Genomic DNA, 144179 nt, shown 5'->3' on the forward strand with positions numbered 1-144179 from the left:
ACTCACGGAGTTGAAGATTCCTTTTGATACAGCAGTTTGGAAACACTCTTTCGGTGGAATCTGCAAGCGGATATGTGGACCTCTTTGAACATTTCGATGGAAAAGGGATAATCTTCCCATGAAAGCTAAACGGAAGCATGCTCAGGAACTTCTTTGTGATGTTTGCATTCAACTCACAGAGTTGTACTTTCCTTTTGATAGAGCAGCTTTGAAACCCTCTCTTTCTAGCATCTGCAAGGGGACATTTGGAAGGCTTCGAGGCCTGGGGTGGAAAAGGAAATATCTTCTCATAAAAGCTACATGGAAGCATTCTCAGAAACTGCTTTGTGATGATTGCATGCAAGTCACAGAGTTGAACATTCCCTTTGATAGAGCCGTTTGGAAACACACTTTTGGTAGAATCTGAAAGGGGAGATTTGGACCGCTTTGAGGCCTATGGCAGCAGAGGATATAACTGCCCATAAAAACTAGACAGTAGCATTCCCAGGAAACACTTTGTGACGATTGAGTTCAACTCACAGAGCTGAACATTCCTTTGGATGGAGCAGTTTCAAAACACACTTTCTGTAGAATCTGCAAGTGGATATTTGGACCTCTCTGAGGATTTCGTTGGATACGGGAGAAAACTCACCTATCTAAACAGAAGCATTCTCAGAACCTTCTTCGTGATGCTTGCATTCAACTCACAGTGTTGAACCTTTCTCTGATAGTTCAGGTTTGAAACACTCCTTCTGCAGAATCTGCAAGTGGAGATTTGGACCTCTTTGAGGCCTATCGTCGTAAAGGAAATAACTTCATCCTAAAACAAGACAGAAGCATTCTCAGAAAATTCTTTGTGATGATTGAGTTTAACTCACAGAGCTGAGCATATCTTTTGATGGAGCACTTTCAAAACACACTTTTTGTAGAATATGCAAGTGGATATTTGTACTTCTCTGAGAATTTCGTTGGAAACGGGATAAAACTCACATAACTGAAGAGAAACATTCCCAGAACTTCTTTGTGATGTTGGCATTCAACTGACAGAGTTGAACATTCCCTCGTGAGTTCAGGTTGAAACGCTCTTTTCGTAGTATCTGCAAGTGGAGATTTGTAACGCTTTGAGGCCTACGGTAGTAAAGGAAACAGCTTCATGTAAAAACTGGACAGAAGCATTCTCAGAAAATACTTTGTGATGATTGAGTTTAACTCACAGAGCTGAACATGCCTTTGGGTGGAGCAGTTTGGAAACACACTTTTTGCAGAATCTGCAGGTGGATATTTGGACCTCTCTGAGGATTTCGTTGGAAACGGGATAACGTCACCTAACTAAACAGAAGCTTTCGCAGAAACATCTTTCTGACGTTTGCATTCAAAGTCCAGAGTTGAACCTTCCTTTGATAGTTCACGTTTGAAACACTCTTGTTGGAGGACCTGCAAGTGGATATTTGGAGCACTTTGTGGCCTTCGTTCAAAACGGGTATATCTTCACATAAAATCTAGACAGAAGCCTTCTCAGAAACTTCTCTGTGATGACTGCATTCAACTCACAGAGTTGAACATTCCTTTTGATAGAGCAGTTTTGAAACTCTCTTTTTCTAGCATCTGCAAATGGATAGGTGGAAGTCTGTGAAGATTTCTTTGGAAACGGGAATATCTTCACGTAAAAAGTAAACAGAAGCATTCTCAGAAAGTCCTTTGTGAGGCTTGTGTTCAACTCCCAGAGTATAACATTGCTTTTCATAGAGCAGTTTTGAAACATTCTTTTCGTAGAGTCTCCAAGTGGACATTTGGAGCGCTTTCAGGCCTGTGGTGGAAAAGGAAATATCTTCACATAAAAACTAGAGAGAAGCGTTGTCAGAAACTTCTTTGTGATGATTGCATTCAACTCACGGAGTTGACGATTCCTTTTGATACAGCAGTTTGGAAACACTCTTTCGGTGGAATCTGCAAGCGGATATGTGGACCTCTTTGAACATTTCGATGGAAAAGGGATAATCTTCCCATGAAAGCTAAACGGAAGCATGCTCAGGAGCTTCTTTGTGATGTTTGCATTCAACTCACAGAGTTGTACTTTCCTTTTGATAGAGCAGCTTTGAAACCCTCTCTTTCTAGCATCTGCAAGGGGACATTTGGAGGGCTTCGAGGCCTGGGGTGGAAAAGGAAATATCTGCTCATAAAAGCTACATGGAAGCATTCTCAGAAACTGCTTTGTGATGATTGCATTCAAGTCACAGAGTTGAACATTCCCTTTGATAGAGCCGTTTGGAAACACACTTTTGGTAGAATCTGAAAGGGGAGATTTGGACCGCTTTGAGGCCTATGGCAGCAGAGGATATAACTGCCCATAAAAACTAGACAGTAGCATTCCCAGGAAACACTTTGTGACGATTGAGTTCAACTCACAGAGCTGAACATTCCTTTGGATGGAGCAGTTTCAAAACACACTTTCTGTAGAATCTGCAAGGGGATATTTGGACCTCTCTGAGGATTTCGTTGGATACGGGAGAAAACTCACCTATCTAAACAGAAGCATTCTCAGAACCTTCTTCGTGATGCTTGCATTCAACTCACAGTGTTGAACCTTTCTCTGATAGTTCAGGTTTGAAACACTCCTTCTGCAGAATCTGCAAGTGGAGATTTGGACCTCTTTGAGGCCTATCGTCGTAAAGGAAATAACTTCATCCTAAAACAAGACAGAAGCATTCTCAGAAAATTCTTTGTGATGATTGAGTTTAACTCACAGAGCTGAGCATATCTTTTGATGGAGCACTTTCAAAACACACTTTGTGTAGAATATGCAAGTGGATATTTGTACTTCTCTGAGAATTTCGTTGGAAACGGGATAAAACTCACATAACTGAAGAGAAACATTCCCAGAACTTCTTTGTGATGTTGGCATTCAACTCTCAGAGTTGAACCTTCCCTTGTGAGTTCAGGTTGAAACGCCCTTTTCGTAGTATCTGCAAGTGGAGATTTGGAACGCTTTGAGGCCTACGGTAGTAAAGGAAACAGCTTCATGTAAAAACTGGACAGAAGCATTCTCAGAAAATACTTTGTGATGATTGAGTTTAACTCACAGAGCTGAACATGCCTTTGGGTGGAGCAGTTTGGAAACACACTTTTTGCAGAATCTGCAGGTGGATATTTGGACCTCTCTGAGGATTTCGTTGGAAACGGGATAACGTCACCTAACTAAACAGAAGCTTTCGCAGAAACATCTTTCTGACGTTTGCATTCAAAGTCCAGAGTTGAACCTTCCTTTGATAGTTCACGTTTGAAACACTCTTGTTGGAGGACCTGCAAGTGGATATTTGGAGCACTTTGTGGCGTTTGTTCGAAACGGCTATATCTTCACATAAAATCTAGACAGAAGCCTTCTCAGAAACTTCTCTGTGATGACTGCATTCAACTCACAGAGTTGAACATTCCTTTTGATAGAGCAGTTTTGAAACTCTCTTTTTCTAGCATCTGCAAATGGATAGGTGGAAGTCTGTGAAGATTTCTTTGGAAACGGGAATATCTTCACGTAAAAAGTAAACAGAAGCATTCTCAGAAACTCCTTTGTGAGGCTTGTGTTCAACTCCCAGAGTATAACATTGCTTTTCATAGAGCAGTTTTGAAACATTCTTTTCGTAGAGTCTCCAAGTGGACATTTGGAGCGCTTTCAGGCCTGTGGTGGAAAAGGAAATATCTTCACATAAAAACTAGAGAGAAGCATTGTCAGAAACTTCTTTGTGATGATTGCATTCAACTCACGGAGTTGACGATTCCTTTTGATACAGCAGTTTGGAAACACTCTTTCGGTGGAATCTGCAAGCGGATATGTGGACCTCTTTGAACATTTCGATGGAAAAGGGATAATCTTCCCATGAAAGCTAAACGGAAGCATGCTCAGGAGCTTCTTTGTGATGTTTGCATTCAACTCACAGAGTTGTACTTTCCTTTTGATAGAGCAGCTTTGAAACCCTCTCTTTCTAGCATCTGCAAGGGGACATTTGGAGGGCTTCGAGGCCTGGGGTGGAAAAGGAAATATCTTCTCCTAAAAGCTACATGGAAGCATTCTCAGAAACTGCTTTGTGATGATTGCATTCAAGTCACAGAGTTGAACATTCCCTTTGATAGAGCCGTTTGGAAACACACTTTTGGTAGAATCTGAAAGGGGAGATTTGGACCGCTTTGAGGCCTATGGCAGCAGAGGATATAACTGCCCATAAAAACTAGACAGTAGCATTCCCAGGAAACACTTTGTGACGATTGAGTTCAACTCACAGAGCTGAACATTCCTTTGGATGGAGCAGTTTCAAAACACACTTTCTGTAGAATCTGCAAGTGGATATTTGGACCTCTCTGAGGATTTCGTTGGATACGGGAGAAAACTCACCTATCTAAACAGAAGCATTCTCAGAACCTTCTTCGTGATGCTTGCATTCAACTCACAGTGTTGAACCTTTGTCTGATAGTTCAGGTTTGAAACACTCCTTCTGCAGAATCTGCAAGTGGAGATTTGGACCTCTTTGAGGCCTATCGTCGTAAAGGAAATAACTTCATCCTAAAACAAGACAGAAGCATTCTCAGAAAATTCTTTGTGATGATTGAGTTTAACTCACAGAGCTGAGCATATCTTATGATGGAGCACTTTCAAAACACACTTTTTGTAGAATATGCAAGTGGATATTTGTACTTCTCTGAGAATTTCGTTGGAAACGGGATAAAACTCACATAACTGAAGAGAAACATTCCCAGAACTTCTTTGTGATGTTGGCATTCAACTGACAGAGTTGAACCTTCCCTTGTGAGTTCAGGTTGAAACGCCCTTTTCGTAGTATCTGCAAGTGGAGATTTGGAACGCTTTGAGGCCTACGGTAGTAAAGGAAACAGCTTCATGTAAAAACTGGACAGAAGCATTCTCAGAAAATACTTTGTGATGATTGAGTTTAACTCACAGAGCTGAACATGCCTTTGGGTGGAGCAGTTTGGAAACACACTTTTTGCAGAATCTGCAGGTGGATATTTGGACCTCTCTGAGGATTTCCTTGGAAACGGGATAACGTCACCTAACTAAACAGAAGCTTTCGCAGAAACATCTTTCTGACGTTTGCATTCAAAGTCCAGAGTTGAACCTTCCTTTGATAGTTCACGTTTGAAACACTCTTGTTGGAGGACCTGCAAGTGGATATTTGGAGCACTTTGTGGCCTTCGTTCGAAACGGGTATATCTTCACATAAAATCTAGACAGAAGCCTTCTCAGAAACTTCTCTGTGATGACTGCATTCAACTCACAGAGTTGAACATTCCTTTTGATAGAGCAGTTTTGAAACTCTCTTTTTGTAGCATCTGCAAATGGATAGGTGGAAGTCTGTGAAGATTTCTTTGGAAACGGGAATATCTTCACGTAAAAAGTAAACAGAAGCATTCTCAGAAACTCCTTTGTGAGGCTTGTGTTCAACTCCCAGAGTATAACATTGCTTTTCATAGAGCAGTTTTGAAACATTCTTTTCGTAGAGTCTCCAAGTGGACATTTGGAGCGCTTTCAGGCCTGTGGTGGAAAAGGAAATATCTTCACATAAAAACTAGAGAGAAGCGTTGTCAGAAACTTCTTTGTGATGATTGCATTCAACTCACGGAGTTGAAGATTCCTTTTGATACAGCAGTTTGGAAACACTCTTTCGGTGGAATCCGCAAGCGGATATGTGGACCTCTTTGAACATTTCGATGGAAAAGGGATAATCTTCCCATAAAAGCTAAACGGAAGCATGCTCAGGAACTTCTTTGTGATGTTTGCATTCAACTCACAGAGTTGTACTTTCCTTTTGATAGAGCAGCTTTGAAACCCTCTCTTTCTAGCATCTGCCAGGGGACATTTGGAGGGCTTCGAGGCCTGGGGTGGAAAAGGAAATATCTGCTCATAAAAGCTACATGGAAGCATTCTCAGAAACTGCTTTGTGATGATTGCATTCAAGTCACAGAGTTGAACATTCCCTTTGATAGAGCCGTTTGGAAACACACTTTTGGTAGAATCTGAAAGGGGAGATTTGGACCGCTTTGAGGCCTATGGCAGCAGAGGATATAACTGCCCATAAAAACTAGACAGTAGCATTCCCAGGAAACACTTTGTGACGATTGAGTTCAACTCACAGAGCTGAACATTCCTTTGGATGGAGCAGTCTGAAAACACTCTTTCTGTAGAATCTGCAAGTGGATATTTGGACCTCTCTGAGGATTTCGTTGGATACGGGAGAAAACTCACTTATCTAAACAGAAGCATTCTCAGAACCTTCTTCGTGATGCTTGCATTCAACTCACAGTGTTGAACCTTTCTCTGATAGTTCAGGTTTGAAACACTCCTTCTGCAGAATCTGCAAGTGGAGATTTGGACCTCTTTGAGGCCTATCGTCGTAAAGGAAATAACTTCATCCTAAAACAAGACAGAAGCATTCTCAGAAAATTCTTTGTGATGATTGAGTTTAACTCACAGAGCTGAGCATATCTTTTGATGGAGCACTTTCAAAACACACTTTTTGTAGAATATGCAAGTGGATATTTGTACTTCTCTGAGAATTTCGTTGGAAACGGGATAAAACTCACATAACTGAAGAGAAACACTCCCAGAACTTCTTTGTGATGTTGGCATTCAACTGACAGAGTTGAACCTTCCCTTGAGAGTTCAGGTTGAAACGCCCTTTTCGTAGTATCTGCAAGTTGAGATTTGGAACGCTTTGAGGCCTACGGTAGTAAAGGAAACAGCTTCATGTAAAAACTGGACAGAAGCATTCTCAGAAAATACTTTGTGATGATTGAGTTTAACTCACAGAGCTGAACATGCCTTTGGGTGGAGCAGTTTGGAAACACACTTTTTGCAGAATCTGCAGGTGGATATTTGGACCTCTCTGAGGATTTCGTTGGAAACGGGATAACGTCACCTAACTAAACAGAAGCTTTCGCAGAAACATCTTTCTGACGTTTGCATTCAAAGTCCAGAGTTGAACCTTCCTTTGATAGTTCACGTTTGAAACACTCTTGTTGGAGGACCTGCAAGTGGATATTTGGAGCACTTTGTGGCCTTTGTTCGAAACGGGTATATCTTCACATAAAATCTAGACAGAAGCCTTCTCAGAAACTTCTCTGTGATGACTGCATTCAACTCACAGAGTTGAACATTCCTTTTGATAGAGCAGTTTTGAAACTCTCTTTTTCTAGCATCTGCAAATGCATAGGTGGAAGTCTGTGAAGATTTCTTTGGAAACGGGAATATCTTCACGTAAAAAGTAAACAGAAGCATTCTCAGAAACTCCTTTGTGAGGCTTGTGTTCAACTCCCAGAGTATAACATTGCTTTTCATAGAGCAGTTTTGAAACATTCTTTTCGTAGAGTCTCCAAGTGGACATTTGGAGCGCTTTCAGGCCTGTGGTGGAAAAGGAAATATCTTCACATAAAAACTAGAGAGAAGCGTTGTCAGAAACTTCTTTGTGATGATTGCATTCAACTCACGGAGTTGAAGATTCCTTTTGATACAGCAGTTTGGAAACACTCTTTCGGTGGAATCCGCAAGCGGATATGTGGACCTCTTTGAACATTTCGATGGAAAAGGGATAATCTTCCCATAAAAGCTAAACGGAAGCATGCTCAGGAACTTCTTTGTGATGTTTGCATTCAACTCACAGAGTTGTACTTTCCTTTTGATAGAGCAGCTTTGAAACCCTCTCTTTCTAGCATCTGCAAGGGGACATTTGGAGGGCTTCGAGGCCTGGGGTGGAAAAGGAAATATCTGCTCATAAAAGCTACATGGAAGCATTCTCAGAAACTGCTTTGTGATGATTGCATTCAAGTCACAGAGTTGAACATTCCCTTTGATAGAGCCGTTTGGAAACACACTTTTGGTAGAATCTGAAAGGGGAGATTTGGACCGCTTTGAGGCCTATGGCAGCAGAGGATATAACTGCCCATAAAAACTAGACAGTAGCATTCCCAGGAAACACTTTGTGACGATTGAGTTCAACTCACAGAGCTCAACATTCCTTTGGATGGAGCAGTTTCAAAACACACTTTCTGTAGAATCTGCAAGTGGATATTTGGACCTCTCTGAGGATTTCGTTGGATACGGGAGAAAACTCACCTATTTAAACAGAAGCATTCTCAGAACCTTCTTCGTGATGCTTGCATTCAACTCACAGTGTTGAACCTTTCTCTGATAGTTCAGGTTTGAAACACTCCTTCTGCAGAATCTGCAAGTGGAGATTTGGACCTCTTTGAGGCCTATCGTCGTAAAGGAAATAACTTCATCCTAAAACAAGACAGAAGCATTCTCAGAAAATTCTTTGTGATGATTGAGTTTAACTCACAGAGCTGAGCATATCTTTTGATGGAGCACTTTCAAAACACACTTTGTGTAGAATATGCAAGTGGATATTTGTACTTCTCTGAGAATTTCGTTGGAAACGGGATAAAACTCACATAACTGAAGAGAAACATTCCCAGAACTTCTTTGTGATGTTGGCATTCAACTGACAGAGTTGAACCTTCCCTTGTGAGTTCAGGTTGAAACGCCCTTTTCGTAGTATCTGCAAGTGGAGATTTGGAACGCTTTGAGGCCTACGGTAGTAAAGGAAACAGCTTCATGTAAAAACTGGACAGAAGCATTCTCAGAAAATACTTTGTGATGATTGAGTTTAACTCACAGAGCTGAACATGCCTTTGGGTGCAGCAGTTTGGAAACACACTTTTTGCAGAATCTGCAGGTGGATATTTGGACCTCTCTGAGGATTTCGTTGGAAACGGGATAACGTCACCTAACTAAACAGAAGCTTTCGCAGAAACATCTTTCTGACGTTTGCATTCAAAGTCCAGAGTTGAACCTTCCTTTGATAGTTCACGTTTGAAACACTCTTGTTGGAGGACCTGCAAGTGGATATTTGGAGCACTTTGTGGCCTTCGTTCGAAACGGGTATATCTTCACATAAAATCTAGACAGAAGCCTTCTCAGAAACTTCTCTGTGATGACTGCATTCAACTCACAGAGTTGAACATTCCTTTTGATAGAGCAGTTTTGAAACTCTCTTTTTCTAGCATCTGCAAATGGATAGGTGGAAGTCTGTGAAGATTTCTTTGGAAACGGGAATATCTTCACGTAAAAAGTAAACAGAAGCATTCTCAGAAACTCCTTTGTGAGGCTTGTGTTCAACTCCCAGAGTATAACATTGCTTTTCATAGAGCAGTTTTGAAACATTCTTTTCGTAGAGTCTCCAAGTGGACATTTGGAGCGCTTTCAGGCCTGTGGTGGAAAAGGAAATATCTTCACATAAAAACTAGAGAGAAGCGTTGTCAGAAACTTCTTTGTGATGATTGCATTCAACTCACGGAGTTGAAGATTCCTTTTGATACAGCAGTTTGGAAACACTCTTTCGGTGGAATCTGCAAGCGGACATGTGGACCTCTTTGAACATTTCGATGGAAAAGGGATAATCTTCCCATAAAAGCTAAACGGAAGCATGCTCAGGAACTTCTTTGTGATGTTTGCATTCAACTCACAGAGTTGTACTTTCCTTTTGATAGAGCAGCTTTGAAACCCTCTCTTTCTAGCATCTGCAAGGGGACATTTGGAGGGCTTCGAGGCCTGGGGTGGAAAAGGAAATATCTGCTCATAAAAGCTACATGGAAGCATTCTCAGAAACTGCTTTGTGATGATTGCATTCAAGTCACAGAGTTGAACATTCCCTTTGATAGAGCCGTTTGGAAACACACTTTTGGTAGAATCTGAAAGGGGAGATTTGGACCGCTTTGAGGCCTATGGCAGCAGAGGATATAACTGCCCATAAAAACTAGACAGTAGCATTCCCAGGAAACACTTTGTGACGATTGAGTTCAACTCACAGAGCTGAACATTCCTTTGGATGGAGCAGTTTCAAAACACACTTTCTGTAGAATCTGCAAGTGGATATTTGGACCTCTCTGAGGATTTCGTTGGATACGGGAGAAAACTCACCTATCTAAACAGAAGCATTCTCAGAACCTTCTTCGTGATGCTTGCATTCAACTCACAGTGTTGAACCTTTCTCTGATAGTTCAGGTTTGAAACACTCCTTCTGCAGAATCTGCAAGTGGAGATTTGGACCTCTTTGAGGCCTATCGTCGTAAAGGAAATAACTTCATCCTAAAACAAGACAGAAGCATTCTCAGAAAATTCTTTGTGATGATTGAGTTTAACTCACAGAGCTGAGCATATCTTTTGATGGAGCACTTTCAAAACACACTTTTTGTAGAATATGCAAGTGGATATTTGTACTTCTCTGAGAATTTCGTTGGAAACGGGATAAAACTCACATAACTGAAGAGAAACATTCCCAGAACTTCTTTGTGACGTTGGCATTCAACTGACAGAGTTGAACCTTCCCTTGTGAGTTCAGGTTGAAACGCTCTTTTCGTAGTATCTGCAAGTGGAGATTTGGAACGCTTTGAGGCCTACGGTAGTAAAGGAAACAGCTTCATGTAAAAACTGGACAGAAGCATTCTCAGAAAATACTTTGTGATGATTGAGTTTAACTCACAGAGCTGAACATGCCTTTGGGTGGAGCAGTTTGGAAACACAGTTTTTGCAGAATCTGCAGGTGGATATTTGGACCTCTCTGAGGATTTCGTTGGAAAAGGGATAACGTCACCTAACTAAACAGAAGCTTTCGCAGAAACATCTTTCTGACGTTTGCATTCAAAGTCCAGAGTTGAACCTTCCTTTGATAGTTCACGTTTGAAACACTCTTGTTGGAGGACCTGCAAGTGGATATTTGGAGCACTTTGTGGCCTTCGTTCGAAACGGGTATATCTTCACATAAAATCTAGACAGAAGCCTTCTCAGAAACTTCTCTGTGATGACTGCATTCAACTCACAGAGTTGAACATTCCTTTTGATAGAGCAGTTTTGAAACTCTCTTTTTCTAGCATCTGCAAATGGATAGGTGGAAGTCTGTGAAGATTTCTTTGGAAACGGGAATATCTTCACGTAAAAAGTAAACAGAAGCATTCTCAGAAACTCCTTTGTGAGGCTTGTGTTCAACTCCCAGAGTATAACATTGCTTTTCATAGAGCAGTTTTGAAACATTCTTTTCGTAGAGTCTCCAAGTGGACATTTGGAGCGCTTTCAGGCCTGTGGTGGAAAAGGAAATATCTTCACATAAAAACTAGAGAGAAGCATTGTCAGAAACTTCTTTGTGATGATTGCATTCAACTCACGGAGTTGAAGATTCCTTTTGATACAGCAGTTTGGAAACACTCTTTCGGTGGAATCTGCAAGCGGATATGTGGACCTCTTTGAACATTTCGATGGAAAAGGGATAATCTTCCCATGAAAGCTAAACGGAAGCATGCTCAGGAGCTTCTTTGTGATGTTTGCATTCAACTCACAGAGTTGTACTTTCCTTTTGATAGAGCAGCTTTGAAACCCTCTCTTTCTAGCATCTGCCAGGGGACATTTGGAGGGCTTCGAGGCCTGGGCTGGAAAAGGAAATATCTTCTCATAAAAGCTACATGGAAGCATTCTCAGAAACTGCTTTGTGATGATTGCATTCAAGTCACAGAGTTGAACATTCCCTTTGATAGAGCCGTTTGGAAACACAATTTTGGTAGAATCTGAAAGGGGAGATTTGGACCGCTTTGAGGCCTATGGCAGCAGAGGATATAACTGCCCATAAAAACTAGACAGTAGCATTCCCAGGAAACACTTTGTGACGATTGAGTTCAACTCACAGAGCTGAACATTCCTTTGGATGGAGCAGTTTCAAAACACACTTTCTGTAGAATCTGCAAGTGGATATTTGGACCTCTCTGAGGATTTCGTTGGATACGGGAGAAAACTCACCTATCTAAACAGAGGCATTCTCAGAACCTTCTTCGTAATGCTTGCATTCAACTCACAGTGTTGAACCTTTCTCTGATAGTTCAGGTTTGAAACACTCCTTCTGCAGAATCTGCAAGTGGAGATTTGGACCTCTTTGAGGCCTATCGTCGTAAAGGAAATAACTTCATCCTAAAACAAGACAGAAGCATTCTCAGAAAATTCTTTGTGATGATTGAGTTTAACTCACAGAGCTGAACATATCTTTTGATGGAGCACTTTCAAAACACACTTTTTGTCGAATATGCAAGTGGATATTTGTACTTCTCTGAGAATTTCGTTGGAAACGGGATAAAACTCACATAACTGAAGAGAAACATTCCCAGAACTTCTTTGTGATGTTGGCATTCAACTGACAGAGTTGAACCTTCCCTCGTGAGTTCAGGTTGAAACGCTCTTTTCGTAGTATCTGCAAGTGGAGATTTGGAACGCTTTGAGGCCTACTGTAGTAAAGGAAACAGCTTCATGTAAAAACTGGACAGAAGCATTCTCAGAAAATACTTTGTGATGATTGAGTTTAACTCACAGAGCTGAACATGCCTTTGGGTGGAGCAGTTTGGAAACACACTTTTTGCAGTATCTGCAGGTGGATATTTGGACCTCTCTGAGGATTTCGTTGGAAACGGGATAACGTCACCTAACTAAACAGAAGCTTTCGCAGAAACATCTTTCTGACGTTTGCATTCAAAGTCCAGAGTTGAACCTTCCTTTGATAGTTCACGTTTGAAACACTCTTGTTGGAGGACCTGCAAGTGGATATTTGGAGCACTTTGTGGCCTTTGTTCGAAACGGCTATATCTTCACATGAAATCTAGACAGAAGCCTTCTCAGAAACTTCTCTGTGATGACTGCATTCAACTCACAGAGTTGAACATTCCTTTTGATAGAGCAGTTTTGAAACTCTCTTTTTCTAGCATCTGCAAATGGATAGGTGGAAGCCTGTGAAGATTTCTTTGGAAACGGGAATATCTTCACGTAAAAAGTAAACAGAAGCATTCTCAGAAACTCCTTTGTGAGGCTTGTGTTCAACTCCCAGAGTATAACATTGCTTTTCATAGAGCAGTTTTGAAACATTCTTTTCGTAGAGTCTCCAAGTGGACATTTGGAGCGCTTTCAGGCCTGTGGTGGAAAAGGAAATATCTTCACATACAAACTAGAGAGAAGCGTTGTCAGAAACTTCTTTGTGATGATTGCATTCAACTCACGGAGTTGAAGATTCCTTTTGATACAGCAGTTTGGAAACGCTCTTTCGGTGGAATCTGCAAGCGGATATGTGGACCTCTTTGAACATTTCGATGGAAAAGGGATAATCTTCCCATAAAAGCTAAACGGAAGCATGCTCAGGAACTTCTTTGTGATGTTTGCATTCATCTCACAGAGTTGTACTTTCCTTTTGATAGAGCAGCTTTGAAACCCTCTCTTTCTAGCATCTGCAAGGGGACATTTGGAGGGCTTCGAGGCCTGGGGTGGAAAAGGAAATATCTGCTCATAAAAGCTACATGGAAGCATTCTCAGAAACTGCTTTGTGATGATTGCATTCAAGTCACAGAGTTGAACATTCCCTTTGATAGAGCCGTTTGGAAACACACTTTTGGTAGAATCTGAAAGGGGAGATTTGGACCGCTTTGAGGCCTATGGCAGCAGAGGATATAACTGCCCATAAAAACTAGACAGTAGCATTCCCAGGAAACACTTTGTGACGATTGAGTTCAACTCACAGAGCTGAACATTCCTTTGGATGGAGCAGTTTCAAAACACACTTTCTGTAGAATCTGCAAGTGGATATTTGGACCTCTCTGAGGATTTCGTTGGATACGGGAGAAAACTCACCTATCTAAACAGAAGCATTCTCAGAACCTTCTTCGTGATGCTTGCATTCAACTCACAGTGTTGAACCTTTGTCTTATAGTTCAGGTTTGAAACACTCCTTCTGCAGAATCTGCAAGTGGAGATTTGGACCTCTTTGAGGCCTATCGTCGTAAAGGAAATAACTTCATCCTAAAACAAGACAGAAGCATTCTCAGAAAATTCTTTGTGATGATTGAGTTTAACTCACAGAGCTGAGCATATCTTTTGATGGAGCACTTTCAAAACACACTTTTTGTAGAATATGCAAGTGGATATTTGTACTTCTCTGAGAATTTCGTTGGAAACGGGATAAAACTCACATAACTGAAGAGAAACATTCCCAGAACTTCTTTGTGATGTTGGCATTCAACTGACAGAGTTGAACCTTCCCTCGTGAGTTCAGGTTGAAACGCTCTTTTCGTAGTATCTGCAAGTGGAGATTTGGAACTCTTTGAGGCCTACGGTAGTAAAGGAGACAGCTTCATGTAAAAACTGGACAGAAGCATTCTCAGAAAATACTTTGTGATGATTGAGTTTAACTCACAGAGCTGAACATGCCTTTGGGTGGAGCAGTTTGGAAACACACTTTTTGCAGAATCTGCAGGTGGATATTTGGACCTCTCTGAGGATTTCGTTGGAAACGGGATAACGTCACCTAATTAAACAGAAGCTTTCGCAGAAACATCTTTCTGACGTTTGCATTCAAAGTCCAGAGTTGAACCTTCCTTTGATAGTTCACGTTTGAAACACTCTTGTTGGAGGACCTGCAAGTGGATATTTGGAGCACTTTGTGGCCTTCGTTCGAAACGGGTATATCTTCACATAAAATCTAGACAGAAGCCTTCTCAGAAACTTCTCTGTGATGACTGCATTCAACTCACAGAGTTGAACATTCCTTTTGATAGAGCAGTTTTGAAACTCTCTTTTTCTAGCATCTGCAAATGGATAGGTGGAAGTCTGTGAAGATTTCTTTGGAAACGGGAATATCTTCACGTAAAAAGTAAACAGAAGCATTCTCAGAAAGTCCTTTGTGAGGCTTGTGTTCAACTCCCAGAGTATAACATTGCTTTTCATAGAGCAGTTTTGAAACATTCTTTTCGTAGAGTCTCCAAGTGGACATTTGGAGCGCTTTCAGGCCTGTGGTGGAAAAGGAAATATCTTCACATAAAAACTAGAGAGAAGCATTGTCAGAAACTTCTTTGTGATGATTGCATTCAACTCACGGAGTTGAAGATTCCTTTTGATACAGCAGGTTGGAAACACTCTTTCGGTGGAATCTGCAAGCGGATATGTGGACCTCTTTGAACATTTCGATGGAAAAGGGATAATCTTCCCATGAAAGCTAAACGGAAGCATGCTCAGGAGCTTCTTTGTGATGTTTGCATTCAACTCACAGAGTTGTACTTTCCTTTTGATAGAGCAGCTTTGAAACCCTCTCTTTCTAGCATCTGCAAGGGGACATTTGGAGGGCTTCGAGGCCTGGGGTGGAAAAGGAAATATCTGCTCATTAAAGCTACATGCAAGCATTCTCAGAAACTGCTTTGTGATGATTGCATTCAAGTCACAGAGTTGAACATTCCCTTTGATAGAGCCGTTTGGAAACACACTTTTGGTAGAATCTGAAAGGGGAGATTTGGACCGCTTTGAGGCCTATGGCAGCAGAGGATATAACTGCCCATAAAAACTAGACAGTAGCATTCCCAGGAAACACTTTGTGACGATTGAGTTCAACTCACAGAGCTGAACATTCCTTTGGATGGAGCAGTTTCAAAACACACTTTCTGTAGAATCTGCAAGTGGATATTTGGACCTCTCTGAGGATTTCGTTGGATACGGGAGAAAACTCACCTATCTAAACAGAAGCATTCTCAGAACCTTCTTCGTGATGCTTGCATTCAACTCACAGTGTTGAACCTTTCTCTGATAGTTCAGGTTTGAAACACTCCTTCTGCAGAATCTGCAAGTGGAGATTTGGACCTCTTTGAGGCCTATCGTCGTAAAGGAAATAACTTCATCCTAAAACAAGACAGAAGCATTCTCAGAAAATTCTTTGTGATGATTGAGTTTAACTCACAGAGCTGAGCATATCTTTTGATGGAGCACTTTCAAAACACACTTTGTGTAGAATATGCAAGTGGATATTTGTACTTCTCTGAGAATTTCGTTGGAAACGGGATAAAACTCACATAACTGAAGAGAAACATTCCCAGAACTTCTTTGTGATGTTGGCATTCAACTGACAGAGTTGAACCTTCCCTTGTGAGTTCAGGTTGAAACGCCCTTTTCGTAGTATCTGCAAGTGGAGATTTGGAACGCTTTGAGGCCTACGGTAGTAAAGGAAACAGCTTCATGTAAAAACTGGACAGAAGCATTCTCAGAAAATACTTTGTGATGATTGAGTTTAACTCACAGAGCTGAACATGCCTTTGGGTGGAGCAGTTTGGAAACACACTTTTTGCAGAATCTGCAGGTGGATATTTGGACCTCTCTGAGGATTTCGTTGGAAACGGGATAACGTCACCTAACTAAACAGAAGCTTTCGCAGAAACATCTTTCTGACGTTTGCATTCAAAGTCCAGAGTTGAACCTTCCTTTGATAGTTCACGTTTGAAACACTCTTGTTGGAGGACCTGCAAGTGGATATTTGGAGCACTTTGTGGCCTTCGTTCGAAACGGGTATATCTTCACATAAAATCTAGACAGAAGCCTTCTCAGAAACTTCTCTGTGATGACTGCATTCAACTCACAGAGTTGAACATTCCTTTTGATAGAGCAGTTTTGAAACTCTCTTTTTCTAGCATCTGCAAATGGATAGGTGGAAGTCTGTGAAGATTTCTTTGGAAACGGGAATATCTTCACGTAAAAAGTAAACAGAAGCATTCTCAGAAACTCCTTTGTGAGGCTTGTGTTCAACTCCCAGAGTATAACATTGCTTTTCATAGAGCAGTTTTGAAACATTCTTTTCGTAGAGTCTCCAAGTGGACATTTGGAGCGCTTTCAGGCCTGTGGTGGAAAAGGAAATATCTTCACATAAAAACTAGAGAGAAGCGTTGTCAGAAACTTCTTTGTGATGATTGCATTCAACTCACGGAGTTGACGATTCCTTTTGATACAGCAGTTTGGAAACACTCTTTCGGTGGAATCTGCAAGCGGATATGTGGACCTCTTTGAACATTTCGATGGAAAAGGGATAATCTTCCCATGAAAGCTAAACGGAAGCATGCTCAGGAGCTTCTTTGTGATGTTTGCATTCAACTCACAGAGTTGTACTTTCCTTTTGATAGAGCAGCTTTGAAACCCTCTCTTTCTAGCATCTGCAAGGGGACATTTGGAGGGCTTCGAGGCCTGGGGTGGAAAAGGAAATATCTGCTCATAAAAGCTACATGGAAGCATTCTCAGAAACTGCTTTGTGATGATTGCATTCAAGTCACAGAGTTGAACATTCCCTTTAATAGAGCCGTTTGGAAACACACTTTTGGTAGAATCTGAAAGGGGAGATTTGGACCGCTTTGAGGCCTATGACAGCAGAGGATATAACTGCCCATAAAAACTAGACAGTAGCATTCCCAGGAAACACTTTGTGACGATTGAGTTCAACTCACAGAGCTGAACATTCCTTTGGATGGAGCAGTTTCAAAACACACTTTCTGTAGAATCTGCAAGTGGATATTTGGACCTCTCTGAGGATTTCGTTGGATACGGGAGAAAACTCACCTATCTAAACAGAAGCATTCTCAGAACCTTCTTCGTGATGCTTGCATTCAACTCACAGTGTTGAACCTTTCTCTGATAGTTCAGGTTTGAAACACTCCTTCTGCAGAATCTGGAAGTGGAGATTTGGACCTCTTTGAGGCCTATCGTCGTAAAGGAAATAACTTCATCCTAAAACAAGACAGAAGCATTCTCAGAAAATTCTTTGTGATGATTGAGTTTAACTCACAGAGCTGAGCATATCTTTTGATGGAGCACTTTCAAAACACACTTTGTGTAGAATATGCAAGTGGATATTTGTACTTCTCTGAGAATTTCGTTGGAAACGGGATAAAACTCACATAACTGAAGAGAAACATTCCCAGAACTTCTTTGTGATGTTGGCATTCAACTGACAGAGTTGAACCTTCCCTTGTGAGTTCAGGTTGAAACGCCCTTTTCGTAGTATCTGCAAGTGGAGATTTGGAACGCTTTGAGGCCTACGGTAGTAAAGGAAACAGCTTCATGTAAAAACTGGACAGAAGCATTCTCAGAAAATACTTTGTGATGATTGAGTTTAACTCACAGAGCTGAACATGCCTTTGGGTGCAGCAGTTTGGAAACACACTTTTTGCAGAATCTGCAGGTGGATATTTGGACCTCTCTGAGGATTTCGTTGGAAACGGGATAACGTCACCTAACTAAACAGAAGCTTTCGCAGAAACATCTTTCTGACGTTTGCATTCAAAGTCCAGAGTTGAACCTTCCTTTGATAGTTCACGTTTGAAACACTCTTGTTGGAGGACCTGCAAGTGGATATTTGGAGCACTTTGTGGCCTTCGTTCGAAACGGGTATATCTTCACATAAAATCTAGACAGAAGCCTTCTCAGAAACTTCTCTGTGATGACTGCATTCAACTCACAGAGTTGAACATTCCTTTTGATAGAGCAGTTTTGAAACTCTCTTTTTCTAGCATCTGCAAATGGATAGGTGGAAGTCTGTGAAGATTTCTTTGGAAACGGGAATATCTTCACGTAAAAAGTAAACAGAAGCATTCTCAGAAACTCCTTTGTGAGGCTTGTGTTCAACTCCCAGAGTATAACATTGCTTTTCATAGAGCAGTTTTGAAACATTCTTTTCGTAGAGTCTCCAAGTGGACATTTGGAGCGCTTTCAGGCCTGTGGTGGAAAAGGAAATATCTTCACATAAAAACTAGAGAGAAGCGTTGTCAGAAACTTCTTTGTGATGATTGCATTCAACTCACGGAGTTGAAGATTCCTTTTGATACAGTAGTTTGGAAACACTCTTTCGGTGGAATCTGCAAGCGGATATGTGGACCTCTTTGAACATTTCGATGGAAAAGGGATAATCTTCCCATAAGAGCTAAACGGAAGCATGCTCTGGAAATTCTTTGTGATGTTTGCATTCAACTCACAGAGTTGTACTTTCCTTTTGATAGAGCAGCTTTGAAACCCTCTCTTTCTAGCATCTGCAAGGGGACATTTGGAGGGCTTCGAGGCCTGGGGTGGAAAAGGAAATATCTGCTCATAAAAGCTACATGGAAGCATTCTCAGAAACTGCTTTGTGATGATTGCATGCAAGTCACAGAGTTGAACATTCCCTTTGATAGAGCCGTTTGGAAACACACTTTTGGTAGAATCTGAAAGGGGAGATTTGGACCGCTTTGAGGCCTATGGCAGCAGAGGATATAACTGCCCATAAAAACTAGACAGTAGCATTCCCAGGAAACACTTTGTGACGATTGAGTTCAACTCACAGAGCTGAACATTCCTTTGGATGGAGCAGTTTCAAAACACACTTTCTGTAGAATCTGCAAGTGGATATTTGGACCTCTCTGAGGATTTCGTTGGATACGGGAGAAAACTCACCTATCTAAACAGAAGCATTCTCAGAACCTTCTTCGTGATGCTTGCATTCAACTCACAGTGTTGAACCTTTCTCTGATAGTTCAGGTTTGAAACACTCCTTCTGCAGAATCTGCAAGTGGAGATTTGGACCTCTTTGAGGCCTATCGTCGTAAAGGAAATAACTTCATCCTAAAACAAGACAGAAGCATTCTCAGAAAATTCTTTGTGATGATTGAGTTTAACTCACAGAGCTGAGCATATCTTTTGATGGAGCACATTCAAAACACACTTTTTGTAGAAGATGCAAGTGGATATTTGTACTTCTCTGAGAATTTCGTTGGAAACGGGATAAAACTCACATAACTGAAGAGAAACATTCCCAGAACTTCTTTGTGATGTTGGCATTCAACTGACAGAGTTGAACCTTCCCTTGTGAGTTCAGGTTGAAACGCTCTTTTCGTAGTATCTGCAAGTGGAGATTTGGAACGCTTTGAGGCCTACGGTAGTAAAGGAAACAGCTTCATGTAAAAACTGGACAGAAGCATTCTCAGAAAATACTTTGTGATGATTGAGTTTAACTCACAGAGCTGAACATGCCTTTGGGTGGAGCAGTTTGGAAACACACTTTTTGCAGAATCTGCAGGTGGATATTTGGACCTCTCTGAGGATTTCGTTGGAAACGGGATAACGTCACCTAACTAAACAGAAGCTTTCGCAGAAACATCTTTCTGACGTTTGCATTCAAAGTCCAGAGTTGAACCTTCCTTTGATAGTTCACGTTTGAAACACTCTTGTTGGAGGACATGCAAGTGCATATTTGGAGCACTTTGTGGCCTTCGTTCGAAACGGGTATATCTTCACAAAAAATCTAGACAGAAGCCTTCTCAGAAACTTCTCTGTGATGATTGCATTCAACTCACAGAGTTGAACATTCCTTTTGATAGAGCAGTTTTGAAACTCTCTTTTTCTACCATCTGCAAATGGATAGGTGGAACTCTGTGAAGATTTCTTTGGAAACGGGAATATCTTCACGTAAAAAGTAAACAGAAGCATTCTCAGAAACTCCTTTGTGAGGCTTGTGTTCAACTCCCAGAGTATAACATTGCTTTTCATAGAGCAGTTTTGAAACATTCTTTTCGTAGAGTCTCCAAGTGGACATTTGGAGCGCTTTCAGGCCTGTGGTGGAAAAGGAAATATCTTCACATAAAAACTAGAGAGAAGCGTTGTCAGAGACTTCTTTGTGATGATTGCATTCAACTCACGGAGTTGAAGATTCCTTTTGATACAGCAGTTTGGAAACACTCTTTCGGTGGAATCTGCAAGCGGATATGTGGACCTCTTTGAACATTTCGATGGAAAAGGGATAATCTTCCCATAAGAGCTAAACGGAAGCATGCTCAGGAACTTCTTTGTGATGTTTGCATTCAACTCACAGAGTTGTACTTTCCTTTTGATAGAGCAGCTTTGAAACCCTCTCTTTCTAGCATCTGCAAGGGGACATTTGGAGGGCTTCGAGGCCTGGGGTGGAAAAGGAAATATCTGCTCATAAAAGCTACATGGAAGCATTCTCAGAAACTGCTTTGTGATGATTGCATTCAAGTCACGGAGTTGAACATTCCCTTTGATAGAGCCGTTTGGAAACACACTTTTGGTAGAATCTGAAAGGGGAGATTTGGACCGCTTTGAGGCCTATGGCAGCAGAGGATATAACTGCCCATAAAAACTAGACAGTAGCATTCCCAGGAAACACTTTGTGACGATTGAGTTCAACTCACAGAGCTGAACATTCCTTTGGATGGAGCAGTTTCAAAACACACTTTCTGTAGAATCTGCAAGTGGATATTTGGACCTCTCTGAGGATTTCGTTGGATACGGGAGAAAACTCACCTATCTAAACAGAAGCATTCTCAGAACCTTCTTCGTGATGCTTGCATTCAACTCACAGTGTTGAACCTTTCTCTGATAGTTCAGGTTTGAAACACTCCTTCTGCAGAATCTGCAAGTGGAGATTTGGACCTCTTTGAGGCCTATCGTCGTAAAGGAAATAACTTCATCCTAAAACAAGACAGAAGCATTCTCAGAAAATTCTTTGTGATGATTGAGTTTAACTCACAGAGCTGAGCATATCTTTTGATGGAGCACTTTCAAAACACACTTTTTGTAGAATATGCAAGTGGATATTTGTACTTCTCTGAGAATTTCGTTGGAAACGGGATAAAACTCACATAACTGAAGAGAAACATTCCCAGAACTTCTTTGTGATGTTGGCATTCAACTGACAGAGTTGAACCTTCCCTTGAGAGTTCAGGTTGAAACGCCCTTTTCGTAGTATCTGCAAGTTGAGATTTGGAACGCTTTGAGGCCTACGGTAGTAAAGGAAACAGCTTCATGTAAAAACTGGACAGAAGCATTCTCAGAAAATACTTTGTGATGATTGAGTTTAACTCACAGAGCTGAACATGCCTTTGGGTGGAGCAGTTTGGAAACACACTTTTTGCAGAATCTGCAGGTGGATATTTGGACCTCTCTGAGGATTTCCTTGGAAACGGGATAACGTCACCTAACTAAACAGAAGCTTTCGCAGAAACATCTTTCTGACGTTTGCATTCAAAGTCCAGAGTTGAACCTTCCTTTGATAGTTCACGTTTGAAACACTCTTGTTGGAGGACCTGCAAGTGGATATTTGGAGCACTTTGTGGCCTTCGTTCGAAACGGGTATATCTTCACATAAAATCTAGACAGAAGCCTTCTCAGAAACTTCTCTGTGATGACTGCATTCAACTCACAGAGTTGAACATTCCTTTTGATAGAGCAGTTTTGAAACTCTCTTTTTCTAGCATCTGCAAATGGATAGGTGGAAGTCTGTGAAGATTTCTTTGGAAACGGGAATATCTTCACGTAAAAAGTAAACAGAAGCATTCTCAGAAACTCCTTTGTGAGGCTTGTGTTCAACTCCCAGAGTATAACATTGCTTTTCATAGAGCAGTTTTGAAACATTCTTTTCGTAGAGTCTCCAAGTGGACATTTGGAGCGCTTTCAGGCCTGTGGTGGAAAAGGAAATATCTTCATATAAAAACTAGAGAGAAGCGTTGTCAGAAACTTCTTTGTGATGATTGCATTCAACTCACGGAGTTGAAGATTCCTTTTGATACAGCAGTTTGGAAACACTCTTTCGGTGGAATCTGCAAGCGGATATGTGTACCTCTTTGAACATTTCGATGGAAAAGGGATAATCTTCCCATAAAAGCTAAACGGAAGCATGCTCAGGAGCTTCTTTGTGATGTTTGCATTCAACTCACAGAGTTGTACTTTCCTTTTGATAGAGCAGCTTTGAAACCCTCTCTTTCTAGCATCTGCAAGGGGACATTTGGAGGGCTTCGAGGCCTGGGGTGGAAAAGGAAATATCTGCTCATTAAAGCTACATGGAAGCATTATCAGAAACTGCTTTGTGATGATTGCATTCAAGTCACAGAGTTGAACATTCCCTTTGATAGAGCCGTTTGGAAACACACTTTTGGTAGAATCTGAAAGGGGAGATTTGGACCGCTTTGAGGCCTATGGCAGCAGAGGATATAACTGCCCATAAAAACTAGACAGTAGCATTCCCAGGAAATACTTTGTGACGATTGAGTTCAACTCACAGTAGCTGAACATTCCTTTGGATGGAGCAGTTTCAAAACACACTTTCTGTAGAATCTGCAAGTGGATATTTGGACCTCTCTGAGGATTTCGTTGGATACGGGAGAAAACTCACTTATCTAAACAGAAGCATTCTCAGAACCTTCTTCGTGATGCTTGCATTCAACTCACAGTGTTGAACCTTTCTCTGATAGTTCAGGTTTGAAACACTCCTTCTGCAGAATCTGCAAGTGGAGATTTGGACCTCTTTGAGGCCTATCGTCGTAAAGGAAATAACTTCATCCTAAAACAAGACAGAAGCATTCTCAGAAAATTCTTTGTGATGATTGAGTTTAACTCACAGAGCTGAGCATATCTTTTGATGGAGCACTTTCAAAACACACTTTTTGTAGAATATGCAAGTGGATATTTGTACTTCTCTGAGAATTTCGTTGGAAACGGGATAAAACTCACATAACTGAAGAGAAACATTCCCAGAACTTCTTTGTGATGTTGGCATTCAACTGACAGAGTTGAACCTTCCCTTGTGAGTTCAGGTTGAAACGCCCTTTTCGTAGTATCTGCAAGTGGAGATTTGGAACGCTTTGAGGCCTACGGTAGTAAAGGAAACAGCTTCATGTAAAAACTGGACAGAAGCTTTCTCAGAAAATACTTTGTGATGATTGAGTTTAACTCACAGAGCTGAACATGCCTTTGGGTGGAGCAGTTTGGAAACACACTTTTTGCAGAATCTGCAGGTGGATATTTGGACCTCTCTGAGGATTTCGTTGGAAACGGGATAACGTCACCTAACTAAACAGAAGCTTTCGCAGAAACATCTTTCTGACGTTTGCATTCAAAGTCCAGAGTTGAACCTTCCTTTGATAGTTCACGTTTGAAACACTCTTGTTGGAGGACCTGCAAGTGGATATTTGGAGCACTTTGTGGCCTTTGTTCGAAACGGGTATATCTTCACATAAAATCTAGACAGAAGCCTTCTCAGAAACTTCTCTGTGATGACTGCATTCAACTCACAGAGTTGAACATTCCTTTTGATAGAGCAGTTTTGAAACTCTCTTTTTCAAGCATCTGCAAATGGATAGGTGGAAGTCTGTGAAGATTTCTTTGGAAACGGGAATATCTTCACGTAAAAAGTAAACAGAAGCATTCTCAGAAACTCCTTTGTGAGGCTTGTGTTCAACTTCCCAGAGTATAACATTGCTTTTCATAGAGCAGTTTTGAAACATTCTTTTCGTAGAGTCTCCAAGTGGACATTTGGAGCGCTTTCAGGCCTGTGGTGGAAAAGGAAATATCTTCACATAAAAACTAGAGAGAAGCGTTGTCAGAAACTTCTTTGTGATGATTGCATTCAACTCACGGAGTTGAAGATTCCTTTTGATACAGCAGTTTGGAAACACTCTTTCGGTGGAATCTGCAAGCGGATATGTGGACCTCTTTGAACATTTCGATGGAAAAGGGATAATCTTCCCATAAAAGCTAAACGGAAGCATGCTCAGGAACTTCTTTGTGATGTTTGCATTCAACTCACAGAGTTGTACTTTCCTTTTGATAGAGCAGCTTTGAAACCCTCTCTTTCTAGCATCTGCAAGGGGACATTTGGAGGGCTTCGAGGCCTGGGGTGGAAAAGGAAATATCTGCTCATAAAAGCTACATGGAAGCATTCTCAGAAACTGCTTTGTGATGATTGCATTCAAGTCACGGAGTTGAACATTCCCTTTGATAGAGCCGTTTGGAAACACACTTTTGGTAGAATCTGAAAGGGGAGATTTGGACCGCTTTGAGGCCTATGGCAGCAGAGGATATAACTGCCCATAAAAACTAGACAGTAGCATTCCCAGGAAACACTTTGTGACGATTGAGTTCAACTCACAGAGCTGAACATTCCTTTGGATGGAGCAGTTTCAAAACACACTTTCTGTAGAATCTGCAAGTGGATATTTGGACCTCTCTGAGGATTTCGTTGGATACGGGAGAAAACTCACCTATCTAAACAGAAGCATTCTCAGAACCTTCTTCGTGATGCTTGCATTCAACTCACAGTGTTGAACCTTTCTCTGATAGTTCAGTTTTGAAACACTCCTTCTGCAGAATCTGCAAGTGGAGATTTGGACCTCTTTGAGGCCTATCGTCGTAAAGGAAATAACTTCATCCTAAAACAAGACAGAAGCATTCTCAGAAAATTCTTTGTGATGATTGAGTTTAACTCACAGAGCTGAGCATATCTTTTGATGGAGCACTTTCAAAACACACTTTGTGTAGAATATGCAAGTGGATATTTGTACTTCTCTGAGAATTTCGTTGGAAACGGGATAAAACTCACATAACTGAAGAGAAACCTTCCCAGAACTTCTTTGTGATGTTGGCATTCAACTGACAGAGTTGAACCTTCCCTTGTGAGTTCAGGTTGAAACGCCCTTTTCGTAGTATCTGCAAGTGGAGATTTGGAACGCTTTGAGGCCTACGGTAGTAAAGGAAACAGCTTCATGTAAAAACTGGACAGAAGCATTCTCAGAAAATACTTTGTGATGATTGAGTTTAACTCACAGAGCTGAACATGCCTTTGGGTGGAGCAGTTTGGAAACACACTTTTTGCAGAATCTGCAGGTGGATATTTGGACCTCTCTGAGGATTTCGTTGGAAACGGGATAACGTCACCTAATTAAACAGAAGCTTTCGCAGAAACATCTTTCTGACGTTTGCATTCAAAGTCCAGAGTTGAACCTTCCTTTGATAGTTCACGTTTGAAACACTCTTTTTGGAGGACCTGCAAGTGGACATTTGGAGCACTTTGTGGCCTTCGTTCGAAACAGGTATATCTTCACATAAAATCTAGACAGAAGCCTTCTCAGAAACTTCTCTGTGATGATTGCATTCAACTCACAGATTTGAACATTTCTTTTGACAGAGCAGTTTTGAAACTCTCTTTTTCTAGCATCTGCAAATGGATACGTGGAACTCTGTGAAGATTTCTTTGGAAACGGGAATATCCTCACGTAAAATGTAAACAGAAGCCTTCTCGGAAACTACTTTGGGAGGCTTGTGTTCAACTCCCAGAGTATAACATTGCTTTTCATAGAGCAGTTTTGAAACATTCTTTTCGTAGATTCTCCAAGTGGACATTTGGAGCGCTTTCAGGCCTGTGGTGGAAAAGGAAATATCTTCACATAAAAACTAGAGAGAAGCATTGTCAGAAACTTCTTTGTGATGATTGCATGGAACTCACGGAGTTGAGGATTCCTTTTGATACAGCAGTTTGGAAACACACTTTCGGTGGAATCTGCAAGCGGATATGCGGACCTCTTTGAACATTTCGATGGAAAAGGGATAATCTTTCCATAAAAGCTAAACGGAAGCATGTTCAGGATCTTCTTTTTGATGTTTGCATTCAACTCACAGAGTTGTACTTTCCTTTTGATAGAGCAGCTTTGAAACCCTCTCTTTCTGGCATCTGCAAGGGGACATTTGGAGGGCTTCGAGGCCTGGGGTGGAAAAGGAAATATCTTCTCATAAAAGCTACATGGAAGCATTCTCAGAAACTGCTTTGTGATGATTGCATTCAAGTCATAGAGTTGAACATTCCCTTTAATAGAGCCGTTTGGAAACACACTTTTGGTAGAATCTGAAAGGGGAGATTTGGACCGCTTTGAGGCCTATGACAGCAGAGGATATAACTGCCCATAAAAACTAGACAGTAGCATTCCCAGGAAACACTTTGTGACGATTGAGTTCAACTCACAGAGCTGAACATTCCTTTGGATGGAGCAGTTTCAAAACACACTTTCTGTAGAATCTGCAAGTGGATATTTGGACCTCTCTGAGGATTTCGTTGGATACGGGAGAAAACTCACCTATCTAAACAGAAGCATTCTCAGAACCTTCTTCGTGATGCTTGCATTCAACTCACAGTGTTGAACCTTTCTCTGATAGTTCAGGTTTGAAACACTCCTTCTGCAGAATCTGCAAGTGGAGATTTGGACCTCTTTGAGGCCTATCGTCGTAAAGGAAATAACTTCATCCTAAAACAAGACAGAAGCATTCTCAGAAAATTCTTTGTGATGATTGAGTTTAACTCACAGAGCTGAGCATATCTTTTGATGGAGCACTTTCAAAACACACTTTGTGTAGAATCTGCAAGTGGATATTTGTACTTCTCTGAGAATTTCGTTGGAAACGGGATAAAACTCACATAACTGAAGAGAAACATTCCCAGAACTTCTTTGTGATGTTGGCATTCAACTGACAGAGTTGAACCTTCCCTTGTGAGTTCAGGTTGAAACGCCCTTTTCGTAGTATCTGCAAGTGGAGATTTGGAACGCTTTGAGGCCTACGGTAGTAAAGGAAACAGCTTCATGTAAAAACTGGACAGAAGCATTCTCAGAAAATACTTTGTGATGATTGAGTTTAACTCACAGAGCTGAACATGCCTTTGGGTGGAGCAGTTTGGAAACACACTTTTTGCAGAATCTGCAGGTGGATATTTGGACCTCTCTGAGGATTTCGTTGGAAACGGGATAACGTCACCTAACTAAACAGAAGCTTTCGCAGAAACATCTTTCTGACGTTTGCATTCAAAGTCCAGAGTTGAACCTTCCTTTGATAGTTCACGTTTGAAACACTCTTGTTGGAGGACCTGCAAGTGGATATTTGGAGCACTTTGTGGCCTTCGTTCGAAACGGGTATATCTTCACATAAAATCTAGACAGAAGCCTTCTCAGAAACTTCTCTGTGATGACTGCATTCAACTCACAGAGTTGAACATTCCTTTTGATAGAGCAGTTTTGAAACTCTCTTTTTCTAGCATCTGCAAATGGATAGGTGGAAGTCTGTGAAGATTTCTTTGGAAACGGGAATATCTTCACGTAAAAAGTAAACAGAAGCATTCTCAGAAACTCCTTTGTGAGGCTTGTGTTCAACTCCCAGAGTATAACATTGCTTTTCATAGAGGAGTTTTGAAACATTCTTTTCGTAGAGTCTCCAAGTGGACATTTGGAGCGCTTTCAGGCCTGTGGTGGAAAAGGAAATATCTTCACATAAAAACTAGAGAGAAGCATTGTCAGAAACTTCTTTGTGATGATTGCATTCAACTCACGGAGTTGAAGATTCCTTTTGATACAGCAGTTTGGAGACACTCTTTCGGTGGAATCTGCAAGCGGATATGTGGACCTCTTTGAACATTTCGATGGAAAAGGGATAATCTTCCCATGAAAGCTAAACGGAAGCATGCTCAGGAGCTTCTTTGTGATGTTTGCATTCAACTCACAGAGTTGTACTTTCCTTTTGATAGAGCAGCTTTGAAACCCTCTCTTTCTAGCATCTGCAAGGGGACATTTGGAGGGCTTCGAGGCCTGGGGTGGAAAAGGAAATATCTGCTCCTAAAAGCTACATGGAAGCATTCTCAGAAACTGCTTTGTGATGATTGCATTCAAGTCACAGAGTTGAACATTCCCTTTGATAGAGCCGTTTGGAAACACACTTTTGGTAGAATCTGAAAGGGGAGATTTGGACCGCTTTGAGGCCTATGGCAGCAGAGGATATAACTGCCCATAAAAACTAGACAGTAGCATTCCCAGGAAACACTTTGTGACGATTGAGTTCAACTCACAGAGCTGAACATTCCTTTGGATGGAGCAGTTTCAAAACACACTTTCTGTAGAATCTGCAAGTGGATATTTGGACCTCTCTGAGGATTTCGTTGGATACGGGAGAAAACTCACCTATCTAAACAGAAGCATTCTCAGAACCTTCTTCGTGATGCTTGCATTCAACTCACAGTGTTGAACCTTTCTCTGATAGTTCAGGTTTGAAACACTCCTTCTGCAGAATCTGCAAGTCGAGATTTGGACCTCTTTGAGGCCTATCGTCGTAAAGGAAATAACTTCATCCTAAAACAGGACAGAAGCATTCTCAGAAAATTCTTTGTGATGATTGAGTTTAACTCACAGAGCTGAGCATATCTTTTGATGGAGCACTTTCAAAACACACTTTGTGTAGAATATGCAAGTGGATATTTGTACTTCTCTGAGAATTTCGTTGGAAACGGGATAAAACTCACATAACTGAAGAGAAACATTCCCAGAACTTCTTTGTGATGTTGGCATTCAACTGACAGAGTTGAACCTTCCCTTGTGAGTTCAGGTTGAAACGCCCTTTTCGTAGTATCTGCAAGTGGAGATTTGGAACGCTTTGAGGCCTACGGTAGTAAAGGAAACAGCTTCATGTAAAAACTGGACAGAAGCATTCTCAGAAAATACTTTGTGATGATTGAGTTTAACTCACAGAGCTGAACATGCCTTTGGGTGGAGCAGTTTGGAAACACACTTTTTGCAGAATCTGCAGGTGGATATTTGGACCTCTCTGAGGATTTCGTTGGAAACGGGATAACGTCACCTAACTAAACAGAAGCTTTCGCAGAAACATCTTTCTGACGTTTGCATTCAAAGTCCAGAGTTGAACCTTCCTTTGATAGTTCACGTTTGAAACACTCTTGTTGGAGGACCTGCAAGTGGATATTTGGAGCACTTTGTGGCCTTCGTTCGAAACGGGTATATCTTCACATAAAATCTAGACAGAAGCCTTCTCAGAAACTTCTCTGTGATGATTGCATTCAACTCACAGAGTTGAACATTCCTTTTGATAGAGCAGTTTTCAAACTCTCTTTTTCTAGCATCTGCAAATGGATAGGTGGAACTCTGTGAAGATTTGCTTTGGAAACGGGAATATCTTCACGTAAAAAGTAAACAGAAGCCTTCTCAGAAACTACTTTGTGAGGCTTGTGTTCAACTCCCAGAGTATAACATTGCTTTTCATAGAGCAGTTTTGAAACATTCTTTTCGTAGAGCCTCCAAGTGGACATTTGGAACGCTTTCAGGCCAGTGGTGGAAAAGGAAATATCTTCACATAAAAACTAGAGAGAGAAGCATTGTCAGAAACTTCTTTGTGATGATTGCATTCAACTCACGGAGTTGAAGATTCCTTTTGATACAGCAGTTTGGAGACACTCTTTCGGTGGAATCTGCAAGCGGATATGTGGACCTCTTTGAACATTTCGATGGAAAAGGGATAATCTTCCCATGAAAGCTAAACGGAAGCATGCTCAGGAGCTTCTTTGTGATGTTTGCATTCAACTCACAGAGTTGTACTTTCCTTTTGATAGAGCAGCTTTGAAACCCTCTCTTTCTAGCATCTGCAAGGGGACATTTGGAGGGCTTCGAGGCCTGGGGTGGAAAAGGAAATATCTTCTCCTAAAAGCTACATGGAAGCATTCTCAGAAACTGCTTTGTGATGATTGCATGCAAGTCACAGAGTTGAACATTCCCTTTGATAGAGCCGTTTGGAAACACACTTTTGGTAGAATCTGAAAGGGGAGATTTGGACCGCTTTGAGGCCTATGGCAGCAGAGGATATAACTGCCCATAAAAACTAGACAGTAGCATTCCCAGGAAACACTTTGTGACGATTGAGTTCAACTCACAGAGCTGAACATTCCTTTGGATGGAGCAGTTTCAAAACACACTTTCTGTAGAATCTGCAAGTGGATATTTGGACCTCTCTGAGGATTTCGTTGGATACGGGAGAAAACTCACCTATCTAAACAGAAGCATTCTCAGAACCTTCTTCGTGATGCTTGCATTCAACTCACAGTGTTGAACCTTTCTCTGATAGTTCAGGTTTGAAACACTCCTTCTGCAGAATCTGCAAGTGGAGATTTGGACCTCTTTGAGGCCTATCGTCGTAAAGGAAATAACTTCATCCTAAAACAAGACAGAAGCATTCTCAGAAAATTCTTTGTGATGATTGAGTTTACCTCACAGAGCTGAGCATATCTTTTGATGGAGCACTTTCAAAACACACTTTGTGTAGAATATGCAAGTGGATATTTGTACTTCTCTGAGAATTTCGTTGGAAACGGGATAAAACTCACATAACTGAAGAGAAACATTCCCAGAACTTCTTTGTGATGTTGGCATTCAACTGACAGAGTTGAACCTTCCCTTGTGAGTTCAGGTTGAAACGCCCTTTTCGTAGTATCTGCAAGTGGAGATTTGGAACGCTTTGAGGCCTACGGTAGTAAAGGAAACAGCTTCATGTAAAAACTGGACAGAAGCATTCTCAGAAAATACTTTGTGATGATTGAGTTTAACTCACAGAGCTGAACATGCCTTTGGGTGGAGCAGTTTGGAAACACACTTTTTGCAGAATCTGCAGGTGGATATTTGGACCTCTCTGAGGATTTCGTTGGAAACGGGATAACGTCACCTAACTAAACAGAAGCTTTCGCAGAAACATCTTTCTGACGTTTGCATTCAAAGTCCAGAGTTGAACCTTCCTTTGATAGTTCACGTTTGAAACACTCTTGTTGGAGGACCTGCAAGTGGATATTTGGAGCACTTTGTGGCGTTTGTTCGAAACGGGTATATCTTCACATAAAATCTAGACAGAAGCCTTCTCAGAAACTTCTCTGTGATGACTGCATTCAACTCACAGAGTTGAACATTCCTTTTGATAGAGCAGTTTTGAAACTCTCTTTTTCTAGCATCTGCAAATGGATAGGTGGAACTCTGTGAAGATTTCTTTGGAAACGGGAATATCTTCACGTAAAAAGTAAACAGAAGCATTCTCAGAAACTCCTTTGTGAGGCTTGTGTTCAACTCCCAGAGTATAACATTGCTTTTCATAGAGCAGTTTTGAAACATTCTTTTCGTAGAGTCTCCAAGTGGACATTTGGAGCGCTTTCAGGCCTGTGGTGGAAAAGGAAATATCTTCACATAAAAACTAGAGAGAAGCGTTGTCAGAAACTTCTTTGTGATGATTGCATTCAACTCACGGAGTTGAAGATTCCTTTTGATACAGCAGTTTGGAAACACTCTTTCGGTGGAATCCGCAAGCGGATATGTGGACCTCTTTGAACATTTCGATGGAAAAGGGATAATCTTCCCATAAAAGCTAAACGGAAGCATGCTCAGGAACTTTTTGTGATGTTTGCATTCAACTCACAGAGTTGTACTTTCCTTTTGATAGAGCAGCTTTGAAACCCTCTCTTTCTAGCATCTGCAAGGGGACATTTGGAGGGCTTCGAGGCCTGGGGTGGAAAAGGAAATATCTGCTCATAAAAGCTACATGGAAGCATTCTCAGAAACTGCTTTGTGATGATTGCATTCAAGTCACAGAGTTGAACATTCCCTTTGATAGAGCCGTTTGGAAACACACTTTTGGTAGAATCTGAAAGGGGAGATTTGGACCGCTTTGAGGCCTATGGCAGCAGAGGATATAACTGCCCATAAAAACTAGACAGTAGCATTCCCAGGAAACACTTTGTGACGATTGAGTTCAACTCACAGAGCTGAACATTCCTTTGGATGGAGCAGTCTGAAAACACTCTTTCTGTAGAATCTGCAAGTGGATATTTGGACCTCTCTGAGGATTTCGTTGGATACGGGAGAAAACTCACTTATCTAAACAGAAGCATTCTCAGAACCTTCTTCGTGATGCTTGCATTCAACTCACAGTGTTGAACCTTTCTCTGATAGTTCAGGTTTGAAACACTCCTTCTGCAGAATCTGCAAGTGGAGATTTGGACCTCTTTGAGGCCTATCGTCGTAAAGGAAATAACTTCATCCTAAAACAAGACAGAAACATTCTCAGAAAATTCTTTGTGATGATTGAGTTTAACTCACAGAGCTGAGCATATCTTTTGATGGAGCACTTTCAAAACACACTTTTTGTAGAATATGCAAGTGGATATTTGTACTTCTCTGAGAATTTCGTTGGAAACGGGATAAAACTCACATAACTGAAGAGAAACATTCCCAGAACTTCTTTGTGATGTTGGCATTCAACTGACAGAGTTGAACCTTCCCTTGTGAGTTCAGGTTGAAACGCCCTTTTCGTAGTATCTGCAAGTGGAGATTTGGAACGCTTTGAGGCCTACGGTTGTAAAGGAAACAGCTTCATGTAAAAACTGGACAGAAGCATTCTCAGAAAATACTTTGTGATGATTGAGTTTAACTCACAGAGCTGAACATGCCTTTGGGTGGAGTAGTTTGGAAACACACTTTTTGCAGAATCTGCAGGTGGATATTTGGACCTCTCTGAGGATTTCATTGGAAACGGGATAACGTCACCTAACTAAACAGAAGCTTTCGCAGAAACATCTTTCTGACGTTTGCATTCAAAGTCCAGAGTTGAACCTTCCTTTGATAGTTCACGTTTGAAACACTCTTGTTGGAGGACCTGCAAGTGGATATTTGGAGCACTTTGTGGCCTTTGTTCGAAACGGGTATATCTTCACATAAAATCTAGACAGAAGCCTTCTCAGAAACTTCTCTGTGATGACTGCATTCAACTCACAGAGTTGAACATTCCTTTTGATAGAGCAGTTTTGAAACTCTCTTTTTCAAGCATCTGCAAATGGATAGGTGGAAGTCTGTGAAGATTTCTTTGGAAACGGGAATATCTTCACGTAAAAAGTAAACAGAAGAATTCTCAGAAACTCCTTTGTGAGGCTTGTGTTCAACACCCAGAGTATAACATTGCTTTTCATAGAGCAGTTTTGAAACATTCTTTTCGTAGGGTCTCCAAGTGGACATTTGGAGCGCTTTCAGGCCTGTGGCGGAAAAGGAAATATCTTCACATAAAAACTAGAGAGAAGCGTTGTCAGAAACTTCTTTGTGATGATTGCATTCAACTCACGGAGTTGAAGATTCCTTTTGATACAGCAGTTTGGAAACACTCTTTCGGTGGAATCTGCAAGCGGACATGTGGACCTCTTTGAACATTTCGATGGAAAAGGGATAATCTTCCCATAAAAGCTAAACGGAAGCATGCTCAGGAACTTCTTTGTGATGTTTGCATTCAACTCACAGAGTTGTACTTTCCTTTTGATAGAGCAGCTTTGAAACCCTCTCTTTCTAGCATCTGCCAGGGGACATTTGGAGGGCTTCGAGGCCTGGGGTGGAAAAGGAAATATCTGCTCATAAAAGCTACATGGAAGCATTCTCAGAAACTGCTTTGTGATGATTGCATTCAAGTCACAGAGTTGAACATTCCCTTTGATAGAGCCGTTTGGAAACACACTTTTGGTAGAATCTGAAAGGGGAGATTTGGACCGCTTTGAGGCCTATGGCAGCAGAGGATATAACTGCCCATAAAAACTAGACAGTAGCATTCCCAGGAAACACTTTGTGACGATTGAGTTCAACTCACAGAGCTGAACATTCCTTTGGATGGAGCAGTTTCAAAACACACTTTCTGTAGAATCTGCAAGTGGATATTTGGACCTCTCTGAGGATTTCTTTGGATACGGGAGAAAACTCACCTATCTAAACAGAAGCATTCTCAGAACCTTCTTCGTGATGCTTGCATTCAACTCACAGTGTTGAACCTTTCTCTGATAGTTCAGGTTTGAAACACTCCTTCTGCAGAATCTGCAAGTGGAGATTTGGACCTCTTTGAGGCCTATCGTCGTAAAGGAAATAACTTCATCCTAAAACAAGACAGAAGCATTCTCAGAAAATTTTTGTGATGATTGAGTTTAACTCACAGAGCTGAGCATATCTTTTGATGGAGCACTTTCAAAACACACTTTTTGTAGAATATGCAAGTGGATATTTGTACTTCTCTGAGAATTTCGTTGGAAACGGGATAAAACTCACATAACTGAAGAGAAACATTCCCAGAATTTCTTTGTGATGTTGGCATTGAACTGAAAGAGTTGAACCTTCCCTTGTGAGTTCAGGTTGAAACGCTCTTTTCGTAGTATCTGCAAGTGGAGATTTGGAACGCTTTGAGGCCTACGGTAGTAAAGGAAACAGCTTCATGTAAAAACTGGACAGAAGCATTCTCAGAAAATACTTTGTGATGATTGAGTTTAACTCACAGAGCTGAACATGCCTTTGGGTGGAGCAGTTTGGAAACACACTTTTTGCAGAATCTGCAGGTGGATATTTGGACCTCTCTGAGGATTTCGTTGGAAACGGGATAACGTCACCTAACTAAACAGAAGCTTTCGCAGAAACATCTTTCTGACGTTTGCATTCAAAGTCCAGAGTTGGACCTTCCTTTGATAGTTCACGTTTGAAACACTCTTGTTGGAGGACCTGCAAGTGGATATTTGGAGCACTTTGTGGCCTTTGTTCGAAACGGGTATATCTTCACATAAAATCTAGACAGAAGCCTTCTCAGAAACTTCTCTGTGATGACTGCATTCAACTCACAGAGTTGAACATTCCTTTTGATAGAGCAGTTTTGAAACTCTCTTTTTCTAGCATCTGCAAATGGATAGGTGGAAGCCTGTGAAGATTTCTTTGGAAACGGGAATATCTTCACGTAAAAAGTAAACAGAAGCATTCTCAGAAACTCCTTTGTGAGGCTTGTGTTCAACTCCCAGAGTATAACATTGCTTTTCATAGAGCAGTTTTGAAACATTCTTTTCGTAGAGTCTCCAAGTGGACATTTGGAGCGCTTTCAGGCCTGTGGTGGAAAAGGAAATATCTTCATATAAAAACTAGAGAGAAGCGTTGTCAGAAACTTCTTTGTGATGATTGCATTCAACTCACGGAGTTGAAGATTCCTTTTGATACAGCAGTTTGGAAACGCTCTTTCGGTGGAATCTGCAAGCGGATATGTGGACCTCTTTGAACATTTCGATGGAAAAGGGATAATCTTCCCATAAAAGCTAAACGGAAGCATGCTCAGGAACTTCTTTGTGATGTTTGCATTCATCTCACAGAGTTGTACTTTCCTTTTGATAGAGCAGCTTTGAAACCCTCTCTTTCTAGCATCTGCAAGGGGACATTTGGAGGGCTTCGAGGCCTGGGGTGGAAAAGGAAATATCTGCTCATAAAAGCTACATGGAAGCATTCTCAGAAACTGCTTTGTGATGATTGCATTCAAGTCACAGAGTTGAACATTCCCTTTGATAGAGCCGTTTGGAAACACACTTTTGGTAGAATCTGAAAGGGGAGATTTGGACCGCTTTGAGGCCTATGGCAGCAGAGGATATAACTGCCCATAAAAACTAGACAGTAGCATTCCCAGGAAACACTTTGTGACGATTGAGTTCAACTCACAGAGCTGAACATTCCTTTGGATGGAGCAGTTTCAAAACACACTTTCTGTAGAATCTGCAAGTGGATATTTGGACCTCTCTGAGGATTTCGTTGGATACGGGAGAAAACTCACCTATCTAAACAGAAGCATTCTCAGAACCTTCTTCGTGATGCTTGCATTCAACTCACAGTGTTGAACCTTTCTCTGATAGTTCAGGTTTGAAACACTCCTTCTGCAGAATCTGCAAGTGGAGATTTGGACCTCTTTGAGGCCTATCGTCGTAAAGGAAATAACTTCATCCTAAAACAAGACAGAAGCATTCTCAGAAAATTCTTTGTGATGATTGAGTTTAACTCACAGAGCTGAGCATATCTTTTGATGGAGCACTTTCAAAACACACTTTTTGTAGAATATGCAAGTGGATATCTGTACTTCTCTGAGAATTTCGTTGGAAACGGGATAAAACTCACATAACTGAAGAGAAACATTCCCAGAACTTCTTTGTGATGTTGGCATTCAACTGACAGAGTTGAACCTTCCCTTGTGAGTTCAGGTTGAAACGCCCTTTTCGTAGTATCTGCAAGTGGAGATTTGGAACGCTTTGACGCCTACGGTAGTAAAGGAAACAGCTTCATGTAAAAACTGGACAGAAGCTTTCTCAGAAAATACTTTGTGATGATTGAGTTTAACTCACAGAGCTGAACATGCCTTTGGGTGGAGCAGTTTGGAAACACACTTTTTGCAGAATCTGCAGGTGGATATTTGGACCTCTCTGAGGATTTCGTTGGAAACGGGATAACGTCACCTAACTAAACAGAAGCTTTCGCAGAAACATCTTTCTGACGTTTGCATTCAAAGTCCAGAGTTGAACCTTCCTTTGATAGTTCACGTTTGAAACACTCTTGTTGGAGGACCTGCAAGTGGATATTTGGAGCACTTTGTGGCCTTCGTTCGAAACGGGTATATCTTCACATAAAATCTAGACAGAAGCCTTCTCAGAAACTTCTCTGTGATGACTGCATTCAACTCACAGAGTTGAACATTCCTTTTGATAGAGCAGTTTTGAAACTCTCTTTTTCTAGCATCTGCAAATGGATAGGTGGAAGTCTGTGAAGATTTCTTTGGAAACGGGAATATCTTCACGTAAAAAGTAAACAGAAGCATTCTCAGAAAGTCCTTTGTGAGGCTTGTGTTCAACTCCCAGAGTATAACATTGCTTTTCATAGAGGAGTTTTGAAACATTCTTTTCGTAGAGTCTCCAAGTGGACATTTGGAGCGCTTTCAGGCCTGTGGTGGAAAAGGAAATATCTTCACATAAAAACTAGAGAGAAGCATTGTCAGAAACTTCTTTGTGATGATTGCATTCAACTCACGGAGTTGAAGATTCCTTTTGATACAGCAGTTTGGAGACACTCTTTCGGTGGAATCTGCAAGCGGATATGTGGACCTCTTTGAACATTTCGATGGAAAAGGGATAATCTTCCCATGAAAGCTAAACGGAAGCATGCTCAGGAACTTCTTTGTGATGTTTGCATTCAACTCACAGAGTTGTACTTTCCTTTTGATAGAGCAGCTTTGAAACCCTCTCTTTCTAGCATCTGCAAGGGGACATTTGGAGGGCTTCGAGGCCTGGGGTGGAAAAGGAAATATCTTCTCCTAAAAGCTACATGGAAGCATTCTCAGAAACTGCTTTGTGATGATTGCATTCAAGTCACAGAGTTGAACATTCCCTTTGATAGAGCCATTTGGAAACACACTTTTGGTAGAATCTGAAAGGGGAGATTTGGACCGCTTTGAGGCCTATGGCAGCAGAGGATATAACTGCCCATAAAAACTAGACAGTTAGCATTCCCAGGAAACACTTTGTGACGATTGAGTTCAACTCACAGTAGCTGAACATTCCTTTGGATGGAGCAGTTTCCAAACACACTTTCTGTAGATTCTGCAAGTGGATATTTGGACCTCTCTGAGGATTTCGTTGGATACGGGAGAAAACTCACTTATCTAAACAGAGCATTCTCAGAACCTTCTTCGTGATGCTTGCATTCAACTCACAGTGTTGAACCTTTCTCTGATAGTTCAGGTTTGAAACACTCCTTCTGCAGAATCTGCAAGTGGAGATTTGGACCTCTTTGAGGCCTATCGTCGTAAAGGAAATAACTTCATCCTAAGACAAGACAGAAGCATTCTCAGAAAATTCTTTGTGATGATTGAGTTTAACTCACAGAGCTGAGCATATCTTTTGATGGAGCATTTTCAAAACACACTTTTTGTAGAATATGCAAGTGGATATTTGTACTTCTCTGAGAATTTCGTTGGAAACGGGATAAAACTCACATAACTGAAGAGAAACATTCCCAGAACTTCTTTGTGATGTTGGCATTCAACTGACAGAGTTGAACCTTCCCTTGTGAGTTCAGGTTGAAACGCTCTTTTCGTAGTATCTGCAAGTGGAGATTTGGAACGCTTTGAGGCCTACGGTAGTAAAGGAAACAGCTTCATGTAAAAACTGGACAGAAGCATTCTCAGAAAATACTTTGTGATGATTGAGTTTAACTCACAGAGCTGAACATGCCTTTGGGTGGAGCAGTTTGGAAACACACTTTTTGCAGAATCTGCAGGTGGATATTTGGACCTCTCTGAGGATTTCGTTGGAAACGGGATAACGTCACCTAACTAAACAGAAGCTTTCGCAGAAACATCTTTCTGACGTTTGCATTCAAAGTCCAGAGTTGAACCTTCCTTTGATAGTTCACGTTTGAAACACTCTTGTTGGAGGACCTGCAAGTGGATATTTGGAGCACTTTGTGGCGTTTGTTCGAAACGGGTATATCTTCACATAAAATCTAGACAGAAGCCTTCTCAGAAACTTCTCTGTGATGACTGCATTCAACTCACAGAGTTGAACATTCCTTTTGATAGAGCAGTTTTGAAACTCTCTTTTTCTAGCATCTGCAAATGGATAGGTGGAACTCTGTGAAGATTTCTTTGGAAACGGGAATATCTTCACGTAAAAAGTAAACAGAAGCATTCTCAGAAACTCCTTTGTGAGGCTTGTGTTCAACTCCCAGAGTATAACATTGCTTTTCATAGAGCAGTTTTGAAACATTCTTTTCGTAGAGTCTCCAAGTGGACATTTGGAGCGCTTTCAGGCCTGTGGTGGAAAAGGAAATATCTTCACATAAAAACTAGAGAGAAGCATTGTCAGAAACTTCTTTGTGATGATTGCATTCAACTCACGGAGTTGAAGATTCCTTTTGATACAGCAGTTTGGAAACACTCTTTCGGTGGAATCTGCAAGCGGATATGTGGACCTCTTTGAACATTTCGATGGAAAAGGGATAATCTTCCCATGAAAGCTAAACGGAAGCATGCTCAGGAGCTTCTTTGTGATGTTTGCATTCAACTCACAGAGTTGTACTTTCCTTTTGATAGAGCAGCTTTGAAACCCTCTCTTTCTAGCATCTGCAAGGGGACATTTGGAGGGCTTCGAGGCCTGGGGTGGAAAAGGAAATATCTTCTCCTAAAAGCTACATGGAAGCATTCTCAGAAACTGCTTTGTGATGATTGCATTCAAGTCACAGAGTTGAACATTCCCTTTGATAGAGCCGTTTGGAAACACACTTTTGGTAGAATCTGAAAGGGGAGATTTGGACCGCTTTGAGGCCTATGGCAGCAGAGGATATAACTGCCCATAAAAACTAGACAGTAGCATTCCCAGGAAACACTTTGTGACGATTGAGTTCAACTCACAGAGCTGAACATTCCTTTGGATGGAGCAGTTTCAAAACACACTTTCTGTAGAATCTGCAAGTGGATATTTGGACCTCTCTGAGGATTTCGTTGGATACGGGAGAAAACTCACCTATCTAAACAGAAGCATTCTCAGAACCTTCTTCGTGATGCTTGCATTCAACTCACAGTGTTGAACCTTTCTCTGATAGTTCAGGTTTGAAACACTCCTTCTGCAGAATCTGCAAGTGGAGATTTGGACCTCTTTGAGGCCTATCGTCGTAAAGGAAATAACTTCATCCTAAAACAAGACAGAAGCATTCTCAGAAAATTTTTGTGATGATTGAGTTTAACTCACAGAGCTGAGCATATCTTTTGATGGAGCACTTTCAAAACACACTTTTTGTAGAACATGCAAGTGGATATTTGTACTTCTCTGAGAATTTCGTTGGAAACGGGATAAAACTCACATAACTGAAGAGAAACATTCCCAGAATTTCTTTGTGATGTTGGCATTGAACTGAAAGAGTTGAACCTTCCCTTGTGAGTTCAGGTTGAAACGCTCTTTTCGTAGTATCTGCAAGTGGAGATTTGGAACGCTTTGAGGCCTACGGTAGTAAAGGAAACAGCTTCATGTAAAAACTGGACAGAAGCATTCTCAGAAAATACTTTGTGATGATTGAGTTTAACTCACAGAGCTGAACATGCCTTTGGGTGGAGCAGTTTGGAAACACACTTTTTGCAGAATCTGCAGGTGGATATTTGGACCTCTCTGAGGATTTCGTTGGAAACGGGATAACGTCACCTAACTAAACAGAAGCTTTCGCAGAAACATCTTTCTGACGTTTGCATTCAAAGTCCAGAGTTGAACCTTCCTTTGATAGTTCACGTTTGAAACACTCTTGTTGGAGGACCTGCAAGTGGATATTTGGAGCACTTTGTGGCCTTTGTTCGAAACGGCTATATCTTCACATAAAATCTAGACAGAAGCCTTCTCAGAAACTTCTCTGTGATGACTGCATTCAACTCACAGAGTTGAACATTCCTTTTGATAGAGCAGTTTTGAAACTCTCTTTTTCTAGCATCTGCAAATGGATAGGTGGAAGTCTGTGAAGATTTCTTTGGAAACGGGAATATCTTCACGTAAAAAGTAAACAGAAGCATTCTCAGAAACTCCTTTGTGAGGCTTGTGTTCAACTCCCAGAGTATAACATTGCTTTTCATAGAGCAGTTTTGAAACATTCTTTTCGTAGAGTCTCCAAGTGGACATTTGGAGCGCTTTCAGGCCTGTGGTGGAAAAGGAAATATCTTCACATAAAAACTAGAGCGAAGCGTTGTCAGAAACTTCTTTGTGATGATTGCATTCAACTCACGGAGTTGAAGATTCCTTTTGATACAGCAGTTTGGAAACACTCTTTCGGTGGAATCTGCAAGCGGATATGTGGACCTCTTTGAACATTTCGATGGAAAAGGGATAATCTTCCCATAAAAGCTAAACGGAAGCATGCTCAGGAACTTCTTTGTGATGTTTGCATTCAACTCACAGAGTTGTACTTTCCTTTTGATAGAGCATCTTTGAAACCCTCTCTTTCTAGCATCTGCAAGGGGACATTTGGAGGGCTTCGAGGCCTGGGGTGGAAAAGGAAATATCTGCTCATAAAAGCTACAGGGAAGCATTCTCAGAAACTGCTTTGTGATGATTGCATTCAAGTCACAGAGTTGAACATTCCCTTTGATAGAGCCGTTTGGAAACACACTTTTGGTAGAATCTGAAAGGGGAGATTTGGACCGCTTTGAGGCCTATGGCAGCAGAGGATATAACTGCCCATAAAAACTAGACAGTAGCATTCCCAGGAAACACTTTGTGACGATTGAGTTCAACTCACAGAGCTGAACATTCCTTTGGATGGAGCAGTTTCAAAACACACTTTCTGTAGAATCTGCAAGGGGATATTTGGACCTCTCTGAGGATTTCGTTGGATACGGGAGAAAACTCACCTATCTAAACAGAAGCATTCTCAGAACCTTCTTCGTGATGCTTGCATTCAACTCACAGTGTTGAACCTTTCTCTGATAGTTCAGGTTTGAAACACTCCTTCTGCAGAATCTGCAAGTGGAGATTTGGACCTCTTTGAGGCCTATCGTCGTAAAGGAAATAACTTCATCCTAAAACAAGACAGAAGCATTCTCAGAAAATTCTTTGTGATGATTGAGTTTAACTCACAGAGCTGAGCATATCTTTTGATGGAGCACTTTCAAAACACACTTTGTGTAGAATATGCAAGTGGATATTTGTACTTCTCTGAGAATTTCGTTGGAAACGGGATAAAACTCACATAACTGAAGAGAAACATTCCCAGAACTTCTTTGTGATGTTGGCATTCAACTGACAGAGTTGAACCTTCCCTTGTGAGTTCAGGTTGAAACGCCCTTTTCGTAGTATCTGCAAGTGGAGATTTGGAACGCTTTGAGGCCTACGGTAGTAAAGGAAACAGCTTCATGTAAAAACTGGACAGAAGCATTCTCAGAAAATACTTTGTGATGATTGAGTTTAACTCACAGAGCTGAACATGCCTTTGGGTGGAGCAGTTTGGAAACACACTTTTTGCAGAATCTGCAGGTGGATATTTGGACCTCTCTGAGGATTTCGTTGGAAACGGGATAACGTCACCTAACTAAACAGAAGCTTTCGCAGAAACATCTTTCTGACGTTTGCATTCAAAGTCCAGAGTTGAACCTTCCTTTGATAGTTCACGTTTGAAACACTCTTGTTGGAGGACCTGCAAGTGGATATTTGGAGCACTTTGTGGCCTTCGTTCGAAACGGGTATATCTTCACATAAAATCTAGACAGAAGCCTTCTCAGAAACTTCTCTGTGATGACTGCATTCAACTCACAGAGTTGAACATTCCTTTTGATAGAGCAGTTTTGAAACTCTCTTTTTCTAGCATCTGCAAATGGATAGGTGGAAGTCTGTGAAGATTTCTTTGGAAACGGGAATATCTTCACGTAAAAAGTAAACAGAAGCATTCTCAGAAACTCCTTTGTGAGGCTTGTGTTCAACTCCCAGAGTATAACATTGCTTTTCATAGAGCAGTTTTGAAACATTCTTTTCGTAGAGTCTCCAAGTGGACATTTGGAGCGCTTTCAGGCCTGTGGTGGAAAAGGAAATATTTTCACATAAAAACTATAGAGAAGCATTGTCAGAAACTTCTTTGTGATGATTGCATTCAACTCAAGGAGTTGAAGATTCCTTTTGATACAGCAGTTTGGAAACACTCTTTCGGTGGAATCTGCAAGCGGATATGTGGACCTCTTTGAACATTTCGATGGAAAAGGGATAATCTTCCCATGAAAGCTAAACGGAAGCATGCTCAGGAACTTCTTTGTGATGTTTGCATTCAACTCACAGAGTTGTACTTTCCTTTTGATAGAGCAGCTTTGAAACCCTCTCTTTCTAGCATCTGCAAGGGGACATTTGGAGGGCTTCGAGGCCTGGGGTGGAAAAGGAAATATCTGCTCATTAAAGCTACATGGAAGCATTCTCAGAAACTGCTTTGTGATGATTGCATTCAAGTCACAGAGTTGAACATTCCCTTTGATAGAGCCGTTTGGAAACACACTTTTGGTAGAATCTGAAAGGGGAGATTTGGACCGCTTTGAGGCCTATGGCAGCAGAGGATATAACTGCCCATAAAAACTAGACAGTAGCATTCCCAGGAAACACTTTGTGACGATTGAGTTCAACTCACAGAGCTGAACATTCCTTTGGATGGAGCAGTTTCAAAACACACTTTCTGTAGAATCTGCAAGTGGATATTTGGACCTCTCTGAGGATTTCGTTGGATACGGGAGAAAACTCACCTATCTAAACAGAAGCATTCTCAGAACCTTCTTCGTGATGCTTGCTTTCAACTCACAGTGTTGAACCTTTCTCTGATAGTTCAGGTTTGAAACACTCCTTCTGCAGAATCTGCAAGTGGAGATTTGGACCTCTTTGAGGCCTATCGTCGTAAAGGAAATAACTTCATCCTAAAACAAGACAGAAGCATTCTCAGAAAATTCTTTGTGATGATTGAGTTTAACTCACAGAGCTGAGCATATCTTTTGATGGAGCACTTTCAAAACACACTTTTTGTAGAATATGCAAGTGGATATTTGTACTTCTCTGAGAATTTCGTTGGAAACGGGATAAAACTCACATAACTGAAGAGAAACATTCCCAGAACTTCTTTGTGATGTTGGCATTCAACTGACAGAGTTGAACCTTCCCTTGTGAGTTCAGGTTGAAACGCTCTTTTCGTAGTATCTGCAAGTGGAGATTTGGAACGCTTTGAGGCCTACGGTAGTAAAGGAAACAGCTTCATGTAAAAACTGGACAGAAGCATTCTTAGAAAATTCTTTCTGATGATTGAATTTAACTCACAGAGCACAACATGCCTTTGGATGGAGCAGTTTTGAAACACACTTTTTGTAGAATCTGCAAGTGGATATTTGGACCTCTCTGAGGATTTCGTTGGAAACGGGATAACGTCACCTAACTAAACAGAAGCTTTCGCAGAAACTTCTTTGTGATGTTTGCATTCAAAGCCCAGAGTTGAACCTTCCTTTGATAGTTCACTTTTGAAACACTCTTTTTGAAGGATCTGCAAGTGGATATTTGGAGCACTTTGTGGCCTTCGTTCGAAACGGGTATATCTTCACATAAAATCTAGACAGAAGCCTTCTCAGAAACTTCTCTGTGATGATTGCATGCAACTCACAGAGTTGAACATTCCTTTTGATAGAGCAGTTTTGAAACTCTCTTTTTGTAGAATCCGCAAGTGGATATGTGGACCTCTGTGAAGATTTCTTTGGAAACGGGAATATCTTCACATAAAAAGTAAACCGAAGCATTCTCAGAAACTTCTTTGTGAGGCTTGTGTTCAACTCCCAGAGTTTAACATTGCTTTTCAGAGAGCAGTTTTGAAACATTCCTTTCGTAGAGTCTGCAAGTGGACATTTGGAGCGCTTTCAGGCCTGATATCTTCACATAAAATCTAGAGAGAAGCATTGTCAGAAACTTCTTTGTGATGATTGCATTTAACTCACGGAGTTGAAGATTCCTTTTGATACAGCAGTTTGGAAACACTCTTTCGGTGGAATCTGCAAGCGGATATGTGGAACCCTTTGAACATTTCGATGGAAAAGGGATAATCTTCCCATAAAAGCTAAACGGAAGCATGCTCAGGAACTTCTTTGTGATGTTTGCATTCATCTCACAGAGTTGTACTTTCCTTTTGATAGAGCAGCTTTGAAACCCTCTCTTTCTAGCATCTGCCAGGGGACATTTGGAGGGCTTCGAGGCCTGGGGTGGAAAAGGAAATATCTTCTCATAAAAGCTACATGGAAGCATTCTCAGAAACTGCTTTGTGATGATTGCATTCAAGTCACAGAGTTGAACATTCCCTTTGATAGAGCCGTTTGGAAACACACTTTTGGTAGAATCTGAAAGGGGAGATTTGGACCGCTTTGAGGCCTATGGCAGCAGAGGATATAACTGCCCATAAAAACTAGACAGTAGCATTCCCAGGAAACACTTTGTGACGATTGAGTTCAACTCACAGAGCTGAACATTCCTTTGGATGGAGCAGTTTCAAAACACACTTTCGGTAGAATCTGCAAGTGGATATTTGGACCTCTCTGAGGATTTCGTTGGATACGGGAGAAAACTCACCTATCTAAACAGAAGCATTCTCAGAACCTTCTTCGTGATGCTTGCATTCAACTCACAGTGTTGAACCTTTCTCTGATAGTTCAGGTTTGAAACACTCCTTCTGCAGAATCTGCAAGTGGAGATTTGGACCTCTTTGAGGCCTATCGTCGTAAAGGAAATAACTTCATCCTAAAACAAGACAGAAGCATTCTCAGAAAATTCTTTGTGATGATTGAGTTTAACTCACAGAGCTGAGCATATCTTTTGATGGAGCACTTTCAAAACACACTTTTTGTAGAATATGCAAGTGGATATTTGTACTTCTCTGAGAATTTCGTTGGAAACGGGATAAAACTCACATAACTGAAGAGAAACATTCCCAGAACTTCTTTGTGATGTTGGCATTCAACTGACAGAGTTGAACCTTCCCTTGTGAGTTCAGGTTGAAACGCCCTTTTCGTAGTATCTGCAAGTGGAGATTTGGAACGCTTTGAGGCCTACGGTAGTAAAGGAAACAGCTTCATGTAAAAACTGGACAGAAGCATTCTCAGAAAATACTTTGTGATGATTGAGTTTAACTCACAGAGCTGAACATGCCTTTGGGTGGAGCAGTTTGGAAACACACTTTTTGCAGAATCTGCAGGTGGATATTTGGACCTCTCTGAGGATTTCGTTGGAAACGGGATAACGTCACCTAACTAAACAGAAGGTTTCGCAGAAACATCTTTCTGACGTTTGCATTCAAAGTCCAGAGTTGAACCTTCCTTTGATAGTTCACGTTTGAAACACTCTTGTTGGAGGACCTGCAAGTGGATATTTGGAGCACTTTGTGGCCTTTGTTCGAAACGGGTATATCTTCACATAAAATCTAGACAGAAGCCTTCTCAGAAACTTCTCTGTGATGACTGCATTCAACTCACAGAGTTGAACATTCCTTTTGATAGAGCAGTTTTGAAACTCTCTTTTTCTAGCATCTGCAAATGGATAGGTGGAAGTCTGTGAAGATTTCTTTGGAAACGGGAATATCTTCACGTAAAAAGTAAACAGAAGCATTCTCAGAAACTCCTTTGTGAGGCTTGTGTTCAACTCCCAGAGTATAACATTGCTTTTCATAGAGCAGTTTTGAAACATTCTTTTCGTAGAGTCTCCAAGTGGACATTTGGAGCGCTTTCAGGCCTGTGGTGGAAAAGGAAATATCTTCACATAAAAACTAGAGAGAAGCATTGTCAGAAACTTCTTTGTGATGATTGCATTCAACTCACGGAGTTGAAGATTCCTTTTGATACAGCAGTTTGGAAACACTCTTTCGGTGGAATCTGCAAGCGGATATGTGGACCTCTTTGAACATTTCGATGGAAAAGGGATAATCTTCCCATGAAAGCTAAACGGAAGCATGCTCAGGAGCTTCTTTGTGATGTTTGCATTCAACTCACAGAGTTGTACTTTCCTTTTGATAGAGCAGCTTTGAAACCCTCTCTTTCTAGCATCTGCAAGGGGACATTTGGAGGGCTTCGAGGCCTGGGGTGGAAAAGGAAATATCTTCTCCTAAAAGCTACATGGAAGCATTCTCAGAAACTGCTTTGTGATGATTGCATGCAAGTCACAGAGTTGAACATTCCCTTTGATAGAGCCGTTTGGAAACACACTTTTGGTAGAATCTGAAAGGGGAGATTTGGACCGCTTTGAGGCCTATGGCAGCAGAGGATATAACTGCCCATAAAAACTAGACAGTAGCATTCCCAGGAAACACTTTGTGACGATTGAGTTCAACTCACAGAGCTGAACATTCCTTTGGATGGAGCAGTTTCAAAACACACTTTCTGTAGAATCTGCAAGTGGATATTTGGACCTCTCTGAGGATTTCGTTGGATACGGGAGAAAACTCACCTATCTAAACAGAAGCATTCTCAGAACCTTCTTCGTGATGCTTGCATTCAACTCACAGTGTTGAACCTTTCTCTGATAGTTCAGGTTTGAAACACTCCTTCTGCAGAATCTGCAAGTGGAGATTTGGACCTCTTTGAGGCCTATCGTCGTAAAGGAAATAACTTCATCCTAAAACAAGACAGAAGCATTCTCAGAAAATTCTTTGTGATGATTGAGTTTAACTCACAGAGCTGAGCATATCTTTTGATGGAGCACTTTCAAAACACACTTTTTGTAGAATATGCAAGTGGATATTTGTACTTCTCTGAGAATTTCGTTGGAAACGGGATAAAACTCACATAACTGAAGAGAAACATTCCCAGAACTTCTTTGTGATGTTGGCATTCAACTGACAGAGTTGAAACTTCCCTTGTGAGTTCAGGTTGAAACGCTCTTTTCGTAGTATCTGCAAGTGGAGATTTGGAACGCTTTGAGGCCTACGGTAGTAAAGGAAACAGCTTCATGTAAAAACTGGACAGAAGCATTCTCAGAAAATACTTTGTGATGATTGAGTTTAACTCACAGAGCTGAACATGCCTTTGGGTGGAGCAGTTTGGAAACACACTTTTTGCAGAATCTGCAGGTGGATATTTGGACCTCTCTGAGGATTTCGTTGGAAACGGGATAACGTCACCTAACTAAACAGAAGCTTTCGCAGAAACATCTTTCTGACGTTTGCATTCAAAGTCCAGAGTTGAACCTTCCTTTGATAGTTCACGTTTGAAACACTCTTGTTGGAGGACCTGCAAGTGGATATTTGGAGCACTTTGTGGCCTTCGTTCGAAACGGGTATATCTTCACAAAAAATCTAGACAGAAGACTTCTCAGAAACTTCTCTGTGATGATTGCATTCAACTCACAGAGTTGAACATTCCTTTTGATAGAGCAGTTTTGAAACTCTCTTTTTCTAGCATCTGCAAATGGATAGGGGGAACTCCTCTGTGAAGATTTCTTTGGAAACGGGAATATCATCACGTAAAAAGTAAACAGAAGCATTCTCAGAAACTCCTTTGTGAGGCTTGTGTTCAACTCCCAGAGTATAACATTGCTTTTCATAGAGCAGTTTTGAAACATTCTTTTCGTAGAGTCTCCAAGTGGACATTTGGAGCGCTTTCAGGCCTGTGGTGGAAAAGGAAATATCTTCACATAAAAACTAGAGAGAAGCATTGTCAGAAACTTCTTTGTGATGATTGCATTCAACTCACGGAGTTGAAGATTCCTTTCGATACAGCAGTTTGGAAACACGCTTTCGGTGGAATCTGCAAGCGTATATGTGGACCTCTTTGAACATTTCGATGGAAAAGGGATAATCTTCCCATAAAAGCTAAACGGAAGCATGCTCAAGAACTTCTTTGTGATGTTTGCATTCAACTCACAGAGTTGTACTTTCCTTTTGATAGAGCAGCTTTGAAACCCTCATTTTCTAGGATCTGCAAGGGGACATTTGGAGGGCTTCCAGGCCTGGGGTGGAAAAGGAAATATCTGCTCATAAAAGCTACATGGAAGCATTCTCAGAAACTGCTTTGTGATGATTGCATTCAAGTCACAGAGTTGAACATTCCCTTTGATAGAGCCGTTTGGAAACACACTTTTGGTAGAATCTGAAAGGGGAGATTTGGACCGCTTTGAGGCCTATGGCAGCAGAGGATATAACTGCACATAAAAACTAGACAGTAGCATTCCCAGGAAACACTTTGTGACGACTGAGTTCAACTCACAGAGCTGAACATTCCTTTGGATGGAGCAGTTTCAAAACACACTTTCTGTAGAATCTGCAAGTGGATATTTGGACCTCTCTGAGGATTTCGTTGGATACGGGAGAAAACTCACCTATCTAAACAGAAGCATTCTCAGAACCTTCTTCGTGATGCTTGCATTCAACTCACAGTGTTGAACCTTTCTCTGATAGTTCAGGTTTGAAACACTCCTTCTGCAGAATCTGCAAGTGGAGATTTGGACCTCTTTGAGGCCTATCGTCGTAAAGGAAATAACTTCATCCTAAAACAAGACAGAAGCATTCTCAGAAAATTCTTTGTGATGATTGAGTTTAACTCACAGAGCTGAGCATATCTTTTGATGGAGCACTTTCAAAACACACTTTGTGTAGAATATGCAAGTGGATATTTGTACTTCTCTGAGAATTTCGTTGGAAACGGGATAAAACTCACATAACTGAAGAGAAACATTCCCAGAACTTCTTTGTGATGTTGGCATTCAACTGACAGAGTTGAACCTTCCCTTGTGAGTTCAGGTTGAAACGCTCTTTTCGTAGTATCTGCAAGTGGAGATTTGGAACGCTTTGAGGCCTACGGTAGTAAAGGAGACAGCTTCATGTAAAAACTGGACAGAAGCATTCTCAGAAAATACTTTGTGATGATTGAGTTTAACTCACAGAGCTGAACATGCCTTTGGGTGGAGCAGTTTGGAAACACACTTTTTGCAGAATCTGCAGGTGGATATTTGGACCTCTCTGAGGATTTCGTTGGAAACGGGATAACGTCACCTAACTAAACAGAAGCTTTCGCAGAAACATCTTTCTGACGTTTGCATTCAAAGTCCAGAGTTGAACCTTCCTTTGATAGTTCTCGTTTGAAACACTCTTGTTGGAGGACATGCAAGTGCATATTTGGAGCACTTTGTGGCCTTCGTTCGAAACGGGTATATCTTCACATAAAATCTACACAGAAGCCTTCTCAGAAACTTCTCTGTGATGACTGCATTCAACTCACAGAGTTGAACATTCCTTTTGATAGAGCAGTTTTGCAACTCTCTTTTTCTAGCATCTGCAAATGGATAGGTGGAACTCTGTGAAGATTTCTTAGGAAACGGGAATGTCTTCACGTAAAAAGTAAACAGAAGCATTCTCAGAAACTCGTTTGTGAGGCTTGTGTTCAACCCCCAGAGTATAACATTGCTTTTCATAGAGCAGTTTTGAAACATTCTTTTCGTAGATTCTCCAAGTGGACATTTGGAGCGCTTTCAGGCCTGTGGTGGAAAAGGAAATATCTTCACATAAAAACTAGAGAGAAGCATTGTCAGAAACTTCTTTGTGATGATTGCATTCAACTCACGGAGTTGAAGATTCCTTTCGATACAGCAATTTGGAAACCCTCTTTCGGTGGAATCTGCAAGCGGATATGTGGACCTCTTTGAATATTTCGATGGAAAAGGGATAATCTTCCCATAAAAGCTAAACGGAAGCATGCTCAGGAACTTCTTTGTGATGTTTGCATTCAACTCACAGAGTTGTACTTTCCTTTTGATAGAGCATCTTTGAAACCCTCTCTTTCTAGCATCTGCAAGGGGACATTTGGAGGGCTTCGAGGCCTGGGGTGGAAAAGGAAATATCTGCTCATAAAAGCTACAGGGAAGCATTCTCAGAAACTGCTTTGTGATGATTGCATTCAAGTCACAGAGTTGAACATTCCCTTTGATAGAGCCGTTTGGAAACACACTTTTGGTAGAATCTGAAAGGGGAGATTTGGACCGCTTTGAGGCCTATGGCAGCAGAGGATATAACTGCCCATAAAAACTAGACAGTAGCATTCCCAGGAAACACTTTGTGACGATTGAGTTCAACTCACAGAGCTGAACATTCCTTTGGATGGAGCAGTTTCAAAACACACTTTCTGTAGAATCTGCAAGTGGATATTTGGACCTCTCTGAGGATTTCGTTGGATACGGGAGAAAACTCACCTATCTAAACAGAAGCATTCTCAGAACCTTCTTCGTGATGCTTGCATTCAACTCACAGTGTTGAACCTTTCTCTGATAGTTCAGGTTTGAAACACTCCTTCTGCAGAATCTGCAAGTGGAGATTTGGACCTCTTTGAGGCCTATCGTCGTAAAGGAAATAACTTCATCCTAAAACAAGACAGAAGCATTCTCAGAAAATTCTTTGTGATGATTGAGTTTAACTCACAGAGCTGAGCATATCTTTTGATGGAGCACTTTCAAAACACACTTTTTGTAGAATATGCAAGTGGATATTTGTACTTCTCTGAGAATTTCGTTGGAAACGGGATAAAACTCACATAACTGAAGAGAAACATTCCCAGAACTTCTTTGTGATGTTGGCATTCAACTGACAGAGTTGAACCTTCCCTTGTGAGTTCAGGTTGAAACGCCCTTTTCGTAGTATCTGCAAGTGGAGATTTGGAACGCTTTGAGGCCTACGGTAGTAAAGGAAACAGCTTCATGTAAAAACTGGACAGAAGCATTCTCAGAAAATACTTTGTGATGATTGAGTGTAACTCACAGAGCTGAACATTCCTTTGGATGGAGCAGTTTTGAAACACACTTTTTGTAGCATCTGCAAGTGGATATTTGGACCTCTCTGAGGATTTCGTTGGAAACGGGATAACGTCACCTAACTAAACAGAAGCTTTCGCAGAAACTTCTTTGGGACATTTGCATTCAAAGTCCAGAGTTGAACCTTCCTTCGATAGCTCACGTTTGAAACACTCTTTTTGTAGGATCTGCAAGTGGATATTTGGAGCACTTTGTGGCCTTCGTTCGAAACGGGTATATCTTCACATAAAATCCAGACAGAAGCCTTCTCAGTAACCTCTCTGTGATGATTGCATTCAACTCAGAGAGTTGAACATTCCTTTGGATAGAGCAGTTTCGAAACTCTGTTTCTCTAGAATCTGCCCATGGATAGGTGGAACTCTGTGAAGATTTCTTTGGAAACGGGAATATCTTCACATAAAGAGTAAACAGAAGCATTCTCAGAAACTCCTTTGTGAGGCTTGTGTTCAACTCCCAGAGTATAACATTGCTTTTCATAGAGCAGTTTTGAAACATTCTTTTCGTAGAGTCTCCAAGTGGACATTTGGAGCGCTTTCAGGCCTGTGGTGGAAAAGGAAATATCTTCACATAAAAACTAGAGAGAAGCATTGTCAGAAACTTCTTTGTGATGATTGCATTCAACTCACGGAGTTGAAGATTCCTTTTGATACAGCAGTTTGGAAACACTCTTTCGGTGGAATCTGCAAGCGGATATGTGGAACCCTTTGAACATTTCGATGGAAAAGGGATAATCTTCCCATAAAAGCTAAACGGAAGCATGCTCAGGAGCTTCTTTGTGATGTTTGCATTCAACTCACAGAGTTGTACTTTCCTTTTGATAGAGCAGCTTTGAAACCCTCTCTTTCTAGCATCTGCAAGGGGACATTTGGAGGGCTTCGAGGCCTGGGGTGGAAAAGGAAATATCTTCTCCTAAAAGCTACATGGAAGCATTCTCAGAAACTGCTTTGTGATGATTGCATTCAAGTCACAGAGTTGAACATTCCCTTTGATAGAGCCGTTTGGAAACACACTTTTGGTAGAATCTGAAAGGGGAGATTTGGACCGCTTTGAGGCCTATGGCAGCAGAGGATGTAACTGCCCATAAAAACTAGACAGTAGCATTCCCAGGAAACACTTTGTGACGATTGAGTTCAACTCACAGAGCTGAACATTCCTTTGGATGGAGCAGTTTCAAAACACACTTTCTGTAGAATCTGCAAGTGGATATTTGGACCTCTCTGAGGATTTCGTTGGATACGGGAGAAAACTCACCTATCTAAACAGAAGCATTCTCAGAACCTTCTTCGTGATGCTTGCATTCAACTCACAGTGTTGAACCTTTGTCTGATAGTTCAGGTTTGAAACACTCCTTCTGCAGAATCTGCAAGTGGAGATTTGGACCTCTTTGAGGCCTATCGTCGTAAAGGAAATAACTTCATCCTAAAACAAGACAGAAGCATTCTCAGAAAATTCTTTGTGATGATTGAGTTTAACTCACAGAGCTGAGCATATCTTTTGATGGAGCACTTTCAAAACACACTTTTTGTAGAATATGCAAGTGGATATTTGTACTTCTCTGAGAATTTCGTTGGAAACGGGATAAAACTCACATAACTGAAGAGAAACATTCCCAGAAATTCTTTGTGATGTTGACATTCAACTGACAGAGTTGAACCTTCCCTTGTGAGTTCAGGTTGAAACGCTCTTTTCGTAGTATCTGCAAGTGGAGATTTGGAACGCTTTGAGGCATACGGTAGTAAAGGAAACAGCTTCATGTAAAAACTGGACAGAAGCATTCTCAGAAAATGCTTTGTGATGATTGAGTTTAACTCACACAGCTGAACATGCCTTTGGGTGGAGCAGTTTGGAAACACACTTTTTGCAGAATCTGCAGGTGGATATTTGGACCTGTCTGAGGATTTCGTTGGAAACGGGATAACGTCACCTAACTAAACAGAAGCTTTCGCAGAAACATCTTTCTGACTTTTGCATTCAAAGTCCAGAGTTGAACCTTCCTTTGATAGTTCACGTTTGAAATACTCTTGTTGGAGGACCTGCAAGTGGATATTTGGAGCACTTTGTGGCCTTCGTTCGAAACGGGTATATCTTCACATAAAATCTAGCCTTCTCACAAACTCCTCTGTGATGATTGCACGCAACTCACAGAGTTGAACATTCCTTTTGATAGAGCAGTTTTGAAACTCTCTAGTTTTGCTGGCATCTGCAAATGGATAGGTGGAACTCTGTGAAGATTTCTTTGGAAACGGGAATATCCTCACGTAAAAAGTAAACAGAAGCATTCTGAGAAACTCCTTTGTGAGGCTTGTGTTCATCTCCCAGAGTATAACATTGCTTTTCATAGAGCAGTTTTGAAACATTCTTTTCGTAGAGTCTCCAAGTGGACATTTGGAGCGCTTTCAGGCCTGTGGTGGAAAAGGAAATATCTTCACATAAAAACTAGAGAGAAGCATTGTCAGAAACTTCTTTGTGATGATTGCATTCAACTCACGGAGTTGAAGATTCCTTTCGATACAGCAGGTTGGAAACACGCTTTCGGTGGAATCTGCAAGCGGATATGTGGACCTCTTTGAACATTTCGATGGAAAAGGGATAATCTTCCCATAAAAGCTAAACGGAAGCATGCTCAGGAACTTCTTTGTGATGTTTTCATTCAACTCACAGAGTTGTACTTTCCTTTTGATAGAGCAGCTTTGAAACCCTCTCTTTCTAGCATCTGCAAGGGGACATTTGGAGGGCTTCGAGGCCTGGGGTGGAAAAGGAAATATCTGCTCATAAAAGCTACATGGAAGCATTCTCAGAAACTGCTTTGTGATGATTGCATTCAAGTCACAGACTTGAACATTCCCTTTGATAGAGCCGTTTGGAAACACACTTTTGGGAGAATCTGAAAGGGGAGATTTGGACCGCTTTGAGGCCTATGGCAGCAGAGGATATAACTGCACATAAAAACTAGACAGTAGCATTCCCAGGAAACACTTTGTGACGATTGAGTTCAACTCACAGAGCTGAACATTCCTTTGGATGGAGCAGTTTCAAAACACACTTTCTGTAGAATCTGCAAGGGGATATTTGGACCTCTCTGAGGATTTCGTTGGATACGGGAGAAAACTCACCTATCTAAACAGAAGCATTCTCAGAACCTTCTTCGTGATGCTTGCATTCAACTCACAGTGTTGAACCTTTCTCTGATAGTTCAGGTTTGAAACACTCCTTCTGCAGAATCTGCAAGTGGAGATTTGGACCTCTTTGAGGCCTATCGTCGTAAAGGAAATAACTTCATCCTAAAACAAGACAGAAGCATTCTCAGAAAATTCTTTGTGATGATTGAGTTTAACTCACAGAGCTGAGCATATCTTTTGATGGAGCACTTTCAAAACACACTTTGTGTAGAATATGCAAGTGGATATTTGTACTTCTCTGAGAATTTCGTTGGAAACGGGATAAAACTCACATAACTGAAGAGAAACATTCCCAGAACTTCTTTGTGATGTTGGCATTCAACTGACAGAGTTGAACCTTCCCTTGTGAGTTCAGGTTGAAACGCCCTTTTCGTAGTATCTGCAAGTGGAGATTTGGAACGCTTTGAGGCCTACGGTAGTAAAGGAAACAGCTTCATGTAAAAACTGGACAGAAGCATTCTCAGAAAATACTTTGTGATGATTGAGTTTAACTCACAGAGCTGAACATGCCTTTGGGTGCAGCAGTTTGGAAACACACTTTTTGCAGAATCTGCAGGTGGATATTTGGACCTCTCTGAGGATTTCCTTGGAAACGGGATAACGTCACCTAACTAAACAGAAGCTTTCGCAGAAACATCTTTCTGACGTTTGCATTCAAAGTCCAGAGTTGAACCTTCCTTTGATAGTTCACGTTTGAAACACTCTTGTTGGAGGACCTGCAAGTGGATATTTGGAGCACTTTGTGGCCTTCGTTCGAAACGGGTATATCTTCACATAAAATCTAGACAGAAGCCTTCTCAGAAACTTCTCTGTGATGACTGCATTCAACTCACAGAGTTGAACATTCCTTTTGATAGAGCAGTTTTGAAACTCTCTTTTTCTAGCATCTGCAAATGGATAGGTGGAAGTCTGTGAAGATTTCTTTGGAAACGGGAATATCTTCACGTAAAAAGTAAACAGAAGCATTCTCAGAAACTCCTTTGTGAGGCTTGTGTTCAACTCCCAGAGTATAACATTGCTTTTCATAGAGCAGTTTTGAAACATTCTTTTCGTAGAGTCTCCAAGTGGACATTTGGAGCGCTTTCAGGCCTGTGGTGGAAAAGGAAATATCTTCACATAAAAACTAGAGAGAAGCGTTGTCAGAAACTTCTTTGTGATGATTGCATTCAACTCACGGAGTTGAAGATTCCTTTTGATACAGCAGTTTGGAAACACTCTTTCGGTGGAATCTGCAAGCGGATATGTGGACCTCTTTGAACATTTCGATGGAAAAGGGATAATCTTCCCATAAAAGCTAAACGGAAGCATGCTCAGGAGCTTCTTTGTGATGTTTGCATTCAACTCACAGAGTTGTACTTTCCTTTTGATAGAGCAGCTTTGAAACCCTCTCTTTCTAGCATCTGCAAGGGGACATTTGGAGGGCTTCGAGGCCTGGGGTGGAAAAGGAAATATCTGCTCATTAAAGCTACATGGAAGCATTATCAGAAACTGCTTTGTGATGATTGCATTCAAGTCACAGAGTTGAACATTCCCTTTGATAGAGCCGTTTGGAAACACACTTTTGGTAGAATCTGAAAGGGGAGATTTGGACCGCTTTGAGGCCTATGGCAGCAGAGGATATAACTGCCCATAAAACTAGACAGTAGCATTCTCAGGAAACACTTTGTGACGATTGAGTTCAACTCACAGAGCTGAACATTCCTTTGGATGGAGCAGTTTCAAAACACACTTTCTGTAGAATCTGCAAGTGGATATTTGGACCTCTCTGAGGATTTCGTTGGATACGGGAGAAAACTCACCTATCTAAACAGAAGCATTCTCAGAACCTTCTTCGTGATGCTTGCATTCAACTCACAGTGTTCAACCTTTCTCTGATAGTTCAGGTTTTAAACACTCCTTCTGCAGAATCTGCAAGTGGAGATTTGGACCTCTTTGAGGCCTATCGTAGTAAAGGATATAACCTCATCTAAAAACAAGACAGAAGCATTCTCAGAAAATTCTTTGTGATGATTGAGTTTAACACACAGAGCTGAGCATATCTTTTGATGGAGCATTTTGAAAACACACTTTTTGTAGAATATCCAAGTGGATATTTGGACTTCTCTGAGAATTTCGTGGGAAACGGGATAAACCTCACATAACTGAAGAGAAACATTCTCAGAACTTCTTTGTGATGTTGGCATTCAACTGACAGAGTTGAACCTTCCCTTGTGAGTTCAGGTTTAATCGCTCTTTTCGTAGTATCTGCAAGTGGAGATTTGGAACCCTTTGAGGCCTACGGTAGTAAAGGAAACAGCTTCATGTAAAAACTGGACAGAAGCATTCTCAGAAAATACTTTGTGATGATTGAGTTTAACTCACAGAGCTGAACATGCCTTTGGGTGGAGCAGTTTGGAAACACACTTTTTGCAGAATCTGCAGGTGGATATTTGGACCTCTCTGAGGATTTCGTTGGAAACGGGATAACGTCACCTAACTATACAGAAGCTTTCGCAGAAACATCTTTCTGACGTTTGCATTCAAAGTCCAGAGTTGAACCTTCCTTTGATAGTTCACGTTTGAAACACTCTTGTTGGAGGACCTGCAAGTGGATATTTGGAGCACTTTGTGGCCTTCGTTCGAAACGGGTATATCTTCACATAAAATCTAGACAGAAGCCTTCTCAGAAACTTCTCTGTGATGACTGCATTCAACTCACAGAGTTGAACATTCCTTTTGATAGAGCAGTTTTGAAACTGTCTTTTTCTAGCATCTGCAAATGGATAGGTGGAAGTCTGTGAAGATTTCTTTGGAAACGGGAATATCTTCACGTAAAAAGTAAACAGAAGCATTCTCAGAAAGTCCTTTGTGAGGCTTGTGTTCAACTCCCAGAGTATAACATTGCTTTTCATAGAGCAGTTTTGAAACATTCTTTTCGTAGAGTCTCCAAGTGGACATTTGGAGCGCTTTCAGGCCTGTGGTGGAAAAGGAAATATCTTCACATAAAAACTAGAGAGAAGCATTGTCAGAAACTTCTTTGTGATGATTGCATTCAACTCACGGAGTTGAAGATTCCTTTTGATACAGCAGTTTGGAAACACTCTTTCGGTGGAATCTGCAAGCGGATATGTGGACCTCTTTGAACATTTCGATGGAAAAGGGATAATCTTCCCATGAAAGCTAAACGGAAGCATGCTCAGGAGCTTCTTTGTGATGTTTGCATTCAACTCACAGAGTTGTACTTTCCTTTTGATAGAGCAGCTTTGAAACCCTCTCTTTCTAGCATCTGCAAGGGGACATTTGGAGGGCTTCGAGGCCTGGGGTGGAAAAGGAAATATCTTCTCCTAAAAGCTACATGGAAGCATTCTCAGAAACTGATTTGTGATGATTGCATTCAAGTCACAGAGTTGAACATTCCCTTTGATAGAGCCGTTTGGAAACACACTTTTGGTAGAATCTGAAAGGGGAGATTTGGACCGCTTTGAGGCCTATGGCAGCAGAGGATATAACTGCCCATAAAAACTAGACAGTAGCATTCCCAGGAAACACTTTGTGACGATTGAGTTCAACTCACAGAGCTGAACATTCCTTTGGATGGAGCAGTTTCAAAACACACTTTCTGTAGAATCTGCAAGTGGATATTTGGACCTCTCTGAGGATTTCGTTGGATACGGGAGAAAACTCACCTATCTAAACAGAAGCATTCTCAGAACCTTCTTCGTGATGCTTGCATTCAACTCACAGTGTTGAACCTTTCTCTGATAGTTCAGGTTTGAAACACTCCTTCTGCAGAATCTGCAAGTGGAGATTTGGACCTCTTTGAGGCCTATCGTCGTAAAGGAAATAACTTCATCCTAAAACAAGACAGAAGCATTCTCAGAAAATTCTTTGTGATGATTGAGTTTAACTCACAGAGCTGAGCATATCTTTTGATGGAGCACTTTCAAAACACACTTTGTGTAGAATATGCAAGTGGATATTTGTACTTCTCTGAGAATTTCGTTGGAAACGGGATAAAACTCACATAACTGAAGAGAAACATTCCCAGAACTTCTTTGTGATGTTGGCATTCAACTGACAGAGTTGAACCTTCCCTTGTGAGTTCAGGTTGAAACGCCCTTTTCGTAGTATCTGCAAGTGGAGATTTGGAACGCTTTGAGGCCTACGGTAGTAAAGGAAACAGCTTCATGTAAAAACTGGACAGAAGCATTCTCAGAAAATACTTTGTGATGATTGAGTTTAACTCACAGAGCTGAACATGCCTTTGGGTGGAGCAGTTTGGAAACACACTTTTTGCAGAATCTGCAGGTGGATATTTGGACCTCTCTGAGGATTTCCTTGGAAACGGGATAACGTCACCTAACTAAACAGAAGCTTTCGCAGAAACATCTTTCTGACGTTTGCATTCAAAGTCCAGAGTTGAACCTTCCTTTGATAGTTCACGTTTGAAACACTCTTGTTGGAGGACCTGCAAGTGGATATTTGGAGCACTTTGTGGCCTTCGTTCGAAACGGGTATATCTTCACATAAAATCTAGACAGAAGCCTTCTCAGAAACTTCTCTGTGATGACTGCATTCAACTCACAGAGTTGAACATTCCTTTTGATAGAGCAGTTTTGAAACTCTCTTTTTCTAGCATCTGCAAATGGATAGGTGGAAGTCTGTGAAGATTTCTTTGGAAACGGGAATATCTTCACGTAAAAAGTAAACAGAAGCATTCTCAGAAACTCCTTTGTGAGGCTTGTGTTCAACTCCCAGAGTATAACATTGCTTTTCATAGAGCAGTTTTGAAACATTCTTTTCGTAGAGTCTCCAAGTGGACATTTGGAGCGCTTTCAGGCCTGTGGTGGAAAAGGAAATATCTTCACATAAAAACTAGAGAGAAGCATTGTCAGAAACTTCTTTGTGATGATTGCATTCAACTCACGGAGTTGAAGATTCCTTTTGATACAGCAGTTTGGAAACACTCTTTCGGTGGAATCTGCAAGCGGATATGTGGACCTCTTTGAACATTTCGATGGAAAAGGGATAATCTTCCCATGAAAGCTAAACGGAAGCATGCTCAGGAACTTCTTTGTGATGTTTGCATTCAACTCACAGAGTTGTACTTTCCTTTTGATAGAGCAGCTTTGAAACCCTCTCTTTCTAGCATCTGCCAGGGGACATTTGGAGAGCTTCGAGGCCTGGGGTGGAAAAGGAAATATCTGCTCATAAAAGCTACATGGAAGCATTCTCAGAAACTGCTTTGTGATGATTGCATTCAAGTCACAGAGTTGAACATTCCCTTTGATAGAGCCGTTTGGAAACACACTTTTGGTAGAATCTGAAAGGGGAGATTTGGACCGCTTTGAGGCCTATGGCAGCAGAGGATATAACTGCCCATAAAAACTAGACAGTAGCATTCCCAGGAAACACTTTGTGACGATTGAGTTCAACTCACAGAGCTGAACATTCCTTTGGATGGAGCAGTTTCAAAACACACTTTCTGTAGAATCTGCAAGTGGATATTTGGACCTCTCTGAGGATTTCGTTGGATACGGGAGAAAACTCACCTATCTAAACAGAAGCATTCTCAGAACCTTCTTCGTGATGCTTGCATTCAACTCACAGTGTTGAACCTTTCTCTGATAGTTCAGGTTTGAAACACTCCTTCTGCAGAATCTGCAAGTGGAGATTTGGACCTCTTTGAGGCCTATCGTCGTAAAGGAAATAACTTCATCCTAAAACAAGACAGAAGCATTCTCAGAAAATTCTTTGTGATGATTGAGTTTAACTCACAGAGCTGAGCATATCTTTTGATGGAGCACTTTCAAAACACACTTTTTGTAGAATATGCAAGTGGATATTTGTACTTCTCTGAGAATTTCGTTGGAAACGGGATAAAACTCACATAACTGAAGAGAAACATTCCCAGAACTTCTTTGTGATGTTGGCATTCAACTGACAGAGTTGAACCTTCCCTTGTGAGTTCAGGTTGAAACGCCCTTTTCGTAGTATCTGCAAGTGGAGATTTGGAACGCTTTGAGGCCTACGGTAGTAAAGGAAACAGCTTCATGTAAAAACTGGACAGAAGCATTCTCAGAAAATACTTTGTGATGATTGAGTTTAACTCACAGAGCTGAACATTCCTTTGGGTGGAGCAGTTTGGAAACACACTTTTTGCAGAATCTGCAGGTGGATATTTGGACCTCTCTGAGGATTTCGTTGGAAACGGGATAACGTCACCTAACTAAACAGAAGCTTTCGCAGAAACATCTTTCTGACGTTTGCATTCAAAGTCCAGAGTTGAACCTTCCTTTGATAGTTCACGTTTGAAACACTCTTGTTGGAGGACCTGCAAGTGGATATTTGGAGCATTTTGCGGTCTTCGTTCGAAACGGGTATATCTTCACAAAAAATCTAGACAGAAGCCTTCTCAGAAACTTCTCTGTGATGACTGCATTCAAATCACAGAGTTGAGAATTCCTTTTGATAGAGCAGTTTTGAAACTCTCTTTTTCTAGCATCTGCAAATGGATAGGTGGAACTCTGTGAAGATTTCTTTGGAAACGGGAATATCTTCACGTAAAAAGTAAACAGAAGCATTCTGAGAAACTCCTTTGTGAGGCTTGTGTTCATCTCCCAGAGTATAACATTGCTTTTCATAGAGCAGTTTTGAAACATTCTTTTTGTAGAGTCTCCAAGTGTACATTTGGAGCGCTTTCCGGCCTGTGGTGGAAAAGGAAATATCTTCACATAAAAAGTAGAGAGAAGCATTGTCAGAAACTTCTTTGTGATGATTGCATTCAACTCACGGAGTTGAAGATTCCTGTTGATACAGCAGTTTGGAAACACTCTTTCGGTGGAATCTGCAAGCGGATATGTGGACCTCTTTGAACATTTCGATGGAAAAGGGATAATCTTCCCATAAAAGCTAAACGGAAGCATGCTCAGGAACTTCTTTGTGATGTTTGCATTGAACTCACAGAGTTGTACTTTAATTTGATAGAGCAGCTTTGAAACCCTCTCTTTCTAGCAACTGCAAGGGGACATTTGTAGGGCTTCGAGGCCTGGGGTGGAAAAGGAAATATCTGCTCATAAAAGCTACATGGAAGCATTCTCAGAAACTGCTTTGTGATGATTGCATTCAAGTCACAGAGTTGAACATTCCCTTTGATAGAGCCGTTTGGAAACACACTTTTGGCAGAATCTGAAAGGGGAGATTTGGACCGCTTTGAGGCCTATGGCAGCAGAGGATATAACTGCACATAAAAACTAGACAGTAGCATTCCCAGGAAACACTTTGTGACGATTGAGTTCAACTCACAGAGCTGAACATTCCTTTGGATGGAGCAGTTTCAAAACACACTTTCTGTAGAATCTGCAAGTGGATATTTGGACCTCTCTGAGGATTTCGTTGGATACGGGAGAAAACTCACCTATCTAAACAGAAGCATTCTCAGAACCTTCTTCGTGATGCTTGCATTCAACTCACAGTGTTGAACCTTTCTCTGATAGTTCAGGTTTGAAACACTCCTTCTGCAGAATCTGCAAGTGGAGATTTGGACCTCTTTGAGGCCTATCGTCGTAAAGGAAATAACTTCATCCTAAAACAAGACAGAAGCATTCTCAGAAAATTCTTTGTGATGATTGAGTTTAACTCACAGAGCTGAGCATATCTTTTGATGGAGCACTTTCAAAACACACTTTGTGTAGAATATGCAAGTGGATATTTGTACTTCTCTGAGAATTTCGTTGGAAACGGGATAAAACTCACATAACTGAAGAGAAACATTCCCAGAACTTCTTTGTGATGTTGGCATTCAACTGACAGAGTTGAACCTTCCCTTGTGAGTTCAGGTTGAAACGCTCTTTTCGTAGTATCTGCAAGTGGAGATTTGGAACGCTTTGAGGCCTACGGTAGTAAAGGAAACAGCTTCATGTAAAAACTGGACAGAAGCATTCTCAGAAAATACTTTGTGATGATTGAGTTTAACTCACAGAGCTGAACATGCCTTTGGGTGGAGCAGTTTGGAAACACACTTTTTGCAGAATCTGCAGGTGGATATTTGGACCTCTCTGAGGATTTCGTTGGAAACGGGATAACGTCACCTAACTAAACAGAAGCTTTCGCAGAAACATCTTTCTGACGTTTGCATTCAAAGTCCAGAGTTGAACCTTCCTTTGATAGTTCACGTTTGAAACACTCTTGTTGGAGGACCTGCAAGTGGATATTTGGAGCACTTTGTGGCCTTCGTTCGAAACGGGTATATCTTCACAAAAAATCTAGACAGAAGCCTTCTCAGAAACTTCTCTGTGATGACTGCATTCAACTCACAGAGTTGAACATTCCTTTTGATAGAGCAGTTTTGAAACTCTCTTTTTCTAGCATCTGCAAATGGATAGGTGGAAGTCTGTGAAGATTTCTTTGGAAACGGGAATATCTTCACGTAAAAAGTAAACAGAAGCATTCTCAGAAACTCCTTTGTGAGGCTTGTGTTCAACTCCCAGAGTATAACATTGCTTTTCATAGAGCAGTTTTGAAACATTCTTTTCGTAGAGTCTCCAAGTGGACATTTGGAGAGCTTTCAGGCCTGTGGTGGAAAAGGAAATATCTTCACATAAAAACTAGAGAGAAGCATTGTCAGAAACTTCTTTGTGATGATTGCATTCAACTCACGGAGTTGAAGATTCCTTTTGATACAGCAGTTTGGAAACACTCTTTCGGTGGAATCTGCAAGCGGATATGTGGACCTCTTTGAACATTTCGATGGAAAAGGGATAATCTTCCCATGAAAGCTAAACGGAAGCATGCTCAGGAGCTTCTTTGTGATGTTTGCATTCAACTCACAGAGTTGTACTTTCCTTTTGATAGAGCAGCTTTGAAACCCTCTCTTTCTAGCATCTGCAAGGGGACATTTGGAGGGCTTCAAGGCCTGGGGTGGAAAAGGAAATATCTTCTCCTAAAAGCTACATGGAAGCATTCTCAGAAACTGCTTTGTGATGATTGCATGCAAGTCACAGAGTTGAACATTCCCTTTGATAGAGCCGTTTGGAAACACACTTTTGGTAGAATCTGAAAGGGGAGATTTGGACCGCTTTGAGGCCTATGGCAGCAGAGGATATAACTGCCCATAAAAACTAGACAGTAGCATTCCCAGGAAACACTTTGTGACGATTGAGTTCAACTCACAGAGCTGAACATTCCTTTGGATGGAGCAGTTTCAAAACACACTTTCTGTAGAATCTGCAAGTGGATATTTGGACCTCTCTGAGGATTTCGTTGGATACGGGAGAAAACTCACCTATCTAAACAGAAGCATTCTCAGAACCTTCTTCGTGATGCTTGCATTCAACTCACAGTGTTGAACCTTTCTCTGATAGTTCAGGTTTGAAACACTCCTTCTGCAGAATCTGCAAGTGGAGATTTGGACCTCTTTGAGGCCTATCGTCGTAAAGGAAATAACTTCATCCTAAAACAAGACAGAAGCATTCTCAGAAAATTCTTTGTGATGATTGAGTTTAACTCACAGAGCTGAGCATATCTTTTGATGGAGCACTTTCAAAACACACTTTTTGTAGAATATGCAAGTGGATATTTGTACTTCTCTGAGAATTTCGTTGGAAACGGGATAAAACTCACATAACTGAAGAGAACATTCCCAGAACTTCTTTGTGATGTTGGCATTCAACTGACAGAGTTGAACCTTCCCTTGTGAGTTCAGGTTGAAACGCCCTTTTCGTAGTATCTGCAAGTGGAGATTTGGAACGCTTTGAGGCCTACGGTAGTAAAGGAAACAGCTTCATGTAAAAACTGGACAGAAGCATTCTCAGAAAATACTTTGTGATGATTGAGTTTAACTCACAGAGCTGAACATGCCTTTGGGTGGAGCAGTTTGGAAACACACTTTTTGCAGAATCTGCAGGTGGATATTTGGACCTCTCTGAGGATTTCGTTGGAAACGGGATAACGTCACCTAACTAAACAGAAGCTTTCGCAGAAACATCTTTCTGACGTTTGCATTCAAAGTCCAGAGTTGAACCTTCCTTTGATAGTTCACGTTTGAAACACTCTTGTTGGAGGACCTGCAAGTGGATATTTGGAGCACTTTGTGGCCTTTGTTCGAAACGGCTATATCTTCACATAAAATCTAGACAGAAGCCTTCTCAGAAACTTCTCTGTGATGACTGCATTCAACTCACAGAGTTGAACATTCCTTTTGATAGAGCAGTTTTGAAACTCTCTTTTTCTAGCATCTGCAAATGGATAGGTGGAAGTCTGTGAAGATTTCTTTGGAAACGGGAATATCTTCACGTAAAAAGTAAACAGAAGCATTCTCAGAAACTCCTTTGTGAGGCTTGTGTTCAACTCCCAGAGTATAACATTGCTTTTCATAGAGCAGTTTTGAAACATTCTTTTCGTAGAGTCTCCAAGTGGACATTTGGAGCGCTTTCAGGCCTGTGGTGGAAAAGGAACTATCTTCACATAAAAACTAGAGAGAAGCGTTGTCAGAAACTTCTTTGTGATGATTGCATTCAACTCACGGAGTTGAAGATTCCTTTCGATACAGCAGTTTGGAAACACTCTTTCGGTGGAATCTGCAAGCGGATATGTGGACCTCTTGGAACATTTCGATGGAAAAGGGATAATCTTCCCATAAAAGCTAAACGGAAGCATGCTCAGGAACTTCTTTGTGATGTTTGCATTCAACTCACAGAGTTGTACTTTCCTTTTGATAGAGCAGCTTTGAAACCCTCTCTTTCTAGCATCTGCCAGGGGACATTTGGAGAGATTCGAGGCCTGGGGTGGAAAAGGAAATATCTGCTCATAAAAGCTACATGGAAGCATTCTCAGAAACTGCTTTGTGATGATTGCATTGAAGTCACAGAGTTGAACATTCCCTTTGATAGAGCCGTTTGGAAACACACTTTTGGTAGAATCTGAAAGGGGAGATTTGGACCGCTTTGAGGCCTATGGCAGCAGAGGATATAACTGCCCATAAAAACTAGACAGTAGCATTCCCAGGAAACACTTTGTGACGATTGAGTTCAACTCACAGAGCTCAACATTCCTTTGGATGGAGCAGTTTCAAAACACACTTTCTGTAGAATCTGCAAGTGGATATTTGGACCTCTCTGAGGATTTCGTTGGATACGGGAGAAAACTCACCTATTTAAACAGAAGCATTCTCAGAACCTTCTTCGTGATGCTTGCATTCAACTCACAGTGTTGAACCTTTCTCTGATAGTTCAGGTTTGAAACACTCCTTCTGCAGAATCTGCAAGTGGAGATTTGGACCTCTTTGAGGCCTATCGTCGTAAAGGAAATAACTTCATCCTAAAACAAGACAGAAGCATTCTCAGAAAATTCTTTGTGATGATTGAGTTTACCTCACAGAGCTGAGCATATCTTTTGATGGAGCACTTTCAAAACACACTTTGTGTAGAATATGCAAGTGGATATTTGTACTTCTCTGAGAATTTCGTTGGAAACGGGATAAAACTCACATAACTGAAGAGAAACATTCCCAGAACTTCTTTGTGATGTTGGCATTCAACTGACAGAGTTGAACCTTCCCTTGTGAGTTCAGGTTGAAACGCCCTTTTCATAGTATCTGCAAGTGGAGATTTGGAACGCTTTGAGGCCTACGGTAGTAAAGGAAACAGCTTCATGTAACAACTGGACAGAAGCATTCTCAGAAAATACTTTGTGATGATTGAGTTTAACTCACAGAGCTGAACATGCCTTTGGGTGGAGCAGTTTGGAAACACACTTTTTGCAGAATCTGCAGGTGGATATTTGGACCTCTCTGAGGATTTCGTTGGAAACGGGATAACGTCACCTAACTAAACAGAAGCTTTCGCAGAAACATCTTTCTGACGTTTGCATTCAAAGTCCAGAGTTGAACCTTCCTTTGATAGTTCACGTTTGAAACACTCTTGTTGGAGGACCTGCAAGTGGATATTTGGAGCACTTTGTGGCCTTTGTTCGAAACGGGTATATCTTCACATAAAATCTAGACAGAAAGCCTTCTCAGGAAACTTCTCTGTGATGACTGCATTCAACTCACAGAGTTGAACATTCCTTTTGATAGAGCAGTTTTGAAACTCTCTTTTTCTAGCATCTGCAAATGGATAGGTGGAAGCCTGTGAAGATTTCTTTGGAAACGGGAATATCTTCACGTAAAAAGTAAACAGAAGCATTCTCAGAAACTCCTTTGTGAGGCTTGTGTTCAACTCCCAGAGTATAACATTGCTTTTCATAGAGCAGTTTTGAAACATTCTTTTCGTAGAGTCTCCAAGTGGACATTTGGAGCGCTTTCAGGCCTGTGGTGGAAAAGGAAATATCTTCACATAAAAACTAGAGAGAAGCATTGTCAGAAACTTCTTTGTGATGATTGCATTCAACTCACGGAGTTGAAGATTCCTTTTGATACAGCAGTTTGGAAACACTCTTTCGGTGGAATCTGCAAGCGGATATGTGGAACCCTTTGAACATTTCGATGGAAAAGGGATAATCTTCCCATAAAAGCTAAACGGAAGCATGCTCAGGAACTTCTTTGTGATGTTTGCATTCAACTCACAGAGTTGTACTTTCCTTTTGATAGAGCAGCTTTGAAACCCTCTCTTTCTAGCATCTGCCAGGGGACATTTGGAGGGCTTCGAGGCCTGGGGTGGAAAAGGAAATATCTGCTCATAAAAGCTACATGGAAGCATTCTCAGAAACTGCTTTGTGATGATTGCATGCAACTCACAGAGTTGAACATTCCCTTTGATAGAGCCGTTTGGAAACACACTTTTGGTAGAATCTGAAAGGGGAGATTTGGACCGCTTTGAGGCCTATGGCAGCAGAGGATATAACTGCCCATAAAAACTAGACAGTAGCATTCCCAGGAAACACTTTGTGACGATTGAGTTCAACTCACAGAGCTGAACATTCCTTTGGATGGAGCAGTTTCAAAACACACTTTCTGTAGAATCTGCAAGTGGATATTTGGACCTCTCTGAGGATTTCGTTGGATACGGGAGAAAACTCACCTATCTAAACAGAAGCATTCTCAGAACCTTCTTCGTGATGCTTGCATTCAACTCACAGTGTTGAACCTTTCTCTGATAGTTCAGGTTTGAAACACTCCTTCTGCAGAATCTGCAAGTGGAGATTTGGACCTCTTTGAGGCCTATCGTCGTAAAGGAAATAACTTCATCCTAAAACAAGACAGAAGCATTCTCAGAAAATTCTTTGTGATGATTGAGTTTAACTCACAGAGCTGAGCATATCTTTTGATGGAGCACTTTCAAAACACACTTTTTGTAGAATATGCAAGTGGATATTTGTACTTCTCTGAGAATTTCGTTGGAAACGGGATAAAACTCACATAACTGAAGAGAAACATTCCCAGAACTTCTTTGTGATGTTGGCATTCAACTGACAGAGTTGAACCTTCCCTTGAGAGTTCAGGTTGAAACGCCCTTTTCGTAGTATCTGCAAGTGGAGATTTGGAACGCTTTGAGGCCTACGGTAGTAAAGGAAACAGCTTCATGTAAAAACTGGACAGAAGCATTCTCAGAAAATACTTTGTGATGATTGAGTTTAACTCACAGAGCTGAACATGCCTTTGGGTGGAGCAGTTTGGAAACACACTTTTTGCAGAATCTGCAGGTGGATATTTGGACCTCTCTGAGGATTTCCTTGGAAACGGGATAACGTCACCTAACTAAACAGAAGCTTTCGCAGAAACATCTTTCTGACGTTTGCATTCAAAGTCCAGAGTTGAACCTTCCTTTGATAGTTCACGTTTGAAACACTCTTGTTGGAGGACCTGCAAGTGGATATTTGGAGCACTTTGTGGCCTTCGTTCGAAACGGGTATATCTTCACATAAAATCTAGACAGAAGCCTTCTCAGAAACTTCTCTGTGATGACTGCATTCAACTCACAGAGTTGAACATTCCTTTTGATAGAGCAGTTTTGAAACTGTCTTTTTCTAGCATCTGCAAATGGATAGGTGGAAGTCTGTGAAGATTTCTTTGGAAACGGGAATATCTTCACGTAAAAAGTAAACAGAAGCATTCTCAGAAAGTCCTTTGTGAGGCTTGTGTTCAACTCCCAGAGTATAACATTGCTTTTCATAGAGCAGTTTTGAAACATTCTTTTCGTAGAGTCTCCAAGTGGACATTTGGAGCGCTTTCAGGCCTGTGGTGGAAAAGGAAATATCTTCACATAAAAACTAGAGAGAAGCATTGTCAGAAACTTCTTTGTGATGATTGCATTCAACTCACGGAGTTGAAGATTCCTTTTGATACAGCAGTTTGGAAACACTCTTTCGGTGGAATCTGCAAGCGGATATGTGGACCTCTTTGAACATTTCGATGGAAAAGGGATAATCTTCCCATGAAAGCTAAACGGAAGCATGCTCAGGAGCTTCTTTGTGATGTTTGCATTCAACTCACAGAGTTGTACTTTCCTTTTGATAGAGCAGCTTTGAAACCCTCTCTTTCTAGCATCTGCAAGGGGACATTTGGAGGGCTTCGAGGCCTGGGGTGGAAAAGGAAATATCTTCTCCTAAAAGCTACATGGAAGCATTCTCAGAAACTGCTTTGTGATGATTGCATTCAAGTCACAGAGTTGAACATTCCCTTTGATAGAGCCGTTTGGAAACACACTTTTGGTAGAATCTGAAAGGGGAGATTTGGACCGCTTTGAGGCCTATGGCAGCAGAGGATGTAACTGCCCATAAAAACTAGACAGTAGCATTCCCAGGAAACACTTTGTGACGATTCAGTTCAACTCACAGAGCTGAACATTCCTTTGGATGGAGCAGTTTCAAAACACACTTTCTGTAGAATCTGCAAGTGGATATTTGGACCTCTCTGAGGATTTCGTTGGATACGGGAGAAAACTCACCTATCTAAACAGAAGCATTCTCAGAACCTTCTTCGTGATGCTTGCATTCAACTCACAGTGTTGAACCTTTCTCTGATAGTTCAGGTTTGAAACACTCCTTCTGCAGAATCTGCAAGTGGAGATTTGGACCTCTTTGAGGCCTATCGTCGTAAAGGAAATAACTTCATCCTAAAACAAGACAGAAGCATTCTCAGAAAATTCTTTGTGATGATTGAGTTTAACTCACAGAGCTGAGCATATCTTTTGATGGAGCACTTTCAAAACACACTTTTTGTAGAATATGCAAGTGGATATTTGTACTTCTCTGAGAATTTCGTTGGAAACGGGATAAAACTCACATAACTGAAGAGAAACATTCCCAGAACTTCTTTGTGATGTTGGCATTCAACTGACAGAGTTGAACCTTCCCTTGTGAGTTCAGGTTGAAACGCTCTTTTCGTAGTATCTGCAAGTGGAGATTTGGAACGCTTTGAGGCCTACGGTAGTAAAGGAAACAGCTTCATGTAAAAAGTGGACAGAAGCATTCTCAGAAAATACTTTGTGATGATTGAGTTTAACTCACAGAGCTGAACATGCCTTTGGGTGGAGCAGTTTGGAAACACACTTTTTGCAGAATCTGCAGGTGGATATTTGGACCTCTCTGAGGATTTCGTTGGAAACGGGATAACGTCACCTAACTAAACAGAAGCTTTCGCAGAAACATCTTTCTGACGTTTGCATTCAAAGTCCAGAGTTGAACCTTCCTTTGATAGTTCACGTTTGAAACACTCTTGTTGGAGGACCTGCAAGTGGATATTTGGAGCACTTTGTGGCCTTCGTTCGAAACGGGTATATCTTCACAAAAAATCTAGACAGAAGCCTTCTCAGAAACTTCTCTGTGATGACTGCATTCAACTCACAGAGTTGAACATTCCTTTTGATAGAGCAGTTTTGAAACTCTCTTTTTCAAGCATCTGCAAATGGATAGGTGGAAGTCTGTGAAGATTTCTTTGGAAACGGGAATATCTTCACGTAAAAAGTAAACAGAAGCATTCTCAGAAACTCCTTTGTGAGGCTTGTGTTCAACTCCCAGAGTATAACATTGCTTTTCATAGAGCAGTTTTGAAACATTCTTTTCGTAGAGTCTCCAAGTGGACATTTGGAGCGCTTTCAGGCCTGTGGTGGAAAAGGAAATATCTTCATATAAAAACTAGAGAGAAGCGTTGTCAGAAACTTCTTTGTGATGATTGCATTCAACTCACGGAGTTGAAGATTCCTTTTGATACAGCAGTTTGGAAACGCTCTTTCGGTGGAATCTGCAAGCGGATATGTGGACCTCTTTGAACATTTCGATGGAAAAGGGATAATCTTCCCATAAAAGCTAAACGGAAGCATGCTCAGGAACTTCTTTGTGATGTTTGCATTCAACTCACAGAGTTGTACTTTCCTTTTGATAGAGCAGCTTTGAAACCCTCTCTTTCTAGCATCTGCAAGGGGACATTTGGAGGGCTTCGAGGCCTGGGGTGGAAAAGGAAATATCTGCTCATAAAAGCTACATGGAAGCATTCTCAGAAACTGCTTTGTGATGATTGCATTCAAGTCACAGAGTTGAACATTCCCTTTGATAGAGCCGTTTGGAAACACACTTTTGGTAGAATCTGAAAGGGGAGATTTGGACCGCTTTGAGGCCTATGGCAGCAGAGGATATAACTGCACATAAAAACTAGACAGTAGCATTCCCAGGAAACACTTTGTGACGACTGAGTTCAACTCACAGAGCTGAACATTCCTTTGGATGGAGCAGTTTCAAAACACACTTTCTGTAGAATCTGCAAGTGGATATTTGGACCTCTCTGAGGATTTCGTTGGATACGGGAGAAAACTCACCTATCTAAACAGAAGCATTCTCAGCAACCTTCTTCGTGATGCTTGCATTCAACTCACAGTGTTGAACCTTTCTCTGATAGTTCAGGTTTGAAACACTCCTTCTGCAGAATCTGCAAGTGGAGATTTGGACCTCTTTGAGGCCTATCGTCGTAAAGGAAATAACTTCATCCTAAAACAAGACAGAAGCATTCTCAGAAAATTCTTTGTGATGATTGAGTTTAACTCACAGAGCTGAGCATATCTTTTGATGGAGCACTTTCAAAACACACTTTTTGTAGAATATGCAAGTGGATATTTGTACTTCTCTGAGAATTTCGTTGGAAACGGGATAAAACTCACATAACTGAAGAGAAACATTCCCAGAACTTCTTTGTGATGTTGGCATTCAACTGACAGAGTTGAACCTTCCCTCGTGAGTTCAGGTTGAAACGCTCTTTTCGTAGTATCTGCAAGTGGAGATTTGGAACGCTTTGAGGCCTACGGTAGTAAAGGAAACAGCTTCATGTAAAAACTGGACAGAAGCATTCTCAGAAAATACTTTGTGATGATTGAGTTTAACTCACAGAGCTGAACATGCCTTTGGGTGGAGCAGTTTGGAAACACACTTTTTGCAGAATCTGCAGGTGGATATTTGGACCTCTCTGAGGATTTCGTTGGAAACGGGATAACGTCACCTAACTAAACAGAAGCTTTCGCAGAAACATCTTTCTGACGTTTGCATTCAAAGTCCAGAGTTGAACCTTCCTTTGATAGTTCACGTTTGAAACACTCTTGTTGGAGGACCTGCAAGTGGATATTTGCAGCACTTTGTGGCCTTTGTTCGGAACGGGTATATCTTCACATAAAATCTAGACAGAAGCCTTCTCAGAAACTTCTCTGTGATGATTGCATGCAACTCACAGTGTTGAACATTCCTTTTGATAGAACAGTTTTGAAACTCTCTTTGTGTAGAATCTGCAAGTGGATATGTGGACCTCTGTGAAGATTTCCTTGGAAACAAGAATATCTTCACATAAAAAGTAAACAGAAGCATTCTCAGAAACTTCTTTGTGAGGCTTGTGTTCAACTCCCAGAGTTTAACATTGCTCTTCATAGAGCAGTTTTGAAACATTCTTTTTGTAATGTCTGCAAGTGGACATTTAGAGCGCTTTCAGGCCTGTTGTGGCAAAGGAAATATCATCACATAAAAACTAGAGAGAAGCATTGTCAGAAACTTCTTTGTGATGATTGCATTCAACTCACGGAGTTGAAGATTCCTTTTGATACAGCAGTTTGGAAACACTCTTTCGGTGGAATCTGCAGGCGGATATTTGGACCTCTTTGAAGATTTCGATGGAAAAGGGATAATCTTCCGAAAAGCTAAACGAAAGCATGCTCAGGAACTTCTTTGTGATGTTTGCATTCAACTCACAGAAGTTGTACTTTCCTTTTGATAGAGCAGCTTTGAAACCCTCTCTTTCTAGCATCTGCAAGGGGACATTTGGAGGGCTTCGAGGCCTGGGGTGGAAAAGGAAATATCTGCTCATAAAAGCTACATGGAAGCATTCTCAGAAACTGCTTTGTGATGATTGCATTCAAGTCACAGAGTTGAACATTCCCTTTGATAGAGCCGTTTGGAAACACACTTTTGGTAGAATCTGAAAGGGGAGATTTGGACCGCTTTGAGGCCTATGGCAGCAGAGGATATAACTGCCCATAAAAACTAGACAGTAGCATTCCCAGGAAACAATTTGTGACGATTGAGTTCAACTCACAGAGCTGAACATTCCTTTGGATGGAGCAGTTTCAAAACACACTTTCTGTAGAATCTGCAAGTGGATATTTGGACCTCTCTGAGGATTTCGTTGGATACGGGAGAAAACTCACCTATCTAAACAGAGGCATTCTCAGAACCTTCTTCGTGATGCTTGCATTCAACTCACAGTGTTGAACCTTTCTCTGATAGTTCAGGTTTGAAACACTCCTTCTGCAGAATCTGCAAGTGGAGATTTGGACCTCTTTGAGGCCTATCGTCGTAAAGGAAATAACTTCATCCTAAAACAAGACAGAAGCATTCTCAGAAAATTCTTTGTGATGATTGAGTTTAACTCACAGAGCTGAGCATATCTTTTGATGGAGTATTTTCAAAACACACTTTTTGTAGAATATGCAAGTGGATATTTGTACTTCTCTGAGAATTTCGTTGGAAACGGGATAAAACTCACATAACTGAAGAGAAACATTCCCAGAACTTCTTTGTGATGTTGGCATTCAACTGACAGAGTTGAACCTTCCCTTTTGAGTTCGGGTTGAAACGCTCTTTTCGTAGTATCTGCAAGTGGAGATTTGGAACGCTTTGAGGCCTATGGTCTCAAAGGAAACAGCTTCATGTAAAAACTGGACAGAAGCATTCTCAGAAAATACTTTGTGATGATTGAGTTTAACTCACAGAGCTGAACATTCCTTTGGGTGGAGCAGTTTGGAAACACACTTTTTGCAGAATCTGCAGGTGGATATTTGGACCTCTCTGAGGATTTCGTTGGAAACGGGATAACGTCACCTAACTATACAGAAGCTTTCGCAGAAACATCTTTCTGACGTTTGCATTCAAAGTCCAGAGTTGAACCTTCCTTTGATAGTTCACGTTTGAAACACTCTTGTTGGAGGACCTGCAAGTGGATATTTGGAGCACTTTGTGGCCTTTGTTCGAAACGGGTATATCTTCACATAAAATCTAGACAGAAGCCTTCTCAGAAACTTCTCTGCGATGATTGCATTCAACTCACAGATTTGAACATTCCTTTTGATAGAGCAGTTTTGAAACTCTCTTTTTCTAGCATCTGCAAATGGATAGGTGGAACTCTGTGAAGATTTCTTTGGAAACGGGAATATCTTCACGTAAAAAGTAAACAGAAGCATTCTCAGAAACTCCTTTGTGAGGCTTGTGTTCAACTCCCAGAGAATAACATTGCTTTTCATAGAGCAGTTTTGAAACATTCTTGTCGTAGAGTCCCCAAGTGGACATTAGGAGCGCTTTCTGGCCTGTGGTGGAAAAGGAAATATCTTCACATAAAAACTAGAGAGAAGCATTGTCAGAAACTTCTTTGTGATGATTGCATTCAACTCACGGAGTTGAAGATTCCTTTTGATACAGCAGTTTGGAGACACTCTTTCGGTGGAATCTGCAAGGGGATATGTGGACCTCTTTGAACATTTCGATGGAAAAGGGATAATCTTCCCATGAAAGCTAAACGGAAGCATGCTCAGGAACTTCTTTGTGATGTTTGCATTCAACTCACAGAGTTGTACTTTCCTTTTGATAGAGCAGCTTTGAAACCCTCTCTTTCTAGCATCTGCAAGGGGACATTTGGAGGGCTTCAAGGCCTGGGGTGGAAAAGGAAATATCTTCTCCTAAAAGCTACATGGAAGCATTCTCAGAAACTGCTTTGTGATGATTGCATGCAAGTCACAGAGTTGAACATTCCCTTTGATAGAGCCGTTTGGAAACACACTTTTGGTAGAATCTGAAAGGGGAGATTTGGACCGCTTTGAGGCCTATGGCAGCAGAGGATATAACTGCCCATAAAAACTAGACAGTAGCATTCCCAGGAAACACTTTGTGACGATTGAGTTCAACTCACAGAGCTGAACATTCCTTTGGATGGAGCAGTTTCAAAACACACTTTCTGTAGAATCTGCAAGTGGATATTTGGACCTCTCTGAGGATTTCGTTGGATACGGGAGAAAACTCACCTATCTAAACAGAAGCATTCTCAGAACCTTCTTCGTGATGCTTGCATTCAACTCACAGTGTTGAACCTTTCTCTGATAGTTCAGGTTTGAAACACTCCTTCTGCAGAATCTGCAAGTGGAGATTTGGACCTCTTTGAGGCCTATCGTCGTAAAGGAAATAACTTCATCCTAAAACAAGACAGAAGCATTCTCAGAAAATTCTTTGTGATGATTGAGTTTAACTCACAGAGCTGAGCATATCTTTTGATGGAGCACTTTCAAAACACACTTTTTGTAGAATATGCAAGTGGATATTTGTACTTCTCTGAGAATTTCGTTGGAAACGGGATAAAACTCACATAACTGAAGAGAAACATTCCCAGAACTTCTTTGTGATGTTGGCATTCAACTGACAGAGTTAAACCTTCCCTTGTGAGTTCAGGTTGAAACGCCCTTTTCGTAGTATCTGCAAGTGGAGATTTGGAACGCTTTGAGGCCTACGGTAGTAAAGGAAACAGCTTCATGTAAAAACTGGACAGAAGCATTCTCAGAAAATACTTTGTGATGATTGAGTTTAACTCACAGAGCTGAACATGCCTTTGGGTGGAGCAGTTTGGAAACACACTTTTTGCAGAATCTGCAGGTGGATATTTGGACCTCTCTGAGGATTTCGTTGGAAACGGGATAACGTCACCTAACTAAACAGAAGCTTTCGCAGAAACATCTTTCTGACGTTTGCATTCAAAGTCCAGAGTTGAACCTTCCTTTGATAGTTCACGTTTGAAACACTCTTGTTGGAGGACCTGCAAGTGGATATTTGGAGCACTTTGTGGCCTTTGTTCGAAACGGGTATATCTTCACATAAAATCTAGACAGAAGCCTTCTCAGAAACTTCTCTGTGATGACTGCATTCAACTCACAGAGTTGAACATTCCTTTTGATAGAGCAGTTTTGAAACTCCCTTTTTCTAGCATCTGCAAATGGATAGGTGGAAGCCTGTGAAGATTTCTTTGGAAACTGGAATATCTTCACGTAAAAAGTAAACAGAAGCATTCTCAGAAACTCCTTTGTGAGGCTTGTGTTCAACTCCCAGAGTATAACATTGCTTTTCATAGAGCAGTTTTGAAACATTCTTTTCGTAGAGTCTCCAAGTGGACATTTGGAGCGCTTTCAGGCCTGTGGTGGAAAAGGAAATATCTTCACATAAAAACTAGAGAGAAGCGTTGTCAGAAACTTCTTTGTGATGATTGCATTCAACTCACGGAGTTGAAGATTCCTTTTGATACAGCAGTTTGGAAACGCTCTTTCGGTGGAATCTGCAAGCGGATATGTGGACCTCTTTGAACATTTCGATGGAAAAGGGATAATCTTCCCATAAAAGCTAAACGGAAGCATGCTCAGGAGCTTCTTTGTGATGTTTGCATTCAACTCACAGAGTTGTACTTTCCTTTTGATAGAGCAGCTTTGAAACCCTCTCTTTCTAGCATCTGCAAGGGGACATTTGGAGGGCTTCGAGGCCTGGGGTGGAAAAGGAAATATCTGCTCATTAAAGCTACATGGAAGCATTCTCAGAAACTGCTTTGTGATGATTGCATTCAAGTCACAGAGTTGAACATTCCCTTTGATAGAGCCGTTTGGAAACACACTTTTGGTAGAATCTGAAAGGGGAGATTTGGACCGCTTTGAGGCCTATGGCAGCAGAGGATATAACTGCCCATAAAAACTAGACAGTTAGCATTCCCAGGAAACACTTTGTGACGATTGAGTTCAACTCACAGAGCTGAACATTCCTTTGGATGGAGCAGTTTCAAAACACACTTTCTGTAGAATCTGCAAGTGGATATTTGGACCTCTCTGAGGATTTCGTTGGATACGGGAGAAAACTCACCTATCTAAACAGAGGCATTCTCAGAACCTTCTTCGTGATGCTTGCATTCAACTCACAGTGCTGAAACTTTCTCTGATAGTTCAGGTTTGAAACACTCCTTCTGCAGAATCTGCAAGTGGAGATTTGGACCTCTTTGAGGCCTATCGTCGTAAAGGAAATAACTTCATCCTAAAACAAGACAGAAGCATTCTCAGAAAATTCTTTGTGATGATTGAGTTTAACTCACAGAGCTGAGCATATCTTTTGATGGAGCACTTTCAAAACACACTTTTTGTAGAATATGCAAGTGGATATTTGTACTTCTCTGAGAATTTCGTTGGAAACGGGATAAAACTCACATAACTGAAGAGAAACATTCCCAGAACTTCTTTGTGATGTTGGCATTCAACTGACAGAGTTGAACCTTCCCTTGTGAGTTCAGGTTGAAACGCTCTTTTCGTAGTATCTGCAAGTGGAGATTTGGAACGCTTTGAGGCCTACGGTAGTAAAGGAAACAGCTTCATGTAAAAACTGGACAGAAGCATTCTCAGAAAATACTTTGTGATGATTGAGTTTAACTCACAGAGCTGAACATGCCTTTGAGTGGAGCAGTTTGGAAACACACTTTTTGCAGAATCTGCAGGTGGATATTTGGACCTCTCTGAGGATTTCCTTGGAAACGTGATAACGTCACCTAACTAAACAGAAGCTTTCGCAGAAACATCTTTCTGACGTTTGCATTCAAAGTCCAGAGTTGAACCTTCCTTTGATAGTTCACGTTTGAAACACTCTTGTTGGAGGACCCGCAAGTGGATATTTGGAGCACTTTGTGGCCTTTGTTCGAAACGGGTATATCTTCACATAAAATCTAGCCAGAAGCCTTCTCAGAAACTTCTCTGTGATGACTGCATTCAACTCACAGAGTTGAACATTCCTTTTGATAGAGCAGTTTTGAAACTCTCTTTTTCTAGCATCTGCAAATGGATAGGTGGAAGCCTGTGAAGATTTCTTTGGAAACGGGAATATCTTCACGTAAAAAGTAAACAGAAGCATTCTCAGAAACTCCTTTGTGAGGCTTGTGTTCAACTCCCAGAGTATAACATTGCTTTTCATAGAGCAGTTTTGAAACATTCTTTTCGTAGAGTCTCCAAGTGGACATTTGGAGCGCTTTCAGGCCTGTGGTGGAAAAGGAAATATCTTCACATAAAAACTAGAGAGAAGCATTGTCAGAAACTTCTTTGTGATGATTGCATTCAACTCACGGAGTTGAAGATTCCTTTTGATACAGCAGTTTGGAAACACTCTTTCGGTGGAATCTGCAAGCGGATATGTGGACCTCTTTGAACATTTCGATGGAAAAGGGATAATCTTCCCATAAAAGCTAAACGGAAGCATGCTCAGGAACTTCTTTGTGATGTTTGCATTCAACTCACAGAGTTGTACTTTCCTTTTGATAGAGCAGCTTTGAAACCCTCTCTTTCTAGCATCTGCCAGGGGACATTTGGAGGGCTTCGAGGCCTGGGGTGGAAAAGGAAATATCTGCTCCTAAAAGCTACATGGAAGCATTCTCAGAAACTGCTTTGTGATGATTGCATTCAAGTCACAGAGTTGAACATTCCCTTTGATAGAGCCGTTTGGAAACACACTTTTGGTAGAATCTGAAAGGGGAGATTTGGACCGCTTTGAGGCCTATGGCAGCAGAGGATATAACTGCCCATAAAAACTAGACAGTAGCATTCCCAGGAAACACTTTGTGACGATTGAGTTCAACTCACAGAGCTGAACATTCCTTTGGATGGAGCAGTTTCAAAACACACTTTCTGTAGAATCTGCAAGTGGATATTTGGACCTCTCTGAGGATTTCGTTGGATACGGGAGAAAACTCACTTATCTAAACAGAAGCATTCTCAGAACCTTCTTCGTGATGCTTGCATTCAACTCACAGTGTTGAACCTTTCTCTGATAGTTCAGGTTTGAAACACTCCTTCTGCAGAATCTGCAAGTGGAGATTTGGACCTCTTTGAGGCCTATCGTCGTAAAGGAAATAACTTCATCCTAAAACAAGACAGAAGCATTCTCAGAAAATTCTTTGTGATGATTGAGTTTAACTCACAGAGCTGAGCATATCTTTTGATGGAGCACTTTCAAAACACACTTTTTGTAGAATATGCAAGTGGATATTTGTACTTCTCTGAGAATTTCGTTGGAAACGGGATAAAACTCACATAACTGAAGAGAAACATTCCCAGAACTTCTTTGTGACGTTGGCATTCAACTGACAGAGTTGAACCTTCCCTTGTGAGTTCAGGTTGAAACGCTCTTTTCGTAGTATCTGCAAGTGGAGATTTGGAACGCTTTGAGGCCTACGGTAGTAAAGGAAACAGCTTCATGTAAAAACTGGACAGAAGCATTCTCAGAAAATACTTTGTGATGATTGAGTTTAACTCACAGAGCTGAACATTCCTTTGGGTGGAGCAGTTTGGAAACACACTTTTTGCAGAATCTGCAGGTGGATATTTCACCTCTCTGAGGATTTCGTTGGAAACGGGATAATGTCACCTAACTAAACAGAAGCTTTCGCAGAAACATCTTTCTGACGTTTGCATTCAAAGTCCAGAGTTGAACCTTCCTTTGATAGTTCACGTTTGAAACACTCTTGTTGGAGGACCTGCAAGTGGATATTTGGAGCACTTTGTGGCCTTTGTTCGAAACGGGTATATCTTCACATAAAATCTAGACAGAAGCCTTCTCAGAAACTTCTCTGTGATGACTGCATTCAACTCACAGAGTTGAACATTCCTTTTGATAGAGCAGTTTTGAAACTCTCTTTTTCTAGCATCTGCAAATGGATAGGTGGAAGTCTGTGAAGATTTCTTTGGAAACGGGAATATCTTCACGTAAAAAGTAAACAGAAGCATTCTCAGAAACTCCTTTGTGAGGCTTGTGTTCAACTCCCAGAGTATAACATTGCTTTTCATAGAGCAGTTTTGAAACATTCTTTTCGTAGAGTCTCCAAGTGGACATTTGGAGCGCTTTCAGGCCTGTGGTGGAAAAGGAAATATCTTCACATAAAAACTAGAGAGAAGCGTTGTCAGAAACTTCTTTGTGATGATTGCATTCAACTCACGGAGTTGAAGATTCCTTTTGATACAGCAGTTTGGAAACACTCTTTCGGTGGAATCTGCAAGCGGACATGTGGACCTCTTTGAACATTTCGATGGAAAAGGGATAATCTTCCCATAAAAGCTAAACGGAAGCATGCTCAGGAGCTTCTTTGTGATGTTTGCATTCAACTCACAGAGTTGTACTTTCCTTTTGATAGAGCAGCTTTGAAACCCTCTCTTTCTAGCATCTGCAAGGGGACATTTGGAGGGCTTCGAGGCCTGGGGTGGAAAAGGAAATATCTGCTCATTAAAGCTACATGGAAGCATTCTCAGAAACTGCTTTGTGATGATTGCATTCAAGTCACAGACTTGAACATTCCCTTTGATAGAGCCGTTTGGAAACACACTTTTGGGAGAATCTGAAAGGAGAGATTTGGACCGCTTTGAGGCCTATGGCAGCAGAGGATATAACTGCACATAAAAACTAGACAGTAGCATTCCCAGGAAACACTTTGTGACGATTGAGTTCAACTCACAGAGCTGAACATTCCTTTGGATGGAGCAGTTTCAAAACACACTTTCTGTAGAATCTGCAAGTGGATATTTGGACCTCCCTGAGGATTTCGTTGGATACGGGAGAAAACTCACCTATCTAAACAGAAGCATTCTCAGAACCTTCTTCGTGATGCTTGCATTCAACTCACAGTGTTGAACCTTTCTCTGATAGTTCAGGTTTGAAACACTCCTTCTGCAGAATCTGCAAGTGGAGATTTGGACCTCTTTGAGGCCTATCGTCGTAAAGGAAATAACTTCATCCTAAAACAAGACAGAAGCATTCTCAGAAAATTCTTTGTGATGATTGAGTTTAACTCACAGAGCTGAGCATATCTTTTGATGGAGCATTTTCAAAACACACTTTTTGTAGAATATGCAAGGGGATATTTGTACTTCTCTGAGAATTTCGTTGGAAACGGGATAAAACTCACATAACTGAAGAGAAACATTCCCAGAACTTCTTTGTGATGTTGGCATTCAACTGACAGAGTTGAACCTTCCCTTGTGAGTTCAGGTTGAAACGCTCTTTTCGTAGTATCTGCAAGTGGAGATTTGGAACGCTTTGAGGCCTACGGTAGTAAAGGAAACAGCTTCATGTAAAAACTGGACAGAAGCATTCTCAGAAAATACTTTGTGATGATTGAGTTTAACTCACAGAGCTGAACATGCCTTTGGGTGGAGCAGTTTGGAAACACACTTTTTGCAGAATCTGCAGGTGGATATTTGGACCTCTCTGAGGATTTCGTTGGAAACGGGATAACGTCACCTAACTAAACAGAAGCTTTCGCAGAAACATCTTTCTGACGTTTGCATTCAAAGTCCAGAGTTGAACCTTCCTTTGATAGTTCACGTTTGAAACACTCTTGTTGGAGGACCCGCAAGTGGATATTTGGAGCACTTTGTGGCCTTTGTTCGAAACGGGTATATCTTCACATAAAATCTAGACAGAAGCCTTCTCAGAAACTTCTCTGTGATGACTGCATTCAACTCACAGAGTTGAACATTCCTTTTGATAGAGCAGTTTTGAAACTCTCTTTTTCTAGCATCTGCAAATGGATAGGTGGAAGCCTGTGAAGATTTCTTTGGAAACGGGAATATCTTCACGTAAAAAGTAAACAGAAGCATTCTCAGAAACTCCTTTGTGAGGCTTGTGTTCAACTCCCAGAGTATAACATTGCTTTTCATAGAGCAGTTTTGAAACATTCTTTTCGTAGAGTCTCCAAGTGGACATTTGGAGCGCTTTCAGGCCTGTGGTGGAAAAGGAAATATCTTCATATAAAAACTAGAGAGAAGCGTTGTCAGAAACTTCTTTGTGATGATTGCATTCAACTCACGGAGTTGAAGATTCCTTTTGATACAGCAGTTTGGAAACATTCTTTCGGTGGAATCTGCAAGCGGATATGTGGACCTCTTTGAACATTTCGATGGAAAAGGGATAATCTTCCCATAAAAGCTAAACGGAAGCATGCTCAGGAACTTCTTTGTGATGTTTGCATTCATCTCACAGAGTTGTACTTTCCTTTTGATAGAGCAGCTTTGAAACCCTCTCTTTCTAGCATCTGCAAGGGGACATTTGGAGGGCTTCGAGGCCTGGGGTGGAAAAGGAAATATCTGCTCATAAAAGCTACATGGAAGCATTCTCAGAAACTGCTTTGTGATGATTGCATGCAAGTCACAGAGTTGAACATTCCCTTTGATAGAGCCGTTTGGAAACACACTTTTGGTAGAATCTGAAAGGGGAGATTTGGACCGCTTTGAGGCCTATGGCAGCAGAGGATATAACTGCCCATAAAAACTAGACAGTAGCATTCCCAGGAAACACTTTGTGACGATTGAGTTCAACTCACAGAGCTGAACATTCCTTTGGATGGAGCAGTTTCAAAACACACTTTCTGTAGAATCTGCAAGTGGATATTTGGACCTCTCTGAGGATTTCGTTGGATACGGGAGAAAACTCACCTATCTAAACAGAAGCATTCTCAGAACCTTCTTCGTGATGCTTGCATTCAACTCACAGTGTTGAACCTTTCTCTGATAGTTCAGGTTTGAAACACTCCTTCTGCAGAATCTGCAAGTGGAGATTTGGACCTCTTTGAGGCCTATCGTCGTAAAGGAAATAACTTCATCCTAAAACAAGACAGAAGCATTCTCAGAAAATTCTTTGTGATGATTGAGTTTAACTCACAGAGCTGAGCATATCTTTTGATGGAGCACTTTCAAAACACACTTTGTGTAGAATATGCAAGTGGATATTTGTACTTCTCTGAGAATTTCGTTGGAAACGGGATAAAACTCACATAACTGAAGAGAAACATTCCCAGAACTTCTTTGTGATGTTGGCATTCAACTGACAGAGTTGAACCTTCCCTTGTGAGTTCAGGTTGAAACGCTCTTTTCGTAGTATCTGCAAGTGGAGATTTGGAACGCTTTGAGGCCTACGGTAGTAAAGGAAACAGCTTCATGTAAAAACTGGACAGAAGCATTCTCAGAAAATACTTTGTGATGATTGAGTTTAACTCACAGAGCTGAACATTCCTTTGGGTGGAGCAGTTTGGAAACACACTTTTTGCAGAATCTGCAGGTGGATATTTGGACCTCTCTGAGGATTTCGTTGGAAACGGGATAACGTCACCTAACTAAACAGAAGCTTTCGCAGAAACATCTTTCTGACGTTTGCATTCAAAGTCCAGAGTTGAACCTTCCTTTGATAGTTCACGTTTGAAACACTCTTGTTGGAGGACCTGCAAGTGGGTATTTGGAGCACTTTGTGGCCTTCGTTCGAAACGGGTATATCTTCACAAAAAATCTAGACAGAAGCCTTCTCAGAAACTTCTCTGTGATGATTGCATTCAACTCACAGAGTTGAACATTCCTTTTGATAGAGCAGTTTTGAAACTCTCTTTTTCTAGCATCTGCAAATGGATAGGTGGAACTCTGTGAAGATTTCTTTGGAAACGGGAATATCTTCACGTAAAAAGTAAACAGAAGCATTCTCAGAAACTCCTTTGTGAGGCTTGTGTTCAACTCCCATAGTATAACATTGCTTTTCATAGAGCAGTTTTGAAACATTCTTTTCGTAGAGTCTCCAAGTGGACATTTGGAGCGCTTTCAGGCCTGTGGTGGAAAAGGAAATATCTTCACATAAAAACTAGAGAGAAGCATTGTCAGAAACTTCTTTGTGATGATTGCATTCAACTCACGGAGTTGAAGATTCCTTTTGATACAGCAGTTTGGAAACAGTCTTTCGGTGGAATCTGCAAGCGGATATGTGGACCTCTTTGAACATTGCGATGGAAAACGGATAATCTTCCCATAAAAGCTAAACGGAAGCATGCTCAGGAACCTCTTTGTGATGTTTGCATTCAACTCACAGAGTTGTACTTTCCTTTTGATAGAGCAGCTTTGAAACCCTCTCTTTCTAGCATCTGCAAGGGGACATTTGGAGGGCTTCGAGGCTGGGGTGGAAAAGGAAATATCTTCTCATAAAAGCTACATGGAAGCATTCTCAGAAACTGCTTTGTGATGATTGCATTCAAGTCACAGAGTTGAACATTCCCTTTGATAGAGCCTTTTGGAAACACACTTTTGGTAGAATCTGAAAGGGGAGATTTGGACCGCTTTGAGGCCTATGGCAGCAGAGGATATAACTGCCCATAAAAACTAGACAGTAGCATTCCCAGGAAACACTTTGTTACGATTGAGTTCAACTCACACAGCTGACCATTCCTTTAGATGGAGCAGTTTCAAAACACACTTTCTGTAGAATCTGCAAGTGGATATTTGGACCTCTCTGAGGATTTCGTTGGATACGGGAGAAAACTCACCTATCTAAACAGAAGCATTCTCAGAACCTTCTTCGTGATGCTTGCATTCAACTCACAGTGTTGAACCTTTCTCTGATAGTTCAGGTTTGAAACACTCCTTCTGCAGATTCTGCAAGTGGAGATTTGGACCTCTTTGAGGCCTATCGTCGTAAAGGAAATAACTTCATCCTAAAACAAGACAGAAGCATTCTCAGAATATTCTTTGTGATGATTGAGTTTAACTCACAGAGCTGAGCATATCTTTTGATGGAGCATTTTCAAAACACACTTTTTGTAGAATATGCAAGTGGATATTTGTACTTCTCTGAGAATTTCGTTGGAAACGGGATAAAACTCACATAACTGAAGAGAAACATTCCCAGAACTTCTTTGTGATGTTGGCATTCAACTGACAGAGTTGAACCTTCCCTTGTGAGTTCAGGTTGAAACGCTCTTTTCGTAGTATCTGCAAGTGGAGATTTGGAACGCTTTGAGGCCTACGGTAGTAAAGGAAACAGCTTCATGTAAAAACTGGACAGAAGCATTCTCAGAAAATACTTTGTGATGATTGAGTTTAACTCACAGAGCTGAACATGCCTTTGGGTGGAGCAGTTTGGAAACACACTTTTTGCAGAATCTGCAGGTGGATATTTGGACCTCTCTGAGGATTTCGTTGGAAACGGGATAACGTCACCTAACTAAACAGAAGCTTTCGCAGAAACATCTTTCTGACGTTTGCATTCAAAGTCCAGAGTTGAACCTTCCTTTGATAGTTCACGTTTGAAACACTCTTGTTGGAGGACCTGCAAGTGGATATTTGGAGCACTTTGTGGCCTTCGTTCGAAACGGGTATATCTTCACATAAAATCTAGACAGAAGCCTTCTCAGAAACTTCTCTGTGATGACTGCATTCAACTCACAGAGTTGAACATTCCTTTTGATAGAGCAGTTTTGAAACTCTCTTTTTCTAGCATCTGCAAATGGATAGGTGGAAGTCTGTGAAGATTTCTTTGGAAACGGGAATATCTTCACGTAAAAAGTAAACAGAAGCATTCTCAGAAACTCCTTTGTGAGGCTTGTGTTCAACTCCCAGAGTATAACATTGCTTTTCATAGAGCAGTTTTGAAACATTCTTTTCGTAGAGTCTCCAAGTGGACATTTGGAGTGCTTTCAGGCCTGTGGTGGAAAAGGAAATATCTTCACATAAAAACTAGAGAGAAGCATTGTCAGAAACTTCTTTGTGATGATTGCATTCAACTCACGGAGTTGAAGATTCCTTTCGATACAGCAATTTGGAATCCCTCTTTCGGTGGAATCTGCAAGCGGATATGTGGACCTCTTTGAATATTTCGATGGAAAAGGGATAATCTTCCCATAAAAGCTAAACGGAAGCATGCTCAGGAACTTCTTTGTGATGTTTTCATTCAACTCACAGAGTTGTACTTTCCTTCTGATAGAGCAGCTTTGAAACCCTCTCTTTCTAGCATCTGCAAGGGGACATTTGGAGGGCTTCGAGGCCTGGGGTGGAAAAGGAAATATCTTCTCATAAAAGCTACATGGAAGCATTCTCAGAAACTGCTTTGTGATGATTGCATTCAAGTCACAGAGTTGAACATTCCCTGTGATAGAGCCGTTTGGAAACACACTTTTGGTAGAATCTGAAAGGGGAGATTTGGACCGCTTTGAGGCCTATGGCAGCAGAGGATATAACTGCCCATAAAAACTAGACAGTAGCATTCCCAGGAAACACTTTGTGACGATTGAGTTCAACTCACAGAGCTGAACATTCCTTTGGATGGAGCAGTTTCAAAACACACTTTCTGTAGAATCTGCAAGTGGATATTTGGACCTCTCTGAGGATTTCGTTGGATACGGGAGAAAACTCACCTATCTAAACAGAAGCATTCTCAGAACCTTCTTCGTGATGCTTGCATTCAACTCACAGTGTTGAACCTTTCTCTGATAGTTCAGGTTTGAAACACTCCTTCTGCAGAATCTGCAAGTGGAGATTTGGACCTCTTTGAGGCCTATCGTCGTAAAGGAAATAACTTCATCCTAAAACAAGACAGAAGCATTCTCAGAAAATTCTTTGTGATGATTGAGTTTAACTCACAGAGCTGAGCATATCTTTTGATGGAGCACATTCAAAACACACTTTTTGTAGAATATGCAAGTGGATATTTGTACTTCTCCTGAGAATTTCGTTGGAAACGGGATAAAACTCACATAACTGAAGAGAAACACTCCCAGTAACTTCTTTGTGATGTTGGCATTCAACTGACAGAGTTGAACCTTCCCTTGAGAGTTCAGGTTGAAACGCCCTTTTCGTAGTATCTGCAAGTTGAGATTTGGAACGCTTTGAGGCCTACGGTAGTAAAGGAAACAGCTTCATGTAAAAACTGGACAGAAGCATTCTCAGAAAATACTTTGTGATGATTGAGTTTAACTCACAGAGCTGAACATGCCTTTGGGTGGAGCAGTTTGGAAACACACTTTTTGCAGAATCTGCAGGTGGATATTTGGACCTCTCTGAGGATTTCGTTGGAAACGGGATAACGTCACCTAACTAAACAGAAGCTTTCGCAGAAACATCTTTCTGACGTTTGCATTCAAAGTCCAGAGTTGAACCTTCCTTTGATAGTTCACGTTTGAAACACTCTTGTTGGAGGACATGCAAGTGCATATTTGGAGCACTTTGTGGCCTTCGTTCGAAACGGGTATATCTTCACAAAAAATCTAGACAGAAGCCTTCTCAGAAACTTCTCTGTGATGATTGCATTCAACTCACAGAGTTGAACATTCCTTTTGATAGAGCAGTTTTGAAACTCTCTTTTTCTAGCATCTGCAAATGGATAGGTGGAACTCTGTGAAGATTTCTTTGGAAACGGGAATATCTTCACGTAAAAAGTAAACAGAAGCATTCTCAGAAACTCCTTTGTGAGGCTTGTGTTCAACCCCCAGAGTATAACATTGCTTTTCATAGAGCAGTTTTGAAACATTCTTTTCGTAGATTCTCCAAGTGGACATTTGGAGCGCTTTCAGGCCTGTGGTGGAAAAGGAAATATCTTCACATAAAAACTAGAGAGAAGCATTGTCAGAAACTTCTTTGTGATGATTGCATTCAACTCACGGAGTTGAAGATTCCTTTTGATACAGCAGTTTGGAAACACTCTTTCGGTGGAATCTGCAAGCGGATATGTGGACCTCTTTGAACATTTCGATGGAAAAGGGATAATCTTCCCATGAAAGCTAAACGGAAGCATGCTCAGGAGCTTCTTTGTGATGTTTGCATTCAACTCACAGAGTTGTACTTTCCTTTTGATAGAGCAGCTTTGAAACCCTCTCTTTCTAGCATCTGCAAGGGGACATTTGGAGGGCTTCGAGGCCTGGGGTGGAAAAGGAAATATCTGCTCATTAAAGCTACATGGAAGCATTCTCAGAAACTGCTTTGTGATGATTGCATTCAAGTCACAGAGTTGAACATTCCCTTTGATAGAGCCGTTTGGAAACACACTTTTGGTAGAATCTGAAAGGGGAGATTTGGACCGCTTTGAGGCCTATGGCAGCAGAGGATATAACTGCCCATAAAAACTAGACAGTAGCATTCTCAGGAAACACTTTGTGACGATTGAGTTCAACTCACAGAGCTGAACATTCCTTTGGATGGAGCAGTTTCAAAACACACTTTCTGTGGAATCTGCAAGTGGATATTTGGACCTCTCTGAGGATTTCGTTGGATACGGGAGAAAACTCACCTATCTAAACAGAAGCATTCTCAGAACCTTCTTCGTGATGCTTGCATTCAACTCACAGTGTTGAACCTTTCTCTGATAGTTCAGGTTTGAAACACTCCTTCTGCAGAATCTGCAAGTGGAGATTTGGACCTCTTTGAGGCCTATCGTCGTAAAGGAAATAACTTCATCCTAAAACAAGACAGAAGCATTCTCAGAAAATTCTTTGTGATGATTAAGTTTAACTCACAGAGCTGAGCATATCTTTTGATGGAGCACTTTCAAAACACACTTTTTGTAGAATATGCAAGTGGATATTTGTACTTCTCTGAGAATTTCGTTGGAAACGGGATAAAACTCACATAACTGAAGAGAAACATTCCCAGAACTTCTTTGTGATGTTGGCATTCAACTCTCAGAGTTGAACCTTCCCTTGTGAGTTCAGGTTGAAACGCCCTTTTCGTAGTATCTGCAAGTGGAGATTTGGAACGCTTTGAGGCCTACGGTAGTAAAGGAAACAGCTTCATGTAAAAACTGGACAGAAGCATTCTCAGAAAATACTTTGTGATGATTGAGTTTAACTCACAGAGCTGAACATGCCTTTGGGTGGAGCAGTTTGGAAACACACTTTTTGCAGAATCTGCAGGTGGATATTTGGACCTCTCTGAGGATTTCGTTGGAAACGGGATAACGTCACCTAACTAAACAGAAGCTTTCGCAGAAACATCTTTCTGACGTTTGCATTCAAAGTCCAGAGTTGAACCTTCCTTTGATAGTTCACGTATGAAACACTCTTGTTGGAGGACCTGCAAGTGGACATTTGGAGCACTTTGTGGCCCTCGTTCGAAACGGGTATATCTTCACATAAAGTCTAGACAGAAGCCTTCTCAGAAACTTCTCTGTGATGACTGCATTCAACTCACAGAGTTGAACATTCCTTTTGATAGAGCAGTTTTGAAACTCTCTTTTTCTAGCATCTGCAAATGGATAGGTGGAACTCTGTGAAGATTTCTTTGGAAACGGGAATATCTTCACGTAAAAAGTAAACAGAAGCATTCTCAGAAACTCCTTTGTGAGGCTTGTGTTCAACTCCCAGAGTATAACATTGCTTTTCATAGAGCAGTTTTGAAACATTCTTTTCGTAGAGTCTCCAAGTGGACATTTGGAGCGCTTTCAGGCCTGTGGTGGAAAAGGAAATATCTTCATATAAAAACTAGAGAGAAGCGTTGTCAGAAACTTCTTTGTGATGATTGCATTCAACTCACGGAGTTGAAGATTCCTTTTGATACAGCAGTTTGGAAACACTATTTCGGTGGAATCTGCAAGCGGATATGTGGACCTCTTTGAACATTTCGATGGAAAAGGGATAATCTTCCCATAAAAGATAAACGGAAGCATGCTCAGGAACTTTTTGTGATGTTTGCATTCAACTCACAGAGTTGTACTTTCCTTTTGATAGAGCAGCTTTGAAACCCTCTCTTTCTAGCATCTGCAAGGGGACATTTGGAGGGCTTCGAGGCCTGGGGTGGAAAAGGAAATATCTGCTCATAAAAGCTACATGGAAGCATTCTCAGAAACTGCTTTGTGATGATTGCATTCAAGTCACAGAGTTGAACATTCCCTTTGATAGAGCCGTTTGGAAACACACTTTTGGTAGAATCTGAAAGGGGAGATTTGGACCGCTTTGAGGCCTATGGCAGCAGAGGATATAACTGCCCATAAAAACTAGACAGTAGCATTCCCAGGAAACAATTTGTGACGATTGAGTTCAACTCACAGAGCTGAACATTCCTTTGGATGGAGCAGTTTCAAAACACACTTTCTGTAGAATCTGCAAGTGGATATTTGGACCTCTCTGAGGATTTCGTTGGATACGGGAGAAAACTCACCTATCTAAACAGAGGCATTCTCAGAACCTTCTTCGTAATGCTTGCATTCAACTCACAGTGTTGAACCTTTCTCTGATAGTTCAGGTTTGAAACACTCCTTCTGCAGAATCTGCAAGTGGAGATTTGGACCTCTTTGAGGCCTATCGTCGTAAAGGAAATAACTTCATCCTAAAACAAGACAGAAGCATTCTCAGAAAATTCTTTGTGATGATTGAGTTTAACTCACAGAGCTGAACATATCTTTTGATGGAGCACTTTCAAAACACACTTTTTGTCGAATATGCAAGTGGATATTTGTACTTCTCTGAGAATTTCGTTGGAAACGGGATAAAACTCACATAACTGAAGAGAAACACTCTCAGAACTTCTTTGTGATGTTGGCATTCAACTGACAGAGTTGAACCTTCCCTTGTGAGTTCAGGTTGAAACGCTCTTTTCGTACTATCTTCAAGTGGAGATTTGGAATGCTTTGAGGCCTATGGTAGTAAACGAAACAGCTTCATGTAAAAACTGGACAGAAGCATTCTCAGAAAATACTTTGTGATGATTGAGTTTAACTCACAGAGCTGAACATGCCTTTGGGTGGAGCAGTTTGGAAACACACTTTTTGCAGAATCTGCAGGTGGATATTTGGACCTCTCTGAGGATTTCGTTGGAAACGGGATAACGTCACCTAACTAAACAGAAGCTTTCGCAGAAACATCTTTCTGACGTTTGCATTCAAAGTCCAGAGTTGAACCTTCCTTTGATAGTTCACGTTTGAAACACTCTTGTTGGAGGACCCGCAAGAGGATATTTGGAGCACTTTGTGGCCTTTGTTCGAAACGGGTATATCTTCACATAAAATCTAGCCAGAAGCCTTCTCAGAAACTTCTCTGTGATGACTGCATTCAACTCACAGAGTTGAACATTCCTTTTGATAGAGCAGTTTTGAAACTCTCTTTTTCTAGCATCTGCAAATGGATAGGTGGAAGTCTGTGAAGATTTCTTTGGAAACGGGAATATCTTCACGTAAAAAGTAAACAGAAGCATTCTCAGAAAGTCCTTTGTGAGGCTTGTGTTCAACTCCCAGAGTATAACATTGCTTTTCATAGAGCAGTTTTGAAACATTCTTTTCGTAGAGTCTCCAAGTGGACATTTGGAGAGCTTTCAGGCCTGTGGTGGAAAAGGAAATATCTTCACATAAAAACTAGAGAGAAGCATTGTCAGAAACTTCTTTGTGATGATTGCATTCAACTAAAGGAGTTGAAGATTCCTTTTGATACAGCAGTTTGGAAACACTCTTTCGGTGGAATCTGCAAGCGGATATGTGGACCTCTTTGAACATTTCGATGGAAAAGGGATAATCTTCCCATGAAAGCTAAACGGAAGCATGCTCAGGAACTTCTTTGTGATGTTTGCATTCAACTCACAGAGTTGTACTTTCCTTTTGATAGAGCAGCTTTGAAACCCTCTCTTTCTAGCATCTGCAAGGGGACATTTGGAGGGCTTCGAGGCCTGGGGTGGAAAAGGAAATATCTGCTCATTAAAGCTACATGGAAGCATTCTCAGAAACTGCTTTGTGATGATTGCATTCAAGTCACAGAGTTGAACATTCCCTTTGATAGAGCCGTTTAGAAACACACTTTTGGTAGAATCTGAAAGGGGAGATTTGGACCGCTTTGAGGCCTATGGCAGCAGAGGATATAACTGCCCATAAAAAGTAGACAGTAGCATGCTCAGAGACTTCTTTGTGATGTTTGCATTCAACTCCCAGAGTTGTACTTTCCTTTTGATAGAGCAGCTTTGAAACCCTCTCTTTCTAGAATCTGCAAGTGGACATTTGGAGGGCTTCGAGGCCTGTGGTGGAAAAGGAAATATCTACTCATAAAAGCTAGATGGAAGCATTCTCAGAAACTACTTTGTGATGATTGCTTTCAGGTCACAGAGTTGAACATTCCCTTTGATAGAGCCGTTTGGAAACACACTTTTGGTAGAATCTGCAAGGGGAGATTTGGACCGCTTTGAGGCCTATGGCAGTAGAGGAAATCACTGCCCATAAAAACTAGACAGCAGCATTCTCAGGAAACACTTTGTGACGATTGAGTTCAACTCACAGAGCTGAACATTCCTTTGGATGGAGCAGTTTCGAAACACACTTTTTGTAGGATCTGCAAGTGGATATTTGGACTTCTCTGAGGATTTCGTTGGAAACGGGATAAACCTCACCTAACTAAACAGAAACATTCCCAGCAACTTCTTTGTGATGTTGGCATTCAACTGACAGAGTTGAACCTTCCCTTGTGAGTTCAGGTTGAAACGCCCTTTTCGTAGTATCTGCAAGTGGAGATTTGGAACGCTTTGAGGCCTACGGTAGTAAAGGAAACAGCTTCATGTAAAAACTGGACAGAAGCATTCTCAGAAAATACTTTGTGATGATTGAGTTTAACTCACAGAGCTGAACATGCCTTTGGGTGGAGCAGTTTGGAAACACACTTTTTGCAGAATCTGCAGGTGGATATTTGGACCTCTCTGAGGATTTCGTTGGAAACGGGATAACGTCACCTAACTAAACAGAAGCTTTTGCAGAAACATCTTTCTGACGTTTGCATTCAAAGTCCAGAGTTGAACCTTCCTTTGATAGTTCACGTTTGAAACACTCTTGTTGGAGGACCTGCAAGTGGATATTTGGAGCACTTTGTGGCCTTCGTTCGAAACGGGTATATCTTCACATAAAATCTAGACAGAAGCCTTCTCAGAAACTTCTCTGTGATGACTGCATTCAACTCACAGAGTTGAACATTCCTTTTGATAGAGCAGTTTTGAAACTCTCTTTTTCTAGCATCTGCAAATGGATAGGTGGAAGTCTGTGAAGATTTCTTTGGAAACGGGAATATCTTCACGTAAAAAGTAAACAGAAGCATTCTCAGAAACTCCTTTGTGAGGCTTGTGTTCAACTCCCAGAGTATAACATTGCTTTTCATAGAGCAGTTTTGAAACATTCTTTTCGTAGAGTCTCCAAGTGGACATTTGGAGCGCTTTCAGGCCTGTGGTGGAAAAGGAAATATCTTCACATAAAAACTAGAGAGAAGCGGTTGTCAGAAACTTCTTTGTGATGATTGCATTCAACTCACGGAGTTGAAGATTCCTTTTGAAACAGCAGTTTGGAAACACTCTTTCGGTGGAATCTGCAAGCGGATATGTGGACCTCTTTGAACATTTCGATGGAAAAGGGATAATCTTCCCATAAAAGCTAAACGGAAGCATGCTCAGGAACTTCTTTGTGATGTTTGCCTTCAACTCACAGAGTTGTACTTTCCTTTTGATAGAGCAGCTTTGAAACCCTCTCTTTCTAGCATCTGCAAGGGGACATTTGGAGGGCTTCGAGGCCTGGGGTGGAAAAGGAAATATCTGCTCATAAAAGCTACATGGAAGCATTCTCAGAAACTGCTTTGTGATGATTGCATTCAAGTCACAGAGTTGAACATTCCCTTTGATAGAGCCGTTTGGAAACACACTTTTGGTAGAATCTGAAAGGGGAGATTTGGACCGCTTTGAGGCCTATGGCAGCAGAGGATATAACTGCCCATAAAAACTAGACAGTAGCATTCCCAGGAAACACTTTGTGACGATTGAGTTCAACTCACAGAGCTGAACATTCCTTTGGATGGAGCAGTTTCAAAACACACTTTCTGTAGAATCTGCAAGTGGATATTTGGACCTCTCTGAGGATTTCGTTGGATACGGGAGAAAACTCACCTATCTAAACAGAAGCATTCTCAGAACCTTCTTCGTGATGCTTGCATTCAACTCACAGTGTTGAACCTTTCTCTGATAGTTCAGGTTTGAAACACTCCTTCTGCAGAATCTGCAAGTGGAGATTTGGACCTCTTTGAGGCCTATCGTCGTAAAGGAAATAACTTCATCCTAAAACAAGACAGAAGCATTCTCAGAAAATTCTTTGTGATGATTGAGTTTAACTCACAGAGCTGAGCATATCTTTTGATGGAGCACTTTCAAAACACACTTTTTGTAGAATATGCAAGTGGATATTTGTACTTCTCTGAGAATTTCGTTGGAAACGGGATAAAACTCACATAACTGAAGAGAAACATTCCCAGAACTTCTTTGTGATGTTGGCATTCAACTGACAGAGTTGAACCTTCCCTTGTGAGTTCAGGTTGAAACGCCCTTTTCGTAGTATCTGCAAGTGGAGATTTGGAACGCTTTGAGGCCTACGGTAGTAAAGGAAACAGCTTCATGTAAAAACTGGACAGAAGCATTCTCAGAAAATACTTTGTGATGATTGAGTTTAACTCACAGAGCTGAACATGCCTTTGGGTGGAGCAGTTTGGAAACACACTTTTTGCAGAATCTGCAGGTGGATATTTGGACCTCTCTGAGGATTTCGTTGGAAACGGGATAACGTCACCTAACTAAACAGAAGCTTTCGCAGAAACATCTTTCTGACGTTTGCATTCAAAGTCCAGAGTTGAACCTTCCTTTGATAGTTCACGTTTGAAACACTCTTGTTGGAGGACCTGCAAGTGGATATTTGGAGCACTTTGTGGCGTTTGTTCGAAACGGCTATATCTTCACATAAAATCTAGACAGAAGCCTTCTCAGAAACTTCTCTGTGATGATTGCATTCAACTCACAGAGTTGAACATTCCTTTTGATAGAGCAGTTTTCAAACTCTCTTTTTCTAGCATCTGCAAATGGATAGGTGGAACTCTGTGAAGATTTCTTTGGAAACGGGAATATCTTCACGTAAAAAGTAAACAGAAGCATTCTCAGAAACTCCTTTGTGAGGCTTGTGTTCATCTCCCAGAGTATAACATTGCTTTTCATAGAGCAGTTTTGAAACATTCTTTTCGTAGAGTCTCCAAGTGCACATTTGGAGTGCTTTCAGGCCTGTGGTGGCAAAGGAAATATCTTCACATGAAAACTAGAGAGAAGCATTGTCAGAAACTTCTTTGTGATGATTGCATTCAACTCACGGAGTTGAAGATTCCTTTTGATACAGCAGTTTGGAAACACTCTTTCGGTGGAATCTGCAAGCGGATATGTGGACCTCTTTGAACATTTCGATGGAAAAGGGATAATCTTCCCATGAAAGCTAAACGGAAGCATGCTCAGGAACCTCTTTGTGATGTTTGCATTCAACTCACACAGTTGTACTTTCCTTTTGATAGAGCAGCTTTGAAACCCTCTCTTTCTAGCATCTGCAAGGGGACATTTGGAGGGCTTCGAGGCCTGGGGTGGAAAAGGAAATATCTGCTCATAAAAGCTACATGGAAGCATTCTCAGAAACTGCTTTGTGATGATTGCATTCAAGTCACACAGTTGAACATTCCCTTTGATAGAGCCGTTTGGAAACACACTTTTGGTAGAATCTGAAAGGGGAGACTTGGACCGCTTTGAGGCCTATGGCAGCAGAGGATATAACTGCACATAAAAACTAGACAGTAGCATTCCAAGGAAACACTTTGTGACGATGGAGTTCAACTCACACAGCTGAACATTGCTTTGGATGGAGCAGTTTCAAAACACACTTTCTGTAGAATCTGCAAGTGGATATTTGGACCTCTCTGAGGATTTCGTTGGATACGGGAGAAAACTCACTTATCTAAACAGAAGCATTCTCAGAACCCTCTTCGTGATGCTTGCATTCAACTCACAGTGTTGAACCTTTCTCTGATAGTTCAGGTTTGAAACACTCCTTCTGCAGAATCTGCAAGTGGAGATTTGGACCTCTTTGAGGCCTATCGTCGTAAAGGAAATAACTTCATCCTAAAACAAGACAGAAGCATACTCAGAAAATTCTTTGTGATGATTGAGTTTAACTCACAGAGCTGAGCATATCTTTTGATGGAGCATTTTCAAAACACACTTTTTGTAGAATATGCAAGTGGATATTTGTACTTCTCTGAGAATTTCGTTGGAAACGGGATAAAACTCACATAACTGAAGAGTAACATTCCCAGAACTTCTTTGTGATGTTGGCATTCAACTCTCAGAGTTGAACCTTCCCTTGTGAGTTCAGGTTGAAACGCCCTTTTCGTAGTATCTGCAAGTGGAGATTTGGAACGCTTTGAGGCCTACGGTAGTAAAGGAAACAGCTTCATGTAAAAACTGGACAGAAGCATTCTCAGAAAATACTTTGTGATGATTGAGTTTAACTCACAGAGCTGAACATGCCTTTGGGTGGAGCAGTTTGGAAACACACTTTTTGCAGAATCTGCAGGTGGATATTTGGACCTCTCTGAGGATTTCGTTGGAAACGGGATAACGTCACCTAACTAAACAGAAGCTTTCGCAGAAACATCTTTCTGACGTTTGCATTCAAAGTCCAGAGTTGAACCTTCCTTTGATAGTTCACGTTTGAAACACTCTTGTTGGAGGACCTGCAAGTGGATATTTGGAGCACTTTGTGGCCTTCGTTCGAAACGGGTATATCTTCACATAAAATCTAGACAGAAGCCTTCTCAGAAACTTCTCTGTGATGACTGCATTCAACTCACAGAGTTGAACATTCCTTTTGATAGAGCAGTTTTGAAACTCTCTTTTTCTAGCATCTGCAAATGGATAGGTGGAAGTCTGTGAAGATTTCTTTGGAAACGGGAATATCTTCACGTAAAAAGTAAACAGAAGCATTCTCAGAAACTCCTTTGTGAGGCTTGTGTTCAACTCCCAGAGTATAACATTGCTTTTCATAGAGCAGTTTTGAAACATTCTTTTCGTAGAGTCTCCAAGTGGACATTTGGAGCGCTTTCAGGCCTGTGGTTGAAAAGGAAATATCTTCACATAAAAACTAGAGAGAAGCGTTGTCAGAAACTTCTTTGTGATGATTGCATTCAACTCACGGAGTTGACGATTCCTTTTGATACAGCAGTTTGGAAACACTCTTTCGGTGGAATCTGCAAGCGGATATGTGGACCTCTTTGAACATTTCGATGGAAAAGGGATAATCTTCCCATGAAAGCTAAACGGAAGCATGCTCAGGAACTTCTTTGTGATGTTTGCATTCAACTCACAGAGTTGTACTTTCCTTTTGATAGAGCAGCTTTGAAACCCTCTCTTTCTAGCATCTGCAAGGGGACATTTGGAGGGCTTCGAGGCCTGGGGTGGAAAAGGAAATATCTGCTCATAAAAGCTACATGGAAGCATTCTCAGAAACTGCTTTGTGATGATTGCATTCAAGTCACAGAGTTGAACATTCCCTTTGATAGAGCCGTTTGGAAACACACTTTTGGTAGAATCTGAAAAGGGAGATTTGGACCGCTTTGAGGCCTATGGCAGCAGAGGATATAACTGCCCATAAAAACAAGACAGTAGCATTCCCAGGAAACACTTTGTGACGATTGAGTTCAACTCACACAGCTGAACATTCCTTTGGATGGAGCAGTTTCAAAACACACTTTCTGTAGAATCTGCAAGTGGATATTTGGACCTCTCTGAGGATTTCGTTGGATACGGGAGAAAACTCACCTATCTAAACAGAAGCATTCTCAGAACCTTCTTCGTGATGCTTGCATTCAACTCACAGTGTTGAACCTTTCTCTGATAGTTCAGGTTTGAAACACTCCTTCTGCAGAATCTGCAAGTGGAGATTTGGACCTCTTTGAGGCCTATCGTCGTAAAGGAAATAACTTCATCCTATGACAAGACAGAAGCATTCTCAGAAAATTCTTTGTGATGATTGAGTTTAACTCACAGAGCTGAGCATATCTTTTGATGGAGCATTTTCAAAACACACTTTTTGTAGAATATGCAAGTGGATATTTGTACTTCTCTGAGAATTTCGTTGGAAACGGGATAAAACTCACATAACTGAAGAGAAACATTCCCAGAACTTCTTTGTGACGTTGGCATTCAACTGACAGAGTTGAACATTCCCTTGTGAGTTCAGGTTGAAATGCTCTTTTCGTAGTATCTGCAAGTGGAGATTTGGAACGCTTTGAGGCCTACGGTAGTAAAGGAAACAGCTTCATGTAAAAAGTGGACAGAAGCATTCTCAGAAAATACTTTGTGATGATTGAGTTTAACTCACAGAGCTGAACATTCCTTTGGGTGGAGCAGTTTGGAAACACACTTTTTGCAGAATCTGCAGGTGGATATTTGGACCTCTCTGAGGATTTCGTTGGAAACGGGATAACGTCACCTAACTAAACAGAAGCTTTCGCAGAAACATCTTTCTGACGTTTGCATTCAAAGTCCAGAGTTGAACCTTCCTTTGATAGTTCACGTTTGAAACACTCTTGTTGGAGGACCTGCAAGTGGATATTTGGAGCATTTTGCGGTCTTCGTTCGAAACGGGTATATCTTCACAAAAAATCTAGACAGAAGCCTTCTCAGAAACTTCTCTGTGATGACTGCATTCAAATCACAGAGTTGAGAATTCCTTTTGATAGAGCAGTTTTGAAACTCTCTTTTTCTAGCATCTGCAAATGGATAGGTGGAACTCTGTGAAGATTTCTTTGGAAACGGGAATATCTTCACGTAAAAAGTAAACAGAAGCATTCTCAGAAACTCCTTTGTGAGGCTTGTGTTCAACTCCCAGAGTATAACATTGCTTTTCATAGAGCAGTTTTGAAACATTCTTTTCGTAGAGTCTCCAAGTGGACATTTGGAGCGCTTTCAGGCCTGTGGTGGAAAAGGAAATATCTTCACATAAAAACTAGAGAGAAGCGTTGTCAGAAACTTCTTTGTGATGATTGCATTCAACTCACGTAGTTGAAGATTCCTTTTGATACAGCAGTTTGGAAACGCTCTTTCGGTGGAATCTGCAAGCGGATATGTGGACCTCTTTGAACATTTCGATGGAAAAGGGATAATCTTCCCATAAAAGCTAAACGGAAGCATGCTCAGGAACTTCTTTGTGATGTTTGCATTCAACTCACAGAGTTGTCCTTTCCTTTTGATAGAGCAGCTTTGAAACCCTCTCTTTCTAGCATCTGCCAGGGGACATTTGGAGGGCTTCGAGGCCTGGGGTGGAAAAGGAAATATCTGCTCATAAAAGCTACATGGAAGCATTCTCAGAAACTGCTTTGTGATGATTGCATTCAAGTCACAGAGTTGAACATTCCCTTTGATAGAGCCGTTTGGAAACACACTTTTGGTAGAATCTGAAAGGGGAGATTTGGACCGCTTTGAGGCCTATGGCAGCAGAGGATATAACTGCCCATAAAAACTAGACAGTAGCATTCCCAGGAAACACTTTGTGATGATTGAGTTCAACTCACAGAGCTGAACATTCCTTTGGATGGAGCAGTTTCAAAACACACTTTCTGTAGAATCTGCAAGTGGATATTTGGACCTCTCTGAGGATTTCGTTGGATACGGGAGAAAACTCACCTATCTAAACAGAGGCATTCTCAGAACCTTCTTCGTGATGCTTGCATTCAACTCACAGTGCTGAAACTTTCTCTGATAGTTCAGGTTTGAAACACTCCTTCTGCAGAATCTGCAAGTGGAGATTTGGACCTCTTTGAGGCCTATCGTCGTAAAGGAAATAACTTCATCCTAAAACAAGACAGAAGCATTCTCAGAAAATTCTTTGTGATGATTGAGTTTAACTCACAGAGCTGAGCATATCTTTTGATGGAGCACTTTCAAAACACACTTTTTGTAGAATATGCAAGTGGATATTTGTACTTCTCTGAGAATTTCGTTGGAAACGGGATAAAACTCACATAACTGAAGAGAAACATTCCCAGAACTTCTTTGTGATGTTGGCATTCAACTGACAGAGTTGAACCTTCCCTCGTGAGTTCAGGTTGAAACGCTCTTTTCGTAGTATCTGCAAGTGTAGATTTGGAACGCTTTGAGGCCTACGGTAGTAAAGGAAACAGCTTCATGTAAAAACTGGACAGAAGCTTTCTCAGAAAATACTTTGTGATGATTGAGTTTAACTCACAGAGCTGAACATACCTTTGGGTGGAGCAGTTTGGAAACACACTTTTTGCAGAATCTGCAGGTGGATATTTGGACCTCTCTGAGGATTTCGTTGGAAACGGGATAACATCACCTAACTAAACAGAAGCTTTCGCAGAAACATCTTTCTGACGTTTGCATTCAAAGTCCAGAGTTGAACCTTCCTTTGATAGTTCACGTATGAAACACTCTTGTTGGAGGACCTGCAAGTGGATATTTGGAGCACTTTGTGGCCCTCGTTCGAAACGGGTATATCTTCACATAAAGTCTAGACAGAAGCCTTCTCAGAAACTTCTCTGTGATGATTGCATTCAACTCACAGAGTTGAACATTCCTTTTGATAGAGCAGTTTTGAAACTCTCTTTTTCTAGCATCTACAAATGGATAGGTGGAACTCTGTGAAGATTTCTTTGGAAACGGGAATATCTTCACGTAAAAAGTAAACAGAAGCATTCTCAGAAACTCCTTTGTGAGGCTTGTGTTCATCTCCCAGAGTATAACATTGCTTTTCATAGAGCAGTTTTGAAACATTCTTTTCGTAGAGTCTCCAAGTGGACATTTGGAGCGCTTTCAGGCCTGTGGTGGAAAAGGAAATATCTTCACATAAAAACTAGAGAGAAGCATTGTCAGAAACTTCTTTGTGATGATTGCATTCAACTGACGGAGTTGAAGATTCCTTTCGATACAGCAGTTTGGAAACACTCTTTCGGTGGAATCTGCAAGCGGATATGTGGACCTCTTTGAACATTTCGATGGAAAAGGGATAATCTTCCCATAAAAGCTAAACGGAAGCATGCTCAGGAACTTCTTTGTGATGTTTGCATTCAACTCACAGAGTTGTACTTTCCTTTTGATAGAGCAGCTTTGAAACCCTCTCTTTCTAGCATCTGCAAGGGGACATTTGGAGGGCTTCGAGGCCTGGGGTGGAAAAGGAAATATCTGCTCATAAAAGCTACATGGAAGCATTCTCAGAAACTGCTTTGTGATGATTGCATTCAAGTCACAGAGTTGAACATTCCCTTTGATAGAGCCGTTTGGAAACACACTTTTGGTAGAATCTGAAAGGGGAGATTTGGACCGCTTTGAGGCCTATGGCAGCAGAGGATATAACTGCCCATAAAAACTAGACAGTAGCATTCCCAGGAAACACTTTGTGACGATTGAGTTCAACTCACAGAGCTGAACATTCCTTTGGATGGAGCAGTTTCAAAACACACTTTCTGTAGAATCTGCAAGGGGATATTTGGACCTCTCTGAGGATTTCGTTGGATACGGGAGAAAACTCACCTATCTAAACAGAAGCATTCTCAGAACCTTCTTCGTGATGCTTGCATTCAACTCACAGTGTTGAACCTTTCTCTGATAGTTCAGGTTTGAAACACTCCTTCTGCAGAATCTGCAAGTGGAGATTTGGACCTCTTTGAGGCCTATCGTCGTAAAGGAAATAACTTCATCCTAAAACAAGACAGAAGCATTCTCAGAAAATTCTTTGTGATGATTGAGTTTAACTCACAGAGCTGAGCATATCTTTTGATGGAGCATTTTCAAAACACACTTTTTGTAGAATATGCAAGTGGATATTTGTACTTCTCTGAGAATTTCGTTGGAAACGGGATAAAACTCACATAACTGAAGAGAAACATTCCCAGAACTTCTTTGTGGTGTTGGCATTCAACTGACAGAGTTGAACCTTCCCTTGTGAGTTCAGGTTGAAACGCTCTTTTCGTAGTATCTGCAAGTGGAGATTTGGAACGCTTTGAGGCCTACGGTAGTAAAGGAAACAGCTTCATGTAAAAACTGGACAGAAGCATTCTCAGAAAATACTTTGTGATGATTGAGTTTAACTCACAGAGCTGAACATGCCTTTGGGTGGAGCAGTTTGGAAACACACTTTTTGCAGAATCTGCAGGTGGATATTTGGACCTCTCTGAGGATTTCGTTGGAAACGGGATAACGTCACCTAACTAAACAGAAGCTTTCGCAGAAAAATCTTTCTGACGTTTGCATTCAAAGTCCAGAGTGGAGCCTTCCTTTGGTAGTTCACGTTTGAAACACTCTTTTTGGAGGACCTGCAAGTGGATATTTGGAGCACTTTGTGGCCTTCGTTCGAAACGGCTATATCTTCACATAAAATCTAGACAGAAGCCTTCTCAGAAACTTCTCTGTGATGATTGCATGCAACTCACAGAGTTGAACATTCCTTTTGATAGAGCAGTTTTGAAACTCTCTTTTTCTAGCATCTGCAAATGGATAGGTAGAACTCTGTGAAGATTTCTTTGGAAACGGGAATATCCTCACGTAAAAAGTAAACAGAAGCATTCTCAGAAACTCCTTTGTGAGGCTTGTGTTCAACTCCCAGAGTATAACATTGCTTTTCATAGAGCAGTTTTGAAACTTTCTTTTCGTAGAGCCTCCAAGTGGACATTTGGAGGGCTTTCAGGCCTGTGGTGGAATAGGAAATATCTTCACATAAAAACTAGAGAGAAGCATTGTCAGAAACTTCTTGGTGATGATTGCATTCAACTCACGGAGTTGAGGATTCCTTTTGATACAGCAGTTTGGAAACACTCTTTCGGTGGAATCTGCAAGCGGATATGTGGACCTCTTTGAACATTTCGATGGAAAATGGATAATCTTCCCATAAAAGCTAAACGGAAGCATGCTCAGGAACTTCTTTGTGAAGTTTGCATTCAACTCACAGAGTTGTACTTTCCTTTTGATAGAGCAGCTTTGAAACCCTCTCTTTCTAGCATCTGCAAGGGGACATTTGGAGGGCTTCGAGGCCTGGGGTGGAAAAGGAAATATCTTCTCATCAAAGCTACATGGAAGCATTCTCAGAAACTGCTTTGTGATGATTGCATTCAAGTCACAGAGTTGAACATTCCCTTTGATAGAGCCGTTTGGAAACACACTTTTGGTAGAATCTGAAAGGTGAGATTTGGACCGCTTTGAGGCCTATGGCAGCAGAGGATATAACTGCACATAAAAACTAGACAGTAGCATTCCCAGGAAACACTTTGTGACGATTGAGTTCAACTCACACAGCTGAACATTCCTTTGGATGGAGCAGTTTCAAAACAAACTTTCTGTAGAATCTGCAAGTGGATATTTGGACCTCTCTGAGGATTTCGTTGGATAAGGGAGAAAACTCACTTATCTAAAGTGAACCATTCTCAGAACCTTCTTCGTGATGCTTGCATTCAACTCACAGTGTTGAACCTTTCTCTGATAGTTCAGGTTTGAAACACTCCTTCTGCAGAATCTGCAAGTGGAGATTTGGACCTCTTTGAGGCCTATCGTCGTAAAGGAAATAACTTCATCCTAAAACAAGACAGAAGCATTCTCAGAAAATTCTTTGTGATGATTGAGTTTAACTCACAGAGCTGAGCATATCTTTTGATGGAGCACTTTCAAAACACACTTTGTGTAGAATATGCAAGTGGATATTTGTACTTCTCTGAGAATTTCGTTGGAAACGGGATAAAACTCACATAACTGAAGAGAAACATTCCCAGAACTTCTTTGTGATGTTGGCATTCAACTGACAGAGTTGAACCTTCCCTTGTGAGTTCAGGTTGAAACGCCCTTTTCGTAGTATCTGCAAGTGGAGATTTGGAACGCTTTGAGGCCTACGGTAGTAAAGGAAACAGCTTCATGTAAAAACTGGACAGAAGCATTCTCAGAAAATACTTTGTGATGATTGAGTTTAACTCACAGAGCTGAACATGCCTTTGGGTGGAGCAGTTTGGAAACACACTTTTTGCAGAATCTGCAGGTGGATATTTGGACCTCTCTGAGGATTTCGTTGGAAACGGGATAACGTCACCTAACTAAACAGAAGCTTTCGCAGAAACATCTTTCTGACGTTTGCATTCAAAGTCCAGAGTTGAACCTTCCTTTGATAGTTCACGTTTGAAACACTCTTGTAGGAGGACCTGCAAGTGGATATTTGGAGCACTTTGTGGCCTTTGTTCGAAACGGGTATATCTTCACATAAAATCTAGACAGAAGCCTTCTCAGAAACTTCTCTGTGATGACTGCATTCAACTCACAGAGTTGAACATTCCTTTTGATAGAGCAGTTTTGAAACTCTCTTTTTCTAGCATCTGCAAATGGATAGGTGGAAGCCTGTGAAGATTTCTTTGGAAACGGGAATATCTTCACGTAAAAAGTAAACAGAAGCATTCTCAGAAACTCCTTTGTGAGGCTTGTGTTCAACTCCCAGAGTATAACATTGCTTTTCATAGAGCAGTTTTGAAACATTCTTTTCGTAGAGTCTCCAAGTGGACATTTGGAGCGCTTTCAGGCCTGTGGTGGAAAAGGAAATATCTTCACATACAAACTAGAGAGAAGCATTGTCAGAAACTTCTTTGTGATGATTGCATTTAACTCACGGAGTTGAAGATTCCTTTCGATACAGCAATTTGGAAACACTCTTTCGGTGGAATCTGCAAGCGGATATGTGGACCTCTTTGAATATTTCGATGGAAAAGGGATAATCTTCCCATAAAAGCTAAACGGAAGCATGCTCAGGAACTTCTTTGTGATGTTTGCATTCAACTCACAGAGTTGTACTTTCCTTTTGATAGAGCAGCTTTGAAACCCTCATTTTCTAGGATCTGCAAGGGGACATTTGGAGGGCTTCCAGGCCTGGGGTGGAAAAGGAAATATCTGCTCATAAAAGCTACATGGAAGCATTCTCAGAAACTGCTTTGTGATGATTGCATTCAAGTCACAGAGTTGAACATTCCCTTTGATAGAGCCGTTTGGAAACACACTTTTGGTAGAATCTGAAAGGGGAGATTTGGACCGCTTTGAGGCCTATGGCAGCAGAGGATATAACTGCACATAAAAACTAGACAGTAGCATTCCCAGGAAACACTTTGTGACGATTGAGTTCAACTCACAGAGCTGAACATTCCTTTGGATGGAGCAGTTTCAAAACACACTTTCTGTAGAATCTGCAAGTGGATATTTGGACCTCTCTGAGGATTTCGTTGGATACGGGAGAAAACTCACCTATCTAAACAGAAGCATTCTCAGAACCTTCTTCGTGATGCTTGCATTCAACTCACAGTGTTGAACCTTTCTCTGATAGTTCAGGTTTGAAACACTCCTTCTGCAGAATCTGCAAGTGGAGATTTGGACCTCTTTGAGGCCTATCGTCGTAAAGGAAATAACTTCATCCTAAAACAAGACAGAAGCATTCTCAGAAAATTCTTTGTGATGATTGAGTTTACCTCACAGAGCTGAGCATATCTTTTGATGGAGCACTTTCAAAACACACTTTGTGTAGAATATGCAAGTGGATATTTGTACTTCTCTGAGAATTTCGTTGGAAACGGGATAAAACTCACATAACTGAAGAGAAACATTCCCAGAACTTCTTTGTGATGTTGGCATTCAACTCTCAGAGTTGAACCTTCCCTTGTGAGTTCAGGTTGAAACGCCCTTTTCGTAGTATCTGCAAGTGGAGATTTGGAACGCTTTGAGGCCTACGGTAGTAAAGGAAACAGCTTCATGTAAAAACTGGACAGAAGCATTCTCAGAAAATACTTTGTGATGATTGAGTTTAACTCACAGAGCTGAACATGCCTTTGGGTGGAGCAGTTTGGAAACACACTTTTTGCAGAATCTGCAGGTGGATATTTGGACCTCTCTGAGGATTTCGTTGGAAACGGGATAACGTCACCTAACTAAACAGAAGCTTTCGCAGAAACATCTTTCTGACGTTTGCATTCAAAGTCCAGAGTTGAACCTTCCTTTGATAGTTCACGTTTGAAACACTCTTGTTGGAGGACCTGCAAGTGGATATTTGGAGCACTTTGTGGCCTTCGTTCGAAACGGGTATATCTTCACATAAAATCTAGACAGAAGCCTTCTCAGAAACTTCTCTGTGATGATTGCATTCAACTCACAGAGTTGAACAGTCCTTTTGATAGAGCAGTTTTGAAACTCTCTTTTTCTAGCATCTGCAAATGGATAGGTGGAACTCTGTGAAGACTTCTTTGCAAACGGGAATATCTTCACGTAAAATAAACAGAAGCATTTTCAGAAACTCCTTTGTGAGGCTTGTGTTCAACTCCCAGAGTATAACATTGCTTTTCATAGAGCAGTTTTGAAACATTCCTTTCGTAGGGTCTGCAAGTGGACATTTTGAGCGCTTTCAGGCCTGCGGTGGAAAAGGAAATATCTTCACATAAAAACTAGAGAGAAGCATTGTCAGAAACTTCTTTGTGATGATTGCATTCACCTCACTGAGTTGAACATTCGTTTTGATACAGCAGTTTGGAATCACTCTTTCGGTGGAATCTGCAAGCTGATATTTGGACCTCTTTGAAGATTTCGATGGAAAAGGGATAATCTTCCCATAAAAGCTAAACGGAAACATTCTCAGAAACTTCTTTGTGATGTTTGCATTCAACTCACAGAGTTGTACTTTCCTTTAGATAGAGCCGCTTTGAAACCCTCTCTTTCTAGAACCTGCAAGTGGACATTTGGAGGGCTTCGCGGCCTGTGGTGGAAAAGGAAATATCTTCCCATAAAAGCTAGATGGAAGCATTCTCAGAAACTGCTTTGTGATGATTGCATTCAAGTCACAGAGTTGAACATTCCCTTTGATAGAGCCGTTTGGAAACACACTTTTGGTAGAATCTGAAAGGGGAGATTTGGACCGCTTTGAGGCCTATGGCAGCAGAGGATATAACTGCCCATAAAAACTAGACAGTAGCATTCCCAGGAAACACTTTGTGACGACTGAGTTCAACTCACAGAGCTGAACATTCCTTTGGATGGAGCAGTTTCAAAACACACTTTCTGTAGAATCTGCAAGTGGATATTTGGACCTCTCTGAGGATTTCGTTGGATACGGGAGAAAACTCACCTATCTAAACAGAAGCATTCTCAGAACCTTCTTCGTGATGCTTGCATTCAACTCACAGTGTTGAACCTTTCTCTGATAGTTCAGGTTTGAAACACTCCTTCTGCAGAATCTGCAAGTGGAGATTTGGACCTCTTTGAGGCCTATCGTCGTAAAGGAAATAACTTCATCCTAAAACAAGACAGAAGCATTCTCAGAAAATTCTTTGTGATGATTGAGTTTACCTCACAGAGCTGAGCATATCTTTTGATGGAGCACTTTCAAAACACACTTTGTGTAGAATATGCAAGTGGATATTTGTACTTCTCTGAGAATTTCATTGGAAACGGGATAAAACTCACATAACTGAAGAGAAACATTCCCAGAACTTCTTTGTGATGTTGGCATTCAACTGACAGAGTTGAACCTTCCCTTGTGAGTTCAGGTTGAAACGCCCTTTTCGTAGTATCTGCAAGTGGAGATTTGGAACGCTTTGAGACCTACGGTAGTAAAGGAAACAGCTTCATGTAAAAACTGGACAGAAGCATTCTCAGAAAATACTTTGTGATGATTGAGTTTAACTCACAGAGCTGAACATGCCTTTGGGTGCAGCAGTTTGGAAACACACTTTTTGCAGAATCTGCAGGTGGATATTTGGACCTCTCCTGAGGATTTCGTTGGAAACGGGATAACGTCACCTAACTAAACAGAAGGTTTCGCAGAAACTACTTTGTGATGTTTGCATTCAAAGCCCAGAGTTGAACCTTCCTTTGATAGTTCACGTTTGAAACACTCTTTTTGCAGGATCTGCAAGTGGATATTTGGAGCCCTTTGTGGCCTTCATTCGAAACGGTTATATCTTCACATAAAATCTAGACAGAAGCCTTCTCAGAAACTTCTCTGTGATGACTGCATTCAACTCACAGAGTTGAACATTCCTTTTGATAGAGCAGTTTTGAAACTCTCTTTTTCAAGCATCTGCAAATGGATAGGTGGAAGTCTCTGAAGATTTCTTTGGAAACGGGAATATCTTCACGTAAAAAGTAAACAGAAGCATTCTCAGAAACTCCTTTGTGAGGCTTGTGTTCAACTCCCAGAGTATAACATTGCTTTTCATAGAGCAGTTTTGAAACATTCTTTTCGTAGAGTCTCCAAGTGGACATTTGGAGCGCTTTCAGGCCTGTGGTGGAAAAGGAAATATCTTCACATAAAAACTAGAGAGAAGCGTTGTCAGAAACTTCTTTGTGATGATTGCATTCAACTCACGGAGTTGAAGATTCCTTTTGATACAGCAGTTTGGAAACACTCTTTCGGTGGAATCTGCAAGCGGATATGTGGACCTCTTTGAACATTTCGATGGAAAAGGGATAATCTTCCCATAAAAGCTAAACGGAAGCATGCTCAGGAACTTCTTTGTGATGTTTGCATTCAACTCACAGAGTTGTACTTTCCTTTTGATAGAGCAGCTTTGAAACCCTCTCTTTCTAGCATCTGCAAGGGGACATTTGGAGGGCTTCGAGGCCTGGGGTGGAAAAGGAAATATCTGCTCATAAAAGCTACATGGAAGCATTCTCAGAAACTGCTTTGTGATGATTGCATTCAAGTCACAGAGTTGAACATTCCCTTTGATAGAGCCGTTTGGAAACACACTTTTGGTAGAATCTGAAAGGGGAGATTTGGACCGCTTTGAGGCCTATGGCAGCAGAGGATATAACTGCCCATAAAAACTAGACAGTAGCATTCCCAGGAAACACTTTGTGACGATTGAGTTCAACTCACAGAGCTGAACATTCCTTTGGATGGAGCAGTTTCAAAACACACTTTCTGTAGAATCTGCAAGTGGATATTTGGACCTCTCTGAGGATTTCGTTGGATACGGGAGAAAACTCACCTATCTAAACAGAAGCATTCTCAGAACCTTCTTCGTGATGCTTGCATTCAACTCACAGTGTTGAACCTTTCTCTGATAGTTCAGGTTTGAAACACTCCTTCTGCAGAATCTGCAAGTGGAGATTTGGACCTCTTTGAGGCCTATCGTCGTAAAGGAAATAACTTCATCCTAAAACAAGACAGATGCATTCTCAGGAAACACTTTGTGACGATTGAGTTCAACTCACAGAGCTGAACATTCCTTTGGATGGAGCAGTTTCGAAACACACTTTTCGTAGGATCTGCAAGTGGATATTTGGACTTCTCTGAGGATTTCGTTGGAAACGGGATAAACCTCACCTAACTAAACAGAAGCATTGTCAGGAACTTCTTCGTGATGTTGGCATTCAACTCACAGAGTTGAACCGTCCCTTGTGAGTTCAGGTTGAAACACTCTTTTCGTAGTATCTGCAAGTGGAGATTTGGAACGCTTTGTGGCCTACGGTAGTAAAGGAAATAGCTTCGAGTAAAAACTGGACAGAAGCATTCTCAGAAAATACTTTGTGATGATTGAGTGTAACTCACAGAGCTGAACATTCCTTTGGATGGGGCAGTTTTGAAACACACTTTTTGTAGCATCTGCAAGTGGATATTTGGACCTCTCTGAGGATTTCGTTGGAAACGGGATAACGTCACCTAACTAAACAGAAGCTTTCGCAGAAAATTCTTTGGGACGTTTGCATTCAAAGTCCAGAGTTGAACCTTCCTTCGATAGCTCACGTTTGAAACACTCTTTTTGTAGGATCTGCAAGTGGATATTTGGAGCACTATGTGGCCTTCGTTTGAAACGGTTATATCTTCACATAAAATCCAGACAGAAGCCTTCTCAGAAACTTCTCTGTGATGACTGCATTCAACTCACAGAGTTGAACATTCCTTTTGATAGAGCAGTTTTGAAACTCTCTTTTTCTAGCATCTGCAAATGGATAGGTGGAAGTCTGTGAAGATTTCTTTGGAAACGGGAATATCTTCACGTAAAAAGTAAACAGAAGCATTCTCAGAAACTCCTTTGTGAGGCTTGTGTTCAACTCCCAGAGTATAACATTGCTTTTCATAGAGCAGTTTTGAAACATTCTTTTCGTAGAGTCTCCAAGTGGACATTTGGAGCGCTTTCAGGCCTGTGGTGGAAAAGGAAATATCTTCACATAAAAACTAGAGAGAAGCGTTGTCAGAAACTTCTTTGTGATGATTGCATTCAACTCACGGAGTTGAAGATTCCTTTTGATACAGCAGTTTGGAAACACTCTTTCGGTGGAATCTGCAAGCGGATATGTGGACCTCTTTGAACATTTCGATGGAAAAGGGATAATCTTCCCATAAAAGCTAAACGGAAGCATGCTCTGGAACTTCTTTGTGATGTTTGCATTCAACTCACAGAGTTGTACTTTCCTTTTGATAGAGCAGCTTTGAAACCCTCTCTTTCTAGCATCTGCAAGGGGACATTTGGAGGGCTTCGAGGCCTGGGGTGGAAAAGGAAATATCTGCTCATAAAAGCTACATGGAAGCATTCTCAGAAACTGCTTTGTGATGATTGCATTCAAGTCACAGAGTTGAACATTCCCTGTGATAGAGCCGTTTGGAAACACACTTTTGGTAGAATCTGAAAGGGGAGATTTGGACCGCTTTGAGGCCTATGGCAGCAGAGGATATAACTGCCCATAAAAACTAGACAGTAGCATTCCCAGGAAACACTTTGTGACGATTGAGTTCAACTCACAGAGCTGAACATTCCTTTGGATGGAGCAGTTTCAAAACACACTTTCTGTAGAATCTGCAAGTGGATATTTGGACCTCTCTGAGGATTTCGTTGGATACGGGAGAAAACTCACCTATCTAAACAGAGGCATTCTCAGAACCTTCTTCGTGATGCTTGCATTCAACTCACAGTGCTGAAACTTTCTCTGATAGTTCAGGTTTGAAACACTCCTTCTGCAGAATCTGCAAGTGGAGATTTGGACCTCTTTGAGGCCTATCGTCGTAAAGGAAATAACTTCATCCTAAAACAAGACAGAAGCATTCTCAGAAAATTCTTTGTGATGATTGAGTTTAACACACAGAGCTGAGCATATCTTTTGATGGAGCATTTTCAAAACACACTTTTTGTAGAATATGCAAGTGGATATTTGGACTTCCCTGAGAATTTCGTGGGAAACGGGATAAACCTCACATAACTGAAGAGAAACATTCTCAGAACTTCTTTGTGATGTTGGCATTCAACTGATAGAGTTGAACCTTCCCTTGTGAGTTCAGGTTGAATCGCTCTTTTCGTAGTATCTGCAAGTGGAGATTTGGAACGCTTTGAGGCCTACGGTAGTAAAGGAAACAGCTTCATGTAAAAACTGGACAGAAGAATTCTCAGAAAATACTTTGGGATGATTGAGTTTAACTCACAGAGCTGAACATTCCTTTTGGTGGAGCAGTTTTGAAACACACTTTTTGTAGACTCTGCAGGTGGATATTTGGACCTCTCTGAGGATTTCGTTGGAAACGGGATAACGTCACCTAACTAAACAGAAGCTTTCGCAGAAAAATCTTTCTGACGTTTGCATTCAAAGTCCAGAGTGGAGCCTTCCTTTGGTAGTTCACGTTTGAAACACTCTTTTTGGAGGACCTGCAAGTGGATATTTGGAGCACTTTGTGGCCTTCGTTCGAAACGGCTATATCTTCACATAAAATCTAGACAGAAGCCTTCTCAGAAACTTCTCTGTGATGACTGCATTCAACTCACAGAGTTGAACATTCCTTTTGATAGAGCAGTTTTGAAACTCTCTTTTTCTAGCATCTGCAAATGGATAGGTGGAAGTCTGTGAAGATTTCTTTGGAAACGGGAATATCTTCACGTAAAAAGTAAACAGAAGCATTCTCAGAAAGTCCTTTGTGAGGCTTGTGTTCAACTCCCAGAGTATAACATTGCTTTTCATAGAGCAGTTTTGAAACATTCTTTTCGTAGAGTCTCCAAGTGGACATTTGGAGCGCTTTCAGGCCTGTGGTGGAAAAGGAAATATCTTCACATAAAAACTAGAGAGAAGCATTGTCAGAAACTTCTTTGTGATGATTGCATTCAACTCACGGAGTTGAAGATTCCTTTTGATACAGCAGTTTGGAAACACTCTTTCGGTGGAATCTGCAAGCGGATATGTGGACCTCTTTGAACATTTCGATGGAAAAGGGATAATCTTCCCATGAAAGCTAAACGGAAGCATGCTCAGGAGCTTCTTTGTGATGTTTGCATTCAACTCACAGAGTTGTACTTTCCTTTTGATAGAGCAGCTTTGAAACCCTCTCTTTCTAGCATCTGCAAGGGGACATTTGGAGGGCTTCGAGGCCTGGGGTGGAAAAGGAAATATCTTCTCCTAAAAGCTACATGGAAGCATTCTCAGTAAACTGCTTTGTGATGATTGCATTCAAGTCACAGAGTTGAACATTCCCTTTGATAGAGCCGTTTGGAAACACACTTTTGGTAGAATCTGAAAGGGGAGATTTGGACCGCTTTGAGGCCTATGGCAGCAGAGGATATAACTGCCCATAAAAACTAGACAGTAGCATTCCCAGGAAACACTTTGTGACGATTGAGTTCAACTCACAGAGCTGAACATTCCTTTGGATGGAGCAGTTTCAAAACACACTTTCTGTAGAATCTGCAAGTGGATATTTGGACCTCTCTGAGGATTTCGTTGGATACGGGAGAAAACTCACCTATCTAAACAGAAGCATTCTCAGAACCTTCTTCGTGATGCTTGCATTCAACTCACAGTGTTGAACCTTTCTCTGATAGTTCAGGTTTGAAACACTCCTTCTGCAGAATCTGCAAGTGGAGATTTGGACCTCTTTGAGGCCTATCGTCGTAAAGGAAATAACTTCATCCTAAAACAAGACAGAAGCATTCTCAGAAAATTCTTTGTGATGATTGAGTTTAACTCACAGAGCTGAGCATATCTTTTGATGGAGCACTTTCAAAACACACTTTTTGTAGAATATGCAAGTGGATATTTGTACTTCTCTGAGAATTTCGTTGGAAACGGGATAAAACTCACATAACTGAAGAGAAACATTCCCAGAACTTCTTTGTGATGTTGGCATTCAACTGACAGAGTTGAACCTTCCCTCGTGAGTTCAGGTTGAAACGCTCTTTTCGTAGTATCTGCAAGTGGAGATTTGGAACGCTTTGAGGCCTACGGTAGTAAAGGAAACAGCTTCATGTAAAAACTGGACAGAAGCATTCTCAGAAAATACTTTGTGATGATTGAGTTTAACTCACAGAGCTGAACATGCCTTTGGGTGGAGCAGTTTGGAAACACACTTTTTGCAGAATCTGCAGGTGGATATTTGGACCTCTCTGAGGATTTCGTTGGAAACGGGATAACGTCACCTAACTAAACAGAAGCTTTCGCAGAACCATCTTTCTGACGTTTGCATTCAAAGTCCAGAGTTGAACCTTTCTTTGATAGTTCACGTTTGAAACACTCTTGTTGGAGGACCTGCAAGTGGATATTTGGAGCACTTTGTGGCCTTCGTTCGAAACGGGTATATCTTCACATAAAATCTAGACAGAGCCTTCTCAGAAACTTCTCTGTGATGACTGCATTCAACTCACAGAGTTGAACATTCCTTTTGATAGAGCAGTTTTGAAACTCTCTTTTTCTAGCATCTGCAAATGGATAGGTGGAAGTCTGTGAAGATTTCTTTGGAAACGGGAATATCTTCACGTAAAAAGTAAACAGAAGCATTCTCAGAAACTCCTTTGTGAGGCTTGTGTTCAACTCCCAGAGTATAACATTGCTTTTCATAGAGCAGTTTTGAAACATTCTTTTCGTAGAGTCTCCAAGTGGACATTTGGAGCGCTTTCAGGCCTGTGGTGGAAAAGGAAATATCTTCACATAAAAACTAGAGAGAAGCGTTGTCAGAAACTTCTTTGTGATGATTGCATTCAACTCACGGAGTTGAAGATTCCTTTTGATACAGCAGTTTGGAAACACTCTTTCGGTGGAATCTGCAAGCGGATATGTGGACCTCTTTGAACATTTCGATGGAAAAGGGATAATCTTCCCATAAAAGCTAAACGGAAGCATGCTCAGGAGCTTCTTTGTGATGTTTGCATTCAACTCACAGAGTTGTACTTTCCTTTTGATAGAGCAGCTTTGAAACCCTCTCTTTCTAGCATCTGCAAGGGGACATTTGGAGGGCTTCGAGGCCTGGGGTGGAAAAGGAAATATCTGCTCATTAAAGCTACATGGAAGCATTCTCAGAAACTGCTTTGTGATGATTGCATTCAAGTCACAGAGTTGAACATTCCCTTTGATAGAGCCGTTTGGAAACACACTTTTGGTAGAATCTGAAAGGGGAGATTTGGACCGCTTTGAGGCCTATGGCAGCAGAGGATATAACTGCCCATAAAAACTAGACAGTAGCATTCCCAGGAAAACACTTTGTGACGATTGAGTTCAACTCACAGAGCTGAACATTCCTTTGGATGGAGCAGTTTCAAAACACACTTTCTGTAGAATCTGCAAGTGGATATTTGGACCTCTCTGAGGATTTCGTTGGATACGGGAGAAAACTCACCTATCTAAACAGAAGCATTCTCAGAACCTTCTTCGTGATGCTTGCATTCAACTCACAGTGTTGAACCTTTCTCTGATAGTTCAGGTTTGAAACACTCCTTCTGCAGAATCTGCAAGTGGAGATTTGGACCTCTTTGAGGCCTATCGTCGTAAAGGAAATAACTTCATCCTAAAACAAGACAGAAGCATTCTCAGAAAATTCTTTGTGATGATTGAGTTTAACTCACAGAGCTGAGCATATCTTTTGATGGAGCACTTTCAAAACACACTTTTTGTAGAAGATGCAAGTGGATATTTGTACTTCTCTGAGAATTTCGTTGGAAACGGGATAAAACTCACATAACTGAAGAGAAACATTCCCAGAACTTCTTTGTGACGTTGGCATTCAACTGACAGAGTTGAACCTTCCCTTGTGAGTTCAGGTTGAAACGCTCTTTTCGTAGTATCTGCAAGTGGATATTTGGAACGCTTTGAGGCCTACGGTAGTAAAGGAAACAGCTTCATGTAAAAACTGGACAGAAGCATTCTCAGAAAATACTTTGTGATGATTGAGTTTAACTCACAGAGCTGAACATGCCTTTGGGTGGAGCAGTTTGGAAACACACTTTTTGCAGAATCTGCAGGTGGATATTTGGACCTCTCTGAGGATTTCGTTGGAAAAGGGATAACGTCACCTAACTAAACAGAAGCTTTCGCAGAAACATCTTTCTGACGTTTGCATTCAAAGTCCAGAGTTGAACCTTCCTTTGATAGTTCACGTTTGAAACACTCTTGTTGGAGGACCTGCAAGTGGATATTTGGAGCACTTTGTGGCCTTTGTTCGAAACGGGTATATCTTCACATAAAATCTAGACAGAAGCCTTCTCAGAAACTTCTCTGTGATGACTGCATTCAACTCACAGAGTTGAACATTCCTTTTGATAGAGCAGTTTTGAAACTCTCTTTTTCAAGCATCTGCAAATGGATAGGTGGAAGTCTGTGAAGATTTCTTTGGAAACGGGAATATCTTCACGTAAAAAGTAAACAGAAGCATTCTCAAAAACTCCTTTGTGAGGCTTGTGTTCAACTCCCAGAGGATAACATTGCTTTTCATAGAGCAGTTTTGAAACATTCTTTTCGTTGAGTCTCCAAGTGGACATTTGGAGCGCTTTCAGGCCTGTGGTGGAAAAGGAAATATCTTCACATAAAAACTAGAGAGAAGCATTGTCAGAAACTTCTTTGTGATGATTGCATTCAACTCACGGAGTTGAAGATTCCTTTTGATACAGCAGTTTGGAAACACTCTTTCGGTGGAATCTGCAAGCGGATATGTGGACCTCTTTGAACATTTCGATGGAAAAGGGATAATCTTCCCATGAAAGCTAAACGGAAGCATGCTCAGGAGCTTCTTTGTGATGTTTGCATTCAACTCACAGAGTTGTACTTTCCTTTTGATAGAGCAGCTTTGAAACCCTCTCTTTCTAGCATCTGCAAGGGGACATTTGGAGGGCTTCGAGGCCTGGGGTGGAAAAGGAAATATCTTCTCCTAAAAGCTACATGGAAGCATTCTCAGAAACTGCTTTGTGATGATTGCATTCAAGTCACAGAGTTGAACATTCCCTTTGATAGAGCCGTTTGGAAACACACTTTTGGTAGAATCTGAAAGGGGAGATTTGGACCGCTTTGAGGCCTATGGCAGCAGAGGATATAACTGCCCATAAAAACTAGACAGTAGCATTCCTAGGAAACACTTTGTGACGACTGAGTTCAACTCACAGAGCTGAACATTCCCTTTGGATGGAGCAGTTTCAAAACACACTTTCTGTAGAATCTGCAAGTGGATATTTGGACCTCTCTGAGGATTTCGTTGGATACGGGAGAAAACTCACCTATCTAAACAGAAGCATTCTCAGAACCTTCTTCGTGATGCTTGCATTCAACTCACAGTGTTGAACCTTTCTCTGATAGTTCAGGTTTGAAACACTCCTTCTGCAGAATCTGGAAGTGGAGATTTGGACCTCTTTGAGGCCTATCGTCGTAAAGGAAATAACTTCATCCTAAAACAAGACAGAAGCATTCTCAGAAAATTCTTTGTGATGATTGAGTTTAACTCACAGAGCTGAGCATATCTTTTGATGGAGCACTTTCAAAACACACTTTTTGTAGAATATGCAAGTGGATATTTGTACTTCTCTGAGAATTTCGTTGGAAACGGGATAAAACTCACATAACTGAAGAGAAACATTCCCAGAACTTCTTTGTGATGTTGGCATTCAACTGACAGAGTTGAACCTTCCCTTGTGAGTTCAGGTTGAAACGCCCTTTTCGTAGTATCTGCAAGTGGAGATTTGGAACGCTTTGAGGCCTACGGTAGTAAAGGAAACAGCTTCATGTAACAACTGGACAGAAGCATTCTCAGAAAATACTTTGTGATGATTGAGTTTAACTCACAGAGCTGAACATGCCTTTGGGTGGAGCAGTTTGGAAACACACTTTTTGCAGAATCTGCAGGTGGATATTTGGACCTCTCTGAGGATTTCGTTGGAAACGGGATAACGTCACCTAACTAAACAGAAGCTTTCGCAGAAACATCTTTCTGACGTTTGCATTCAAAGTCCAGAGTTGAACCTTCCTTTGATAGTTCACGTTTGAAACACTCTTGTTGGAGGACCTGCAAGTGGATATTTGGAGCACTTTGTGGCCTTCGTTCGAAACGGGTATATCTTCACATAAAATCTAGACAGAAGCCTTCTCAGAAACTTCTCTGTGATGACTGCATTCAACTCACAGAGTTGAACATTCCTTTTGATAGAGCAGTTTTGAAACTCTCTTTTTCTAGCATCTGCAAATGGATAGGTGGAAGTCTGTGAAGATTTCTTTGGAAACGGGAATATCTTCACGTAAAAAGTAAACAGAAGCATTCTCAGAAACTCCTTTGTGAGGCTTGTGTTCAACTCCCAGAGTATAACATTGCTTTTCATAGAGCAGTTTTGAAACATTCTTTTCGTAGAGTCTCCAAGTGGACATTTGGAGCGCTTTCAGGCCTGTGGTGGAAAAGGAAATATCTTCACATAAAAACTAGAGAGAAGCATTGTCAGAAACTTCTTTGTGATGATTGCATTCAACTCACGGAGTTGAAGATTCCTTTTGATACAGCAGTTTGGAAACACTCTTTCGGTGGAATCTGCAAGCGGATATGTGGACCTCTTTGAACATTTCGATGGAAAAGGGATAATCTTCCCATGAAAGCTAAACGGAAGCATGCTCAGGAGCTTCTTTGTGATGTTTGCATTCAACTCACAGAGTTGTACTTTCCTTTTGATAGAGCAGCTTTGAAACCCTCTCTTTCTAGCATCTGCAAGGGGACATTTGGAGGGCTTCGAGGCCTGGGGTGGAAAAGGAAATATCTTCTCCTAAAAGCTACATGGAAGCATTCTCAGAAACTGCTTTGTGATGATTGCATTCAAGTCACAGAGTTGAACATTCCCTTTGATAGAGCCGTTTGGAAACACACTTTTGGTAGAATCTGAAAGGGGAGATTTGGACCGCTTTGAGGCCTATGGCAGCAGAGGATGTAACTGCCCATAAAAACTAGACAGTAGCATTCCCAGGAAACACTTTGTGACGATTGAGTTCAACTCACAGAGCTGAACATTCCTTTGGATGGAGCAGTTTCAAAACACACTTTCGGTAGAATCTGCAAGTGGATATTTGGACCTCTCTGAGGATTTCGTTGGATAAGGGAGAAAACTCACCTATCTAAACAGAGGCATTCTCAGAACCTTCTTCGTGATGCTTGCATTCAACTCACAGTGTTGAACCTTTCTCTGATAGTTCAGGTTTGAAACACTCCTTCTGCAGAATCTGCAAGTGGAGATTTGGACCTCTTTGAGGCCTATCGTCGTAAAGGAAATAACTTCATCCTAAAACAAGACAGAAGCATTCTCAGAAAATTCTTTGTGATGATTGAGTTTAACTCACAGAGCTGAGCATATCTTTTGATGGAGCACTTTCAAAACACACTTTTTGTAGAATATGCAAGTGGATATTTGTACTTCTCTGAGAATTTCGTTGGAAACGGGATAAAACTCACATAACTGAAGAGAAACATTCCCAGAACTTCTTTGTGATGTTGGCATTCAACTCTCAGAGTTGAACCTTCCCTTGTGAGTTCAGGTTGAAACGCCCTTTTCGTAGTATCTGCAAGTGGAGATTTGGAACGCTTTGAGGCCTACGGTAGTAAAGGAAACAGCTTCATGTAAAAACTGGACAGAAGCATTCTCAGAAAATACTTTGTGATGATTGAGTTTAACTCACAGAGCTGAACATGCCTTTGGGTGGAGCAGTTTGGAAACACACTTTTTGCAGAATCTGCAGGTGGATATTTGGACCTCTCTGAGGATTTCGTTGGAAACGGGATAACGTCACCTAACTAAACAGAAGCTTTCGCAGAAACATCTTTCTGACGTTTGCATTCAAAGTCCAGAGTTGAACCTTCCTTTGATAATTCACGTTTGAAACACTCTTGTTGGAGGACCTGCAAGTGGATATTTGGAGCACTTTGTTGCCTTTGTTCGAAACGGGTATATCTTCACATAAAATCTAGCCAGAAGCCTTCTCAGAAACTTCTCTGTGATGACTGCATTCAACTCACAGAGTTGAACATTCCTTTTGATAGAGCAGTTTTGAAACTCTCTTTTTCTAGCATCTGCAAATGGATAGGTGGAAGTCTGTGAAGATTTCTTTGGAAACGGGAATATCTTCACGTAAAAAGTAAACAGAAGCATTCTCAGAAACTCCTTTGTGAGGCTTGTGTTCAACTCCCAGAGTATAACATTGCTTTTCATAGAGCAGTTTTGAAACATTCTTTTCGTAGAGTCTCCAAGTGGACATTTGGAGCGCTTTCAGGCCTGTGGTGGAAAAGGAAATATCTTCACATAAAAACTAGAGAGAAGCGTTGTCAGAAACTTCTTTGTGATGATTGCATTCAACTCACGGAGTTGAAGATTCCTTTCGATACAGTAGTTTGGAAACACTCTTTCGGTGGAATCTGCAAGCGGATATGTGGACCTCTTTGAACATTTCGATGGAAAAGGGATAATCTTCCCATAAAAGCTAAACGGAAGCATGCTCAGGAACTTCTTTGTGATGTTTGCATTCAACTCACAGAGTTGTACTTTCCTTTTGATAGAGCAGCTTTGAAACCCTCTCTTTCTAGCATCTGCAAGGGGACATTTGGAGGGCTTCGAGGCCTGGGGTGGAAAAGGAAATATCTGCTCATAAAAGCTACATGGAAGCATTCTCAGAAACTGCTTTGTGATGATTGCATTCAAGTCACAGAGTTGAACATTCCCTTTGATAGAGCCGTTTGGAAACACACTTTTGGTAGAATCTGAAAGGGGAGATTTGGACCGCTTTGAGGCCTATGGCAGCAGAGGATATAACTGCCCATAAAAACTAGACAGTAGCATTCCCAGGAAACACTTTGTGACGATTGAGTTCAACTCACAGAGCTGAACATTCCTTTGGATGGAGCAGTTTCAAAACACACTTTCTGTAGAATCTGCAAGTGGATATTTGGACCTCTCTGAGGATTTCGTTGGATACGGGAGAAAACTCACCTATCTAAACAGAAGCATTCTCAGAACCTTCTTCGTGATGCTTGCATTCAACTCACAGTGTTGAACCTTTGTCTGATAGTTCAGGTTTGAAACACTCCTTCTGCAGAATCTGCAAGTGGAGATTTGGACCTCTTTGAGGCCTATCGTCGTAAAGGAAATAACTTCATCCTAAAACAAGACAGAAGCATTCTCAGAAAATTCTTTGTGATGATTGAGTTTAACACACAGAGCTGAGCATATCTTTTGATGGAGCATTTTGAAAACACACTTTTTGTAGAATATCCAAGTGGATATTTGGACTTCTCTGAGAATTTCGTGGGAAACGGGATAAACCTCACATAACTGAAGAGAAACAACATTCCCAGAACTTCTTTGTGATGTTGGCATTCAACTGACAGAGTTGAACCTTCCCTTGTGAGTTCAGGTTGAAACGCCCTTTTCGTAGTATCTGCAAGTGGAGATTTGGAACGCTTTGAGGCCTACGGTAGTAAAGGAAACAGCTTCATGTAAAAACTGGACAGAAGCATTCTCAGAAAATACTTTGTGATGATTGAGTTTAACTCACAGAGCTGAACATTCCTTTGGGTGGAGCAGTTTGGAAATACACTTTTTGCAGTATCTGCAGGTGGATATTTGGACCTCTCTGAGGATTTCTTTGGAAACGGGATAACGTCACCTAACTAAACAGAATCTTTCGCAGAAACATCTTTCTGACGTTTGCATTCAAAGTCCAGAGTTGAACCTTCCTTTGATAGTTCACGTTTGAAACACTCTTGTTGGAGGACCTGCAAGTGGATAATTGGAGCACTTTGTGGCCTTCGTTCGAAGCGGGTATATCTTCACATAAAATCTAGACAGAAGCCTTCTCAGAAACTTCTCTGTGATGACTGCATTCAACTCACAGAGTTGAACATTCCTTTTGATAGAGCAGTTTTGAAACTCTCTTTTTCTAGCATCTGCAAATGGATAGGTGGAAGTCTGTGAAGATTTCTTTGGAAACGGGAATATCTTCACGTAAAAAGTAAACAGAAGCATTCTCAGAAACTCCTTTGTGAGGCTTGTGTTCAACTCCCAGAGTATAACATTGCTTTTCATAGAGCAGTTTTGAAACATTCTTTTCGTAGAGTCTCCAAGTGGACATTTGGAGCGCTTTCAGGCCTGTGGTGGAAAAGGAAATATCTTCACATAAAAACTAGAGAGAAGCGTTGTCAGAAACTTCTTTGTGATGATTGCATTCAACTCACGGAGTTGAAGATTCCTTTTGATACAGCAGTTTGGAAACACTATTTCGGTGGAATCTGCAAGCGGATATGTGGACCTCTTTGAACATTTCGATGGAAAAGGGATAATCTTCCCATAAAAGATAAACGGAAGCATGCTCAGGAACTTCTTTGTGATGTTTGCATTCAACTCACAGAGTTGTACTTTCCTTTTGATAGAGCAGCTTTGAAACCCTCTCTTTCTAGCATCTGCAAGGGGACATTTGGAGGGCTTCGAGGCCTGGGGTGGAAAAGGAAATATCTGCTCATAAAAGCTACATGGAAGCATTCCCAGGAAACACTTTGTGACGATTGAGTTCAACTCACAGAGCTGAACATTCCTTTGGATGGAGCAGTTTCAAAACACACTTTCTGTAGAATCTGCAAGTGGATAGTTGGACCTCTCTGAGGATTTCGTTGGATACGGGAGAAAACTCACCTATCTAAACAGAAGCATTCTCAGAACCTTCTTCGTGATGCTTGCATTCAACTCACAGTGTTGAACCTTTCTCTGATAGTTCAGGTTTTAAACACTCCTTCTGCAGAATCTGCAAGTGGAGATTTGGACCTCTTTGAGGCCTATCGTAGTAAAGGAAAGAACTTCATCTAAAAACAAGACAGAAGCATTCTCAGAACCTTCTTCGTGATGCTTGCATTCAACTCACAGTGTTCAACCTTTCTCTGATAGTTCAGGTTTTAAACACTCCTTCTGCAGAATCTGCAAGTGGAGATTTGGACCTCTTTGAGGCCTATCGTAGTAAAGGATATAACCTCATCTAAAAACAAGACAGAAGCATTCTCAGAAAATTCTTTGTGATGATTGAGTTTAACACACAGAGCTGAGCATATCTTTTGATGGAGCATTTTCAAAACACACTTTTTGTAGAATATGCAAGTGGATATTTGGACTTCCCTGAGAATTTCGTGGGAAACGGGATAAACCTCACATAACTGAAGAGAAACATTCTCAGAACTTCTTTGTGATGTTGGCATTCAACTGATAGAGTTGAACCTTCCCTTGTGAGTTCAGGTTGAATCGCTCTTTTCGTAGTATCTGCAAGTGGAGATTTGGAACGCTTTGAGGCCTACGGTAGTAAAGGAAACAGCTTCATGTAAAAACTGGACAGAAGCATTCTCAGAAAATACTTTGTGATGATTGTGTTTAACTCACAGAGCTGAACATTCCTTTGGGTGGAGCAGTTTTGAAACACACTTTTTGTAGACTCTGCAGGTGGATATTTGGACCTCTCTGAGGATTTCGTTGGAAACGGGATAACGTCACCTAACTAAACAGAAGCTTTCGCAGAAACATCTTTCTGACGTTTGCATTCAAAGTCCAGAGTTGAACCTTCCTTTGATAGTTCACGTTTGAAACACTCTTTTTGGAGGACCTGCAAGTGGACATTTGGAGCACTTTGTGGCCTTCGTTCGAAACAGGTATATCTTCACATAAAATCTAGACAGAAGCCTTCTCAGAAACTTCTCTGTGATGATTGCATTCAACTCACAGATTTGAACATTTCTTTTGACAGAGCAGTTTTGAAACTCTCTTTTTCTAGCATCTGCAAATGGATACGTGGAACTCTGTGAAGATTTCTTTGGAAACGGGAATATCCTCACGTAAAATGTAAACAGAAGCATTCTCAGAAAGTCCTTTGTGAGGCTTGTGTTCAACTCCCAGAGTATAACATTGCTTTTCATAGAGCAGTTTTGAAACATTCTTTTCGTAGAGTCTCCAAGTGGACATTTGGAGCGCTTTCAGGCCTGTGGTGGAAAAGGAAATATCTTCACATAAAAACTAGAGAGAAGCGTTGTCAGAAACTTCTTTGTGATGATTGCATTCAACTCACGGAGTTGAAGATTCCTTTTGATACAGCAGTTTGGAAACACTCTTTCGGTGGAATCTGCAAGCGGATATGTGGACCTCTTTGAACATTTCGATGGAAAAGGGATAATCTTCCCATAAAAGCTAAACGGAAGCATGCTCAGGAGCTTCTTTGTGATGTTTGCATTCAACTCACAGAGTTGTACTTTCCTTTTGATAGAGCAGCTTTGAAACCCTCTCTTTCTAGCATCTGCAAGGGGACATTTGGAGGGCTTCGAGGCCTGGGGTGGAAAAGGAAATATCTTCTCCTAAAAGCTACATGGAAGCATTCTCAGAAACTGCTTTGTGATGATTGCATTCAAGTCACAGAGTTGAACATTCCCTTTGATAGAGCCGTTTGGAAACACACTTTTGGTAGAATCTGAAAGGGGAGATTTGGACCGCTTTGAGGCCTATGGCAGCAGAGGATGTAACTGCCCATAAAAACTAGACAGTAGCATTCCCAGGAAACACTTTGTGACGATTGAGTTCAACTCACAGAGCTGAACATTCCTTTGGATGGAGCAGTTTCAAAACACACTTTCTGTAGAATCTGCAAGTGGATATTTGGACCTCTCTGAGGATTTCGTTGGATACGGGAGAAAACTCACCTATCTAAACAGAAGCATTCTCAGAACCTTCTTCGTGATGCTTGCATTCAACTCTCAGTGTTGAACCTTTCTCTGATAGTTCAGGTTTGAAACACTCCTTCTGCAGAATCTGCAAGAGGAGATTTGGACCTCTTTGAGGCCTATCGTCGTAAAGGAAATAACTTCATCTTAAGACAAGACAGAAGCATTCTCAGAAAATTCTTTGTGATGATTGAGTTTAACTCACAGAGCTGAGCATATCTTTTGATGGAGCACTTTCAAAACACACTTTTTGTAGAATATGCAAGTGGATATTTGTACTTCTCTGAGAATTTCGTTGGAAACGGGATAAAACTCACATAACTGAAGAGAAACATTCCCAGAACTTCTTTGTGATGTTGGCATTCAACTCTCAGAGTTGAACCTTCCCTTGTGAGTTCAGGTTGAAACGCCCTTTTCGTAGTATCTGCAAGTGGAGATTTGGAACGCTTTGAGGCCTACGGTAGTAAAGGAAACAGCTTCATGTAAAAACTGGACAGAAGCATTCTCAGAAAATACTTTGTGATGATTGAGTTTAACTCACAGAGCTGAACATGCCTTTGGGTGGAGCAGTTTGGAAACACACTTTTTGCAGAATCTGCAGGTGGATATTTGGACCTCTCTGAGGATTTCGTTGGAAACGGGATAACGTCACCTAACTAAACAGAAGCTTTCGCAGAAACATCTTTCTGACGTTTGCATTCAAAGTCCAGAGTTGAACCTTCCTTTGATAGTTCTCGTTTGAAACACTCTTGTTGGAGGACATGCAAGTGCATATTTGGAGCACTTTGTGGCCTTCGTTCGAAACGGGTATATCTTCACATAAAATCTACACAGAAGCCTTCTCAGAAACTTCTCTGTGATGACTGCATTCAACTCACAGAGTTGAACATTCCTTTTGATAGAGCAGTTTTGAAACTCTCTTTTTCAAGCATCTGCAAATGGATAGGTGGAAGTCTGTGAAGATTTCTTTGGAAACGGGAATATCTTCACGTAAAAAGTAAACAGAAGCATTCTCAGAAACTCCTTTGTGAGGCTTGTGTTCAACTCCCAGAGTATAACATTGCTTTTCATAGAGCAGTTTTGAAACATTCTTTTCGTAGAGTCTCCAAGTGGACATTTGGAGCGCTTTCAGGCCTGTGGTGGAAAAGGAAATATCTTCACATAAAAACTAGAGAGAAGCGTTGTCAGAAACTTCTTTGTGATGATTGCATTCAACTCACGGAGTTGAAGATTCCTTTCGATACAGCAGTTTGGAAACACTCTTTCGGTGGAATCTGCAAGCGGATATGTGGACCTCTTTGAACATTTCGATGGAAAAGGGATAATCTTCCCATAAAAGCTAAACGGAAGCATGCTCAGGAACTTCTTTGTGATGTTTGCATTCAACTCACAGAGTTGTACTTTCCTTTTGATAGAGCAGCTTTGAAACCCTCTCTTTCTAGCATCTGCAAGGGGACATTTGGAGGGCTTCGAGGCCTGGGGTGGAAAAGGAAATATCTGCTCATAAAAGCTACATGGAAGCATTCTCAGAAACTGCTTTGTGATGATTGCATTCAAGTCACAGAGTTGAACATTCCCTTTGATAGAGCCGTTTGGAAACACACTTTTGGTAGAATCTGAAAGGGGAGATTTGGACCGCTTTGAGGCCTATGGCAGCAGAGGATATAACTGCCCATAAAAACTAGACAGTAGCATTCCCAGGAAACACTTTGTTACGATTGAGTTCAACTCACACAGCTGACCATTCCTTTAGATGGAGCAGTTTCAAAACACACTTTCTGTAGAATCTGCAAGTGGATATTTGGACCTCTCTGAGGATTTCGTTGGATACGAGAGAAAACTCACCTATCTAAACAGAAGCATTCTCAGAACCTTCTTCGTGATGCTTGCATTCAACTCACAGTGTTGAACCTTTCTCTGATAGTTCAGGTTTGAAACACTCCTTCTGCAGAATCTGCAAGTGGAGATTTGGACCTCTTTGAGGCCTATCGTCGTAAAGGAAATAACTTCATCCTAAAACAAGACAGAAACATTCTCAGAAAATTCTTTGTGATGATTGAGTTTAACTCACAGAGCTGAGCATATCTTTTGATGGAGCACATTCAAAACACACTTTTTGTAGAATATGCAAGTGGATATTTGTACTTCTCTGAGAATTTCGTTGGAAACGGGATAAAACTCACATAACTGAAGAGAAACATTCCCAGCAACTTCTTTGTGATGTTGGCATTCAACTGACAGAGTTGAACCTTCCCTTGAGAGTTCAGGTTGAAACGCCCTTTTCGTAGTATCTGCAAGTGGAGATTTGGAACGCTTTGAGGCCTACGGTAGTAAAGGAAACAGCTTCATGTAAAAACTGGACAGAAGCATTCTCAGAAAATACTTTGTGATGATTGAGTTTAACTCACAGAGCTGAACATGCCTTTGGGTGGAGCAGTTTGGAAACACACTTTTTGCAGAATCTGCAGGTGGATATTTGGACCTCTCTGAGGATTTCGTTGGAAACGGGATAACGTCACCTAACTAAACAGAAGCTTTCGCAGAAACATCTTTCTGACGTTTGCATTCAAAGTCCAGAGTTGAACCTTCCTTTGATAGTTCACGTTTGAAACACTCTTGTTGGAGGACCTGCAAGTGGATATTTGGAGCACTTTGTGGCCTTCGTTCGAAACGGGTATATCTTCACATAAAATCTAGACAGAAGCCTTCTCAGAAACTTCTCTGTGATGACTGCATTCAACTCACAGAGTTGAACATTCCTTTTGATAGAGCAGTTTTGAAACTCTCTTTTTCAAGCATCTGCAAATGGATAGGTGGAAGTCTGTGAAGATTTCTTTGGAAACGGGAATATCTTCACGTAAAAAGTAAACAGAAGCATTCTCAGAAACTCCTTTGTGAGGCTTGTGTTCAACTCCCAGAGTATAACATTGCTTTTCATAGAGCAGTTTTGAAACATTCTTTTCGTAGAGTCTCCAAGTGGACATTTGGAGCGCTTTCAGGCCTGTGGTGGAAAAGGAAATATCTTCATATAAAAACTAGAGAGAAGCATTGTCAGAAACTTCTTTGTGATGATTGCATTCAACTCACGGAGTTGAAGATTCCTTTTGATACAGCAGTTTGGAAACACTCTTTCGGTGGAATCTGCAAGCGGATATGTGGAACCCTTTGAACATTTCGATGGAAAAGGGATAATCTTCCCATAAAAGCTAAACGGAAGCATGCTCTGGAACTTCTTTGTGATGTTTGCATTCAACTCACAGAGTTGTACTTTCCTTTTGATAGAGCAGCTTTGAAACCCTCTCTTTCTAGCATCTGCAAGGGGACATTTGGAGGGCTTCGAGGTCTGGGGTGGAAAAGGAAATATCTGCTCATAAAAGCTACATGGAAGCATTCTCAGAAACTGCTTTGTGATGATTGCATTCAAGTCACAGAGTTGAACATTCCCTTTGATAGAGCCGTTTGGAAACACACTTTTGGTAGAATCTGAAAGGGGAGATTTGGACCGCTTTGAGGCCTATGGCAGCAGAGGATATAACTGCCCATAAAAACTAGACAGTAGCATTCCCAGGAAACACTTTGTGACGATTGAGTTCAACTCACAGAGCTGAACATTCCTTTGGATGGAGCAGTTTCAAAACACACTTTCTGTAGAATCTGCAAGTGGATATTTGGACCTCTCTGAGGATTTCGTTGGATACGGGAGAAAACTCACCTATCTAAACAGAAGCATTCTCAGAACCCTCTTCGTGATGCTTGCATTCAACTCACAGTGTTGAACCTTTCTCTGAGAGTTCAGGTTTGAAACACTCCTTCTGCAGAATCTGCAAGTGGAGATTTGGAACTCTTTGAGGCCTATCGTCGTAAAGGAAATAACTTCATCCTAAAACAAGACGGAAGCATTCTCAGAAAATTCTTTGTGATGATTGAGTTTAACTCACAGAGCTGAGCATATCTTTTGATGGAGCACTTTCAAAACACACTTTGTGTAGAATATGCAAGTGGATATTTGTACTTCTCTGAGAATTTCGTTGGAAACGGGATAAAACTCACATAACTGAAGAGAAACATTCTCAGAACTTCTTTGTGATGTTGGCATTCAACTGACAGAGTTGAACCTTCCCTTGTGAGTTCAGGTTGAATCGCTCTTTTCGTAGTATCTGCAAGTGGAGATTTGGAACGCTTTGAGGCCTACGGTAGTAAAGGAAACAGCTTCATGTAAAAACTGGACAGAAGCATTCTCAGAAAATACTTTGGGATGATTGAGTTTAACTCACAGAGCTGAACATTCCTTTTGGTGGAGCAGTTTTGAAACACACTTTTTGTAGACTCTGCAGGTGGATATTTGGACCTCTCTGAGGATTTCGTTGGAAACGGGATAACGTCACCTAACTAAACAGACTTTCGCAGAAACATCTTTCTGACGTTTGCATTCAAAGTCCAGAGTTGAACCTTCCTTTGATAGTTCACGTTTGAAACACTCTTGTTGGAGGACCTGCAAGTGGATATTTGGAGCACTTTGTGGCCTTCGTTCGAAACGGGTATATCTTCACATAAAATCTAGACAGAAGCCTTCTCAGAAACTTCTCTGTGATGACTGCATTCAACTCACAGAGTTGAACATTCCTTTTGATAGAGCAGTTTTGAAACTCTCTTTTTCTAGCATCTGCAAATGGATAGGTGGAACTCTGTGAAGATTTCTTTGGAAACGGGAATATCTTCACGTAAAAAGTAAACAGAAGCATTCTCAGAAACTCCTTTGTGAGGCTTGTGTTCAACTCCCAGAGTATAACATTGCTTTTCATAGAGCAGTTTTGAAACATTCTTTTCGTAGAGTCTCCAAGTGGACATTTGGAGAGCTTCAGGCCTGTGGTGGAAAAGGAAATATCTTCACATAAAAACTAGAGAGAGAAGCATTGTAAGAAACTTCTTTGTGATGATTGCATTCAACTCACGGAGTTGAAGATTCCTTTTGATACAGCAGTTTGGAAACACTCTTTCGGTGGAATCCGCAAGCGGATATGTGGACCTCTTTGAACATTTCGATGGAAAAGGGATAATCTTCCCATAAAAGCTAAACGGAAGCATGCTCAGGAACTTCTTTGTGATGTTTGCATTCAACTCACAGAGTTGTACTTTCCTTTTGATAGAGCAGCTTTGAAACCCTCTCTTTCTAGCATCTGCAAGGGGACATTTGGAGGGCTTCGAGGCCTGGGGTGGAAAAGGAAATATCTTCTCCTAAAAGCTACATGGAAGCATTCTCAGAAACTGCTTTGTGATGATTGCATTCAAGTCACAGAGTTTAACATTCCCTTTGATAGAGCCGTTTGGAAACACACTTTTGGTAGAATCTGAAAGGGGAGATTTGGACCGCTTTGAGGCCTATGGCAGCAGAGGATATAACTGCCCATAAAAACTAGACAGTAGCATTCCCAGGAAACACTTTGTGACGATTGAGTTCAACTCACAGAGCTGAACATTCCTTTGGATGGAGCAGTTTCAAAACACACTTTCTGTAGAATCTGCAAGTGGATATTTGGACCTCTCTGAGGATTTCGTTGGATACGGGAGAAAACTCACCTATCTAAACAGAAGCATTCTCAGAACCTTCTTCGTGATGCTTGCTTTCAACTCACAGTGTTGAACCTTTCTCTGATAGTTCAGGTTTGAAACACTCCTTCTGCAGAATCTGCAAGTGGAGATTTGGACCTCTTTGAGGCCTATCGTCGTAAAGGAAATAACTTCATCCTAAAACAAGACAGAAGCATTCTCAGAAAATTATTTGTGATGATTGAGTTTAACTCACAGAGCTGAGCATATCTTTTGATGGAGCACTTTCAAAACACACTTTTTGTAGAATCTGCAAGTGGATATTTGTACTTCTCTGAGAATTTCGTTGGAAACGGGATAAAACTCACATAACTGAAGAGAAACATTCCCAGAACTTCTTTGTGATGTTGGCATTCAACTGACAGAGTTGAACCTTCCCTTGTGAGTTCAGGTTGAAACGCTCTTTTCGTAGTATCTGCAAGTGGAGATTTGGAATGCTTTGAGGCCTACGGTAGTAAAGGAAACAGCTTCATGTAAAAACTGGACAGAAGCATTCTCAGAAAATACTTTGTGATGATTGAGTTTAACTCACAGAGCTGAACATGCCTTTGGGTGGAGCAGTTTGGAAACACACTTTTTGCAGAATCTGCAGGTGGATATTTGGACCTCTCTGAGGATTTCGTTGGAAACGGGATAACGTCACCTAACTAAACAGAAGCTTTCGCAGAAACATCTTTCTGACGTTTGCATTCAAAGTCCAGAGTTGAACCTTCCTTTGATAGTTCACGTTTGAAACACTCTTGTTGGAGGACCTGCAAGTGGATATTTGGAGCACTTTGTGGCCTTCGTTCGAAACGGGTATATCTTCACATAAAATCTAGACAGAAGCCTTCTCAGAAACTTCTCTGTGATGACTGCATTCAACTCACAGAGTTGAACATTCCTTTTGATAGAGCAGTTTTGAAACTCTCTTTTTCTAGCATCTGCAAATGGATAGGTGGAAGCCTGTGAAGATTTCTTTGGAAACGGGAATATCTTCACGTAAAAAGTAAACAGAAGCATTCTCAGAAACTTCTTTGTGAGGCTTGTGGTCAACTCCCAGAGTTTAACATTGCTTTTCATAGAGCAGTTTTGAAGCATTCTTTTCGTAGAGTCTGCAAGTGGACATTTACAGCGCTTTCAGGCCTGTGGTGGAAAAGGAAATATCTTCACATAAAAACTAGGGAGAAGCATTGTCAGAAACTTCTTTGTGATGATTGCATTGAACTCACGGAGTTGAAGATTCCTTTTGATACAGCAGTTTGGAATCACTCTTTCGGTGGAATCTGCAAGCGGATATTTGGACCTCTTTGAAGATTTCGATGGAAAAGGGATAATCTTCCCATAAAAGCTACACTGAAGCATGCTCAGGAGCTTCTTTGTGATGTTTGCATTCAACTCACAGAGTTGTACTTTCCTTTTGATAGAGCAGCTTTGAAACCCTCTCTTTCTAGCATCTGCAAGGGGACATTTGGAGGGCTTCGAGGCCTGGGGTGGAAAAGGAAATATCTGCTCATTAAAGCTACATGGAAGCATTCTCAGAAACTGCTTTGTGATGATTGCATTCAAGTCACAGAGTTGAACATTCCCTTTGATAGAGCCGTTTGGAAACACACTTTTGGTAGAATCTGAAAGGGGAGATTTGGACCGCTTTGAGGCCTATGGCAGCAGAGGATATAACTGCCCATAAAAACTAGACAGTAGCATTCGCAGGAAACACTTTGTGACGATTGAGTTCAACTCACAGAGCTGAACATTCCTTTGGATGGAGCAGTTTCAAAACACACTTTCTGTAGAATCTGCAAGTGGATATTTGGACCTTTCTGAGGATTTCTTTGGATACGGGAGAAAACTCACCTATCTAAACAGAAGCATTCTCAGAACCTTCTTCGTGATGCTTGCATTCAACTCACAGTGTTGAACCTTTCTCTGATAGTTCAGGTTTGAAACACTCCTTCTGCAGAATCTGCAAGTGGAGATTTGGACCTCTTTGAGGCCTATCGTCGTAAAGGAAATAACTTCATCCTAAAACAAGACAGAAGCATTCTCAGAAAATTCTTTGTGATGATTGAGTTTAACTCACAGAGCTGAGCATATCTTTTGATGGAGCACTTTCAAAACACACTTTTTGTAGAATATGCAAGTGGATATTTGTACTTCTCTGAGAATTTCGTTGGAAACGGGATAAAACTCACATAACTGAAGAGAAACATTCCCAGAACTTCTTTGTGATGTTGGCATTCAACTCTCAGAGTTGAACCTTCCCTTGTGAGTTCAGGTTGAAACGCCCTTTTCGTAGTATCTGCAAGTGGAGATTTGGAACGCTTTGAGGCCTACGGTAGTAAAGGAAACAGCTTCATGTAAAAACTGGACAGAAGCATTCTCAGAAAATACTTTGTGATGATTGAGTTTAACTCACAGAGCTGAACATGCCTTTGGGTGGAGCAGTTTGGAAACACACTTTTTGCAGAATCTGCAGGTGGATATTTGGACCTCTCTGAGGATTTCGTTGGAAACGGGATAACGTCACCTAACTAAACAGAAGCTTTCGCAGAAACATCTTTCTGACGTTTGCATTCAAAGTCCAGAGTTGAACCTTCCTTTGATAGTTCACGTTTGAAACACTCTTGTTGGAGGACCTGCAAGTGGATATTTGGAGCACTTTCTGGCCTTCGTTCGAAACGGGTATATCTTCACAAAAAATCTAGACAGAAGCCTTCTCAGAAACTTCACTGTGATGATTGCTTTCAACTCACAGAGTTGAACATTCCTTTTGATAGAGCAGTTTTGAAAGTCTCTTTTTCTAGCATCTGCAAATGGATAGGTGGAACTCTGTGAAGATTTCTTTGGAAACGGGAATATCTTCACGTAAAAAGTAAACAGAAGCATTCTCAGAAACTCCTTTGTGAGGCTTGTGTTCAACTCCCAGAGTATAACATTGCTTTTCATAGAGCAGTTTTGAAACATTCTTTTCGTAGAGTCTCCAAGTGGACATTTGGAGCGCTTTCAGGCCTGTGGTGGAAAAGGAAATATCTTCATATAAAAACTAGAGAGAAGCGTTGTCAGAAACTTCTTTGTGATGATTGCATTCAACTCACGGAGTTGAAGATTCCTTTTGATACAGCAGTTTGGAAACACTCTTTCGGTGGAATCCGCAAGCGGATATGTGGACCTCTTTGAACATTTCGATGGAAAAGGGATAATCTTCCCATAAAAGCTAAACGGAAGCATGCTCAGGAGCTTCTTTGTGATGTTTGCATTCAACTCACAGAGTTGTACTTTCCTTTTGATAGAGCAGCTTTGAAACCCTCTCTTTCTAGCATCTGCAAGGGGACATTTGGAGGGCTTCGAGGCCTGGGGTGGAAAAGGAAATATCTTCTCCTAAAAGCTACATGGAAGCATTCTCAGAAACTGCTTTGTGATGATTGCATTCAAGTCACAGAGTTGAACATTCCCTTTGATAGAGCCGTTTGGAAACACACTTTTGGTAGAATCTGAAAGGGGAGATTTGGACCGCTTTGAGGCCTATGGCAGCAGAGGATATAACTGCCCATAAAAACTAGACAGTAGCATTCTCAGGAAACACTGTGTGACGATTGAGTTCAACTCACAGAGCTGAACATTCCTTTGGATGGAGCAGTTTCGAAACACACTTTTTGTAGGATCTGCAAGTGGATATTTGTACTTCTCTGAGGATTTCGTTGGAAACGGGATAAACCACACCTAACTGAGCGGAAGCCTTGTCAGGAACTGCTTCGTGATGTTGGCATTCAACTCACAGAGTTGAACCGTCCCTTGTGAGTTCAGGTTGAAACACTCTTTTCGTAGTATCTGCAAGTGGAGATTTGGAACGCTTTGTGGCCTACGGTAGTAAAGGAAATAGCTTCGAGTAAAAACTGGACAGAAGCATTCTCAGAAAATACTTTGTGATGATTGAGTTTAACTCACAGAGCTGAACATGCCTTTGGGTGGAGCAGTTTGGAAACACACTTTTTGCAGAATCTGCAGGTGGATATTTGGACCTCTCTGAGGATTTCGTTGGAAACGGGATAACGTCACCTAACTAAACAGAAGCTTTCGCAGAAACATCTTTCTGACGTTTGCATTCAAAGTCCAGAGTTGAACCTTCCTTTGATAGTTCTCGTTTGAAACACTCTTGTTGGAGGACATGCAAGTGCATATTTGGAGCACTTTGTGGCCTTCGTTCGAAACGGGTATATCTTCACATAAAATCTACACAGAAGCCTTCTCAGAAACTTCTCTGTGATGACTGCATTCAACTCACAGAGTTGAACATTCCTTTTGATAGAGCAGTTTTGAAACTCTCTTTTTCTAGCATCTGCAAATGGATAGGTGGAAGCCTGTGAAGATTTCTTTGGAAACGGGAATATCTTCACGTAAAAAGTAAACAGAAGCATTCTCAGAAACTCCTTTGTGAGGCTTGTGTTCAACTCCCAGAGTATAACATTGCTTTTCATAGAGCAGTTTTGAAACATTCTTTTCGTAGAGTCTCCAAGTGGACATTTGGAGCGCTTTCAGGCCTGTGGTGGAAAAGGAAATATCTTCACATAAAAACTAGAGAGAAGCATTGTCAGAAACTTCTTTGTGATGATTGCATTCAACTCACGGAGTTGAAGATTCCTTTTGATACAGCAGTTTGGAAACACTCTTTCGGTGGAATCTGCAAGCGGATATGTGGACCTCTTTGAACATTTCGATGGAAAAGGGATAATCTTCCCATGAAAGCTAAACGGAAGCATGCTCAGGAACTTCCTTGTGATGTTTGCATTCAACTCACAGAGTTGTACTTTCCTTCTGATAGAGCAGCTTTGAAACCCCCTCTTTCTAGCATCTGCAAGGGGACATTTGGAGGGCTTCGAGGCCTGGGGTGGAAAAGGAAATATCTTCTCATCAAAGCTACATGGAAGCATTCTCAGAAACTGCTTTGTGATGATTGCATTCAAGTCACAGAGTTGAACATTCCCTTTGATAGAGCCGTTTGGAAACACACTTTTGGTAGAATCTGAAAGGGGAGATTTGGACCGCTTTGAGGCCTATGGCAGCAGAGGATATAACTGCCCATAAAAACTAGACAGTAGCATTCCCAGGAAACACTTTGTGACGATTGAGTTCAACTCACAGAGCTGAACATTCCTTTGGATGGAGCAGTTTCAAAACACACTTTCTGTAGAATCTGCAAGTGGATATTTGGACCTCTCTGAGGATTTCGTTGGATACGGGAGAAAACTCACCTATCTAAACAGAAGCATTCTCAGAACCTTCTTCGTGATGCTTGTATTCAACTCACAGTGTTGAACCATTCTCTGATAGTTCAGGTTAGAAACATTCCTTCTGCACAATCTGCAATTGGAGATTTGAACCTCTTTGAGGCCTATCGTCGTAAAGGAAGTAACTTCATCCTAAAACAAGACAGAAGCATTCTCAGAAAATTCTTTGTGATGATTGAGTTTAACTCACAGAGCTGAGCATCTCTTTTGATGGAGCATTTTCAAAACACACTTTTTGTAAAATATGCTAGCGGATATTTGTACTTCTCTGAGAATTTCGTTGGAAACGGGATAAAACTCACATAACTGAAGAGTAACATTCCCAGAACTTTTTGTGATGTTGGCATTCAACTGACAGAGTTGAACCTTCCCTTGTGAGTTCAGGTTGAAACGCCGTTTTCGTAGTATCTGCAAGTGGAGATTTGGAACGCTTTGAGGCCTACGGTAGTAAAGGAAACAGCTTCATGTAAAAACTGGACAGAAGCATTCTCAGAAAATACTTTGTGATGATTGAGTTTAACTCACAGAGCTGAACATTCCTTTGGGTGGAGCAGTTTGGAAACACACTTTTTGCAGAATCTGCAGGTGGATATTTCACCTCTCTGAGGATTTCGTTGGAAACGGGATAATGTCACCTAACTAAACAGAAGCTTTCGCAGAAACATCTTTCTGACGTTTGCATTCAAAGTCCAGAGTTGAACCTTCCTTTGATAGTTCGCGTTTGAAACACTCTTGTTGGAGGACCTGCAAGTGGATATTTGGAGCACTTTGTGGCCTTCGTTCGAAACGGGTATATCTTCACATAAAATCTAGACAGAAGCCTTCTCAGAAACTTCTCTGTGATGATTGCATTCAACTCACAGAGTTGAACATTCCTTTTGACAGAGCAGTTTTGAAACTCTCTTTTTCAAGCATCTGCAAATGGATAGGTGGAACTCTGTGAAGATTTCTTAGGAAACGGGAATATCTTCACGTAAAAAGTAAACAGAAGCATTCTCAGAAACTCCTTTGTGAGGCTTGTGTTCAACTCCCAGAGTATAACATTGCTTTTCATAGAGCAGTTTTGAAACATTCTTTTCGTAGAGTCTCCAAGTGGACATTTGGAGCGCTTTCAGGCCTGTGGTGGAAAAGGAAATATCTTCACATAAAAACTAGAGAGAAGCATTGTCAGAAACTTCTTTGTGATGATTGCATTCAACTCACGAAGTTGAAGATTCCTTTTGATACAGCAGTTTGGAAACACTCTTTCGGTGGAATCTGCAAGCGGATATGTGGACCTCTTTGAACATTTCGATGGAAAAGGGATAATCTTCCCATGAAAGCTAAACGGAAGCATGCTCAGGAGCTTCTTTGTGATGTTTGCATTCAACTCACAGAGTTGTACTTTCCTTTTGATAGAGCAGCTTTGAAACCCTCTCTTTCTAGCATCTGCAAGGGGACATTTGGAGGGCTTCGAGGCCTGGGGTGGAAAAGGAAATATCTGCTCCTAAAAGCTACATGGAAGCATTCTCAGAAACTGCTTTGTGATGATTGCATTCAAGTCACAGAGTTGAACATTCCCTTTGATAGAGCCGTTTGGAAACACACTTTTGGTGGAATCTGAAAGGGGAGATTTGGACCGCTTTGAGGCCTATGGCAGCAGAGGATATAACTGCACATAAAAACTAGACAGTAGCATTCCCAGGAAACACTTTGTGACGATTGAGTTCAACTCACAGAGCTGAACATTCCTTTGGATGGAGCAGTTTCAAAACACACTTTCTGTAGAATCTGCAAGTGGATATTTGGACCTCTCTGAGGATTTCGTTGGATATGGGAGAAAACTCACTTATCTAAACAGAAGCATTCTCAGAACCTTCTTCGTGATGCTTGCATTCAACTCTCAGTGTTGAACCTTTCTCTGATAGTTCAGGTTTGAAACACTCCTTCTGCAGAATCTGCAAGTGGAGATTTGGACCTCTTTGAGGCCTATCGTCGTAAAGGAAATAACTTCATCCTAAGACAAGACAGAAGCATTCTCAGAAAATTCTTTGTGATGATTGAGTTTAACTCACAGAGCTGAGCATATCTTTTGATGGAGCATTTTCAAAACACACTTTTTGTAGAATATGCAAGTGGATATTTGTACTTCTCTGAGAATTTCGTTGGAAACGGGATAAAACTCACATAACTGAAGAGAAACATTCCCAGAACTTCTTTGTGGTGTTGGCATTCAACTGACAGAGTTGAACCTTCCCTTGTGAGTTCAGGTTGAAACGCTCTTTTCGTAGTATCTGCAAGTGGAGATTTGGAACGCTTTGAGGCCTACGGTAGTAAAGGAAACAGCTTCATGTAAAAACTGGACAGAAGCATTCTCAGAAAATACTTTGTGATGATTGAGTTTAACTCACAGAGCTGAACATGCCTTTGGGTGGAGCAGTTTGGAAACACACTTTTTGCAGAATCTGCAGGTGGATATTTGGACCTCTCTGAGGATTTCGTTGGAAACGGGATAACGTCACCTAACTAAACAGAAGCTTTCGCAGAAACATCTTTCTGACGTTTGCATTCAAAGTCCAGAGTTGAACCTTCCTTTGATAGTTCACGTTTGAAACACTCTTGTTGGAGGACCTGCAAGTGGATATTTGGAGCACTTTGTGGCCTTCGTTCGAAACGGGTATATCTTCACATAAAATCTAGACAGAAGCCTTCTCAGAAACTTCTCTGTGATGACTGCATTCAACTCACAGAGTTGAACATTCCTTTTGATAGAGCAGTTTTGAAACTCTCTTTTTCTAGCATCTGCAAATGGATAGGTGGAAGTCTGTGAAGATTTCTTTGGAAACGGGAATATCTTCACGTAAAAAGTAAACAGAAGCATTCTCAGAAACTCCTTTGTGAGGCTTGTGTTCAACTTCCCAGAGTATAACATTGCTTTTCATAGAGCAGTTTTGAAACATTCTTTTCGTAGAGTCTCCAAGTGGACATTTGGAGCGCTTTCAGGCCTGTGGTGGAAAAGGAAATATCTTCACATAAAAACTAGAGAGAAGCATTGTCAGAAACTTCTTTGTGATGATTGCATTCAACTCACGGAGTTGAAGATTCCTTTCGATACAGCAATTTGGAAACACTCTTTCGGTGGAATCTGCAAGCGGATATGTGGACCTCTTTGAATATTTCGATGGAAAAGGGATAATCTTCCCATAAAAGCTAAACGGAAGCATGCTCAGGAACTTCTTTGTGATGTTTGCATTCAACTCACAGAGTTGTACTTTCCTTTTGATAGAGCAGCTTTGAAACCCTCTCTTTCTAGCATCTGCCAGGGGACATTTGGAGGGCTTCGAGGCCTGGGGTGGAAAAGGAAATATCTTCTCATAAAAGCTACATGGAAGCATTCTCAGAAACTGCTTTGTGATGATTGCATTCAAGTCACAGAGTTGAACATTCCCTTTGATAGAGCCGTTTGGAAACACACTTTTGGTAGAATCTGAAAGGGGAGATTTGGACCGCTTTGAGGCCTATGGCAGCAGAGGATATAACTGCCCATAAAAACTAGACAGTAGCATTCCCAGGAAACACTTTGTGACAATTGAGTTCAACTCACAGAGCTGAACATTCCTTTGGATGGAGCAGTTTCAAAACACACTTTCTGTAGAATCTGCAAGTGGATATTTGGACCTCTCTGAGGATATCGTTGGATACGGGAGAAAACTCACCTATCTAAACAGAGGCATTCTCAGAACCTTCTTCGTAATGCTTGCATTCAACTCACAGTGTTGAACCTTTCTCTGATAGTTCAGGTTTGAAACACTCCTTCTGCAGAATCTGCAAGTGGAGATTTGGACCTCTTTGAGGCCTATCGTCGTAAAGGAAATAACTTCATCCTAAAACAAGACAGAAGCGTTCTCAGAAAATTCTTTGTGATGATTGAGTTTAACTCACAGAGCTGAGCATATCTTTTGATGGAGCACTTTCAAAACACACTTTTTGTAGAAGATGCAAGTGGATACTTGTACTTCTCTGAGAATTTCGTTGGAAACGGGATAAAACTCACATAACTGAAGAGAAACATTCCCAGAACTTCTTTGTGATGTTGGCATTCAACTGACAGAGTTGAACCTTCCCTCGTGAGTTCAGGTTGAAACGCTCTTTTCGTAGTATCTGCAAGTGGAGATTTGGAACGCTTTGAGGCCTACGGTAGTAAAGGAAACAGCTTCATGTAAAAACTGGACAGAAGCATTCTCAGAAAATACTTTGTGATGATTGAGTTTAACTCACAGAGCTGAACATGCCTTTGGGTGGAGCAGTTTGGAAACACACTTTTTGCAGAATCTGCAGGTGGATATTTGGACCTCTCTGAGGATTTCGTTGGAAACGGGATAACGTCACCTAACTAAACAGAAGCTTTCGCAGAAACATCTTTCTGACGTTTGCATTCAAAGTCCAGAGTTGAACCTTCCTTTGATAGTTCACGTTTGAAACACTCTTGTTGGAGGACCTGCAAGTGGATATTTGGAGCACTTTGTGGCCTTCGTTCGAAACGGGTATATCTTCACATAAAATCTAGACAGAAGCCTTCTCAGAAACTTCTCTGTGATGACTGCATTCAACTCACAGAGTTGAACATTCCTTTTGATAGAGCAGTTTTGAAACTCTCTTTTTCAAGCATCTGCAAATGGATAGGTGGAAGTCTGTGAAGATTTCTTTGGAAACGGGAATATCTTCACGTAAAAAGTAAACAGAAGCATTCTCAGAAACTCCTTTGTGAGGCTTGTGTTCAACTCCCAGAGTATAACATTGCTTTTCATAGAGCAGTTTTGAAACATTCTTTTCGTAGAGTCTCCAAGTGGACATTTGGAGCGCTTTCAGGCCTGTGGTGGAAAAGGAAATATCTTCACATAAAAACTAGAGAGAAGCATTGTCAGAAACTTCTTTGTGATGATTGCATTCAACTCACGGAGTTGAAGATTCCTTTTGATACAGCAGTTTGGAAACACTCTTTCGGTGGAATCTGCAAGCGGATATGTGGACCTCTTTGAACATTTCGATGGAAAAGGGATAATCTTCCCATGAAAGCTAAACGGAAGCATGCTCAGGAACTTCTTTGTGATGTTTGCATTCAACTCACAGAGTTGTACTTTCCTTTTGATAGAGCAGCTTTGAAACCCTCTCTTTCTAGCATCTGCAAGGGGACATTTGGAGGGCTTCGAGGCCTGGGGTGGAAAAGGAAATATCTGCTCATAAAAGCTACATGGAAGCATTCTCAGAAACTGCTTTGTGATGATTGCATGCAAGTCACAGAGTTGAACATTCCCTTTGATAGAGCCGTTTGGAAACACACTTTTGGTAGAATCTGAAAGGGGAGATTTGGACCGCTTTGAGGCCTATGGCAGCAGAGGATATAACTGCCCATAAAAACTAGACAGTAGCATTCCCAGGAAACACTTTGTGACGATTGAGTTCAACTCACAGAGCTGAACATTCCTTTGGATGGAGCAGTTTCAAAACACACTTTCTGTAGAATCTGCAAGTGGATATTTGGACCTCTCTGAGGATTTCATTGGATACGGGAGAAAACTCACCTATCTAAACAGAAGCATTCTCAGAACCTTCTTCGTGATGCTTGCATTCAACTCACAGTGTTGAACCTTTCTCTGATAGTTCAGGTTTGAAACACTCCTTCTGCAGAATCTGCAAGTGGAGATTTGGACCTCTTTGAGGCCTATCGTCGTAAAGGAAATAACTTCATCCTAAAACAAGACAGAAGCATTCTCAGAAAATTCTTTGTGATGATTGAGTTTAACTCACAGAGCTGAGCATATCTTTTGATGGAGCACTTTCAAAACACACTTTTTGTAGAATATGCAAGTGGATATTTGTACTTCTCTGAGAATTTCGTTGGAAACGGGATAAAACTCACATAACTGAAGAGAAACATTCCCAGAACTTCTTTGTGATGTTGGCATTCAACTGACAGAGTTGAACCTTCCCTCGTGAGTTCAGGTTGAAACGCTCTTTTCGTAGTATCTGCAAGTGGAGATTTGGAACGCTTTGAGGCCTACGGTAGTAAAGGAAACAGCTTCATGTAAAAACTGGACAGAAGCATTCTCAGAAAATACTTTGTGATGATTGAGTTTAACTCACAGAGCTGAACATGCCTTTGGGTGGAGCAGTTTGGAAACACACTTTTTGCAGAATCTGCAGGTGGATATTTGGACCTCTCTGAGGATTTCGTTGGAAACGGGTAACGTCACCTAACTAAACAGAAGCTTTCGCAGAAACATCTTTCTGACGTTTGCATTCAAAGTCCAGAGTTGAACCTTCCTTTGATAGTTCACGTTTGAAACACTCTTGTTGGAGGACCTGAAAGTGGATATTTGGAGCACTTTGTGGCCTTTGTTCGAAACGGGTATATCTTCACATAAAATCTAGACAGAAGCCTTCTCAGAAACTTCTCTGTGATGACTGCATTCAACTCACAGAGTTGAACATTCCTTTTGATAGAGCAGTTTTGAAACTCTCTTTTTCTAGCATCTGCAAATGGATAGGTGGAACTCTGTGAAGATTTCTTTGGAAACGGGAATATCTTCACGTAAAAAGTAAACAGAAGCATTCTCAGAAACTCCTTTGTGAGGCTTGTGTTCAACTCCCAGAGTATAACATTGCTTTTCATAGAGCAGTTTTGAAACATTCTTTTCGTAGAGTCTCCAAGTGGACATTTGGAGCGCTTTCAGGCCTGTGGTGGAAAAGGAAATATCTTCACATAAAAACTAGAGAGAAGCGTTGTCAGAAACTTCTTTGTGATGATTGCATTCAACTCACGGAGTTGAAGATTCCTTTTGATACAGCAGTTTGGAAACACTCTTTCGGTGGAATCTGCAAGCGGATATGTGTACCTCTTTGAACATTTCGATGGAAAAGGGATAATTTTCCCATAAAAGCTAAACGGAAGCATGCTCAGGAGCTTCTTTGTGATGTTTGCATTCAACTCACAGAGTTGTACTTTCCTTTTGATAGAGCAGCTTTGAAACCCTCTCTTTCTAGCATCTGCAAGGGGACATTTGGAGGGCTTCGAGGCCTGGGGTGGAAAAGGAAATATCTGCTCATTAAAGCTACATGGAAGCATTCTCAGAAACTGCTTTGTGATGATTGCATTCAAGTCACAGAGTTGAACATTCCCTTTGATAGAGCCGTTTGGAAACACACTTTTGGTAGAATCTGAAAGGGGAGATTTGGACCGCTTTGAGGCCTATGGCAGCAGAGGATATAACTGCCCATAAAAACTAGACAGTAGCATTCCCAGGAAACACTTTGTGACGATTGAGTTCAACTCACAGAGCTGAACATTCCTTTGGATGGAGCAGTTTCAAAACACACTTTCTGTAGAATCTGCAAGTGGATATTTGGACCTCTCTGAGGATTTCGTTGGATACGGGAGAAAACTCACCTATCTAAACAGAAGCATTCTCAGAACCTTCTTCGTGATGCTTGCATTCAACTCACAGTGTTGAACCTTTCTCTGATAGTTCAGGTTTGAAACACTCCTTCTGCAGAATCTGCAAGTGGAGATTTGGACCTCTTTGAGGCCTATCGTCGTAAAGGAAATAACTTCATCCTAAAACAAGACAGAAGCATTCTCAGAAAATTCTTTGTGATGATTGAGTTTAACTCACAGAGGTGAGCATATCTTTTGATGGAGCACATTCAAAACACACTTTTTGTAGAATATGCAAGTGGATATTTGTACTTCTCTGAGAATTTCGTTGGAAACGGGATAAAACTCACATAACTGAAGAGAAACATTCCCAGAACTTCTTTGTGATGTTGGCATTCAACTGACAGAGTTGAACCTTCCCTCGTGAGTTCAGGTTGAAACGCTCTTTTCGTAGTATCTGCAAGTGGAGATTTGGAACGCTTTGAGGCCTACGGTAGTAAAGGAAACAGCTTCATGTAAAAACTGGACAGAAGCATTCTCAGAAAATACTTTGTGATGATTGAGTTTAACTCACAGAACTGAACATGCCTTTGGGTGGAGCAGTTTGGAAACACACTTTTTGCAGAATCTGCAGGTGGATATTTGGACCTCTCTGAGGATTTCGTTGGAAACGGGATAACGTCACCTAACTAAACAGAAGCTTTCGCAGAAACATCTTTCTGACGTTTGCATTCAAAGTCCAGAGTTGAACCTTCCTTTGATAGTTCACGTTTGAAACACTCTTGTTGGAGGACCTGCAAGTGGATATTTGGAGCACTTTGTGGCCTTTGTTCGAAACGGGTATATCTTCACATAAAATCTAGACAGAAGCCTTCTCAGAAACTTCACTGTGATGATTGCTTTCAACTCACAGAGTTGAATATTCCTTTTGATAGAGCAGTTTTGAAAGTCTCTTTTTCTAGCATCTGCAAATGGATAGGTGGAACTCTGTGAAGATTTCTTTGGAAACGGGAATATCTTCACGTAAAAAGTAAACAGAAGCATTCTGAGAAACTCCTTTGTGAGGCTTGTGTTCATCTCCCAGAGTATAACATTGCTTTTCATAGAGCAGTTTTGAAACATTCTTTTCGTAGAGTCTCCAAGTGGACATTTGGAGCGCTTTCAGGCCTGTGGTGGAAAAGGAAATATCTTCACATAAAAACTAGAGAGAAGCATTGTCAGAAACTTCTTTGTGATGATTGCATTCAACTCACGGAGTTGAAGATTCCTTTCGATACAGCAGGTTGGAAACACGCTTTCGGTGGAATCTGCAAGCGGATATGTGGACCTCTTTGAACATTTCGATGGAAAAGGGATAATCTTCCCATAAAAGCTAAACGGAAGCATGCTCAGGAACTTCTTTGTGATGTTTTCATTCAACTCACAGAGTTGTACTTTCCTTTTGATAGAGCAGCTTTGAAACCCTCTCTTTCTAGCATCTGCAAGGGGACATTTGGAGGGCTTCGAGGCCTGGGGTGGAAAAGGAAATATCTGCTCATAAAAGCTACATGGAAGCATTCTCAGAAACTGCTTTGTGATGATTGCATTCAAGTCACAGAGTTGAACATTCCCTTTGATAGAGCCGTTTGGAAACACACTTTTGGTAGAATCTGAAAGGGGAGATTTGGACCGCTTTGAGGCCTATGGCAGCAGAGGATATAACTGCCCATAAAAACTAGACAGTAGCATTCCCAGGAAACAGTTTGTGACGATTGAGTTCAACTCACAGAGCTGAACATTACTTTGGATGGAGCAGTTTCAAAACACACTTTCTGTAGAATCTGCAAGTGGATATTTAGACCTCTCTGAGGATTTCGTTGGATACGGGAGAAAACTCACTTATCTAAACAGAAGCATTCTCAGAACCTTCTTCGTGATGCTTGCATTGAACTCACAGTGTTGAACCTTTCTCTGATAGTTCAGGTTTGAAACACTCCTTCTGCAGAATCTGCAAGTGGAGATTTGGACCTCTTTGAGGCCTATCGTCGTAAAGGAAATAACTTCATCCTAAAACAAGACAGAAGCATTCTCAGAAAATTCTTTGTGA

General features: G+C 41.1%; 1 annotated feature.

Moving 5' to 3' along the window:
* Positions 1-144179: part of a centromere (Linear centromere model derived predominantly from reads generated in PMID: 17803354. This region does not represent an actual centromere sequence, as long-range ordering of repeats and unmapped WGS contigs is not provided by the model. For details of model production, see http://arxiv.org/abs/1307.0035.) that runs on past both edges of the window.

Source organism: Homo sapiens, chromosome 1, assembly GCF_000001405.40.
Source record: "Homo sapiens chromosome 1, GRCh38.p14 Primary Assembly".
Classification (NCBI taxonomy): Eukaryota; Metazoa; Chordata; class Mammalia; order Primates; family Hominidae; genus Homo; species Homo sapiens.